The following is a 117,559-nucleotide window of genomic DNA, read 5'->3' on the forward strand; positions in this document are numbered from 1 at the left end:
GGAAGGGCGTCTCTGCCTGCCTGGAGGCTGCGGTGCAGCCCCGGTGTCTGTGACACTCGCAACACCTTCACCCCATCTCCGTGGAGCTGGCACAGCTCTTCAGATGGGCATTACTACTCCTTCCCCATCAATAGGCAGAGCTCAATAAGCTGTCATTAGATCTGTGTGACACCATGGTACGTGTGACTGGACACCTAGAGCATCCTGTTGGGTTTGGGCAAAGGAGAATAAGATCTGGCAGTATAATTTCTGTCACTTGTCTGCTGAAAAAGAATTACAAGCCAGATGGTTTTTAAAGAGTGACTTGGTGAGAACTCAGTAGAAAACAATATAGTTGAAAAGCCCCAGAATGTCCTTTTCCTCCCCTTCCCTCTCTTCCCCTCCCCTCTCCTCCCCTCTTTCCTTTTCTCTTTCCTTTCCCCTTTCCTTTCTTTCCCCTTCCCTCTGAACCCTCAGAGGATTATTCCTCACATTCCCCACAAACATGAGAGCACTGTAGTTGACACTAAGCCAGCTGTGAGCATCTTGTTTTGCAGTGCTGTTGGGCTGCTGGGACTGCAATCAGAGAGCACCTGTTTGTGTTTTCCCTTTTGTTGCTGCTGTGAGTATATTGCCTGATGCAATGTGGTGTAAGGCAACTTTTTACATTACTTTTGTTTGATTAGTAAGTTGTTGCCTGTTTTGCTTTATAGCTCATTTCTAAATAACAGTGCCTTGTCACTGCAAGTTGGATGAGACTGAATGCTTTTTGCACCTGTTTAGTTTGCTTCTCTTTCTCTTGCTTTTCAGCAAGATACATAAAGTGATATTCTGAAACGTTCCACAATGCTCTTTGTGTCTGTCTCAGGTGAGACCCTGCTAGAGACCTTCAAGGCAAAAAGATTTTCTGTTTGGTGTCCCTGTCCTTCCTCCAGAGGCTGAGCATCCCTTGGTGATCCTCCAGAGAGCCTCTCTGTTAAGGTTCAAGGGTGAGGAGGAGAAAAACAATTATCCACAACTAGATAGTGCAGAGCTAACCATCATCTTTTTGCTAATTAGGATTGGTATACCTGTTTACAAGCCCTACAGGTGATGGCTGCTTTCTGTGAGTACCCAGGGAAATCTTTATCTTTGTTTTGTGTGTGTCTTCTGAGACCTCTTCTGGGAACCTTTCAGACACCAGTCACTGGTTTCCATAACATTTTTGCCAGAGAAGGGTTCTTTAGGGACAAGGCATTTCTTGTGGCTGCTCTGATGTGTTCAGTTTTTGCCACTTCTAGCAGCCACTGCAGTGGCTGGAACTTTACAGTTGTCTCCTCCCAGGAAGAAGGGTGAGGATCAGAGACCTATCCGGGTTGGACACAGCCACCAGCAGGGACATTTCCCACCAGAGCAGGTTGCTCCAAGCCTCAGTCAGAATCCCTGCTTCAGGTTGGTCCTCACCTTATGCTTCTATCAGTTAGAGAGCAGAGGCTGAAATTCATCCCATTGATCCCATTGCATTGTAGGTTTCTGTGTCTCAGCTGCTCCCCCAGATTTCTCCTGTAGGCAAGGGAAGGAAATGGGCATCTCCAGGGTGAGATTCCTGTAGCCTGGTTTTACTTCTGTTCCTGTGGATCTCTGCTGTGCTTCCTTCTGTGTGTTATAACATACAGGAGGCTGCAAGATTATTTCAGTCTATGTCCACACAGCATGTGGATCAGCTTATTAGGAAAGAGACAGTTATAAAATACGTATTTCAGAAGTGATGGGACTAAAAATATATTTCAATCTTATTTGGTCTTTTAATTTCATTTTTAAAGTGCCATTAAATTAGGTCAAAGTTTAATATTGTCATAAAGATTTCTTTTCCTGTGTATTGAGACTTGCTTGTTAACTTCACCAACAAAAAGATTTCCTTGGCTTTTTTTCTTTTTTCTTTTTTTTTAATGGAAAGGCAGTAAAATAAAAGTTGCTCACCTGGATCTTTTTCTTCCCACTAGTGTTTGTTAGACTATATATATTTTAATGATTTTTGTACTGTTCACTGTCAATTTTCTGCAAAACCTTTGATAGTAGTTGTAGTATCAAAGAATTGCAGTGAAACTTTATTATTAGAGAATATCCTAATAATGAAAAATCTGTCAAGGTGAAAAATGTTAATTATTGATGCCACTTGAGTCCACAGGTCCAGTCATGCCTTCAAGATACATCTGTGGCTGTAAGGTTCCTTTCCATGTGAACCTTTCTGGTGAGTGGTAGCTTGGGAGTAATCATGTTCTGACTGATACACCCTCAGTCAGGAGAAATCATTTTCTTTGAGCACAAGGCATAAAATTCAGGATTCTTAAAACTAAATAGGCAGCTGGAAACATCTGGCTAAGTGCAGCTTGAATAACACCATATTTTCCCTTGAGAAAAGCAGAGTGGATGTGTTAGCAATGCACTTGTTAAACGAGTTGTAGGATTCATCTTGCCTAAGATTCATCTGAATGTGTAATGGTGAGTCCTATATGCCTGGGCTTGTTGCATTTAGATTACGTGTATAATAATAATCAGAGAGCAACAGGCACCTCCCAGAGTCTAATTCCAACTTTCTTAGCTGTGTGCCTTTGGAAGACAGTTTCTTTCTGATCAGCCTGATAGGTCATTGTGCAGAGTCAGTATCTGCTAAATGTCTGAGTTTGTGTAGCAGGAGGGCAATTAGTGCCACCAAAATGTCTAAGTTCAAACAGCTTTGCCTTTCTCATTTTCCCTTACTGAAGAGACCTTGGGCACCATCTTCATTTTCCTTGCTCTGGCTCTTGGTGAAAGGATTGGAGTGTGCATAGGTTTGGTGTCCCTGTCCTTCCTCCAGAGGCTGAGCATCCCTTGGTGATTCTCCAGAGAGCCTCTCTGTTAAGGTTAAAGGGTGAGGAGGAGAAAAACAATTATCCACAGCTAGATAGTGCTAAGCTAACCATCATCTTTTTGCTAATTAAGATTGGTATCCCTCTTTACAAGTCCATTTACAAGTCCATTACAAGTTTACCCAGGCCCATTTGGATGTGTTCACTGATCTGCCAGGAGCAAGCACACTGCTCACAGCACAATTCCTCACAGCTTTGAGTAGTGTTGACCCAGTTGAGGGACTTAGGAGTTTTTGGCATAAGCTTTTGGACCACACACACTCAGCTCACACTGAAAGGTTGGTCTGAAGGTTCCTCTGTGGTATTTCCCATGCTGTGTGTGCTGGAGTGGAAATGAAGATGCTGAAGATGCTCAGCCCCGGTGAGGACACAGCTTGAGTCCTGTGTCCAGTTCTGGGCCCCTCAGCTCAGGAAGGAGATTGAGGTGCTGGAGCAGGTTCAGAGAAGAGCAAGGAGGCTGTGAAGGGATCCAGCAGAATTCCTGTGAGGAAGGGCTGAGGGAGCTGGGGGTGTTGAGGCTGGAGAAGAGGCGGCTCAGGGGAGACCTCATCGCTCTCTACAACTCCCTGAAAGGAGGTTGGAGCCAGGGGGGGGTTGGGCTCTTTTCCCAGGCAACTCTCAGCAAGACAAGAGGGCAGGGTCTCAAGTTGTGCCAGGGGAGGTTTAGGTTGGAGATGAGAAAGAATTTCTGGAGAGGGTGATCAGGCATTGGAATGGGCTGCCCAGGGAAGTAGTGGATTCTCCGTGTCTGGAGATCTTTCCAAAGAGCCTGGATGTGGCACTGAGTGCCATGGGCTGGGAACCACGGGGGGAGTGGATCAAGGGTTGGACTTGATGATCTCTGAGGTCCCTTCCAACCCAGCCAATTCTGTGATTCTGTGACAGTGTCAGTCTTGTTCCCTTTGAGCCAGCTGAGATTTTTAATGTCTGTTGTTGTCTGGAGTGCACAGAGATGATACACACATTCCAGCAGATTTCCAGCAGATTTTTGGAGAAATTATGGTGGGTGTCCAAGCCTGGAAAAGATCTGCTGCTGGTCATACTGGGTTTGCACTTCATGTTGGGCTTTCAGCTTCTTTGAGCTTGAATTTGACAAGGAAATGCCCGTTCATTGAACAGTAAGCATGGGGCTTTTTTGATGCTCTGAGATTTTATTAGCATTTAGGTTCTAACTTGCTTTTTTTCTAACTTTTTTTCTATCTTCCTAACATGACAAAATGTAACTTCACTGAAACCACAGCTGAGCTCAAGCATTCCTGTTTGTGTCACTGGTCCTGTGTTAAGACTTTGCCAGGAAAAGTGCCTGGGTGTTTTGATCAGTCTACCATTAAATCGCTAGAGTCAATAAATATTAATTTATTGCAAGAGATGCCATTCCTCCCTGTCTTCTTAGTATTCAGATGAGATCTGTGTCCACTGTCAGTTATTTCATAACACTTGATGAAAGAATGTTTAATTTCTTCTGGCTATTACTGGATTAACTAGATCTGAGACAAAAGAACTTGGAAATTTCTTCTCTCCAACTAAAAGGGCAGGACAGAAGTGTGTGAGTGAGGCAGGTGTGCTTGAGGAGTCTTGATTCAAAGTGAACATTTGAAGTATTCTCAGTGAATTGACACTTTCACCTCTGATATTGCTGCCCATCAGTAAATGCTTTCTTCAGTGTTATTTAAAAAACTGTTTGGATCAACAGTGACTCCTTTTGTGACTATGGGTGATGGGTGGTACTTACCTAAAACTACCCTGCATCTTATCATAGAATCATAGAATGGGCTGGGTTGGAAGGGACCTCAGAGCTCATCAAGTCCAACCCTTGATCCACTCCCCCCGTGGTTCCCAGCCCATGGCACTCAGTGCCACATCCAGGCTCTTTGGAAATAGCTCCAGACACGGAGAATCCACTACTTCCCTGGGCAGCCCATTCCAATGCCTGATCACCCTCTCCAGAAAGAAATTCTTTCTCATCTCCAACCTAAACCTCCCCTGGCACAACTTGAGACCCTGCCCTCTTGTCTTGCTGAGAGTTGCCTGGGAAAAGAGCCCAACCCCCCCCCTGGCTCTTATGGTGGATTTGCTTCTTACCTGGCTACTCTTAAGGCTACGTTTGTGTTTCCCATGGGATTTCCACAGATCTTGCTGTCAGAGCCTGTAAACTGGCAAAAATTTAAAAATTCTTAAGAGTGCAAACCAGTTTTTTTGTGGTTCTGCATTTCAGAACCATTAAAAATCAGTCATCAGTCTAATCTTCTGCACAGTTTTTTAGTCCTCTCTTTAATTTACAAGCATGACAATTTTTTTAATTAATTAAGTAATTACTGCTTTTACTATAAAATCTAGCTGTAAAAATATTGTCATTTATATTTTATTTGTAGCTTTTTATAGCATATGCTCTGGGCTTCATGCTTTACACTTACTTACTGTTTCTTAACCACTTTTTCCCTTTGGATTCTTCCTTTTTTTTTTTTCCTTTACTTTAAAAAAAAGCATGTGGATGACACAGGGACAGGAGTTGGACTTGATCCTGATGGGCCCATTCTAACATTAATTAATTAATTAACTCATTCTAACTCTATAATTCTATGATTCTAAGTAATACCTTGTTCTATAGCTTCAGCCACATGATTTGCTGTGGGAGTGGGAGGAGACCAAGTACTACATTTTCCATGTCAACCCTCTGAATTGCTCTGTGCCACACAAACCACTGCAGCTGTACAAGAAGGAGCTGCTGAAGCAGTGCCTGGACCTGTGATCACACAGGAGGCACTTGGAAAACTGAGTGAACACCAGGATCAGTGCCCAGCTTGGACCTTTGTGATGTTTGTTTAGGACCACTGAGTCTAGAGCAGATAAAGGGAGGTAAAACATCTTGTTTGAGGTAAGGATGTTTGACAGCAATGCTAGGGTCTGGGCTGGCAGCTTTTAAATATTCCTGCCTGCTGAAGGCTTCTTGAATTAAGCTTTTAAAGGGCAATGAGGGGTTTGCTTGGTGAAGCAAGGTTTACAAAAAGCAGAGGGAATGGAATAATGAGCATGGGATTTGCTAGCCTGTGTTGGCTAAGGAAGTGTCCTCATTTACATGGGAAAAATAAATAGTGCAGGTATATTCATGGTGGTGAAGTGGAAGCTTTTTAGGCTATAGCATAGCATCTTTAACCTTAGTCTTTTGAGAATTGCCACTGAAGGCAAAAATTTTTGTTTACAGTTTTGAAAAATGGTTAAGGTTGTGTCTGAGAGAGAGTTGTTAGGTGGAAAATAGAATTAATTGTCATTTGAGGGATATAACACATCTTCCTTTGTTTCTGGTTTGTGGTGTGCAACAAGCTGGACTTGTACTTTGGTTTACCTGTGCCTGGTGCTCTCAGTGTGGGGAGCTGTGAGCATGGTGTGCAGGGAGGGGTGTTCCAGGGGTGGCTCTGGAAAGGCAGAAAGGCAGCAGCCTTGATGCTGGGCTGAGGGAAAAGCTTGGGTAAATCCATGGTCAGAAGCATGTTCACTTCAACCAGCAAACAGTGAAAAAGGGGGATAGCTTGGGAAGGAGATGTGTGGAGGCTGGGCTGATGGTGCTGGGTAGGGTGACATCTTATGTGAGGTTTTTATATGAGATTACATAAGATTATATGTGTTTATATGAGATAACTCAGGAGGTGGTGTGTAAGATCCCATGAACACCATGACAAAAAGGAATCTTGTGGTACCATCCCTCTTCAGTTCCCACCCACCCAACTGTAGGGCTAAAACTGGACCTAGCATTGCAAGAACAGCTTCACCTGGCAGAGGGAAATGGAATTCCCTCCCTTTGCTGCCCACACTCACCTCTGGGCAGCCCAAGGTATCTCAGCCTCACTGGGCTCTGCTGCATCCCCAGGCCCTTTGCTGAGGAGCTGCTCATCTGGGGCTGTCCCCTCCTTTCAGCATGTTGGGCAGTAAGAATTCCTTTGTAATGCTCATCCCAACATGCATGTGGTATTTGTTACTCAAACAATGCAGCTTGATTTCTACATCCTAATGCTGCTCTCCAATCTCTTCAATGTGTCCGTTTTTCTCTCTCTCTCTTTTTTTTTTTTTTTTTTTTTTTAAATGATGAAATCTGTAGAATTGTTTCTAGCACAGTTAATGAGGATCTTTCTTGGAGAACTCTGCCCTGCTCTCACTAGTTGGTTACAGCTGCTTCCTCATTTTTCCTAACACTTGTCATTATTAGCTGGCAGGGCTCACTGATAGGGTTTTAAACCAGATTTGAAGGGTAGAGGGGTCAATAATCTCATGCTTGCCTGTAACAAAAAGTGGGGCAGCACACCAGGGGCAGGAGGATGGAGTGCTAGGAAGTGCTAATAAGGGCTCTCAATTTGTTGCCCTGAAGCAATCCAGGGAGGGTGCACCCAGACACCCCAAAAGAATCCAGGGGGATTGAGCAGCATCACCCAATTCCCCCCATCTGTTTCCATCCCTGGGCTAAATATGATCATTCCTGGCACAAAAATAGGAACCACTGGGGATGCTCCCTGTCCCTGAGGGCTGCTGCTGTCCCCAAAGGATGCTGCTGTCCCTGGGGGAGGCTGGAGGGTGACAACTGCACCCAGGCATCTCAGGGTAAGCCCCTCCACCCTGCCCTGAGCATGGCTACCACGTGGACCAGTGGGGAATGGGGTCCCCTCCCTGTACCCCTGGCCTCAGCTATGCTTGGTCCCCAGTGTCCCCTTGAGCCCAGGTGCAGATCTTCAGCCCCACGACCAGAGAGATGCAGGGGACAGAAGCATTGGTGACCAGTGCTAACTGGTGACCACACTAAGAGGGTGACAGAGCCATCCCAGTGCCTCTGTGCCAATGCTTGGGCAACAAACAGGAGGAGTACAGGGCCACGGGGAAGCTGTGGCAGAGTGGCTGCTCCTGAAACCTGGTGGGATGAATCCCAGGATGGAATGTAGGGACAGAGAGGTCTAAGCTCTTTAGGATAGAGGAGGAGGGGAGGAGGTGTTGCCCTCTGCATCAGTGACCAACTGGGGAAGGACAAGGAGCTGACTGGGTGTCTGTGGGTTCAGATTAAAGGGAAGAAGGGAGGAGGTGATGGGGCAGTAAGGGTCTGCTGCAGGCCACCAGAGCAGCAGAGCCCAGCAGATGGGGCACTCCACAGGAAGACAGAAGAGGCTTTGTGTTCACAAGCTCTGGACCTTGTGGGTGATTTCAAGCACCCTGACTTCTGCTGGAAGCAACCCAGGATGTTCCTGGAATGCATAGGTGATAACTTCCTCCTCCAAATGGGAGAGGAACCAACAAGAAGAGGTACTGTGCTGGACCTTGTTCTCACCAACAGGGAAGGGCTGGTGACCACCATGAGGCTCAGGGACAACCTTGGCTGCAGTGTCCATGAAGCACTTGAATTTATTTATTATTTAATTTATTCCAAGCTTGCAACCCTGGACTTGAGGTGTGCAGAGTTTGATCTCTTCAGGGATCTGCTGGCCAAAGTCCTGTGGAACAAGCCTTAGAGGGAAAGGGCCCAGGACAGCTGCTCAGTATCCAAGGATCCCCTTCTCCTGTCCAGGTGTGAGTGAGCGTGGTGACCTGCTGTCTCCAAAGTTATTTTTTCCTGAAGAGAAAACAGCAGTGCAGACTGTGGACAATCCTTCATCTCTAGGATATTGATCACTAGGGTATTGACAAGAGAGATGAATGTTCTAGAAGAGGTGGTAGTGAGAGCATCTTTCTGTCTGCACTCTGTGTGCTTCCTGTTGGGCCTTTACTTCTTCAGTGGAATAGAAACAGAAACAGAACACCGGTGGTTGGTTGGCCTTTTTTTTTTTTTTTTTAACCTACAACTTAGAGATTTTTGGATTTTTGCCAGTAAAATACATATGGGGCAGCAGCAGAGGGCTCCAAAAAGCAAGCAATGCATTATGATTGTCTTAACACTTGAGTGGGGTGGGGTGAGATTTCCAACCAGAACTGTGCTGCTCAGCTCAGCCAAGTTGTTTGAGCCAGATCTGCCATTCCTTGGATCCCTGTTGGGAACAAGGAGTGCACCTGGGTTTCTTCTAGCTTCTTTCTCAGAGCTGGCTTGGTAACTGAGGGCAGAGATCAGTCTGTGAGGACAGGTACCCTTCCTCTGTCTAGACTTCAGTCAGGAGCGAGGCTGGAGTCCTTGCCAGTGAAGACAGGTAAAGAAGTCAGTAAAGTAATCACTGAGAAGCTCAGAATTCTCCATAGACTCTAATAGACTTTGTCTGTTCCAGTTTTCTAATTTAGTGTTTTATTTAACATGACATTTTGTAACAGTTTGGGTTTCAATCCAGCAACTTTAATTCTGAGTTTAAAACACTTGGTATGTAAGCCATCCAGGCAGTGTTCAACACTTGTTAGATGTCCTTTGGGAATGGAAAAGAGGAGTTACTATTTTGTCCCCAAAGTGATTAAGAGATTACAAGAAAGTATTGAAGGGTCTTTAGGTTTATTTATATTTTTTTAATTTGTTTCTTTTTAAGGAGGATGCTAGTATTGTGTGTGAATCCAGGTCATCAGAGAGTGAAGTGAGACTCTTCACATCAGGCAGTGAGCCTGGGAACAGATCTGTAGCAGAGGGAGATTCACCTGTAAAACCCTCATGTAGAAAAAGAAGAGAGAGTTCACATGGTGGCAAATCCCCTGGTAAGAAGAGATTCTACATTTTTGTGGAGATTACTGAGACAGCTCCTTTGAACTAGTGGTTACAGAGAGGGGAGAGCAGAATAGCCCAGTTACTGTCTGTACTGGAAGTACTACACTGTGCCTTCTGTTAAAATACTATACTTGTACAACCTCCTGGTGTACTTACCAACAGGCTCCTATAGATATGTTTATGCTAATGACTCTTCTTTGGAAAAAGGTATAAATTATAGCAGTAAGCAAAACCTGAAGTCCTGAGAGTTGTCTCAGAAACCATCTTGAGACAAAGTCCATAGCAAGGTTTGCTGGAGGGTGACAGCTCAGAAGGAAACACTGAGTAATGAGGTGGTAACTAAATTAACAGGGAAGAAACCCACTGGAGTGATGTAGTGTACAAGTCCAACCCTTTTGTCTCAGATCACTAATTCAGTTTTGTACCAGTCTGCTGATGTGTTTGCTGCGCTACAAGAGGAAAAAAAAACCCAAAAAACAAGCAGCACAACACCTGAGGCCAAACAATCCACAAATTGAGTCACTAAAGGGAAAACTGAAATGTCCCCAGATGAGAGAAACACAAGAGGACACATCAAGTGCACTTTGGAGACATTCTAGAGGAGAAGCTGGTGCAGCCTCCAAGTCTCGCCAGCAGCTATTTCCCTCACAGTTGTTCATCCAAGAGCTGCTTGTAGGGTTTGAAGTGCTGTTGCTTACTTCAAAGGGTAGTTTCTAGGTTCCAGATAATGATGCAGGTTAATAATTCAGCTCATAACACTCATCAGTTTCAAGCATTTAAGGAATGAAATATTCTTGTTGGGAAGCTGAGAGAAAAGGCTGGATGTCATCTTGAAAGAAGACAGGCTTTTGTTTAAAGCACAGGATTGTAACTTCTTGTTTGGTGACTTCTTGGTGTAATGGATAATTAGGAAATATCTCAGCTTTCATATCTAAAGCAAAACATTTGCTTAAATTGCCAGTCATGAATTCATGCACAGGAACATTTTGGAAAGCATTACCATGGGATTGTTGCACAGGGCTGAAGTGCAGTGACACTAATGCTCATGAGCAACACTTAGCATAGAGTCTGCTCTCTGGGAAATGGGGTAGTTGTCCAGCTCTCCATTTTCCACTCTTTTCTCCATTTTCCACTCTTGTCCCTTTTAAGCTTGGTGGACATGTCAAGAGCAGAGACAGGCAGCACACCTGAGCCAAACCTGGTCAGGCTCATGTTGGCACAAATAAATTGAGTACAGCATCCAAGCCCTGAAGCTGGCACAGCAATCTCCTCCCTGTCAGCTGAAGGCTGGAGCAGACAGTGTAAAAGATAAGTTTGCTCCTCTTGGTTTGACTGCACATCTTTCTGTCTGTACCTCTTTTTTTCTGGGAGTCTTTGGATACAGCTTCTTCCTTAATCTTTCTGTGCTAAAATATTGCATCAGGAGAAGTTGTGGGTGTTACTTCACAACTTATCCCCTGAAAGATGAAGTCCTACCTGTCTCCCTCTGTTCCTTTCAGTTTCAGTTTTTCTGCACTGGTACATAGTCTGCTGTGGAGAAGGCTTTTGTTCCATCTGTTTCAAGTGGTTGATGACATAATTTGCTTTTCTTTGCTATGTGGTGACACCAAGTCCTAGAAATCACACAGCAAGAGCCAACATGATGTGGTACCAAATGCCACTGCCATGAAGATGGAAGGAGAAGTCACTTCTGTGAAACTGACTGGGAACAGCTCTGGGCAGGGGACACTGGCAGCAGTAGTGCTGTTGTGACTTTATTAGGGTACTTGTTCCTTTTCTTGACATGAAGGATCTGGCCATGCATTGGAAGGATCTCTGTTTTACTGTGAATCAAGGCAGTTTTCAAAAAAGGAGTCTCTTGTTTGTCCTGACACCATGAGTCTTCTCAAGGATCCTGCCTGTGCCACCACCAGTTTTCTGTATTCTTTGGAAAAGTCTGAACTTGGTGTAAACAGGAAGCCTTATAAACTGTCTCAACATTTTCTCACTGGGAAGCAAATTGGGTTTAGTAATGTATTTAGAATCTTTTCTGTACTGTTGTTGGAAGTTTCAGTGTACTCAGCAGAGATGGTGTTTTGTGCTCTTACTGTCTCTGCTTGAGGTCATCCTGTGGCCCTCAGCTAGGAGCTGTGTATGGAACAAAGGTGTAGGAAAGTCACAAGATTCTAGGTCTGCTGGGGTCAGGGATTTCAGGAGTGTGGCTTTAGGAAAGATGAGCAAATTTACTGAGTGATTAACCAGGAAATGTTCTTCCTTCCTAAACTGATGCTCTGTTCCAGCAGCAAATGTATCCTTTCTTGGGGGCATCCATTACATATGACAGCTGCTGCTTTTCTACATGAATGGGGAATTCTGCTTTAATAATTTTCTAATGGTATCAGTAATGAGGAGTTATTTTTGCTATTGTTTTAAATAGTTCCTGAAAATAAGTTTTAAAAGTTGAAAATATGTTTGTATTTATACTGATAGTGTTAAGTTTTTAATAGCTATGCATTAGTATTTCTGTTACTGTTTATATTTTAGTATACAGAAATATAACAAAACATTATATATACACTTATTAACACACACATTTGTACATGTTTATGTTACTACTTGGATTAGTTCAACCAGTAAATAATAAATAAATCCTGTGACCAGATTTTTAAGCTGTATTTTTGTTAATGAGGACAGAGTGGGATTTACCTCGAAGATATTCTTTTCTGCTCCTGTTTAGGCAGCAATAAATGCAACTTTTAAACTTAAATGAGTGCTGTGTTTGTGTTATCTTAAATGGGCAATAACAGCTGAAAGCAAGCTATGCATTTCAGCAGTTCTTGCTGACACTTCTATCAACAAATAACCATTGCCACAGGCAAAGGTTTAAAAAAAAAAAGCTGACCAATTCTCTGTTTGCCTCATTTTTTAATTTCTGTGGAGTGACTCCAGATTGGTTGGGGTGCCTGTGGAGCAAACCCCTCTCCCTGACAGGCCCTGCCCAGGCCCTGCTGCTCTGAGCCCTCCAGAGGCTCCGCCGCTCCCTGCCCTCTGCTCGCAGCCTTGCTTTGACGTTACGGGTCTCACCTACACCACTCCTCACCCCTCGGTGATGTCAGGGGGAGAAGCGCAGCCAAGTTCCGCAGCTCTGACATCAGCCTCACCTAAAGCAGTTCGCAAACGGCTCCGGCACCTGAGCGAGCGAGAGCCAAGCACAGGCCTGGGCCGCAATGGCCGGGCCGCGGGACGAGGCTGCCGCGCACCGCCCGCCCTTTGCCGCGGCGATCGGGACCGCCCTGCCCCGGCCTCGTCCTCTGCCCCGGCCCCTGCCCTGCCCGGGCTTCAAGAGCCGACCCCAGCCCCTGCCCCTACCCCGGCCCCTGCCTCTGTCCTACCCGGGCCCCGAGCGCCCGCCGGGCCGCGCCTGCAAAGGGGCGGCGGGGCGAGAGGGGGAGCCCGCGGTCCCGGTCCGGCTCGTCCCGGGGGGCGGTGGCTCCGGCTGCTCCACCCTCACTTTGTGTCAGCAGGTAGGAGAGCTCAGGCCGCCCTGGGCAGGACACGGCCCGCCTCAGCCCCGCTCTGGGTCCCGGTGGGCACGGCTGTTCCTGGGAAGGAGGCGTTTGGGCAGGAGCTGCGGGGCTGCAGCCCCCGCGCCGCCCCGGCTGGTTCCCTCCCCGGTAACGCTCAGGCAGCTGTCGGGCTTCGCTTCCCATGTCCCGGGTTTTAGTTTCCTTCGTGCTCCCTGCCTGGAGAGTAGAAAATTGCGTTTGCTGTAGCCAGAGGAGAGACTTTGGTATTTTCAAGGAGTGTTTCCGAAGTGGTTTTGGGTTCTGTCTCAGGTCCGCAGATGACATGCGGACACTTCACTTGCAGCCATGCCTGCCCCGGGAGCTTTCTGTCTGCTCTAATTTTCTCCCTTTGATCTTGCTGGGTTCTCTCTCAGGCTGTGGAGCTCCACTCTCACCTACCTGCCTGCTGCATGCGAGCCTGGGAGATTGCTTTCTCTGTTTTTAATTTTTAATTTTTATTTTTTTTTTTTTAGAAATACCGATTTTTATTTCTATTTTTTTTTTTAATAAAAAGCAAAACCAAACGTCATCAGACCCACACAGTTTTCTTAAGTTACTGGAAGTAGCTTTTTCCTAGGATTTACAGCAACCTTCCCATCCGTCCTGGCCCCTGCGGACTCCAGCAGGCACACTGCCGAACAGGTTTGCAGATCTGCTTTGCTTTTTTTTTTTTCTTTTTTTTTTTTTTTTTAGATCACTTTTTCACTTCGTAGCAGTGTGATCGCTGTAACTATGGTTTTAACTGAAAATATCCTCTGTCTAAATTCGCTCAATTATAGAGAGTCCTTCATGTGTTTCATGTGACCTTTGGGCAGTCCATGGAACTTAATGTTTGATTTTGTGGGGCTTTTAATTCGGGATCTTCTTAATGTGTGCTTGGAAGTGGCCATACCGGAACTCAGGCGAGCACAGAAACAGTGCTAGAGAAACCAGATATGCTGTAACTTTTTGCTTGTTACCTGCTTGGCTTAGTATTGAAACTTTTAAAGTGTTTTGGGGCCTGGTTTTTGTGGGTTTTTTTGTTTTTTCTGCATTTTTTTTTTTTTGGTTGGTTGGTTGGGTTTTTTCCCCTGGGAACATGAAGGGATGAAGAGAAGCTCCGTGCTTTATTAATTATCCTGGAAAACTGCCCCCGGAGTCAGACTCTGAACATGGACAGCTAGAAGAAAAGTAAAGTCGATTTGCAAACTTGAATGAACCACTTCTGGCATGAGAAGGATGGAAAGGATCAACTCGATGTGGAAGAGAGCGGTGCAGAAACAAACTTACTTTTCACTGTAAATTCCAGAAATACTCGCTGCGTAATTTCTGAGAAGGATACCGGTAATTGCAGATAACATTCAGGGCGAAGAGCTTCATCTGATGTTGTGGGAAATGCTGGCGAGAGGGTGAGGTGCTTCTCAAGGCTATTTGAGATGGATGTTTTGAACCTGTGGATATTCCTAAGCCTGGGGTGGGAGACACGAGGACACCACATCCCTGGAAATGCCTCCCCGTGCCTCACCTATGTGGGACTGACGATTCCCTCACGCTTCCTGGTGTTCCTGTAGATCTGAACTGATTTCTTGCTAGCAACCTGTTTTGCTGATCTTTCCGGATTTATCTGCTGGAGGAGGGACTCGTTACCGAGGATATATATATATTTTTTTTTTTTTTTTAAATGTGTTTGTTTAAAATATGCCTTTGAGCTCCCAGCGGCCTTTGAGCACGTGGCACCAAGGCAGGGAAGCAGTGATGGTGAGAAGCAGAGAAGTTTCCCGGTGAGCAGCGCTGCCCGGTGCCCGAGCCCCTCTCTCCCCCGGGCTGGGAAAAACTCCAGGAGCTGTGCCGAGGGCTAGAGGTTGCCGCAGGGTGAGGACTCGTTCCTGAGCGGTATGTGTGGCCCGAGCCTGGTGCTGCAGCTGGTAGCATGAGTGCTGGCCCCCCGCTGCAGCTGGCTGTCCCCTGGCTCTGGCTGCTCATGGCGACCCTGCAGGCAGGGCTTGGCCGGACCGGGCTGGCGCTGGCGGCTGCCGTCGAGTCGGAGAGGGCGGCGGCACAGAAAGCCATCATCAGGGTGATCCCCCTCAAAGTGGAGCCCATCATCCTGGAAGGGGAGTTCGCCAACGTCGCCGAGGTGACTCCAGCCGAAGGAAAACTGCTGCAGGTAAAAGCAGCTTTGTTTCGCTTGGGTCCACCTGCTTTTACCTCTTGTCCTTTCCCGCCTCCCCCCCCCCCCCCCCCCCCCCGTTTCTCTCCTTGCTGCTTCAGCTCCCAGAGTGTTGCCTTTGATTTGGTTTCCTGAGTGCAGATTTATAGCCCAAGCGACGAGGCAGTTTTTCCATGAGCTGTCCACCGGTGGGGTTTTGTCTCTGTGTTCCTGCTTCCCAGCCCTCTGCACTGCCTTGGGGCAGAGGGATCATGCAAATGCTCGATTCTTCTTCATTTGATCACCATCTGTAGCTGGGCCTGTGTTCATGTTGAATTTTGGATGTGGTCAGTTGATCCCTTAAAGAGTATTTTGTGTATCTCAATCAATGTTAGAAAGCAGAAAATGTGATATTTTTGTTTTTGTGAAATCCCAAAGGTTTTCTATACTTGCTGAGAGCTGGGGTTCTGCTACAGCTAAAGCAGACACCCAGACTTGGCCCACCAGAATGACTGACCCCGTTGTCTTGTGTATTGCCTGTACCTGAAAGTTGAGTTTTGCCCACCCAGTGATTCCTGTGGTGTCACCACCATCTCTTTTTATAAGTGAAATGGATGCTGGTTTCTGACCCTTACCAGAGAGAGCATCAGAGTATCTCCTCTTGAGGTGCAGATGCTGCTGCCAGACAGACTGGAGCTCCTGCATCTGCTCAGTTTTGAGCTCAGTTTCTTGAGAGCTGGAGTGTGCTGTCTTGGTTATGTTGAGCAGTAATTTACTCGGCAGTTGTGCATTATTCTTGAAAACAAAAAATAGAATTAGCCTGCATTAATATCATATCAATTTTTGCATGGCTTTTTTCAGTCTTGACTTTCCAGATGTGGTATATTGTTGTCTTAATTACATTTGTACCTTGGAAATTAAAATTAAAGTGACAAAATTTGTATAATCTTATAAGAAATACGGTTGAGCCAGTTTTATAATATGGTCACCTGTCTGAGAATGAAAATAAGCAATATTTGACATTTAGAAAGCTTGCTTTTCCATGCCTTTTTGAACAACTTAGAATGAAAACTATGCTAAGCAACTGTATTACCAGGATAAAAAATATCTTAGACCAGTGTACTCACGGTCCTGTTCTATCATGAGGCAATGTCCAGGAAAGTCAATATTTATTCCTTACTAAGGTGGTGTTGCAACGGAGCACAAAGTATAGAGTGGGATCTGTTTGAAAGGAGAGGATCAGATCCTCTCCTCTGTGGATGTTTTTAGCCAAGTGCTGTCGCACCATGTGGGAGTTCTGTGTCACCTGCCATCACAGTGCCACAAACGGAACGTTTTGAATCCTAAGCCATGAATGGTGCCAGATTTACAAATGGACTTCAGCCTTTGAACATCATCCTCAAAACAGAGAGGGCTGGGGAAACACTAATCTAATCTGCTGGGTTTGTGTACACGGATACTGACCTACACTGTCTATGTTTTGGGGCCTTGATTCCGTCCCTGTGTGCATGCAGGTGATTGTTCCTCTTCCATATCCCGCAGAATGCAGAGTGGAAAATCCTCCAGGTCTGGTTTCAGATGGCAGTGTTGGGATCAGGGGGTCAGGCTGTGCCTCCTGCAGCAGGATGTTTGCCCAGTGCCAGGCACCGTGCTCTGGGGAAGCTCAGTCAGGTGCAGCTGTGGCCTCTCATCTAGTTCCTACAGCCCAGTTCCTAATTCTGCCACTGCATATCAAAACTTGGAGTATAAAATGAAACTTTAAATCGTTTGGGTCCTAATTCTGCAGTGGGTTCCTTCCTCTGAAAGGACAAAGTGGGAAACAGAGCCTTAACTGAGAAGGTACAAAGCGAGTAAGTAATTAATGGAAGGAACTATTTTTAGCTTGCATTTAGATAGTCAGATATTAAATACACCTGAATTAGGCTTTATTGGGACAAATCATTGACCATGTGGTTATAAACATCCCAATACTGCAAAAATGTTGGGTCATGTGCTTAACTTTGATGTCATTGGAACTGTTATTTAAATGAACTTAAGCCTGTTCACACATAGCTGCACAACTGGTTCCTTACATGTAATGGAGGTGCAGACCTTGATTAGGTTTACAATTAATGAAGTTAGGAAATCTAGTTTTTTACACCATTTTTGGATAGGCCTGTTTAGTTATGTCAGGTCCTGTAGGATGCAGTCAGCTCTGGTGCCCATCATATGAGAACCCAGACTGTAGAGCTTAGCTTGGAAAAGCAGAGTGGATGTCCCAGTCCTGTTTCCAAAGCAGTAGTCCCTTAGGTTGGTGCTACAATGGGATTACCTAAGTGGTGCAGAGTTAGCCCTATATTTAAGTAAAGTTCTCTTTAACTTATAATTATCTGCATAGTGTTCTGGCCAATGTATCTTTAGAAATACCTCCTTAATTTAATACAGAAAATCTTGCACATAAGTGGTGGAGCCTCACCAAATGTACTTCTACCAGAACATTTTTTTTGTTTCATTTCTCCCTGCCATATTCTCTATCATGGTCTCCAGAACCCAACTTTGGTCATAGTGTGTTACATTTTTAGAAGCTAACTTTAAAAATATCTTCTTTATCTATAATAAAATAGCCCAATGATGAATACCTCCTCCCACCCCTCGTTCCTGTCATCAGCTTTTCTGGGAAATCTCTGGATTTTCAGTTTTTCAGGTGGCTGAGTGGCAGTGGGTGAGCAGGTGGATGCTGAGCAGCTGCCCAGGACCTGCTGCTCTCTGTCCCTTTTGGTTCAGCCCAGGCAGCCTCACCTCTGGCACTCTGCACTGTGCAGTGATGCAAAGGGAGAGGTATTTTGCAAGAAGGCAGAGCCACTTCAGGCTTTATAGGTCAAAACCCAACACCATAGACTTCTTAGAGGAATAATTTTCCAGCTTGCTTAGAGCTAGCACATGCTCCTAGCATTAAGTGTTGCTTAACACAGGAGAAGCAGCCTCATGAACTGGTTTGCAGTTTCTAGCTGGCTGGAAGTTCAGATCAGGAGCTTGGGCTTCTTCTGCAAACAGGCCCAGGGAAGTCAGGAAATGGTCCTACATTGAAGAGGGAAGAACCAAGCCTTAGACAAGTCTGTTGGAAAGAAGAAATTTGGATGCTAGCTGGAACGGGCAGTCCATGGGGTGCTAAGGATTTGCCATGCACTCTCAACTGCAATTCCCAGAGCTGTTTGCAGATGGATTAATTACCTGTGCCTGTTTTACAGCCTCCACTTTTGGTCTGGCTGATGGGTTGCTGAATTTTGATGAAGAACTCTTACTGGTGTCTTAGTCTGTACCTGATACATGAGGTACTTGACATTATCAGTTTGAAAATAGATTGGAAAATGAGAAAGGTCTTGGAAAGGAGAGAGCTGCTGCAGAGACTTGAGAGAAGGAGACAAGATTTTTCCAAATGGAATTACAATAGTATTCACATGCAAATCTAATTGTGGAAGAAGACAACTACTTATTGAGTAATTATTCAGAACTTAAAGTTGTTTTTTTTTTTTTTTAGTAAGGATTCTATGCAAGAATACATAATAAAAATTGAACACTAGTATCTTTGAGGTTTTGTAACCCCAGTCTTGTATAGAAGTGTAAGGATGATACTGTTAGTATGTGAGGTGTGGCCAGGACCATTACAGCCTCTGGAGCTTGTATTTTGGAAATAATGCTAAAATTGGAAAAAAGTCTCAAATTATATTTAAAAAGATATAAACTCAGACTAATGTATTTATGATAGGGAAGGCAAATCAATCAGCAGTCACTCATCACCTGACATGCCTACCTGTAGAAGAAGTGTGTAGATGTGTAAAAGAGTGGAACAGTCTTCTTATTTAGCAGGAAATAATTAGTTTTCCAAATATGAATTATTTCATGGTAAATCTCACAATACTTTGTCTAATTTCTGTATAATCTGAGCAGTTACATAGTTTGGTGACTGTAGGAAAAAATCAACTTTCCTTTACCCACTGAGCACATTGGTTTAACTTAAAACTGCAGGAAGAAAACCTTGACAACACAGAACAAGCTCCTGGTCCCCAAAAGCAAGGATTATTCTTGTTCCTCTCCCTGCAAAGAAATAAATTCTTTAAGAAACGTAGTTTTTAAAGTCAGTCTTGTGTTTAGGGAGGAATCAGAATTCGAGGAGGATCCTGAAACACCACTTTTTAGGTGGTGTACAATTCAGAAGCTGTAAACACAGATATATTCAGAAGAGGAGCATGGTGTGTGTGCATAACAGCAATGATAATTAACCCTTGTAATTGCTGCAATGAGCCCAACACATCATCCTGGAAACAGAGGCTGCTTTCCCTGTTGTTGCAATGCATAGGACTATTGGAGAATTATAATCACTGACTTAAATAGAGGGTTACACTCCCAACCCATAAGAAAGTAAATATATTAGTAGTCTTCTATACTACTAGCTCCTGGATCAACAAAAGGATGTTGAGTGCAGAATGTTGACAGAGATCAAAGAAGTGGGAAAGTCTAACCAAATGATAATGGGGGCTTAAATTACCTGTGAATAAGCTGGTCAGATAGCACAATAAGAGTAAGTTCAAAGAAACAATTTCTGCCTCTTGGAACAGCTAGTACTAGAGTACACAGAAAGATATTCTTGACTTAACATTAAGTAATGTGCAAGAACTGACTCCAAAGTGAGCAATAATTGAGCCACTTGTATTGGCTGCAGCATAATAAAATTCATTGCTTAAGTACCAAAAAGTGGAACTTTGACACTAAGCTTTAGAACAGGAAATTGCACTAAAGTGAAACAGTGAGATGAATGGCTCTTAGAGCTTAAAAAAAAAAATAAATCTTTAGATATGATATAGAGACTACTCAGGAAAGTAAAAGCCATCTTGGGGAACAAAGCATTGACTCAAAAAGGCAGCAGTAACCCAATGCAAATACATTGGCACTGCTCAAGAAACAATCCAGGCCAAACAGATTTGAAAAAGAGAACAGATAGTGCAGGATTGGCATAGTACATAGCATAACCTGCAGTGCAGATTAGTGTGGCATTAGGATAGGATTTAGGTGTATCTGAAAGTTGAGCCATTAAAATCCAAACGCAGAGCAGGGAGTCTCAGCTGCAGTGAGCTGCTAGAGAAAGCTGAGTTTAGAGCCTGGTTCTGAACTTCCTTCCCTCTCCTGAGCAGCAGAAGCTGAGTGGGAGCTGGGCACTGCATGGCTTCTGTCCTGATCCAGAAAACATCTGGTGGCAAACCTGCTGTTTAAGAAGCCTGAAGGACTTTAAACCCAGATCTTCCAGCTCCGCAGTACACCAGCTGGTCCCAGCAGAAATATTTATGCCTCGTGTAGGTGTAGATCCAACCTGAAGAGAAGATTTTCAGTACTAAAAACGTGACAGATCTAGAGTCCAATAATTACATAAGAGCACAATAATATGCCCTTATTATAGGGGTATTATAGGGATAAATAAGAGCTACAAACCCAACTGCATCAGAGCAAAGATACATGATCAGAAGGCTAAATCACCAGGGGCTGGAATGAGTGACAGGCAACAGAAGACTTGTGGCCACACACATTTGTCCTGGAATATCTCCAAGGAGCAAGTGGACATTTCCCAAAGATAAGCTGGCAGAGGGGTGAGATTACAGATGAAGGGAAACAGGTCTCAGTCATTTCTGTTGGCTGGAGCCAGGCTGGGGTTGTGGATGAAATGGTTCTGAACCATTAGAGAAATAACTTTTTGTTCTGCACCTCCATAAAACTAAAGATTTGGTAGGTATTTTGTACAGATTATGGAAAGCTATTCTAACTTGTGTGTGAATTCATTATTTTTAGATGAAAACTTTTAAAAATTGCCAAAGTAATACAAACATCACAGACTTTGTGTGATCAAGAACTCTGTTGTATTTGACTTTATTTTGGACAAAAAAAATGACATTTATGTGTTATAGATCTGTTGCTTTTCATGCATAGATCTCTCAAACATGCCTAAAACTTTCTGTGGTCTAACTCCCAAAGTCTTACTTAGTCTGCAAACAAGAAAGTTTTAACTTAAAAGGAGAAAAAGTAATAAATAAGTGTCATGGAAAATGTGCAGTGTAGCTTGATCTTCAGATCTGTCTGTCTTCAGTACAACAAAAATTGTGTTGCATGGGTTGCCAGGAGTCAAATATATATGAACTTAGTGTTTATAAAGAAAGCAGAGCTGTAAGGTGACCCTCAGTACAGGGGTATATAGCACACTCAGGCAATAAATATTCATGTTTTATCACCTTTTTGGGCTTTCCTCCACTCTAGGTCTTGAGATTAGATACAGAGAGGAGCACAGGGTGTAAAGCAGGCATAAACGGCATGGATGGTCATAGTGGTCACTTCTGTCTTGAAGTTCTGTGGCTTTATTTTTTTAAATACCTGTTCTTTTTCCCATATTTTACCAGCTGTAAAGAACAGGAAGCATTGGACTGTACCTTTCATGTGCCCATAACTCTTTCAGCCTACATTAAGGAATCATCATCACATCTCATGCTCCAGAGCTTTGGGCTCGCTGTCAGCATGGGTCAGGCAGGAGATGGAGAAGAGTTGTCTTGGGGCCTTTTCACCTTTTCTTTAGCAGCATCAGAGATTTAGTGCCATACCTCAGCATAAGGGGCTAAAACGTGTGTGTCAGTGCTCAATAGTAGGAGAGAAAATACTGTTTCCCAGAAGCTTGGGTTGTGTTCCTTGCCCTGTTACTGGCGGGCACGAGATGAAAGGGATCGTCAGGTTTAAGTGGAAGACTCTTCCCCCTGCAGCCATCCAGTTGAAATGATCAGAAATTTTGGGTGTGTATCCTCTTCCTCTGCAGCTTGAGACATGAATCATCGACCTAGATCAACAGATGTTTTCTCACTTCGTCACTTCCCTCACCTAAAGGGCTGGTTAAGGGCATTTAGTGCCTCTGTGATCTCTCTTTTGTTCTCTGCCTCAGTAATTTGGTTTCCAGTGATCAAATGGGTTAATCTAATGTGTGCTACTGTGCTCAGTACCAGGATGGTGGCAGGAGTGTTGTGGTTTGTCATATACAGAAATTCTTCCTAGGTAGCTGAATTAATTCCTCTGGCCATAAACTCTCTGAAACAAATCACATATTTTACCAAGTTCAGCTATGACATGTTAATTTTTAATGTAGGTGGAGCAGTTGGGGGGTGAAATTTGCTATTCTTTGGAGACAAGAATGTGAATTACATGAAAGAATAGAATTTAAACTTCTGTCTAAAGCACTTCAGCTACTGTTGTTCTATGAGGTCTTTTTCAGCCATGCAAATTTTACTCCAGGTCTGACAAGTGCATTGGTACAGAAAGGACACAGACACTACAGAAACTCAGAGAGAAAGATGTTGGGATTGAACTGGATGCAGATATCAAAAAAATTCATAGCACTCCAGACCTGTTGTAGACCAAAAGGCCCAATAATGGAGCAAAGCAGGTGCAGTGAAGACAGTGAATCCTGAAAAAGGATTTGAGGTAATTGCCACATGGTAGAGACAACCTGAGGAGATCTTGCTGGTGAATGGAGAGTATTGGTTCTTGCATTGGTTGAGTTTTGTGCAGGATGCTGCAGGAAAATGTTGCTTTTGAATATTTTAAAGATGGTGATCATCTTTGAGGTTATTAAAAAGGTCAAAGAACAAAGAGTGCATTGCAGCAGTTCATCTAACTTCTTGGGTGTCAGTTTGAATCGAATGTTAATGCTTAGCTAGTTAGACCACCAGCCAGCATAAACAGAGATACTCTCATTTGACTGCCTTTCAAAGTAGTAAGGGAGCTGACACACGTGTGCCTCTTACTGTTTCAGTCTCGAATCATCTTGCAAAATTGCTTTAATAACTTATATTTACTAAGGCAGTCTTATTCCAAAATATGTGGAACCTCACAAAGATCCTGAAGAGAGAAAAAGAATTTCCCCCTCTCCACTTATGCTGTACCTCAGTTATTTCTTTGTTCTATAAATGTTTTGTTTGAATTGTAGTTGTCATTTCCAGCCATGCTGGTGTACATGTGTCCTTGAATGTCAGCTCTGGAGACTTCTCTCCAAACATTTCCCTGGGGCCTCAAAAATGCCTTCGTCCTCTTCATTACCCTCTATTTCATCTGGTCTCATTCAAATAAGTGTAAGACACCCCCAGGTCATACAGTTCCACTCAGATTTTATTTTTTCTACTCATCTATTCTCTGAAGTTTCTTTCTTTTATCTTTTTTCATTTTGCTTTTTGCTCAGAACATTGTTTATTCTTGTTATTTTTCTTATGTGGTCTTTTTAATCCATACCTGCATACAGAATGGTTTAGGCTGTTGCCTGGCATCATTGCCTCCAACACTTTGGTCTCCTCCTTACTTCTCTATGATCATCCTGTCTTTCCATTACCTTCTTCAGAGCACCTCTGACCTCCACTTCATCTCTCAAGGAGAGGATGGCTGTAGCAAAAGCTGTTTGGAAGATTTTTACAAAGTACCTGGCTCCATGGGAGATGCAGATACCTGAGCTGAGTGATGGGTGAACTCCACACACTTACACACCAGGCAGCTCCTACAAGCCCTATGTTAAAAAGGTCATAAAAGTAATTAAGGCCAGTGACATCCTGGCCTGGATCAGGAAGAGCGTGGTCAGCAGGTCCAGGGAAGGGATTCTGCCCCTGTGCTCAGCCCTGGTGAGGCCACAGCTTGAGTCCTGTGTCCAGTTCTGGGCCCCCCAGCTCAGGAAGGAGATTGAGGTGCTGGAGCAGGTCCAGAGAAGAGCAAGGAGGCTGTGAAGGGATCCAGCACAAGTCCTGTGAGGAAGGGCTGAGGGAGCTGGGGGTGTTGAGGCTGGAGAAGAGGAGGCTCAGGGGAGACCTCATCACTCTCTCCAACTCCCTGAAAGGAGGTTGGAGCCAGGGGGGGGTTGGGCTCTTTTCCCAGGCAACTCTCAGCAAGACAAGAGGGCACAAAGGGTCTCAAGTTGTGCCAGGGGAGGTTTAGGTTGGAGATGAGAAAGAATTTCTTTCTGGAGAGGGTGATCAGGCATTGGAATGGGCTGCCCAGGGAAGTAGTGGATTCTCCGTGTCTGGAGCTATTTCCAAAGAGCCTGGATGTGGCACTGAGTGCCATGGGCTGGGAACCACGGGGGGAGTGGAGCAAGGGTTGGACTTGATGAGCTCTGAGGTGCCTTCCAACCCAGCCCATTCTATGATTCTATGATCTCTGAGAATATAAGTTCTTGGTTGGTAATTCACTGGATGCTGTTTCTGACAGTTGCACCTAGTTATGACCCGTGTCTTCATGCTCCACCACTGCCTCTTTTATGGTTGCTTTCTCTATACAACAAAGACTGGTGGATGCCTGGGGGACAGATGCCTGCTGAACCTTCCCTGAGAAAACCACCTGGAGCTTTATCTTGTGGGACAACTTGGCTCCAGGTGACATCTCAGAGCCAGAAACTTGCCAGAAACTTGTGTGGGTTGAGGGAGATCAAGAGGCAGGAAATGCAGCAATTATGGGGACTTTCAACTCCATCCATTACCCTTCAGTGAGCTGCAAGTCAGGGAAACGACAGAGATTCAAAATCTTGCTTTTGAGAAGCTGTGTGTAAGAATAATATATTTTGTTCGTGCAAAGATGCTGAGAGTGAGGCCAAAAGGCCCACAGTTGTGTTTTAATTCAGAATGGGAGTTACCTGAAATCAAATAAGGTTGTTAAAAAGGAGCTGAGAGGTGACTAAGAGATAAATGCTGCAGCTGGCATGAAGGTATTTATGGACACTACAGGAGGAATTAAGATCAAATGTACCTCTCAAGAATACTTGAAAAATGCTAAGATCATATCAGCATACCTAAAGCATAAGGATAAAAAAGGAAAAATTTTAGTAAGCTAGCAATCTACAAAAATGTGAGAACACAGTGAAAAGAGGAAAAGAGAAATAACTGGAAAGTTATAAAAAATATAATAATAGATTCTCTTCAGTCACATCAGATTGCCTGAAAAGCTGTAGAACCTATAAAAAATAAGTCTAGAAGGTGTGCTGAGGGCAGCTAAATTCATAGCAGAAAAATGAATGCAATTCTTGTGCTTTCATCTATCTCAGGCAGAAATGTCTGTAGGCAAGGTGATGATGTAGATAGTAAAAACTAACATTATCAGCCACTGGGATCAGATAGTGTTCACCCAAGACTTGTGCAGGATGAGATAGTTGAACTATTAACTATATACATGAACTCTTGTTTAACCAAGTCATCCATGAAAGCTGGAAAAACTGCATGGAGTAAGCTGGTAGGAATTCTAATGCCAATTGGAATAAGTGGATTTGGAGTGAGCAGATGTATCAGTTAGGTAGGTCCATTTAAATTCCAGATTTCCCACAGCAAAGGTTTTTAGGGAAACTAAGACCTGGAATAAGAAGGAGGCTCCTGGATAAATAAGCAGATGGTAGGAGTAACTGGGAGATTTTCCTGGAAGAAGCTGATCCCTGTATTTCTGCAGGCAGGTGTGCTGGTAGCCATGCTGTGCCCTGTGTTTAATAAGCACATGGAAACTGAGTGCTTGGAAATGTTTCAGAGCTTTCCAGTACAATTGCTAGTTTGAAGTAATGAAGATGAAAATCAGCCAAGCAGCATTGCAGGAGAATCTTATGCAACTAAATGCTGTAAGGAGATGCACGTGGAAGATCAGTCATTTCTTTAAAGTAAGGTGCTGGGCCCTGTTTTGTCTGCTACCACTTAGAAACTGGATCTTGTGAATATAATAGGTTGTTCCATGGAAATGTCAGATTAGTGCTTGGTGGTCGTCATGAAGAAGACATTAGGTCTGGAAAAAGAAGAGACAATACAAGAGAGACTATCTGTACTTTTAATCTCCTGTAGAAATCCAGGAAACATTCATATGTTAAATTCTCTATGAAGTTCTGCTTCCCACACCTCTAAAAAGAGGTGCAAAGTATGGAAAGAGGATGGGAAAGGAACGTGGGGGTAAGAAAAAGTTAAGATACATGTCATACAAGGAACAACTAACTGGACTAATACTCTTCTGTCTGGAAAAAAAGATGATCAAGGGGTTTTAGGAAATAGTTTCAGAGAGTTATGAGTAGGGATTGTATGTTAGTCCCTTTCAGTATAAACAACAGGAGATTGCATGAAGCAGCTCACAGTAGGACCAAAGAAGTGCTCTTCATACAATGTACAACTAGCTTGTACAGTTCCTTGCTGCAGGAACTGCTGTGGGTGCTAGAAGTTTACAGAGGTCCAAAAAACAATTGGAAATAATGAATGGTGGAAGAGTCCATTGATGGCTATTAAAGAACTAACCCAAGTTTCACCTTAGAAAGTCTGTAAAATACAGTTTGTTGGAGACTTGCAGAGCATCCTAGGGAGAAGCTCTACGTGCTTGTCCTGTTCTTACTTTTTCAGAAATCCATTTCTGTCATCTGTCACAGCAAAGATCACAGGCTAGATGGACCTTTGGTTCAAATCCACCCTGCTGTTCTTGTATTCTCATCTTCTACAAAACACCTTTTCAGCCAGTCCCACCACCTTCAGCACCAGCCCTTCCAGTCCACCTCTGCTCTGTTTGGGCAAATCTCTTTGGAAAAACTACCTGAAGTAGAAAAACTACCTTCACCACTCATTCCTGACTTGGAGCTCAGGTGTTCATTCACTGAGAAGCCAGTTCCATGAGGTCCATTAATGCAAATCTCCTCCAACATCTCTCAGCTTCTTTTGTTAACAAACACTTTGCAGTGCTTGATGCCCTCAGCATCTTCCTGGATGTACCATTTTTATCCCTTTTCACCCTCATCCTGAAATGCAGAAGCCATGGAGGAGAAAACCTGGTATTTCTTGAGAAACAGCTCAGTAACTTCAACCCCAATGGCTACAAACAGTTCCTTCAGTGGTAGGGACAGGCTGGTTGTATCTCATGAACATGTGATGAGATGTGGAAATTGTTGTTCATAAACCTTCACTGCTAATTCTCATTTCTTATAACATCAGAGCTACCTTTGGTCTCTTTATGATGTTCATCTCCCATAAATGTATGGTACCTCTTTGGAATAAAGTCTGTCTTCTGCCCCCTTACAGTGGGCAGGATGGGTACCTGATGGTACCAAAATGACTTCAGAATTTCTCAAGATTTTGTAATAATCCAAATAAATATACAAACAAAAAACTTCTTAATTTTTATGAGTATTTTGCCCTTTTCATTGCAGAATAGGCAACCACTACCTTTCTGAGTTTTGCTACTCTAGCTTAGGTACTCCTGTTCTGGCCAAATTCAGAGTTTGAGCAACTAACTTCTAACAGGGTGAATTAAGTAATATTTACTGAATTATTTTATTTCATTTTATTTGCCTGCTGCATGCTTTTCACCTGTGATTGGATTATGTGCTTAACTGAATGTGTTTCTCCTAAAGTTGGTATGACAGGGTTCCAAGTCTAAATAGCTTTCAGGAATAGCAAGAATGGTCCTGTAGGCACCACTGGATGTGTCTCTTGTGAATCCTCACTTGGTACCTTGAGTGTGCCTGTAGCAGTCTGGTCTTTTAGAGAGATTGATGTCTTTATGGAAGATTTTCTTCAAGGGTGTATGATGCACCATGCCTTTAACTTATGGAAGAACTCACGTGCCTCTTTTATTCCTTAGATTCTTTTCTTTGGCAGAAGAAACCCAATATTTTGCATTCATCCAAAATATTCCTCTCCAACAACATTAGCCAGTGCTCAATCCTAGAAACTGTAACAAACCCATTAGCAGTTCAGTACAACTAAACTTTCGAGTGCACTTTGCAGGATGCTGCTCCTGGACACCAGGTCTCAGGGTATAACCAAGGATATAACTCACTCCTTCCACCTGTTTCTGCCACTGCTTTCTCCTTTCTTTCTCCATTTTGGGCACAGCTCAGGATCCTGGCTCTGGCCAGTGCCACAGCACCCAGGCAGTGCTAGGGAGCAAGAATCAGATGTCTGACATCAGCCATCTGTGATACCTGCCTGAGTGCTTGCTCTACAATACCTGTATCTCAGTAACAGTCAGATATTCCTGTGGTTGAAATAAGAGCCCCTCTATATGTTAGAGAATATACCCTCTATATGGTAGAATATATTTTTTTACAGGTCTGTTGCCATATATACATTTCTCCTGGCCTAGAGAGTGAAGCACAGTAACCTGAGAACATCAGGTTCACCAAAACCTGATAGACTTGACAGTGTTAGGTTTACAGTTGGTATGATGATCTTAAAGACTGATGGTCTCTTTTCCAACTGAAATGATTCTAAGACCAGTTGAGGTATTAAATCAAAAATAGATTCCAACCCTTGCCAACCACACCGTTTGCATCTTAAGGTCTTCATGTTCAGATGATGTCTCCCCTCTGTGAGAAACCATGGAGCCAGGGAATCCAGTGTGCCTGGTGGGAAACCAGCATCTGAAATGCTGAATATATCAGTGGTAGAAAGCTCTTTTAGCTGACAGGCTACTAATGAAAATTGTTGGATAGCATCTGAAGGGATGGTTTGCACAGCCTGGGGAGTTTCCAAAATTAATTCCACCAAGTACTGGCTCTGCTGCCTTCAGGCCAGCCTGTTTCTTGGATTCCTGGCAAACACATTCCTGATTCTGTAGTCTGAAGGATTAATTGATCCCTGCCTAATCCTTCTTCACTTAAAATCCTCCTGCAGGAGAAGGCAGGATGCTTTAGTGGTGATCCTTCAGCCTTCAGTCTGTCTGGGACAGAGTTACCAGAGGAGTTTGCCCATCCTCCTCACCTGACGGGCACAAAAGTCAAAACATTTGCTCCAGTCCCTTCTTTGAACTCCTGCCTCTGAATTTTGATGCTAGATGTTGTTATTAGAAGCCTCTCTCACCTTAAACCTCAAACAGATCTGTATTTCAGTGATTTTGGATTGTTCACTGGGACTAATGAGCAGTAAGGTACAGATGACCTCAGTGCAGATGCCCAAGCAATTATGTCTGTCCATCGAGGAGATTTACAATTTTCTTTGACCCTGTGGTCCTAAACTTGGAGCTTTGCTAGAAGAATGCTGACCTCTGTCCCAACATGGGATCTCAAGCAGGGTCTCCCCATCCAGACAGTGTGATAACGTGAGCCTGTGGCAGCTTGTATATTATTCTAACCATGTTCTTAAATGTGACTTCCCTGGTAGCAAGAAAGACCCACTGCTCAGTGTCTAACATCTAATATCTTTATTCCCTCCTCCCAGATAAGGTTTCTCCTCAGGTTATATTTCAGTTTCACTGGAGCCAGAAAATAGTCCCCCAGCCAACCCCAGACCTTCATGGACAAAGTGGCACCTCAGACATCTGATGGCAAGCAGGCCATCTCCTTCCTGCCTACACAGAGCAAACCCGTCAGGTTCTCTGTTAATTTGTGTCATGAACTAGGAGATAAAGAGGTGCAGAGATACTGATAATTGCATAACAGATTGTGCTGGGAGATGTTATGATACTGCCAAAGTGGTGGGGCCTCTGGCCAACAGTGAATTCCATCAGAGGTCAAGTTGTACAATAGCCTCTTCAGAGGATGTCTCCATTCTTGACTTCTGTGGAGTTGCCATGTGCAGATCTACACCACTGCAGATGCTTCCAGGAATGATGCCAAATGAGGCAGCCTGTGGTTTGCAAGCTACTCCAAGAAGCTTGAAACACTCCTCCCCACTCATGGGGAGAGACAGAGAGGGAATTACTGCTTGGAGTTACCTTCTGAATATGTATGTGGGTCGTCATTTGAAGAAGAAAAGACACTAACATGATAGTAACAGGGCTGGTTTGAGATGTGAGGCACAAATCCCCATTAACTGCCCTCTCACCTTCCCCTGAAGCCCTGTGGTTGGGAGGAGCTGCAGGCTCATGCTGAGGAGTATATCCATGTGCAGGTGTATGTACAATGTGCATGGCAAAAAGTCATGTTAATGATGTTTTTTTCTTCTTCCACGTCAGTAATATGACCCTTGTGCCACGAAGTAAGGGGAAAAAAACATTGAAATGCAAGTGGAGGTATTTATGAGTGGACATAATGCTTCGGGTGAACAAGATGAATGGTGGTATTGAGAAGCCCAGTGTTTCCATGAGGGCAAACTTCCTTATGTTTATTTAATTCTGTTGACCATCTTAAGAACTCTGAGAGATTTTTAATAGGTTCTAAGCTCTGGTTATGCATTCGTATGGATTTAAGTAGGTGGGCTGAAGAACTAGAGATGTTTTGTGAATATTCCTGTGTTTCTGTAAAGTTTATATAGGACTTGAAAAGTGCTGTAGAACCCAGATGGAAGCCACCAGCACTTCAGACCTTTTGGGGCTTTTTTCTATTCTTTTACACAGATTTGAAGGCCAATTAGGAAGATTTTAAGCTGTATTGTACCTTCTCTGTGTCTTGGTGGAGAGATCATGTTACCTGGAGAGTTTAGTGGCAGTCTGGCTGTCTCTTGGCTGTCACACAAGCCAGTCTGTAGTATGGGCATATGAGGATTTACTTTGATCCAGTGTGACAATTCCTGTGCTATTCAGTCTCCTCAGTCTGAAGTGTACCTAGAGGATCACATTTGACCATGATACCACACTGGCAGCATATGTTCATTTGTTATTTCATCATGGTGCTGTCCTTTCATCGACCTTTGGTTGGTTTTAGAGTTGGAGTTTTCAAGGGTACAAGTCCCTTGTCCTTTGAGTATTTTCTGAGCTCTTCATTCTTTATCTTATTGGTGTCTATGACTGTATCTGGATGTACTAAAACATCCATTGTTCCCAACCAGCCAAGGCATCAGAGCTGGTGACAAGCCTTGGTTTTGATGATATTTATGGTGGTGCAGCACTCTTGAGTTCTCTACAGCAAGACTGCCACATATCTAGGTTTCTGCATTTCATTGACTTTTCCAGTTAAATAGGTAGCTCTTTAATGATGTAATTTCAGTTCTATTTAAATTATTACACTTAAGTGATCAGAGCAGGTGAAGAAAACAGGACAATGTATGTCCTGGATGCTGAGTGTGTGAAGTTTTGTCCATGTGTAAGTTTGCTGGCTGGCTGTTAATTGAATTACTCATTAAGAAAGTTCACCTCTGCCTAATTTCCTTTTCTCTTTTCAGCTGAGGAATGAAATGTGCTGGTATGAACAAGCAGCTGAAGTACTGTGCTTATAAAATGTTCTTCTACAAGTTATTCTTTTTGTTATGCTCAGTTGATGCAAGGCCCAGCAGAGTGAAGTGTTCACCCTTCTTTGAAGGAATCTGTGTCATTTGGTTTGTAACTGCTGCAGTGGCAAAGGTTTGCAGTATAGAAATACAGTTTACAGTATAGAAATCATACAGTTCTTTTTAAAGCAAAAATATCATCTGGTAGGAATAAAAATAGCTTGCTTGAACTGGCTGGGTCCAGTGCTGACTTCTGTACAGAAGACATCTATGAGCAGTGGTGGAGGGGAAGAACTTGAGTTTCAAAGTAATTTCTCTGTCATCTTTACATTTTGATACTTGATTGTGTTCTCCCAGAGCTCAGAGTAAATTTGGGAATTCAACTGTCTTTCAGATATATTTACAGGGAAAAAGTATTTGTCATTTCCACTCAGGCTACACCTGTAAGCTGATATCCTGGGGTTTCTCTTAGTTTCACTGTTCTGTTTTGCTTTGTTTTCCACCCTGTTTTAACAAGATAAGCATCTCTCAGTGTATTTCCCATTCTTTTCAATAACTGCCTTCTCTAGTGACCAATTTCCTGTGCCATACAAGAACAGAGGTTCCTGTATCACAAGATCTCAGTGTGCAGCCCCCTGACACCAGTGCCCCTTACACAGAGCCCTCCCTTCACCATGTTATCATCTCAGGTAATTAATTAAAAGCTTCTTGGAGCATCACATGGAAAAAAAGCACTAATTTCTATGAACTCACTTCCTGAAATCACAACCTATGTAAACAGAGATGCTTTCCAAATGCCTGGAAATTTGACATCATCAGACACTGAGGTGCGACCTGGGGTTTTTTTGAGTTTTTCAAAGTTTTTTTCCCGAAAATTTATTTTAGCCCCCTGAAAATTCAATGCAGGAGTTACAGACTCAGTGTTTGCCACTGTTCTGACCTGCTGCAGCACAATATCAAAAATGAAATAGGTTTGAGTATAGATAAGATTCATTTTGTAATTAAAACGCAGTAATTGCAGTTCTAGGTTCAAAAAAACAAAACCAAAACCAAACAAAAACCCCCCAAACAAAAGCAAAACCACAAACAATTTTGTCTCTTGAAGTCAGATGTGGTACAGTTTTCTTAAAATGAGCCAAGCAAGTATTGAGATACATTCTGCATCCTTGGAGCTCACTGCAGTGATCTTGACTGATAAAAAAATACCGAAATAACCACAAAGCAATCTCATCTAGAGGCAAGGAGATGGCTACCTTGTGGTAACATATGAATCACATGAATGCAATGTACTTTTGCCCATTATCGACTGGAAGTTCAGGATCAAATGAGAAACCAAGGTTGTAAATTTGGATAACTGAACAAAAGTCAAATTGATAATGCCTCTTCTCTTTCTTCTTATTGCCTGGGAATATTTTTCAGTCTGACTTGGACAGTGTTTGAGCAGTGTTTATATGGGCATAACACTCAGTGTAGCCAAGCAAACACAGATTATCATCCTGCATCTTCACTCTTCTAGGGTGTCCAGCGACCTCACAAATGTGCTGAAAAAGGGGGGAGGGTAACAAAATGAGCTTGAGCACTCTGAAGAAGGCAAGAGGCTGACTGTGCTGCACCTCTTCTACGTTATCCTGGTGATAACCCCAGCCTTGTGAAGCCTTGTGATTGGTTTCGTTATTTAAAGGCTGATTTAAAGGCAGTATGAAAGCCTGAGTCAAGAGTTTAATTCTGGTAGGTTCTGTGTTGTTTATTAGTGTGTGTGATAGTGTTGAACCTCTTCCATCAGCACACTGAACAGTATGGCTACCTGCACTCATAAACTGCTTGTTTTGGCATAATTTCTGTAGGGGAAGTATTTTGCTTCGCTGCTTTTAAAGGAATAGTTTTCTTACATGTATTGGAGAATATGAAGTCAAAGGTGTCTTTACTTGGAAGTGAAAAATAAGATCTGTGATGATGCTTATTTCTTCAGGGTGTCCAGTCCATACTGTTAGATGTGGTCCCTCCAAAAGACAACCAGAAGGTTGATTCTGTGTAAGTAAGTTTTACCCCTTTTGTAGACTGTCACTGGAAAGGATTGGGACTTCTTAGTACTTCTTAGATCTAGTACAGTGTAGGTGTCCAAAAGAACCATGTCCTACAAGGGTACAGTGTCTTTTTGGGTTGTCTTAAAAGGGAGATGGGGCAACAAGCTCAGCAGTACATAGGCCACATGTGTACTATGTATATGTGGTAGATGCTTGGAGTTATGAGAAAAAGCCCATTAAGAGAAGATCATATAATCATAGAATCGTAGAATATTAGGGGTTGAAAGGGACCTCTAAAGATCATCTAGTCCAACACCCCTCCCAGACCAAGGTAACCTAAGACAGGCCTAGATCAAGGTGGGTACATCCTCCCAAATCCCCAAAGTCACTGGATCTGAGAGCCCCTGGGCTGGAAATGACAGGTAGGGCACTTGGGTTGTTGGCAGGGATGGATCTTGCCCACATGGCTTTCTGGATCTTTTACACATCCACATCATCTTTCACTGGGGAATGTAACACAGGGCCTGTGAAAGAACTGATTTTCTTGACTTTAAACCTTTTGGCCAGGATTTGAGGTGCTCCCTTCATCCTGGCATTATGAAGAATAGTGAATCCTGTATTTTTGTTATTCTTTGAAAAGTCAAGGACAGGGTAAGCAGTGGGGAACACATGGCCAGGATGATGGGTCAAGGTGGGACTTACTGGCATCCTGTAGCTCTTTAAACCATAAGCTGGGTAGCTGGAGATCTTCCACAATTAGCTTGAGATTAAATAATTCTAAAAATTTCTGCTTCACCTGCAAGTTTTGTCACCTATTTAATTTACCTTTTCCCAAGTAATTTATGAGCATGCCGAAATGCTCTGCATGAAAACATCCTGACACCCTCTGTAGCAAACCATGATGCAAACAATTCATTTAGGTTTTTTTGCATTTATTTTCTGAGTGAATCTCTCATTCCTTGTGTTATTTGTCAGCTGCAGAAACTCACTGACAGGCTTCCACCTTTATTGGTTGTACATAAGCTCCTAGCATACTTTCCTCTGTTGGACAGTCCACTCAACTTGCCAGGATTAGAGTCTTTTCTGCTCTCATCGTGTTGATGCAAGTTCTGCCTTCAAAGATTGCCTTTTCCTGCTGCAGTTCTTTCCTTTATTGTTCACTCTTGGGCTGCTGAGGCCCAGCTTGGTTCCTTTGCTTGGTGGTGTAGGTTTGCTCCCTCTACTAGGGGATCTCCAAACCATTTCTGCATCAGCTTGAAACATCTGCACTTCTCATGTGCTTTCTAAAATCTCTGACTTCTTTCCTTGGTTGATTGGGCTTTTTCTGTTTCCTTTTCTGTTTTGAATATATAATGGTCACTAATACAGAAACAATATGTCTTAAACCAGAAACTCTGTATTCTTTAAAGATTGCATCTACTTTGGAGGTTTCTCCAAATGGATAAGGAACTCAATAAAGATACCTAAAGCTCTATTTTGGTCAGACCTGACCCTGACAAGGTGATGATTGAAGTCACCCAGCAATACTCTGCTTTTCCACTTTTCTAACCTTCCTGGCTACAAAAGCCTTCCCTGGTTGCTAATATCACCACAGATAGGTGGTTGGTTGTTTGCTGTAATACATTTTTTTCCCCATATAAGCATGGATTGTAGAACCTATAAAACTTTGGAATTTTTTCAAACACTTGAGTATAGTTCTTGATTGTGGGTTTTTTACTATACAGTGACAGTCATATCAGCACAGTGTATTGCATTAGTCCTGTATCTGGAGTGTTACAGCATCCTCTGCATTAACTGCCTTACCTTGATTTTCCTAAGATGCTTATAAAATGAATATTCTTATTTAAATGTAGGTATTTTGGTTTGCCCACAATAACCTCAGGCTTGGATTCTGTCATTGCAAGATAGATAAATATATATAAATATATATATATACACAGATGTATGTATTTGTATATAGAGAGGGACATATACACACACATATATATACACACACATATAAGATAAGCAGATACTGATACACCTGGGATGCTGACATGAGGGGTGTCAGTGCATTATCCAAGTTTTAGGTGCAGGAATTAAGAGATGAATTTTATATCCAGATCCCAGCTACAAATGCATAAAGCCTGACATACACAATTAGTTTTGGAATCTAAAAGGTGGCATGGGGAGGTGGGTGCTGTTTGGGAGAGGAGAGCTGGGTGCTCTGCCTTGCCTGCTGTGGGTGCAGTGAATTGGGAACTGCTCTGCCCGGAGCCTGGGTCAGGTACAGACAAAGGCACTGATCGAACGTCTGCACTGCAATCTCTGCAAATGTTAATAAAAGTATTAGGCAGGCAACATGTTTCCTCTTGTTTTGTTATGGTTGAATTTCATATGCAGACAGCGTGCCATGAACCTCGTTTTCCCTTGCCAGCCCTTCACACCAGCAGCAGCTTTCCCAAGCCTCGGGCACCGCAAGCTCTGACTCATTTACTTAATATTCCTCTAATGAAACTGCCCAGAGCTCTGGACCTATTCTCCTCCAAAACAATCTTTCTCCTCCCTATTTTTTCCACACCCTACGCTTTCTGCTCAGCTCCTGTCACATTCCTGATCAGACTTTAGCTGAGCTTCCCTGACCAGCCCTTCCTTTCTGCTCTTCCATTTCCTGCCCTGTCCCCTTGTCCCCTGCCCCCCACCCCATGGACCAGCCCCTGAGGCAGGGCTGGTACTGTGGGCTGGCAGTGGAGGTACCAGACAACCTTTATGGTGATGCCAGGGGGTGAGAAAGAAGCAGGAGCATTTCTTCAGCCATTGTGTGATGCAGAGAGGGGGATGGCTGTGGTGGTCTCCTCCCTACCTGGGCTTTCTGGCTTGAAGCTGATTTCCAGGGCATCCTTTGCCAGGTGACACTGGGGCTGTGGCAGGGGAGCTGAATGTTCCTTGCAGAACTGGTGGGGATGGCAGAAAAGACTGTAACCAACCTATGGGACCTATCCCCCCTGTAGCCCCTGGATGTAGTTCCTAGGTGGGCTGGAAGACAAGCAGAACCCCAACCAAGGGGCTGCCACCAGGAATGACCAGGGAGCAGCTGTGGTAACTTTTGCCAGTTTGGGGTGAGGATCACATCACCTCCTGAAACCCAGAAAGGACAAAGAGTAAAGGGAAATCTGACCCTCAGCACACATTCAGTTGCAATGCTGGGGTCCAGAAACAGGAGTGGTGGTTCCTTCCCCCTTTCCCAGGTCCATTTCCTTTGCTTTCTCCTTGATCCAAGGCTGGTGCTGAATGTGAGCAGCAGAGCAGCTGGATGCACTGAGTAGTTTATATATTATGTGCATATGCTACTGTAATAGGAGCACTTGCCTGACAGCAAAGCTGCTTTATGATCCTCAGGTTTTATTTTGTAAGGATTGATTTAGACAGCCACAGATTATTTGGTGGCATCTGCAGAATCACCTCACCCAGTGCCTGCTGCAAGCCACAGGGGGATGTGTTGTGGCATTTGGATTTGATAGGTGTTCCTGACCAGGTTCTGTGGTCAGTGGATGGAGGATTTCTTCCTCCTGAGCAGGTCTGGGAGGATGCACAGGTAGGTTTGGAGCAGCAGGAGAGAATAATTTGTTTTTGGCTGGATGATCCAGCCAGGGAAAGGTGCGTGGGGTCGGGGAGGGGGTGTCTGGGCCAAGAGGTGCTGAGGAAGGAATCGTTCCCCACCGAGGGAGCTAAGTGGGGTGAGGAGGACTCGGTCTGGGCAGGACTGCCCAGGAACGGAGCCATTTTACCTGCAGGCTGCTGGTGAAGCTGGGCTGGCTGGGAGCAGGCTGGTGTGTGTTATTATTGTGGTGTTGCACACATAAAGCTCTCCTGGGCCTGCAGCCTGTACAGACAGGCCTGTGCTCCTCAGAGATGAGGGATCGGATTCTTGCCCTCCGGGGGTTTCCAGCCAGCTCGCAGTTCAGAGGAGTCCTTTCTTTCTTTCTCCTGCTGTTCACGCCCTGCAAAGAATTTCCTATCCACAAAGAAATTGTTTTATAATCAACTTGATGTTCATCCCCAGTCTCTGGGGTATGGAAAGGGTTCTGAAGGACCAAGGAAATAGAGCTTGGAAATTGTGGAAGCAGGAGACATCAGCCATTGGCACAACCCTGACAAGGGGCAGATGAATTTTTGGGGCACTCCAGAGCCAGTGAAGCTCCTGGATGCAGCAATAGGACAGAAAAAATCAGAAAAGGACCAATCCCTAGAAAGAAAGGGTTGGGGGATCCCTGTTCAGTGCTCTGATAAGATGAGAAGACTTTATTCTTCTAGTGAAGGGGTCTGTAGCACAAGACTTATGAGGAATACCTGAAGGGCCTGGGGGTGTTCAGCCTGGAGCAAAGGAGACTGGGGGGAGACCTCACTCACCTCACTCTACAGCTAAAACAAAAGGCATTGGTCCCAAGTTGCTCTAGCAGAGGTTTAGCTTGGATTTTGGGAACAATTTCTGCCTGGAAAGGGTTGTCAGGGCCTGGCCCAGGCTGCCCAGGGCAGGGCTGGAGTCCCCATCATCCCTAGAGGGGTTTCAGAGCCCTGGAGATGTGGGGATGAGGGACATGGGGTGGGGGTGGCCTGAGCAGGGATGAGGGAAGAGTTGGACCTGATGATCTTAGAGGTCTTTTCCAACCAAAATTACTGGTTATATGATGCCTGTAGCTTCCGTGACTAGACTCTAATGTCTCTGGTGGGTGCTCCATCACATGAAGAGCCTTGAAATGTTGATCTTAGCTTGGGATGTGCCACAGAGTCAATATGCAACCATGTCAAATACAGAAGGGTTTTCTTTGAGTGCTGATGGTCATCATTACAGAGAAAAAACAGTCTGGTTGACCTTGATGGCAGTCCTGTCATGAATCTTCTGTGCAGAGGTGCAAAAGTGGGATGTCATGAGATCCTGGGGAGTTCTCATAAACATCAAGTTCAAGAGCTGTGGGACAACCTAGGGGAAGAAGGAAGTTTTCTCCTTGAAATACCGTGGGCTTTGCAGTGAATGATTTTCAGAACTGCAGCACATAGACATGCTGGCCTTGCAGCTGGGAAGGACTGATGTGATTTTGTCCTCAGGTGTGGGAAACACCTGTGGTCAGCATGCAGGCTCTACCAGCTCCAAAACACAACCAGCATCTCCTGAAGTAGTTATCCATCTGTACAAATGTTACAAATGGCTTAGAGTGGGAAAGAGAGGAGATGCCCTGCAGTCACCTTTTAAGTGACTGAAATCATAAATACTTCCAAACCCTGTTCCCACTATTTCTGTGCATATTTACAGCCTCATTGGTAGCCCAGGCCTCAGGGCCCTACAATGAAAGTGGTAACTTTTAATTTCTTTGCCCTTTCAGGCTGTGATAATAATACAAATTTTTGACCTCTTAAAGCAAAAATTTCTCAAAGCTCAGGGAAAGCTGAGGCTCAGACAGCCCAACTGGGGTTTCAGGATGAAGAATGGGCTGGTCACTAAGGGACATCCTCAGAAGGCTGGGCCTCCAGGACCTCTCAGGATACATGGATGAGGGGAGCTGGGCAGAAAAAATGTTCTGAGTTACCTACCCTAGTTCAGACTTTTGTAAAGCAGATGTCCCTTTCTGGGTCTGTGGTGAAGAAGTCAGAATTTTTTAGGTGAAGATGGAGGCATGGGCTCAGGAGCTGGACTCAGTTACCTGACTGGTTTTCTTGGCTTTCATGAATCTGTCCAGAAGTTGGTGAGTTTGGAAAGGAATTTTAGTGTGTGCTTATGAAAGGTGGTTTTTAAATGTCAAAGTTGAAAGTACTTTTTCTTAGCAAAAAATTCACCACCAAACCATTCAGAACTGGCTGGGCACACAACCATCTCCATGGCATTTTGCAGAAGATTTTTAGGGCTTTAAAGGCAGCCCCATTTTGATGTTCTATTTCCTAGCCAGGAGGACACACTGAATATCACCCAGCAGCCTTTGAGCTGTTTGTGTCAGAATTGTTTGCTTACTTAATTTTAAAACAACCACATCCACATAATCGGGGGGATTGCCACATCATGATGCTCTGCAAGTGTCCTTTGGCAACAGCTACACAGCCATGGGGTCAGTGGCCAGCTGGCCACCAAAGCAGGAAACTGAATGACAATGAGAATAAATAGTGTTTCAGGGAGCTGGAGTGTCTGACAGTGCTGGAAACTGTGAAGATGGAGCAGCCTCCAGAATGTTAACCATGGAGAGGGCTCTCTTTTGCTGGGAATGGAAGGAATGATTGATACAGTGGTACCAAAGTGGTGTCTCTGCAGGTTTCTAAAGAATGAGAAATAGCCATCCTTGGGCAGATCTCCAGGAGAAACAGCAGTGTTTGGGAATTCCCCAACCTCTGCTAGCAGAAATGGTTGATGTGAGCAGAGAGATCATGGGACTGGTAAATGAGAAATGCTGTTTGGGCTGCCCATGCTGTGAGGGATGCTGGTGATTAACAGCCTTATCATTTCATGGGAGCCAGAAGAATGGTGGGAGCTTTGCAGGACTAAGGACTTGATCACAGATGCAGGAAGAAAGTTCAGGACAGGAAGAGTGGGAAGGAGGGGCTGTGGCACTCTTCATGTCAATTAGATTCAGCAAGAAAGGTCACTTCTAGACTTTTTTTTATTAGAGGAGGATTTGAATGTTGCTCCAGGAAAACTGCCACCCCCACTACCCCATAGCAGCTTGTCCAAGCTGACCTCAGTGGTTTCCTGCCAAAAATACCTGTGAACAATAATGACTTGTTAATGATTTATCCCTGTGTTCTCAAGTGCTGCACTGATTCCTAATACACCAGAAACCATCCAAGCAGCACTCTGTAGGCTTTCAGGTTTGGGCTACAATGGCTTTTTGTCCTTACTCAGTGACAGTGATGCAGATTGCATGAGAAAACCAAGGGCTTGGTGTGCTGGGCAGTGTAAATAAATGCACATTATTCCATGTAATGTTCAGGAGTATCGGTGGGAAAATCAACTGAATTGTATCGAGGAAGAAATCAACTGAGCTGTAACAGAGGATTGTCCAGCCCAGAGTTTGCAGACCTGAACAGATGCTTCAGCAGCTTCCCTGTATGGAGAGGTTTTTTGTTCAAAGAGAGCTGCAAATTCCCCTTGCATGGACCAGGCATGGCTCTGGTGATGAGACGTGTGGGAAGCAGCTCTGTCCTTCCCTGGGAGAGGGGAACCTGTACCTCAGGCCATTGGGGCAGGAGTGTGTAGTCTTGTGGCATGGAGGTAAGAGATACAGCATTGCTCATAGAATCATAATAGAATGATTTTGGTTGGAAGGGACCTTAAAGCTCATCCAGTCTCAACCCTCTGCCATGCCCAGGGACACTTCCCACCAGCCCAGGGTGCTCCAAGCCCCATCCAACCTTCAACACTGCCAGGGATGGGGCAGCCATAACCTCCCCAGGCAACCAGTCCCAGTGTTGGCTCATGCTGAGGTTCTCATCAACTAGCACCCCCCAAGTCCATCTCAAGGCTGTTCTCAATCCACTCCCTGTCCAACCTGTGTTTTTACTTGAGATTGCCCTGGCCCAGATGAAGGACCTTGCACTTGACCTTGTTGAACTTCCTAAGGTAGGCACCAGCCCACTTCTCCACCTATCAAGGTCCCTGTGGATCTCCTCCCTACCCTCCAACCATACTACACAGCTTGGTGCTGTCAGAAAAGTTGCTGAGTGTGCACTCCATCCCTCTGTCCAGATCTCTGACAATGTTAAACAGCACTGGTCCCAGTATTGATCCTTGAGGAACACCACTCCTCACTGGTCTCTGTTTGCACATCACTGCCCTTTGAGTACAGCTGTCCAGCCAATTCCTAATCTGGAATACATACCCATCCATCAAATCCCTGTCTTTCCAATTGAGAGATCAGGATGTTGTGCAGGACACCATCAAACACTTCACATAGGTCCAGGTAGCTGACATCAGTTGCCCTCCCCTTATCCACAAATGCTGTGACCCACCAGATGTGTCAGGCATGATTTGGTGAAGCCATGTTGGTTGCCACCAAGCACCTCCAGATTTTCCATGTGCCAAAACCTGTTCTCTGTGCTTCCAACATGTCTGCATAATAGAGCCTTGGTCAGACATCCTGCCTGGGTGAGGAGGAGCACAGTGAGACAAAGAACAGCAGATGCAGAGGGAGAATCTGTGATTGCAGCAACCACCTCCACCCTTCAGAACCAAAAGAAAACCCTAGGAACAGGAATCTGCATGAGTCAACTCGAGGTGCAGATGGCTGGTTTTACACAGTGTAGTATCATGTTATTGCTGAGCAGCCACATCAGGCAGTGCTGGACTCTCTTTTTAAGTGGTCATTCTCTGGCTGGGACCCACTGTTAAGAAAAACCAGGAAAAAGTAGAACTGGCAGGTGTTAAGCTGGCAGCTCCACCTGTCGTGTTTCCCAATCTGCAAGAACCAGAGAGGAGAGAGGGAGGCTTCCCTCCTGTGAACAGGCAGGTTGTTCTCCTTTCTGAACTTTCATCCCTCACTACTATGACTTCAGATGTTATCCTGACACTCATCCTCCTTTGAGATCTTTGTCTCCTCCTCAGGAGAGGTGGGTTGATGAGAGGTGGATCCTCCAGTGGAGGTGTTGTTACAACTAACCTGCTGTCACTGCTTCAGGCAAATGGACTCTGCATCTCTCCCTTCCCCATTTGCAGAGTAAAAAGTGCTGTTTAAACTCCATCAGGCTGGAACATTTTAAAGTAATGTTTGGTCACATTATTGGGAGGCCTTAAGTAAAGACAGTGAGTAGGTGATCTACTGGGCCAAATTCCGTTGAGTAGTTATTTCCCTTTCTTTCCCATTTTTCCTTGATCCTGTGTGTTCACAGCTCCATGCTGCTCTGAACACAGCAGAAAAGGTGGCTGAAAACAGAAATTTCTTCACCTTTTTGGACTCAGACTCTGGAGTACTGGGCCAAGAGCTGTGTCATCCTTGTCCCTAGGAGCCTCTATGTGGAGACATGCCCTTTGGTGATGAATGTGGAGTCTTCAGAGGCTCCCAACAGGCTGAAGCTAAGGGGAAGAGTTTGATGCTTGCCTGCTCCAAGCTTCTTTCAGCATGCCAGCCCAGCTCTTTGAACCTCAGTGATGCCTTCAGTGGCTGGGCATCCCAGGACACAGCTTAGTTACACACAGCAAGATTGGTAATAATCAAAGGTGCATCTGAGAGCCAACAGAGATTGCTCTTGGAAGTCTCCTGTGAGAGTATCTCCAGTCAAAAAAGGTTAGTGAGTGACTTAGCTGAAATCCTGGTGGCATTCATTTGCAGAGGATGTTGTGGAAGAAATTACAAATGGACAAAAAGGGAATGAGGTGTCTGTGAAATCCTTTGGGCTATGAACCACTCTGCTCTGGGCACGTCCTGCAGCTCAGTGACTCCAGTGATGCTGGAATGGTATAAAAAGTGGATGACGCTCTTTGAGAGATGAGCCACAGGGTTATGTCAGTTTTGGGTCTGACCCATTTTGCCTGTGCTGAAATTCTCATTTCTGCTGTGCAGCTGGAGACATTACAGATACCAATTTTCAATCGATGCCAACTTTGCTGTTTAAATGGGTGCATCCTGTGTGACCATTTAAGAAGAGCTCATACCTGTGTGCTGGAAGGGGAAGGCTGCAAATGAGCTGGGACTGTGCCCCAGACACCCCATCCTTCATGCCTCTTGGATCAGCTAGTGAGCTCAGCATCCCCAGGAGCCTGGAGCTGCATTCTCAGCATTCCTGCAGCTCCTTAGATGTCAGTGATGTCATTGATAGCAGCCAGGGAATTGCGGATCCTAGAGGGCCTGAACTCATGTCTTAGCAAGTAAGCGTAGGAGGAACCAAGTTTTGTAGTGTACTTCTCTGTATTAGCAAGTTTTATTGAATCAAATCACAGCAAATATATTTGCATCCACATTTCTGTCTCCTGGCAACTCTACAAAATCCCAGAAGAGAGATATTTGTGTACCATCCACTCACTAATCCCTGTTAAGAAAAAACTACATCTGAGCAATCTGACAATGGGAAGCTGGTATGTTGTGTGATTAAAAAGCAAGCAATTTATTCCTTTAGGTATTCAGTCTTTGTTCTTTTGCCTGGGACCTGCTGAAATACATCATATTTCAAGCACATAATTGGCATCATGTGAAGGCATCAGGCCTTCTCCAGAAAGCATCCCTAGGAAACTCCATCTTGTGTCAGCCTGAGAAAGAGACACTTGCATTTTTTGTGCAGGATGAAATGCCTTGTTTTGGGAACACAGGAGAAAAATTCTTGCATAAGTTTTCATGCTGTTATTCTTTGGCCTTTTCTATGAAGAACTTCAGGGTAATGGCATAGCCACAGCCTCCTGGGAGGCACAGGATTCATCTGCACATGGTGTAGCTGGGAGTTTGAATCCCAGGCTAGACTGACACAGAGGTGTTGAACAATGGTCCACAGTTACCTGTAGTACCTTAGCCTGTACATGGTCCAGTGAACAGTATTAAACAGCATTTTATAGCCTATAGTTTGGTGTTAAGGGAGACTGGTGGTAGAGGCATATTTCTATATGAAATGGAAATCTTAATTTCTTCTTTTTTTTTTTTTTTTTTTTTTTGCTAGTTGTATTTAGGAAGTTGCCTCGGATAGAAACTTCCAGAAGCAATGAGTGGTGTAGAGATTAACTTCTGCTCTCACTGAACCTGCCCAGGCCTAGGTGGGTGCAGGACTGAGAGAGCATCCCCCCCAGCCCAGCATTTCCTGCCTCCAAAGCAGTTTGTTCTGCAGCCTCAGTGCTGCTTGAATGTGGCTCTGTGTTCCTCAGCTGTAATTAGCACAGCTTGCCAGGTCTTGATTTCATCCCTTAAGTCTCAATGGGATTTCCAGACCCGGTGCAGTTTGCACCAGAGAGCTGGGGTTTATTTTCTAACCCGAATCTAGCCAGACCTTATGCCTACACCTGCATATTTCCAGCTACAAATAACAATGGAAATGATTTTATCTAATCTGCTAACACCTGGTTTGTTCTTGTCCACACTCTTAGGCATGAGGGTGTTGAAAACACTTTTGGCAGGAGTTGCTATAAGCTGTGTAACCACCAGCATTAACACAAACCACCCAGGCTACAGAGACAGAATGAGGTACGGATGGCAGCAGGGAGGGAAACCTGGAACTCACGGGCTTTGTGGCGTCCTCTAATAAGGTCTGGAAGCCACCACAGGCAAAGTCTTGGGTGACACCTTGAAGGGAACAGTCCAGCATAGGGCACGAGGGGCTTTAGGAACTCTTTGGGTGTTCTTGTGTCTCTGGGTGGGTTGGTGGCCATTCCCCGGGACACCTCAGCAGAGCAGATCCGTGCTTTGTAGCTTGGGTTTCATGATCAGGCCCTGCAGGCCCCTCCTCAGCGCCGGCATTTCAGCCCCGTGCTTTGGAAGGACTCCAGGCCAGCAGTGAAGGGCTCTTTGATAATATCTGACGGGCGGGTAAGAATTTTGGGCAGCAGCCAAGGTACACATTGCCTGTAATCGTTAACTCAGTCTGTAAACAGTTCAAACGGCACTGAAGAGGCTGTCAGTTATTACATTAGAAAAAAATCCTTTCATCTCCCCGCTCAGAAGCCAACCGGGCAGTGCCGGCCCCTGCGGAGCCGAGTGCGGCTGCAGGTCTGCAGGCAGTGCTTGGTCATACAATGAGCACCATGCTGAATGGCTGACCTTCAAACCTTCAGTGCTGAAGCAATAACTAAATCATTACTTTCCTTTTGTTCTGCACCTGGCTGAGGCAGTGCAGCCCAGGTATATTGGAGGGGGAGGGGGCCAGGCAACATTCCCCCCTGGGGCAAGAGGGCCTGGCGAGGTGATTCCTCCACCCTATGCCCATCTCCTGCCTACAGCTTTGTCCCAGGGAGCACAAGTTCATGTGCAGACCTGACAAAGGTCCATGTTTTACTTGTCACCAGGTAAGGCTTCCCTGGACCATTGCTGGTTTCTCTAGAAATGGCCACAGTAGTGGTTCAAGTCAACATCAGGACCCTGTAATCTCTGTGCAACAGTGGAAGCAAAGCTGCTGCTGAGTTTCACCTTCCAAAGAGTCCTAGAGGATTCTCCAGTCCACATCAATCTCAGAAGAACCCTGTGGTCTCCTTCCAGGAGCAGTTCAGCCCCCCTGGAGATGTGTGATGCTTCAGAAGAAATTATGGCATAATCTAACCCAATGGGAATTTCCTTGCCAGTCTTATTTTCTCCTAGATCTCTTATCTCCTTTCTAGAAGAGCAAGAATGCTCTTCTGGCATCCACATTCAAAGCTTTACCTTTGAAATCCACTGTAGAATTATGCTGGTTGAGAAAACAACAGTCCAGTGTCTGCAAGCAAAGTGATCTGGGTTTGGGTGAGTCTTTGTATCTGGCCTATCACTGCACAGGTTTTTTTAGGGTCAGAGCTGTCTCTTATAAAGGTGTTGGACATATCCTTTGTGGAGGACCTCATAGGTCTGTGCCGCTTCTAAGTTGGTACCAAGTGACAATAAGGCTTTGAGTGGTACCAGGCTGCTGGGCTGTCTGCACAGCTTGGAGCTCCCCAGGGCTTTGAGGTGTTCCTGAGGGGCAAGACTTGTGTGAGGTCTGTGGAACAGTTTTAACCTTCAAGTCACTGTCAGAGAGGTGCAGAACATCACTGTGTGAGAGAGCCTTGAAGTATGGAGATGGCCAGTGGCATTGCCCCCCAGAGCAGGGACAAACTGAGCCCTCAAAGGGATCTGAGGTGTGCAAGTCAGCACAGGCTGAATGCTGTTTGCTGTGTATTGAATCCAAACTGCTCCCAATGTGCTTGGAGGAAGCTGCAGCATGAGCTGTTCTCCTGTGACCTGGGCCAGCTTGCCTTTACTTTCATTTAGTGGTCTGAGTCAGGGCTGACCAGAGAACCTCCCTTTGCCTTTGATATTCCAGAATGGATGTGTGGAGCAGACAGAGTGTAACCAGACATCATGATGAGACTTGTCCAAAAAATTTCCTTTTGGCCCATTCTGTTGTCATGGTGGCTGTGCTAGCAGAAGTGACACATTTTTTCCCTTGTGCTGGACCTCTCTGTCCATAGGAGGGCAAACTTCAGCAGAGCTGTCAGGAAGGCAATGAGAGTTTCTCCAGCACCACGGCCATGCTTGTGCAATTAGACAGAAAAGATTTAGACTTAGTGACTCACTTCAACTGTCTAGTCCTCCACAGGTGATAATCAAACAAACATCCATCTTGGGGATCAGCACTTCTCTTTGTTGCTCACCAGCTTTGTAATGAAAAGCAGAAGGAGATGCAGTTATTGATTAGGGACTGGTTTGTTGTATCAAACCCGTGGGCACTGCTGACCCTCAAGACAAGGCAAAGACAGTGAAGCTCATGAGCACGTGTAAGGGAACAAGCACAGGAGGGTAGCACCAGCACCTTGGAGATCCTTTGTCTCCTCTCCCACCTCTTGCCGTTCCTTCAAGGGACTCGGATGGTTGTCTGAGTTTTTCACACGTTGAGGTAGGACCTGAGTCTCTCTAAGAATAATGTGTTTGTTATCAGAGACTCTGTTTGTCTGTGACTCACCTGTGGGTAAGGTGTGTTTGCTGTTATAACAGCTCTTGAAACTTTATGCAGGTAAATTAAAAAACTCCATATCCTGATGGCTGAGCTTCATGCCCAGGAGTCACGGAAGCTGCAATTTTTCCTCGGGCCCCTTGAAACACTCCACCATTCTCTTCCTTTTCAAAGCAGCCATTTCCATCTTCTTCACAGTTATCATTCAGTTCATCTCCCTGCCTCATCCCTTCTCATTCTCCTATCTCCTTCCAGCAGCATTCCACTGCACTTTTTATCTCTGCTGTAGCTCCATGCCAACATCTCCTTTATCTTTGGTCCCCTCATTCCAGATGCTAGCTCTGTAAGTAGAGTGACAAGGACATAGTAGATCAATCTCTGTGTAAGAAGGGCTTCTGTTGAGCTGGTAGAGCTGAGGGGTTAAGATAAACCAGGAAGAGCCTCTCTTATACAGCAATGAAGACTTTCATGCAATGTGAATGCTGGAGAAGACCTGGGAAGGAGAATCTGGGTGTTCCAGCAGGGCAGCATGGCTGGCAGGGGTGTTCCTCAGGCTTGCCCATGCCTCAGAGCACAACACTCCCCAGCAGTGCAGGCTGAGCCTGACAAGGGCTGTCACTGCTTTGGTGACACCACATGAAACTGAGAGGAACAGGGAAGGGCACAGGCCCTGTCAGTTCCACCTCAGCTGTGGAGATGGTCCCTGTAGGGCTCCTTGGTGGCAGCAGTTGTGACAGTGTCTGTGCTCTGACACATGCACCGTGCAGGGGCACATCTGCCTCACAGAGCTGCTCTGCACATGCCTGTGCAATCCTATCACTGGTTCCTCATCTCCATCTTCTGAGAGATCTCAGCAGGGGATATTGCCCAGAATTCTCACAGCAAGGTCAGTGTTAGCAGCAAAGATGAGGAGGAAGGTAGTGGAGCACTTCCACTTGCATTTTTGGAGCCTATGAAGGAATAGAAACCTATGAAAGAATAGAATTTATTTAGCTCAGAGCCTTCCTGACAGACTTCCAGCAGGAAAGAAGTGTAGTGAGCCAGACACTGGTACTCAGCACACACAAAGATAGGCTGACAGAGCTGGGGTTGTTCAGCCTGGGGAAGAGAAGGCTCTGGGGAGACCAAGTATCAGCCTTCCAGTACCTGGAGGGGACCTATAGGAAGGCTGGAGAGGGACTTGAAGGGCTTGAAGTAATAGGACAAGGGGCAATGGTTTTAAATTAGAGAAATTTAGATTTAGATTGGATGCTAGGAAGAAATTCTTTACCATGAGAGCAGTGGAAAAATAGCACAGGTTGCCCAGGGAGGTGACTGAGGCCTCATCCCTGGAGATGTTCAAGGTGAGGTTTGATGTGGCTCTGAGCAACCTGATCCAGGTAAGGGTGTCCCTGCTGACTGCAGGGGCTTCGACTCGATGACCTTTAGAAGTCAAGGTCATATAAATATGACCTTACAAATATGGAACTGCCTGTATTCTGTCCTCAGGAGCTCTGTGACACTGCTGTGGCACAACTGGATGAAGCAGGTCAGTGGGGAGAGGGAGATGTCCAAAATTCTGCAGCCCCTCAACACACTGTCGTTGCTGTGCCTTAGGCTCCCCTCTCACCTCCTCACTGCTCCTTTCTGCTTTGCTGTGTTGCTCACCTGCAAAGGAGATTTTCAAACGTGGCATTTCCACCTGCTGTGGACTGCAGCACCAGTGGTGTGAGCAAACCAGTCCTGTCCTTAAGATGCAGCAGGAAGGGCTGTGTCCTCAACAAAATCCTTGTGTGCTTCTCCTGACCCTGCAGGCTTGAGTATTCCTTCAAAGCTTCCATGGGATCCTCACTGCTGGGATGCCTGTGAGAGGCAGGGCCAGAGGGCTGGCACTGGGGGCTGTACCCATAGGCAAGGCAGGGGCTTCCTCTGCTCACCTCCTGCAGAGCCCGGGGGGGAAGGGGCTCTCCTGGCTCCCTGGCACTGCCCATGAGCCTCAACTTGGTTCCAGCATTGGGCTTTAGCCCAAATATTCGTAGCAAAAGTCTTCCAGCAGGAAGGTGCTGGGGTGCCACTTGGGTGCCCACATGGGTGCACAAACCCCACCTGCTGTGCCCCTGCAGCCCCAAAGCAGAGAGGGAGCAGGCAGGTACCAAGTGATGCTCCTCTGCAACTCCCAACAGGACAAGCTCAGGGCACATCCAGAGCCAGGGCTGGGGGCCACATCTTTGTATTTAGCAGCTCTTTGTGGTCTTTTGTTGCATTAATTCTTCACTATTTTTCATGATTTTGTGTAGCTATAGCATATACCATCTGGACTAAGCTGCAGAATTCTTGTTCAGTTTATCTCTTCTTGTACAGAAATAGTGCCCTCTGTCTAAGATGGAGTGAGCAGGACTTTGAATATTTAAGATGTTGACACACTGCTGCTTTATATAGGAAATACTAGTTTTTAAATTTATTTTTTCCATTAATGTCTAACAGTCTATTTGCCTTTTGGCAGCTCCAGGTGATTCCATAAAAGTCCCCTCAGTGACTCAAGATCTTTCCTGTTTGTTACCAGCTAGCCTGAAGCTCACCCCTGTGTAAAATGGCCAGGTGTATTTTTTTCATGCTTGCATTTTTTTAACATCTTTAATCAGTCTTTCAGTCAATGTCATGAGATCCCTTTGCAGCCAGTTTTAATTTACCAAATAGAATATTTATATATTACTGAAAAACTCAGCCACTTCACCGTTCCTCTCATTTTCCAAGTCCTTTGTGAGTAATTGGACAACCCAGTTGGCTACTGGCACTGTCCTGGTAAGTTCACTCAGTGAAGACTGACCTGATTTCTTCTGAGTTGTGGAGGTGGCTCTGGGTGGTGCTGTGTGATGGTGTCACCTACCAGAGCCTTAACCTTGTAGGAGAACAGAAGAGGAGGTGCCAGGGTTCAGCATTACCTGAACTACCCTTGTCCCACACTTGCTGGCTGCTTCGAGGAACCCCGTGGGTCTGGGAATCATCACTCTCCTTTTCCAAAGTGCTTTTAGTTCTTCCCTTTTCTTCTTTTCTTCTTCCTTTTTTTTTTTTTTTTGGGGGGGTGGGGGAGGTGGCTGGGAAGTCAGGATTATCAATCTGCCATTCCCTGCATTGCTCTCAACTTCTTCAAGTTCAGTTGGTTGCTCCCTGCAATTGCTCCCTGCAATTTTCCAGGTATTGTGTTCTGTTTAGTGAGGAGCTGTATCTTGGTGTTAGCAGCTTACTAATTAAACCATGATTTTTCTAGAACCATTTTGGTGAACACTCTGTTGTTCTGTTCCCTTCCTCACTTTTCCATGCCAACCTTACAAGTTGTTTATAAAATTTTTGCTGCCACTACAAATAAAATAAATCATTTTGACTCACAGTGCATGAAGGAAGGGTGTGAAGTGCTGTGAGTGCCTTGACAGAGAAAACTGAGGTGTCTGGGGACTTGGCTTCTCCAAGTCCTTTTTTAGCCCCTGTCCTTAAAGATTCTTTTCTGAACAGGAAGAGGAACAGAAATGTTTAAATGTCCGTGAGGGGGGGAAAAAAAAAAGTAAATAATACGTTTTCCATGAGCATAGTTGATTGACTGCAAATTAATAGGCTTAAAGTGCATCAAAACTCATTCAGATGAGGTGTTAGAAAGAACTTTCTGGTGTGGAGGAGATGGCAGCCCTGGAGCTGGTGAGGAGGCTCCTTTTGCAGAGGTCTTGAAAACAGGTTGAACCAGTGTCTGTGAGGAATGTTTGAGGTCTGGCTGATCCTGCCTCTGGGCAGCAAAAGGGGGTAGATGACCTCTCGGGGTCATCTTTTTTTGTCTCTACTGTTTTATAAGTGAAGCTCCCAAGTGGGAAGCACCTCTCTATGCCTTCCTTTCCTGGGACATTTCTGCAGGGCAGATCCTGGCTGCTGGGGACAACCTGTGAGTGGTGCTGGCATGGTGGGAGGGACAGGTTGGTGTGAAGACAATGAGTCTACTGGGAATAAAGTGGGAAAGATAGCAAGGCTAGGGTAGAAAAGAGAAATTCAGTAGATTAAGAGAGGTGGTATGAATGGAAAAGGCAGAAAAGTAGGAGATGCCATAGGGTAAAGGAGCAGTGAGGAAAAAAAAAGTGGTAGCAAGCACATAGGGATGTGGAGGAGCTCTGAATGGTGTTGAAGGGGTGACAGAAGGGACAAAGTGATGGAGAGATGGAGTGAACCAGGGGGTTCACAGGTCTGGTTGACAGTGTCTTACAGGCAGAGCTGGCAGGCTTGAATCACCCAGGACCAGATCCAGACACTGTCAGGGATCTAGCTAATCCCAGCCCCACCTCTGGGATCTCTGCAGCACCCATTCTGTCAGGGATTGTCCTGGCAGAAGGGCCTGGCCTGGAGCAGGACCCAGCATCACACCCCCTGTGCTCTCTCTGCTGAGTGGGAGCCCCAGGAGCAGGGGGGCTGCTTCAGGACTGTGGTGAGATTCAGGCAACATGCACAGCACTTCTTTAATTTTGGATAAACCTCCTCTCTCCAGTGACTGAGTTTTGCTTGTCCTTTGCCTGCTGGATCAGAGGGGCTTTCTGTAGGAAGAAATTATCTCTTGCTTGTGGCAGCTGATGGTGCCCAGCCTAGAAGAGTGGGGGATGCTCTTCCTGCAGAAATGCTTCATTCCTGCTGTCAGTGAGCCACTCTGCAGCCTCACTGGTTTCAGAGGGAGTGAAGGATCCTGACTCTGCAACCAGGGCCACCTCTTGGGGCATTTTTTCACATCATCCATAGATTATTTTCTGAGTCTACTCTTGTCCGGTGAGCATGATGTGTAGTGACAAACGGGAGGGTCGGGCAATGAAAGTGCCCAAGAAATGTGGCTGTAGGATGCAGACAGTAAGAAGCAGGTCTTGCTGCTTTGCTCCTTGTGGCTCTCCTTTGGATGCTCTGCAACACCTTGATGTCTTTTTCATACCGGGGTGCACAGAGCAGCAGTTCTTAAAGTGAGGCTGCAGCAGTGCAGAGCAGAGCAGGACAAGTCACCTCTCTTGCTGGGCCAGGAGCACTCTGCTTGGTGTGCACCTCAGGACATGGCTTGGCCTCCTGGCTGCCAGGGCACATTGCTGGCTTATATCAGTCTGCCATCAACCAGGATCCCCAGGTCCCTCTCTGCCACACTTGAGAGCATCTTCCCCTGATTTGCTGGCTGATTTACCCCTCCAGAAATGTTGCCAGCATTTTCTATGTGCTCTCCAATCTCATTTGGAGCTTCACACCCTCAGCTCCTTTCTCTTGTTCACAAGGTTTATCATTAATGCCATCATCAGGCCCAGCAGTCCTCGTCCCAGAGTGGCTGCTCTTCGCTCACATGCAGGGCTGTCCCTTGCAGTCGTGTCACTGCCCAGGAACACAGCACCCCAGCTGCTCCCAGCAGGTTGGACACAGCTCCAGGCAGTGTTGGGAAGTGCCACTGGGCTCCCCTGGGCTCAGGAACAACCCCATGCAAGCTTGATAAGACTGGCAGGAGGGTTATCTTGGAATTATTGGAGATACGAGACGTGCTCTTTGCATTTCCTGTTTTGTGTTTTTCTGTGCTCAGTGATATGATACATTAACCAAAAGCCAGAGAGCTCCCAGTCAAGCAAACAGGGTATCAGTAATGGCATTGCTTGGCAGAGCCAGCAGGATCACAGGCACTTCAGTGCCAGGTTGGTGGTAGTGGGGGCAGTTCCCAAGGTCATTTGGGAGCCTTACCTGAACCCTCCTGGGTCAGAGCAGATTATTGGATTGCTTCCCTGGAAACTGAATTTCCAGTTTATGGTGCTTGGCTTTGTACAATTACACTCTCTCTAATGTCTTTCAGTCTGAAGTCTAAACTATATAGCATTTTGACTGCTTTTCTCCTCATATCACTGTGGATTAGATAGGAGAATCTCAAAGGCAGGTGAGGGACAGGCAGCCAAAGGCACCCAGCAGCTCCTCGGTGCCCAGCTCCCCCGTGCAGTATTTTGAAGTGTAGCAGATGATGCCTTAGCTCATACTCCTGATGCCATCTCTTAGTCCTCCATCTCCAAGCACCTGAAGGTTAGATGGGGGTCAGGGGTTTGATTTCTTTATGTCCTTGTGACTATAGGGGTTACCTACCTCAAAATCTAGGCAAGGGAAATGTCTGTGGTTGTGTTTTGTGTTTTTTGTTTTTTTAATCCTCACCATTTTGACTCACTCATAGCTCTGTAAGAACTGTTCTTGTTCTGTAGCCCAAACTATGATTTTTGCAGATTATCCTGATTTTGCAGTGCTGAGGTTCTTGTTGGTTTGGAACTGGAGCCCAACCTGGAGCTGTGGGAGGCTGGGGCAGGAGCAGGACCCAGCCAAGGCACATCCTGCTGCAGCCCTGAGGGTTCTGCTGGATCTTGGGGGGTGCAGACCAGCATCTCTTGGTCCTGGAGATTGTGGACTCAGAGCTAGGTGGGGGATGCAGGGCAGGATGCTCCAACCTGCTCCAGGACCAGGTCTGAGCCCACAGCCCCAGCTGAATTCTGTGCCACCCACCCCAACCTCTCTGAGTGCAGAGGCTCCAGAAGGCAGAGCTCTCCTCTCCCTGTGCTTGTCTCCTTCAGCTTTTGAAAACTTGTGTGCAGCTGGCTGCAGCTGAGGGAATGGCTCCTTTGTCAGAGCAGTAAATGGGCACAGTGCCTCTGCTCCTGCAGGACCTGACTAAGAGCAGCCTGGGTGAGTCGTGCTCCCTGGAAGGACCTGTTCCTGCAGCCTTCCTTCTTGGACATTAAGAGGTGACATCAGCAAGTCTGAATTTAGGAGAAATGAGCCCATTCTCCTCCTTATTGCTGGATTTCTGCAATAAGTGGCTGGCAGGAAGGAGGAACCACCACCTGGCTGTTCTTCAGCTTACCCCCTTCCCCAGCTCCTGCCAGCCCCATGCCAAGGGCTGAACCCCTGTCTCAGGGTGCCCCAGGAGGATGGGAGCAAGGCTGCCACCCAAGTGTGGGTGGAGAGGAGAGTGAGGGGTATCCCTGGGCTGCTCTGACACTTCCTCCTCCTGTTTTTAAATCTGACCAGACAACAAACAACTGTTTTCCACAGCACTGGGATGCTGCTGCAGGGCAGGCAGGCCTCCTGGGCATGCTTCTGGATGGACACCAGACACAAAGCCTGCCCTAACCTGCCTGGTTTATAGCACTGAGCTATCATGCTTCTTTCCCACACTTCCACAGCCTGATGCAGTAACAAAGGCTGTCCAAGGACCTTCTGTTCCTGGGTGCTTCATGCACCACAATGCAGGCACAGAGGATGGAATTTTTACAGGAAGAGCTCTGGGGGCTCACACAAGATGATGGGACTCCTAAGAGGGAGCCAACATCTGAATTACAGTTTCCTTTAACCTCCTGCCATTGTCCTTCCACCGCTAGACTGAGAGATCAGAGGCCACCATGCTCAGTGCAGTCAGGGAGGAGAGCAGTGCTTAGGGGATGTCACTGTGCTGGTGGCAGCAGAGGAATGAGGTGCAGCCATGGGCAGCTGGCACTGCCTACCCCACCTCTGTCCCAGCAGGAGGCCAGGCTCATCTCCAGGGAACTTGACAAGAAAGCAAACCAAGTGCCAGTGACAGGAGTGAGGCCACATCTTGTGTCCCTATAACATGCTGGGGCAGGCTGCATCCCTTTCTGTAGGATGCTCAGCAGAGGTGTGTACCCAGACCCAGTGCCTCAACCTTGTCCCATGTCATCTCCCCTCTCTCAGTGGTTTGGCTCAACCTTTCTCCAGGACTCAATGGGGATGTGGTTACTGGGAACTTTCCCTCTCCTTTCTCATTTCTGGTACTTCTCTACCTGCCTTAATTTTTTTTTCTCCTTCGTTTGACTTCATTTGACTTCTCATCTGCAAATTTAGAATCATAGAATCATAAAGTTGTTGAGTTTGGTGGCTGAGAAACAAGAAGTGCTGAATCTTGTAGTGCACCAGAAATTTGCTTTTGTAGTGATCCCTTTGCCTCCCCCAGAGCACTGGAAGGCACCAAGATTGCTGCAGGCAGGGTTCTGCTTCCCAAGGATGCTGGCAGACCCTGCAGCACCAGGACTTGTGCTGCTGGGATGCTCTGTCCCAGAAGTCAAGGGCTCTGGTCTCACAGGCTGCTCTCATTTTGCATGTGCCTTTGTGTCTGGGACAAAGTCAGACCTGAGTGCAGCGAGCAGAAAGCCAGAAACTCCCATCTTTCTCTGGGACAGTTTCCTGGTAGACCACAGCTTTAACAGTGATTTGGTTCTCGTGATGTTCAGAGCTTCCCTGACACTCAGACAGGGATGTGGGATGTTGCAGTGGTGGTGACATCCACCACCAGGATTTCCTGCACCCTCTAGGCATGTCCAGTGGGCTTCAGCCACCCTTTGCAGTGTTGAACCTCAAGGTCTGATTTTTCCTTTGCTTTCATCCTCTAGTCCCACCCGCTGTCCCTGTGCAACTCCAGTGAGGATGAACACACGGAGTCAGGATTCATCACCATTGTCAAGCTTGAGCAGCCGGATCGGGATCCCAACCCCTGCCTCTCACTGGCCAACAAGGTAGGTGCAAAAATGCCCCCATGGCACCAACCTGGGAAGTGAAACCCATGGTGCAGAAAAGAGTGTGAGCTGGAGGAGGCAGCAGGATGGGAAAGAGCTGTTGGAAGGTGTAAAAAAGGACAAGGATGGAGGAGGGCCCGAGGCAGAAGGGGTCCTTGGAGGAGATGTCTTCCCAGCCTTTCCCAGTGTCCATCCCTCCTGGTTTTTGGGACTGCCTTTGGGGCTTTGTAAAAGGTTTGGGGTTTTCCCTACCCTGACTGTTCTGGGACAGTTCATCCCTTTTCCCACCACCTCATATGCTTTACTGCCTGGCAGCCTTGTGACCATGTCCTCTGTCCTGTGGGAAAACATGGACACAGAAAACATCTCCCGTGGTCCTCTCTTTAAAAATAATTCTTTAATACTTCACTGGATAAGGCACATGAGGAAGCAGAGCTGAGTGATTCAGACAAATGCAAATTAGGTGAACTAGTGGTGACACTGCATGGGCCACCATCCAGCCTGCAAAGGGATGGGAGATCTCAGAGGTCTTCAGACCAAGTCTCCTGTGATCTTTCTGTAGTGAAACAGCAGTACCCAAGTCAAAAGCTGAGACTGCTGGTATGATCCTCTGGTAATAAGGAAGTCACAGAATCACAGAATCATCTGGGTTGGAAAAGACCTCTGAGACCATCAAGTCCAACCCTTGATCCACTCCCCCCATGGTTCCCAGCCCATGGCACTCAGTGCCACATCCAGGCTCTTTGGAAATATCTCCAGACACGGAGAATCCACTACTTCCCTGGGCAGCCCATTCCAATGCCTGATCACCCTCTCCAGAAAGAATTTTTTCCTAATATCCAACCTAAACCTCCCCTGGCAGAGCTGAAGCCCATGGCCTCTTGTCTGCCTGATGGAGCAGAGCCCGACCCCCCCCTGGCTCCAACCTCCTTTCAGGGAGTTGTAGAGAGTGATGAGGTCTCCCCTGAGCCTCCTCTTCTCCAGCCTCAACACCCCCAGCTCCCTCAGCCCTTCCTCACAGGACTTGTGCTCGAGTCCCTTCACAGCCTCCTTGCTCCTCTGGACCTGCTCCAGCACCTCAATCTCCTTCCTGAGCTGAGGGGCCCAGAACTGGACACAGGACTCAAGCTGTGGCCTCCCCAGAGCTGAGCACAGGGGCAGAATCCCTTCCCTGGACCTGCTGGCCACGCTGTTCCTGAGCCAGCCCAGGATGCCATTGGCCTTCTTGGCCACCTGGGCACACTGCTGGCTCCTGTTCAGCTTCCTGTCAATCCAGACTCCCAGGTCCCTTTCTGCCACTCTGTGCCCAGCCTGGAGCTCCCCATGGGGTTGTTGTGGCCAAAGTGCAGGACCCGGCACTTGGAATGTTGAACCTCATCCCCTTGGGATCATCCCAACTCTCCAGTCTGTCCAGGTCCCTCTGCAGAGCCCTCCTGCTTTCCAGCTGATCCACACTCCCCCCATCTTAGTGTCATCTGTGAATTTACTAATTGTGGACTCAATCTCCTCATCTAAATTATCAATGAAGATATTAAACAGAACTGGGCCCAGGACTGATCCATGGGGGACACCAATTGGATCAGCACCATTCAGCATCACTCTCTGGGACCCTCCAGCAGTTCCTAACCCAGCACAGAGTGCTCCTGTCTGAGCCCTGGGCTGACAGCTTTTCCAGGAGAATGCTGTGGGAGATGGTATCAAAGGCACCTGATCATAAAAGGAGCTCAGGTTGGTCAGACAGGACCTGCCCTTCCTAACCCCGTGCTGGCTGGGTCTGATCCCTTGTCCATCCTGTAGGTGCTGTGTGATTGCCCCCAGGATGAGCTGTTCCATATCCCTGCCAGGCACTGAGGTCAGGCTGACAGCCCCAGAGTTTCCTGGGTCCTCCTTTTGTCCCTTTTTGTGGATTGGTGTGGCACTCCCAATCATCTGGGACCTCCCCAGTGATCCAGGACTGTTGGTAAATGATGGAGAGGGGCTTGGTGAGCTCTTCCCCAGCTCCCTCATCACCCTGGAGTGGATCCCCTCTGGTCCCACAGACTTGTGAGGATCCAAGTGGCTCAGCAGTCACAAACTGTTCCCTCCAGGATTACAGGGGAGCTGCTCAGCTCTTTATAAGCCCCAGAAGCAGCTATCCTCAGGACACCCTGTCTTACTGTTGAAAACTGAGTAAAGAAAGTGTTAAATACCTCAGCCTTTTCCTCATCCTTGGTAACTACATTTCCTCCCATGTCCCACAAGGAATGGAGGTTTTCCCTGCCCCTCCTTTTGCCATTGATGTATCTGTAGAAAGACTTTTTGTTATTCTTAGTGGAAGTGGCAAGATTGAGTTCAAATTGTGCCTTTGTCTCTCTAATTTTCTTTCTACATGACCTAACTATATTCCTAAACTCTTCCTGAGTAGCCAACCCTTTTTTCCATAGTCTTTTTCCCCTTTTTCCCCTTTTTCCACAGGGACAGCTGCTCCTGTGCATTCAGGACTTGCTGCCTGAAGTGCACCCATCCCTCTTGGACCCCTTTGTTTCCAAGGGCTGTTTCCCAGGGTACACTCTGAATCAGTCTTCTGAAAAGGCCAAAATCTGCCCTCTGGATGTCCAGTGTAGAGATTTTATTCTTGGCCCTCCTTGCATCCCTGAGTATTGAAAACTCTATTATTTCATGGTCACTGTGCCCTAGAAGGCCTCCAACCACCACATGTCCCACCAGCCCTTCTCTCTTTGTAAACAGAACATCCAGTGGGGACCCATCCCTGGTGGGCTCATTTACCAGGGGGAGCAGGAAGTTATCCTCTGTATGCTCCAGGAATCTCCTAGACTGCCTCTTCTCTGCTGTGTGGAGTTCACAGCAGATATCCAGCAGGTTAAAGTCACCCACAAGAACAAGGGCTGGTGATTTTTAGACATCTGCCAGCTGCTTGTAGAAGAATTCATCCTTCTCATCATTTTGGTTGGCTGGTCTGTAACAGATTCCCACCAGGATGTCAGCCTTACTGGCCTTCCCTCTGCTTCTGACCCACAGGCACTCATCCTTATTATTCCTGACCTCAAGTTCTACATAGTCAAGAGACTCTCTAACATACAGGACCACCCCTCCACCTCTCCTACCCTGTCTGTCCCTTCTGAGGAGCTTGTAGCCACCCATGGCAGCGCTCCAGTCACGGGAGCCATCCCACCACGTGTCTGTGATGGTGACTCCATCACAGCTTTCCTGCTGCACCATGGCCTCCAGCTCCTCTGGTTTGTTTCCCATCCTGTGTGCATTGGTGTACATGCACTTCAGTTGGGCTGGTGATTTGGCTTTTAACTCAGGCTTTCCCTCCTCGGGCTCACCTTTGGGGAGCCCAGTTTCAGTCCTCTCCCCCTTCAAACCCAGTTTAAAGCCCTCCTGATCAGCCCTGCCAACTTACAGGCTGTAATCCTTTTGCCCCTGCCAGACAGATGCAGCCCATCTGATCTGAGGGCACGAGGTATTTGCCCCATGGTCAAAAAACCCAAACCCCTGCCATTGACACCAGTCCCAAGTCAGGGAGGAATGAGGGTCATTTTAGAGCCTTAAAATCATTGTGTGTTTGTTAAAGTTGTGTGGATAAGGTTAACATTGGCTTTTTCTTCAGTGCTTCACTGTGTCCTTTCATTGTCTCTGTACTAAATCTTGTGTTACTTTCCACAAGTACTGTACAAACATGACAAAACCCCTTGGTTAGCTCTTCCTGGCTTTATCTGGATTGCATTCAGGTGATGCCACCCCTGTTGTCTCCCCTCTGCTGACAGTGAGATGCTGGTGATGGGGACAGGGCTCTTTCCTGTCCTCCCTGCAGCTCAGCTGACAAGACAGGCACAACTTACACCCAGCAGTTGTTCCTGCACTGCATGGGGTGTTTTTTTTCACAGGCTATGGCAATAGAGCAAGGAAAGGGATATGAGGCTGTGATGGATTTGCCCTCTTGGGGCTGCCAGCCCCCATCTGCATAGGCAGCCAGGCAGCAATGCCTCTTCCCTCCTGGACCAGGGTGGAAGCCTAAGGTTGGTTTGCTGCTTCTCTGGAGCTGATGCCAGCTGTTAGCACAAGGTGGTGTGTTGGAGTTATCAACCTCCTATCAGTTACCCCACATCTGGAAAAGTGCCTGGTCCCACCTCTGGGTCTCAATGATGCACAGGGATGGTGGGATGAGGAGGTAATTCAAGGGCTTCCAGTGCAGCTTGTGAGGGACATGAGAGCAATACATCTGCATAATCCAACTCTCCTGTGTCATTCCAGATGTGACCATAGGGTTATAGTGTTCCCAGGCTGTCACATCTCACAGGGAGGATGATGGGGGTGGAGGCAAAAATGGCTGGTTTGGCCAGTGCTGCTACTGTGGAGGATCTTGAACAGCAGGGAAGAGCAACTTCAAAGAGTCATCTTCCACTTAAGAACCTAAAAGATGTAAAAACTGTTTTGCTAGTTTTGTCTTTAATCTGTGAGTCTCTGATCACAGAACAGGAAGTGTGTTACCAAGTCCAGGGGTGGGCTGAGGAAGGTCTGCACAGGGATGATGAGACCTGTTGCTCACTGTGGTCATCCTCACCAGACTTCATCCCTGCTCCAGGACCACTAACTCCCCAAAGCAAATAAACCCCTCAGCTCAGTGCCACATGGTAAAGCAAGACTGGCTGTGTTACTAGAGCTGAATCAAACACTGGATTTTGAGATCCAATGGTATCAGGTTACCTGAAGGTATTCCTGCTCCAGGATCTCACTTAGGAAAGCTCATTCCTTTTCTCCCCTAGACAGGACTGGTGTAGCCATGAAATACAGACAGCACTCCTAAAGCTGCCACATCCCTGGCCTTTGCCTTGTACTTCAGTTCCTCCATCCCCCTGCAGATTGCTGTCTGGCTGTTCCTCCATGCTGCTGGAGCCCCTGCCAAGCTCCTTCCCTGCAACATCATACAGATTCCATCTTCAAAATCCCTTCTCCTCGAGAGCAGGGTTGGAGCTGTGGGATGTGGGCAGTGCTGGCTGGAGCAGGAGCTTTGTTTTCCTGGCATGTGTTTCTTGCAGTAGAGCTTTGCATGCTGAATGGCAGTGCTGTATCAATGATGACAAAAATAGCCATGTGCAAAGTGTTACCATAACCTCTGCTTTAGCTGTCACCCAGCCAAGCAGTGCACACAAGACAACCCTGTCCAGCCCAACATGAGGGTAACTCCATAGCCACCTCATGTGCTTTCTGCTTCTCTCTTAAATTCAAGCACTGCTGCAGCATCCAAAGCCAAAACCAATAGGGAAGACATTTGGTTTGCAAAGGGAAAGAAAAATGGAAAGCACAGAAAATACCTCTGGAATGATTTTTCTTTCTGATACACCACTTGTAAATTTTTGGTTTCTTTTTTTCTTCTTTTCTGAGTGAACCACTGATTGCAAGTCTGCTGCAACCTCCTAAATCATCTTGTAAATACATAATTGTACCAGAAGTGTTTCAGTTCTCAAAGAGGGGCTCAGCTGTGTGCTATGTGGCAGAAGAGATCTGATGCAAAGACAGTAAGCACTCAGAAAATGATTGCACCAAGCAGGTTGTGAATAGCTTGGACAAAAGCTGTGTCCTTTTCCACAGGAGTCTGAAAGATGTTGGAAAGAGTCTCTCATCCAGTCTCAGGTCTTCATTTTCTCATCATCAGTGTCTCAAGCAGGATAAAATCTTTATAGAGCTGTTTATTGTTCATCAAAGCTTGACTGGCTCCCAGGGGTGGAAGTCACTACCTGACAGTCTTGTTTCTTCTTTGGTCCTGAGGCTTTGATCCCCAGCAGGACCCCAGTCTCTGATCCGTGCCTCAGCCTCATTCCACTTTTCCAGCTCCCCAGCTGATAGACTAATCCCGACAGTGTCTAATCCTATCAGCACCTCCAAGCCCTGCCTCCAGGGACTTCCCTACCACCTCCTCCTCCATTTGCATCTTTGTCCTTGTCCCCAGTCCCAGGCACCCACCCCTGGTACTCAGATTCTCCCTGATGCACTGCGGGGGGGTGACCAGCACCTGACAGACAGGGATGGACCTGAACCTGCTTTTCCCTGCCTCTTGCTGTGCCAGGAAGGGCCCTTCCTTCCCGTGGCTTAGCCGGGGCTCTGTGTTTTTTGGGAAGCATCAGGAGTGCCCTATGGCAACCCCGTGGGGTTTGGCCATGCCGTGACATTTGGCTATGCTGTGGGGTTTTGCCACACTGTGGAGTTTGGCCATGCTGTGGGGTTTGGCCATACCGTGGGGTTTGGCCATGTTGTGAGGTTTGGCCACCCTCTGGGGTTTGTCTATTGTGTGGGGTTTGTCCATGTTGTGGGGTTTGGCCATGCTGTGGGGTTTGGCCACACCATGAGATTTGGCCGTGGGTTTTGTCCATGGAGTGGGGTTTGGCCACACTGTGGGGTTTGGCCCTGCTGTGGGGTTTGGCCACACTGTGGGGTTTGGCCATGTTGTGGGGTTTGGCTGTGCTGTGGGGTTTGGCCACGCTGTGGGGTTTGGCTGTGCCATGGAGTTTGGCTGTGCCATGGGGTTTGGCTGTGCCATGGAGTTTGGCTGTGCCATGGGGTTTGGCTGTGCCATGGAGTTTGGCTGTACCATGGGGTTTGGCTGTGCCGTGGGGTTTGGCTGTGCCATGGGGTTTGGCTGTGCTATGGGGTTTGGCTGTGCCATGGGGTTTGGCTGTGCTATGGGGTTTGGCTGTGTCATGGAGTTTGGCTGTGCCATGGAGTTTGGCTGTGCCATGGGGTTTGGCTGTGCCATGGGGTTTGGCTGTGCCATGGGGTTTGGCTGTGCCATGGGGTTTGGCTGTGCCGTGGGGTTTGGCTGTGCCATGGGGTTTGGCTGTGCCGTGCGTGAGCGCTGGAGCAGGTCCCGCAGCGCTGTTTGCAGAGGCGCGGGGACGCGCAGATCAAAGGCCCCGCATGAGGAACCGCGGCCCAGCCCTGCCCTTTGTTCACGTTCCCGTCTCCCTTTCCCAAGAGGTTGCCTCTGCCTGCCTGGAGGGCTTGAAGGGCTTGGTGGAAGAACGTGGGTGACCCCACAAGTCTTCCCAGGAGTGGGATTTGACCTCACCGGAGCGGCACCAAATGTCATTTGGGTGGGGCTCAGAGGGGTCCTCCTCAAACTGCAGCAAACCCCGGGCTGCAAACAGCCATCAGCTCCTAATCCTGGGCCTGCCCTGCAGCCCGGGCACTGCCTGAATTTCTCCCTGATGGAAGTGGGGGCTGGGGTCAGGGAGAGCCATGTGTGGGGGAGCCAGGCCCATGGTGGGTGGTGAGGCCCCGCAGAGGTTTCTGCTCTCCCAGGACAGGAGAGCTGCAGAGCTCAAGGGGCTGCAGGTTCCTCCCCATCAAATCCAGCTCTTAATCCAAGGGGCACATGGACAGCTGGGGAATTTGGTGCATTAATTTGTGGGTGCAAGCCCATCAACTGATTCACCTCCTCAACTAGAGGAAGGAAACATCCATGAACCAAAGAGCATTAGCGAGAGTGAGCACTGCAGCTCAACACAAGTACAGAAACCAGGGTGTGAACTGCTTTCTCAATCTAAGGAGCTGGTGCTTTTTTCTCCTGTGAAGAGCCAGGGAGGCAGATACATGTCCAAACAGAACCATAGAATCTTTCAGGTTGGAAAAGACCCTTGGGATCATCAAGTCCAACCATCTTCCCTCCTCTACAAAGTTCTCCCCTAAACCATATCCCCCAACACCACATCTAAACGTCCCTTAAGCACATCCAGGGATGGTGACCCAGCCAACTCCCTGGGAAGCCTATTCCAGGGTCTGACCACAGGTTCTGTGAAAAGTTTTTTTCCCAATGTCCAATTTAAACCTACCCTGTTACAGCTTGAATCCATTCTCTCTTGTTCTATAGCTAATTGCCTATTAGAAGAGACCAGCACCAGCCCCTCCACAATGCCCTTTCAGGTAGTTATAGAGAAAAATGAAGTCTCTCCTAAGCCTCCTCTTCCTCAGACTAAACAGTCCCAGCTCCTTCAATCGTTCTTCATAAGATTTATCCTCCAGACCCTTCACCAGCTTTGCTGCCCTCCTCTGCACTCGCTCCAGCACCTTGATACCTCTCTTATATTGTGGTGCCCAAAATTGGATATAATACTCAAGGTGTGTTCACCAGTGCTAAGTACAGGGGGGCAATCACCTCCGTTCTTCTTCTGGCCACTCTATTTCTAATACAAGCCAGGATGCCATTGGCTTCCTTAGCCACCCGGGCACACTGCTTGGCTCATGTTCAGCCACTTATCAATTAGAACCCCCAGGTCCTTTTTCAGCCTGTAGTGTTTCCTGGGGTTGTTGTGGCCCAAGTGCAGGACCTGGCACTTGGCCTTGTTGAAGCTCACACTACTGAGGTTGGCCCATCGATCCAGTCTGTCCGAGTGTCTCTGTGGAGCCTCCCTATCCCCATGCAGATCAACTCCTGTTAGACTCCTGTCTAACTTGGTGTCATCTACAAACTTACTGATGCTACACTCTGTGGTCATTATCAAGATCATGAATAAAGTTTAAATAGAAATGGTCCCAACACTGAGCCCTGAGGAACACCACTTGTGAGCTTTTGCCAGCTGGATTTAACTCCACTGATGACCACTCTTTGGGCCCTTCCACCCAGCCAGTGCTTTATCTAACAGACTGTATGCTCATCTAGGCCAGCGAGTTTTTCCACAGGAATTTTACAGAGAACAATGTCAAATGGTAGGCATTATCACAGATATGCAATAGAAAATGTCCACTGAAGCTTCTGTTTTATTGCACAGGCAAAGCTGGCAGGGGAGCGTGGAGCCCGTGCGATCCTTTTTGACATCACCGATGATGAAAGTGCTGCTGATCAGGTACAAACCCCATGGGTACTGTCAGTTAAACTATGGTGCCTCTGTCCCAAAATGTGCCCACGTCAGGACCAACCAACACACACAGGAGGCCCCAGGAGGCTCAGTAAGAGTAGGGTGGTTGGTGGGTCAGATGGGAAGACTTGGAGTCAGCCCATGCCAGGCTGCCAGGACTGTGGTGGAACAGTGTGATCAGAAACAAAGAGAATGCCCTGCAGATCACAAAGGGAGGAGGATGGGGAAGAATAATGGGTCTCAAAGGAAGAGAAGAGGTATCACTTCTGTAGTGAAGGCAGCACTTGGCAGTGTTGTTGGCAGTTACCATGTGCAAGAGGAGAGACCCAAGAACTTTTGCACAGAAGCTTTGAAGAGGAGCACAAGCAGCACTTGAGCAGAGCCCAGTTGTGCAGGACGAGGCACCATGGGAAAAAATGAAGAAAGCCATGGTGAAGAGTTGGTAAAAAAGAAGGAATTTCCATCTGCTCTCATCATAGAGGGATAGTGCAAGTTTGGGGAGCAGTCAGTCTCTAAACTGTGTGCGAGAAGCATTGGGAGGGACCAAACATAGCTGGGGGGCTGGGATAGTCCTTGTTTCAGGCTGTTCTAGACCATCTCTCATTGTGTTTGTTTCTTTACAGCTCAAAAAGCCCAGAGGTCTGAGTCAGCCTGTGGTTTTGATCAGGGGCCATGATGCTGAGCTTCTCATGGGTGTTGTGAACAAGAACAGAGAGGCTCACGTGAAGATAGAGGTCAAGGAGCCACCAGCTTGGGTGAGAGACACCATTCCCACTGCTTTCTGTATCCTCTTCCTTGATTCTGTGCTATGGAACAGGACTTCCCCAGGTCTTGAGCTTCCCTCCCCAGGGGCAGAGATCACAGCTCTTTGCAGGAGCTGCAGGTCTGTATCATTCAGATGATGTGCTGCAAAAAAAAAAAAAAAAAGCTCAAAATTTCTTTCAGCTTCTTTAGTTTCTTAAACATCAGGAATGAGGCAAGGGGATTCCTTTTCTCTTCAGGTAAGACCAAGGCTTAATTTTCTCATCTTGTGCTTAGACCTTAGGCCTCTACAGGGCTGAGATGCTGCAATACAGAGAAATTCTGTTCTGGCTAGGATGTGCAGAAAAGACTTATACTTCTTATACTGCTAAAGAGCAAGGAGGAAGAGTTTGGCCAGGGATCGTGTATTTAAAGGCTGATGGTCAGGAAGAGATCAGGGTTCCCCTGCCTAGCCTCTTAATCCCTCCCTGCCACACAGCAGTAATTACCTTCCTGTTTTATTCCAACAGCCAGACTATGATGTGTGGATTCTTCTCACAGTGGTCAGCACCGTGGTCGTCATAATTTTGATTTTTGTTGTCCGCACAAAGTGCCAGCTGAACAGGACTCAGGTAGGAGTTTCATGGAGCAGATGGATCTGAGCAAACAGAAATGCATGAAGGGTGGCATTGGAGGTGTAATGGGTCACTGTGTGAACTGAAGATGTGGCCTCATGGGGCAGGAGCAGCACAGGGATGAGCAGAGTGATTCTAAGATGGGCTGGCAGCATCCCTCATGCAGTGGCCTCGCTCTTCTCCTCCCACCCCACCAGCACTGCAGCCTGCAGTCCGAGAACTTTGCAGAGCTTGTCTCAGCACCCAGAGGTGCAGAGCTGGCCCACAAGCTCTGGATTTTAGCAGTATTGTTAGAGAGTAGAAGTTTTATTATTTTTAATAGAAACTAACAAATTAAATAGTCATCTTTCCAGATACAGTCAGATGTATTTCTAGATTTGAGAATACTCCATTTATGCTGTAGAAAGACAAGCCTTTGGGGCTCAAGAATTCAACCTTGCTGAGTGATTCTGAATGCCCAGTGCCAGGTGTCTCCTGCTGGTGACAAAGCCCACTCTGGCTAAACCAGGTTAGACAAGAAGCACCTCTGAAAATGAGCATGTCCCCAATAATCCCATTTTGAAAACAGGACAGCAACGAGAAGTGTGGCAATGGAATTGAATGCTGAGCAGCCTTAAAGCCTCCTTTCTCCCTGGCAGGACTCCTTGCAGCAGCAGACCATGCAGGCCATCGGGCAGCTGGCCACACGCAAGTACCAGGGGAGGTGCCGGCAGGCGTCGCGCTGGGACTCAGCCAGCAGCTGCAGCTCAGCCCCGGTCTGTGCCATCTGCCTGGAGGAGTTCAGTGAGGGCCAGGTAGGCTGTGGGCATGGCTGCTGCTCAGCCACAGTGCTGAGCTCCCCAGAAGCAGGCAGGTGGGAGCTGCAGTAGGAGCTGAGTGGTCTGGTAGGGGTAGGAGACCCTTGGGGTGTTTTCTTCAGCAGGTCCTGAGGTCTGGGAAAGGAACAGCATGGATGGAGGTCTGTCTGCCCCTTGGCAATAAAAGCCTTATTTTTAATGAAGTCACTTGCCTGCAGATTCAGGCTCCTGAGATGTCTTCAGCCATTGCTGTAGCATAAAATGTCCATAATACGTCCATGTTGAAACAACAAAATGGGGTTTGCTTGTCTGAAGTACTCAGCCCCAAGCCCCCCTATTTCCCAGAGATACCTCACTCTGGGCATTCACACCCTGGAGCAGGGCACAGTGAGCAGAACCAGAGCTGCCAGGTTGCTGCACAGCCTCTTTCATGCAAAGCTGGTCTGCAGACCACTCACTGCTGGACATCTTTCCATCCTGCAAAGCTCACTTCCATCAGGAAGGACCCATCAGGACATGGTTCCCCCTGCTCACGCTCTTCTCTCCACCTCTCTCTAGGAACTGCGGATCATCTCGTGCTCCCACGAGTTTCACCGGGAGTGTGTTGACCCCTGGCTGCAGCAACACCACACGTGTCCACTTTGCATGTTCAATATTCTTGGTAGGGCTCAAGACACAGCATCTCCTGGGAAGGGATGGTGTTGAGTGCTGGGGTTGTGCACAGGAGGTCCCTGTACCCGTGGGCAATGTACACATGTACAATGAACACAGCATGTGCCCAGAGGGCACATGGGGTACAGGGTAGGACCCCTCGCAGTGGACAGCAAGGTGCTGGACTTGTGCTGGAACCTCCCCCAGAAGGAAGGGTGCCTATTCCTGGGACCTGTGGGAGAAGGTGGTGGGATCTGCAGGCTGGGGCAGCAGGGAAGGTGCAGGACTATTCAGAGGGTTTGGTGGCAACAGTGAGGAGCTGCAGGGCACGGTTGGGCTGTGGGACCATACTGGGAGTGCAGTGGGAGCTCAGTGGTGCTGGGGCTCCTGCAGCTGAGCTGTGGGACATATGCTCCCTTCTCTCCACAGTCAGAGACTCAGTGGACCAGGCCACAGCCGCTGGCTCCAGGCTGGCCCCTCAGGACATGGAGCCTGGAAGGCGACTCCACCTTTTCCGCCAGCACCCGGGACATGCCCTTTACCACCTCCCACACGCGTATCCTCAGAGGAACCTCAGGAGCTTTCCCCCAGAGCCAGCCCATGGAAACCTCTTCTTCCACTCTCCAGAGCTCTCCCAGCTGGATTTTGGCACCATCCACTACATGCCCTACAGGCCAGCCACCTCCCTGTTGACCTGTGGCCACCCATCCCCACTGGCCCCAAGCCTGCTGGGCCAGCAGCACCGCAACTCCTCCTCAGTATGTGGGCAGACTCTGCCACCCCAGACAACTTGTTCTGTCCAACCCCAGCCCCCCTGCCTGGGGCTGAAGGCAGCCCCCGTGCAGAAGCAGCACCGGGCCCCTGTCCTGCGCAGGGGGTTCAGCCACGGGCACCAGCACAACAGCAGTGGCTCTGGGGAGAGCTATCTCACGGAGCACAGCGGGTACCTGGCAGATGGGCCGGGCAGCGACTCCAGCTCGGGGCCCTGCCACGGTTCCTCCAGTGACTCCATGTTGAACTGCACGGACATCAGTCTGCAGGGCATCCATGGCAGCTGCTCCACCTTCCGCAGCTCCCTCAGCAGTGACTATGACCCCTTTGTGTACTGCAGCTCGGAGGGACCCGCCAGGGACAATGGCCAGGAGCAGCTACGGCCGCTGAGGGAGATGCGGCCCAGGTCCTTGGACCTGGTGGTACCTGGGGGTGCTGCTCCAGCCAAGCAACAGGTGCTCAGCCACGTCCATTACCACCACCACCAGCACCACCACTACAGAAAAGATGCAGAGTGTCCTCCTGGGCAGGCTGGGCAGGGGCCCGGGCAGCGCAGATCCCGGTACTCTGGAGCCAAGGTTGGCTTCCACAGCTCTCGGACACACAGAAGGACTGAGAAAGGCCATCATTGTCAGCAGCCTCTGGAAAGCAGTGGTGTGCTAAAGGAGGCAGCTCTGGCTGGACAGCCAACCTGTCCCCAGCAAGGCCAGGAGCCCCCTCATGCCCCCTCCACTTCTCCAAACAGGTTGAACTTCAGTGTAGATGCCAACAGGCAGGCAGGGACAGCCAGCACGTCGCTTGTCCCGTTGCCCCGGAGACACAGCTTACAGAGCCGCCATCACCGAAGGAAAAGAAAGTGTCCCCTGGAGCCTGACCCCGCTCTCCTGCCTGAGGACTCGGCTTTGCCCAAAGCCTGTGGTGCTCACATTCCTCATGGCCACTCAGCTGGCTACCGCTGCTCACCTGAAGTCCAGCCCCTGATCCCAAGTGCTTCCCTCTGTGGCTCGGGCTCTCGGACACTCTGGAAGTGTTTAGCACCGCAGTCCAGCTCTGAGCTGAAAAAGCAGGAGGAGGGGTTGTCAGGACGGGAGGGAAACTACCCAGTTCCTGATGATTTCACAGGGATGGGAAGCCCTAGACACAGCCTGAGTCTTCACCTTCACTGCCCATCTCAGCAAGGTAGGCAGGGTAAGTCTGGTGTTTGCCTCTTCTTACAGCAAACAGGTGAATGAGGGTGGTTTGCTGAAGGTACTCTGGCTGCCAGTGACTTGGTACCTTCATGGTGGGCTTTCCTACAGGACTACTGACAGCAGAAGCATTTCAGGGCTCACCTGCCTGGAGTTGGCAGCCTGAACAATTAGCAAGTCTCTTAATGAGTGTACCAAGCCCTGCGGTCTCATCCTAAAATAATACAATCGAGAAATAAGGTGTCTACTTTCAACTAAACATCTTCAGCAGCTGGAATATCTCCCACATTTGGGAGTAGGTTCTTGACCATCAGTGTCTGGATGTCTTCAGAGTTGTTTTCATTAAGGCTTATTGTGCTCTAGTTGTTTTATCCAACCTCAGCTAACTGGAATCAATAAGGAAGCAAGGGTGCATGGCTGGTGGTAGTAGGAGAACAGACTAAATGAGGTTACAGATTTGTACATCCCTAAATTCTCACCTGCCTCCGTTGTGTGGGAGTTGCTCTTCAGTGCCTTTTGGAAATCAGATGCAATTAAAAGTTTGGCCCTCTGCCTAACTGCTGTACATCTCTTGCTGAGAGAGGGAAAATGTGTTGGAGACAAGGCTGTTTGAAAAGAACCCAGCTGAGTTTTTAGCTCCTGGGTCTTTCTCTCTCAGGGTCCTTGGAGTACTGAGAGTCAGCACGGGCAGGTGCTGGCTGCCAGCAGAGCCTGGCTCCCTTCCTCTCCCACTGACTCATTGCACATCCTCAGGCAAATCGTTTTGATTTAGGTACCAAATACAGATCTAGCTGCCTAATTTCTCTTAAAAAGTTGGCCTTAAAACTCCTGACTCACTGTGCCCATTGTGCCACAGAGATAATGACTTCCTCCCTGTGCTGGTCTATCCAGGCCTCCACCACACCCAGGCAGCAGGGAACAGGATGGAGCATGGGGCTGGCTGCCTCTGGCTCTCTGGGCTCCCACACTCCCAGGAACAATTTTTTTTTTTTTTTTTTCCCAGGCACAGAAGTGCCTAGCACTGCAGATAGGTGATACTGGAGGCTCTTTGAAGGGCCTGGAGGGATGCTGCCATTTCAAGAGATAAGAAGGCAGCAGCATGGAGATGTCTCTCTGGTTTGCAAGTAGCTCTGAGTGCTGGTGTGACCTGAGCTGGAGGCAGCGGGCAGAGAGATACTGCCAGGGGACACCCTCTTAGGAACACAGCAGGGGACTTCCACGTGGGGAGAGCCCTCCTGAGGAGAATACCTTCATGCTGCTTTGAGCTTCAGTTTCAAAATGAAGTTGGGAGGACTCCCCAGGCCACCAGAGCAGGGGTCTGTGCAACTAATGTGGGTAGCTGGGTGCTACAGTGTCCAGAGCATTGCATGGGTCTGTGCTGTGTCCTATGAAAACAGTCTGAGAGAACTGGGGTTATTCAACCTGGAGAAGAGAAGGCTGCAATAGGGAGACCTTAGAGCACCTTTCAGTGCCTGAAGGGGCTCCAGGAAAGCTGGGGAGGGACTTGGGACAAGAACATGGAATAGTGGGGTGAGGGCGAATGGTTTCAAACTAGAAGAGGACAGATGGAGATGAGATGAGATATTGACAAGAAATTTTTTGCTGTGCGGGTGTTGAGCCCCTGTCCCAGGTTTCCCAGAGAAGCTGTGGCTGCCCCATCCCTGGCAGTGTTGAAGGCTGGATGGGGCTTGGAGCACCTTGGGCTGGTGGGAGGTGTCCCTGCCTGTGGCAAGGAGGTTGGGACTGGATGATATTTGAGGTCCTTTCCAACCCAAACCACTCCATGATTCTGATGCCTCTGTCTCTTTGTGGATTGTCCCAGCAGTGCCAGATCTTTGCTCTGAAGAGTGATGGAGGAAAGTTCTCTGACACTTACCCAGAGCCAGTGCCAATGTGCTTCGCCTTCATTCTGTCTTCCCTCTCTTTATCAGGAGCTGGAATCACAGAGGATCAATGTGTTTGAAAGGAACTGAGTCTATTTGACTGCAGTAGCTTCTGTGAATGCTCCCAGGACCAGTCAGAGTCAGCTTATAAGGCTCAGAAAAATACATAGAAATGAAGGATTTAACTTAATTAGGAAGAGAGGACAGTTGAGAAGAGTGGGAGCTTGTGCAGGGCTTGTGCAGAAAGCACCAAGCTGAAAACATGCTGGTTGACATAACACAACCACTGTGTTATAAACACATTGGTTCTTTATCTTAGAAGGAGACTGGATGTCAATCAATAAGCAAGCAAAGAACAAACTTCATAGACAATCCCATATAAGTAGGACACACACACACAAAAAGACAAGAAAACCAAGGAGAAGTGGTGTATGTCTCTAGATAAAAGTTGTAAGGTTGAAAATATAAGTGGATGAATTAGAAAGCCTGGCTTTAAATTAAAGTTTTGACATAAACTTTTCAGAAACCAAATTTAAACAAGCAAACAAACAAACAAAAGCCAACAAATAGTAGGATCCTATAATTCACAGATGAAATTAGAGAAGAGTGTGTCTCTTCTGGTGGCATGGGAGGGACACTACACATTAAGGAGATTGTAAAGTCCAGTGAGAAGTAACACCCAAATCTCCAGTTTTATCTAACGAGGAGTAAGGCATGAGAGTTACAACACAATGCTTTAGCACAGGCTGCAAAAGAGGAGCCTACATAGACAGAAGAGGCTTCTTTAAATAATACTAAAAGAAGCAGCCAAAAGAATGAGATGCCTTTAGGCACAGGGATCATTTAAAGCCCCAGAAATGGGCTGGCCAAGCAGCAGAGCAGAGAGGGCACTTAGAAGCAAGAAGCTGTTCTTCCAAGGTGAAAATGTACCTAGAGAAAGAAATCAAAAAGGAGCTGGATGCAAAGCCAGGTGCAGATCCATAGTGGTGCAGGCCAGGAGAGATTTCTGTGAACACCTTGTAAAAAAGAGAGAGACTATTAGTGCAAATGTTTTCAGGTCCATCAGAGGGCAGAAGGCTGCCAGAGTTTCTGCAGCCCCAGGTGGTAACACAGGGCTGGAAGGGATGTTCAGGGGCTGTGACTGCATCTCCAAAGAGCTAAGTGAACTGATGACATTGGTGATCAGAGTGGAAGTGCTCGAGGAGGTTCTCACCCAGGCAGGGCTGGGAGGAGAGGATCCCTCCTAAATCAAATCATCACTTTGAGCATCAGTAATAAAGTGGACAGTCCTAAAATGGCAGGACTAGAGATCACTCATCCAGGCACAGAAAGCTAAATCATGAATGTGGAGTGTGGTCTGTTACCATGCCAAGGAAGAGCTGAGGACAATATTAGCTTGAAATAGCTGGAGCCACAGAGTGATGAGCCTGACTTTCCTGCCAAGAAAATTGTTAAAAATTCAAATACAGGGTCTGACTTGTAAGCACAAAGCTAAATGTGAAAACCAGGGGAGGTGGTGTATCTCTTGTAGAGAGATACAACACCTCACAGGTCTTTTAGTCTTCAGGAATATTAGATAAAATGTTCTCATAGGTAATAAACTTGCTAAAGACAAAAGATACCAAGTGCACGTCAGCCTTAATGGAGGAAAGTTACTCAGAGAAGGATTCTGCACCTTTCAGCAAGCTAATATTTATTTTGGACAAGGAGAGGAGATAAGAAAGTTTATAAAAGACAAAATCCTTCAGGATTATCAGCTTTAAAACTGGTTACAAAAAGTTACAGAAGGATCTCCTGTTCCTGACTTATCAGGCTGGATGAAATCCCACATAAAAGCAGAACTCCTTTGGAGTGAAAATGAAATCATTATTAGGAGCTACGTGGGAACAAATGTGGGACAATTAGAAAGTGCCATTATGCAGCTGCACAAGTCTGGTGTTTTCACAGCTGGAACCCATCACTGATCACCACTTCTCCAAAAAAGATACAGCAGGCTTGGAAGAAGTGCAGATAGGTATCAAGCACAATCACAGTAGTGAGTTTTTTTCTGAGAAAACAGAAAGATATAGAGACTTTTGCGTGGAAAAAAATGATTAGCAGAGGATATGAAAGAGAGGATATGAAATCAGGAGTGCAGGGAAGTCAAGTGAGAGGCATAATGAAACAAGTGGTGACATCAGATGGGAACCAGGAACTTTAAAAGATCCATTAAGGTAACACACAGTGTGTAGTGAAACTGGTGCTCATTGCCCAGAGGATGGAAGTGCCAGAAGTAAAATGGGTTTGAGAGCCTAGATCAAGAGTTATCAAATGCAGAGATGCAAATGGACTCTCTGGCTCAGGAAGTCCCTAAACCAGGGCTTCCAGAAGCTGAGGGAGCTCCTGGGGGGTGTTGCACCCTCCAGGTGTGTGCTTGCCTCACCCACTGCACAGTGAAGCTGAATCCTACAGAATCACAGGATCACAGGATGGTTTGGGTTGGAAGGGGTCTTCAAAGGCCATCTAGTCCAACCCACCCCTGCAGTCAGCAGGAACATCTTCAACTAGTCCAGGTTACTTACAGCATGACCAACCTGACCTTGAATGTTTCCAGGGATGAGACACCCACAACCTCTCTGGGCAACCTGGGCCAGTGTCTCACCACTCTCATTGTAAGCAGTTTCTTCCTAATATCTGCTCTGAACCTCCCCTTTTTCACATCAGTACCATTACTCCTTGTCCTGTCAAGGCCCTGCTGAAAAGGCTGTTCTGTCTTTCTTATAGGTCTCTTTTGAAAGGTCACAATAAGGTCTCCCTGCAGGCTGAACAACTCCAACTCTCTCAGCCTGTCCTCACAGGAGAGATGTTCCAGTGCTGTGATCATTTTTGTTGCCTTCTTTGGTCCACAGCCCCTGGAGAAACTCCACTGATGGAGGCAGTGCCATGCACTGGAATCACAGGGAATAATGCTGCCTGCACCATGGCCAGGGTGCCCTACATGATCCCAGAGGTGCTTGTGTGGTCTTGGAGTTTATGACACTTCCTTGAACACCTCTGCCACCTTTTCTTGGTGGAGTTTGCACAAAGATAACATCCCTGCCTCTCTTCCTGGAAGATGTTTCACTGCAGCATTAATCCTCAATGCTGAATGGGTCCTTCTAAGAGAAGTCAGGAGAATAGCAGGGAATTCCAGCTAGCTGGCTTCCTAAACCACCTCAGCATTCATGACTCACCCCAGCACAGCCAGATTACACCGAGCACAGGCTGATGAAATCTCTTGATTTCTCTGGGTAATCTCTTGATTTCTCACCTCCTGCAGCACACTCTCAGCATCCTCTCCTTCTCCTCCATCTCCTCTCTAGCTGTTCTCTTCCATGTTCTGTGCTTGATCGTTACTTGAGAGAGGGAGAGGGATTAGAGGGCAGAAAAAGACCACCATTAGAACCTAATCCCCAAACACCAAGGTTTATTTTGTATCATTAAAACGTGCTCCTTCAGGACATAGCCCTCTGTGGGTCTCAGTGAACAGCCCTGCAGCTGAGACTACCACATCTCCCAATTAAAGACCTTTTCTTAACCTTCCTTTCCATTTTTATAACAGGGAACACTCACACAGCCATGGTTTTCAGAAAATACTTAAGTAACAGTATTTGAGGCTCAGGGCATCTGACTGTTCACAGAGCCTCTTTTTCATAACACACAAGCTGATGTGTTGGCAGTGGCTTAGGAAATGTTGCAGTGACACAGATAACAAACACCAGATACACTCAGGCTCTGTCTTCTGCTCCTGGGGCCATCCCTCTACACATAAATGTGTAACACTGTGGGTATTAGTTTTCCCACATCAATTATCTACATTTTCAAAGCAGAATCTCATTTGTTTTCCACCCATACATTGATTATTGAGAGGTCCTGTTCCTACAATTGGATCTTTTTAACAAATGAGAATTTTCTGTGATTGGGTGGAAAAGTTGTTTTGAATTGCTGTGTGTATCTGTATGGGCACCTGTTTCCTTTTGACCTCAGGAACATTCAGGAAAAGGGAACTGTGAAAACTGATGCATGGATGCTGTTACTGGGCTACACTGACCTTTGTGAAAGCTCTGGGCAGACTTGAGAGACACCTGGGAAAGGGCCCATGGTGTGTGTGTCCCTCCCAGTGACTGGGAGGGGAAAGCTCTGTCTGAAGCACTAACTCAGGGTGCACCATTTCCAGGCAACCCTTCTGTGTGATGGGTCAAAGAAAACTCCTCATCACTTGCCTGTCAGTGATTCACCAGGCAGAAAGTGCTGGTGAAAAGCATGAGCTACAGTCCTGGCTGGGCATGAGGGATTGGGATTTGTGGCCAATCACCCCTCATTTGGTTTGTCTTCTTTGGGACTCTGTTGCAATTTGTGCAGCCTCTTGAACATCAGGACACACGTGTGCCCTCCCTTTCCTGCACACACATCACTTCACTTGTGTTTTCTGGAGTTTCTGCTGTCCTTGTCCCTGGAAGAAGCTGTGGTGGCACTGTGTGATACGAATTGGTGTCATTTGCTGTTGCTAGGAGGTATTTAAATGCCTGTGCAGATTTTCCTCAGAGAACAAACATCAAAAAGCCTCCAAAGCAAACATCTACTAGCAATGGGAATCCTCAGGTAAACCATGCCCTTAGCCTGTGTCTCCTGAAATATTTCAAAAAAAGTTTGATGTCATAACCTTTATGTTTTATTGTGCTTTAACTCTGAGGAATAATGTGACTGGGGAGGTGGTCAGAAATGTCCCTTTAAAATACCAGGAGAAACTTAGTGGCTTTCACTTTTTTTTTATTTATTATTTTTAAATTGGTTGGAAACAGAAGTGCTAAGGCACTAACAGGCTGACTCCTGTTCTTACCTCTGCTGTCAGAGTGGTTCCAAAGAATGTTTATCACTATGGTGATAGGTGCTTTATATATATATAAATATAAATATATTTATATTAAAAAATGCAGCAGCATCTGTTCTCTGCACTGCATGCTCAAGGCACCAGCAGCTGCAGAGCCCAGGAATGTTCAGCTACTTATAGCTAACACTTTTCTTTTTCCTTTTTTTTTTTAATGTAGGTTCTGAAGAGGAGGTCCAGGATGTCCATGAACACTCAGTTTAATAAAACACTGGCCCATTTGCTCACTGGAGAGCTGGAGTGGACTAAGATGTTCAGTGTGCTACTTGCAGGGAGCTCACATCTTGCTCTCTGCACCATCCCTGACCTGCATGGCCCACACCAAGCTGCAGACTGCAGATCAGCAATGTGACACTTGTGGTCTCCTCACATGTGATGATCACACAAACACAGAGCTGTGTTCTCCAGGTCCCTTTCTCCTCTGAAGGCACGGGCAGTCCATCTTCATCCTGGGGCATCTGTCTGCTGGCTCACTCAGGGATCAGTCTTGGTGAGCAGCTGGAGAGCTCGTGGAGTGAGTGCAAGCTGCTATTTTGGCATCTTCATGCCACAGAAGGTTTTGCTAAACACTTCAAAAATAAACAAGCCTTCAAGTCCAAAAGCTGCAGAAATTACTTTCTGTGGCCTAGTAGCTACTGACTTCATTTCCTCACTTAGGTCAAAAGCCAGAATTCATTTAACTTTTCCATTCTTACGTGGGAACAAGCTGTTCTTCATCTCACCACTCACAGGTATGCCTTGCAAGGTGATTCTTCTGACTTCATTAGAAACCAGCAGCTGTCACCACTTTTGATCACTTCACTGTCCCTCAACTGATGCCATTTCAGTCCTTTGCTGTGTTTTGCCATCAGGAGAGGTGAAGACATGGGGACAATGTCAGCACATTTGGGAAGGAGCTAGGTCAGACTCTTTCCATTGCAAAGAATCCATCCTCTCATCTGCCAATGTGAACAAGTCTCTTACTCATCCTCTAACTCCCCCACCTACCCTCAAAATAGGTGTGATGGCCAGCCCTGTAGGGAACAACTCATTTGTTGAGCATATTTCAAACCTGAAATGCCCCTTCACAGTAGTCACAGAAAATCCTTGAGTTCTCTTGGCTCCTGTTTCTCTTTCCTCCCTCCCTCCCTGGACCTCCCAGCCAAAGTATCCAAAATATATGCAGAGCAGAGCCTCATTCATCAGCCAGCCTTATCTTCATATTTCTGAGACACCTGAAATGATCCTGGAAAGGATTTTTTTCAAAATACCCTTCTGCCTTTTCTAAAATTTTGTTGATGGAGAGAGAGAACTTGAGAAACTGCCAGATTCTCATTTTACTACATTTTTTCCCCTCCCATTTGTAGGTTTGGGGGTTTTATGAATGTCATTAGTTCTTATTTCCCACGTCTCATAACTTGGGGACATTCAAGTAAAATAAAATATGCCAAATTCAAAACACAGCATGGTTTGGGTTGGAGGAACCTTAACGATCATCTAGTTTTGATCCCAAAATATATAGAACCCAAACAGTATTCATACATCAGGGAATTAGACTGTTGAGTTAATGCCCTAAATGATTATTCAGGCCAAAGAATTTCCAGATTCCTACATGAGGTGCACATTTATGTGGCACCAAGAGGTTCCAGAGAAGAATTGGTGAGGATAGAACACTGAAACTGAAGGTACCTTCTGACACTGTATGAACAGCCTTCCCCTGTCTGCTCAGTGCTCAGGAAGCTTTCTATCTTTGAAGCAGCAGCTTCTTCTCCAGTTGAAGAGAGCATCCTGGTTGTGTAGTCTGAGTTCAGGATAACCATGCCTCTGTCTTCCTTCATTGGTGAGGAAAGCTTTTTAATGGGGTTTGCTGCCTTTAGTCTTTGAAAAAGGCATCTTTGTCCCAGCTCCTGTCACTGACATTCAAAGGTTGGTATTAAAAGTCAGCCAATAGCACTGGTTTAAACAAAATATTATTCCCTTGCTAGTGTTTATTTGTTGTCTCCCATGATCAAGCCACTGCAGGACCTTCCAGGCTAGAGAACAGATGAATCTCTTTCATCCAGCAGATTTATATTTTAACCTTTCCAGGATCTTCTTGCTTGTCCTACAGTGCAAGCAGAAGACACAAGCCCAAATGTTTTCTTGCCTTGCAGGGAAGCCAGTGTTCAAGGAAAAAAAAATCAGGAGTGTGTTTAGATTCCCATATTAAACTTCTTGTGCATATGGTGCATGGCTTATCTCAACCAGCTCCCTGCATCCTTGCCCATCCTAGAGGGCTCAGATGACTTGACAGAGCGCATGAGGTCTGGGTGCTCCTATTTGTTTCCTCAGGAGTCAAGAAGGCTGAGAGCCTCCAGGGATGCATTTCACTCCCTCAAGGGAATGAGCATCTGGTTTGCAGTATAAAAGTCATCCTCTCTTTCCCTCCTTACCTTTAAAAAAAAAAGGAGGGCTCTGAATCTGCAGCAAGCCCAAAGCTTCTTGGAGAGAGTGGTCAGCACTAACACAACCATTCCACTCCCCACTGCAGTATTACCAGGCTGTGCAGGGCAATATCTTCTTCAAAGTATTTTCCTTTCCTGATGTTATGCTGCTTCTTCTTTTCATCTAGAAAATGGCCATCCTAGATACTGGACCCTCCTCCCCTGGGCTTGCTGAGCTGAATGAGTGTGCATGTCTGCCTTGGTGGGCTCTCAGGTGAGAGGAGAGGGAGGAACTCTCAGAGAAGGTGGTTTTTAAGATTGTCTTCAGTAGATGGACTCCCATCCTTGGCTGCCTGGAGGGGAAGAAGCAATGTCTGAGAAAATGGGGAATAGCTCCTCTTAGTTCTGTACCTCTGACTTCAGAGTGATGCTTTTGAGTGCTCAGTACCCTTGGGCTCTGTCACTGAATTCTTTCAGCATCGTTGCAATGAAGCAGTGCTCGTTTTCCTTCGTTGCGTCCAAGGCCCCAGCAGAAAGCTGATGAAAGCCATAACATCCCCGGGTCCTTCCCTCCGAAACGGGAGCCCCAGCTCTTCCGCCGGGACCGAGGCTTCCCAGGACCTCCTGCCCCACCGAGGTGGACCCTGTGCTGGGCTGCCGGACCTCCTCCTTCCTGCACAGAGCCTCTGCTCTTTTTATAATGTTCAGATCCTTTTCAAATGTGAATATGAGTTTTGTTGATGCTGGTTTTTCTGTTTGTTTTTTTGTTGTTTTTTTGTTTTGTTTTTGTTTTTTCACCTGAGTCAGTCCTGGCTCTCGGGGCTTGAGAATAAATTATGACCCCCCTAAAAAGGAAAAAAATACGTTTTATATATATGCAAAACCGTGTATTTATGTCTGATAGAAACAAAGATGTGTGAATATGGTGATGTGCTCAGAAATATATTTATTTACTAATATATTTATCCACGTATCCGGTCTGCTCGCCTGGTTTTGTTCATTGCACCGAGACACGGGGGCTGAGTTGATGAACCTCCCCGAGCGGGGAGCCCCAGGCCCGGTACCACCCCCGGCACTGTCCGGTACCACCCCCGGCCCGGCCCGGTCCCCTCTGTCCCCAGCGGCCTCAGCCGCCGGCACCGCCCCGGCTCCGCTCTGCGGCTGCGCGGCTGCGGGGCGGGTGCGGAGGCGATGGCGCTGGAGACTGTTCCGAAGGACCTGCGGCACCTCCGGGCCTGCCTGCTCTGCTCTCTCGTCAAGGTGCGACCGGGACCGAGCACGGGACCGCTCTGCGACCGAGCCCAGGCCTTCCCCGCCCGGGCTGGTCTTTCTCCGACATTCCGGCCCCTTCTTCCCCGCCTGCCGCCCGGCTCCGGCCTCCCTCGGCCTCTGGGCGCTTCCCCGGCTGGACGGCCCTTGCTCCCCTTCGCAGGGCTCTCTCCCTTCCCCGGCTCTTCCCTTCCTCTCTCCGGCCCTGCCCCACCTCTCCCTTCCCTCCCCCAGCCCCCGCGGCCTCCCCGGGTTCGGCCGCTCTCTCCCGGCCCCGCGCTGATGGCTCTGTCCCCCCGCAGACCATCGACCAGTTTGAGTACGATGGCTGCGACAACTGCGATGCCTACCTGCAGATGAAGGGCAACCGAGAGATGGTCTACGACTGCACCAGCTCCTCCTTTGACGGGTGAGTGAGGCCCTGGCCAGGCCACTTCCCCGGGGTACCTGGGAACACCGTGGTGGCTCTGCTGTTGTCACCTGGCAGGGACACGACCCCTCACTCCCATCCCTCTTGCAGGATCATCGCCATGATGAGCCCTGAGGACAGCTGGGTCTCCAAGTGGCAGCGGATCAGTGAGTGGGTTTTTTGGGAACCGGAGATCCTTTTTCTGCAGCTGACTCTTCCCGGGGGCAGTGGGAGTTGCTGTGCAGGCTGGGCAGGGGGTTTCTGTTCCCAATGAGGGGGCATCTGCACAGGCAGAGGCTGGCGGGGACTGCTGCCTGGCTGCTCCTGACTCCATCTTCTCTTTCCACCAGGTAACTTCAAGCCGGGTGTGTACGCAGTGTCTGTCACCGGCCGCCTGCCCCAAGGTAAAGCTGACAGCTTGTGAGGAGGGTGGCAGCTCGGGGGTTGTCCTGCACATTGGTGTAGGGGCTGTCACGTTGCTGGAGGTGACAGAGTGAGCAGTGCATTGTGCTGTGACTCTGTGATGAAACCAGGATTTGGGGGCTCAGCAAGCACCGTGTCTTGTGAACAGAGCACACACCGTGTGGGTAGAGGAGTCTGTGAGGTGGGTGCTGCCCGGGAGGGTGCTGTCAGGGTTCTGCTGAGAAGTTTTCTCTCTGCAGTCACACAGCAGTATGCCTGCCAGAGGCTGGTATTGAAGATGCTGCTGACTGAAACCTGTAGTACCAGGCAGGCTGATTAAAAGGTGACTCCAGAAAGGGAACGTGTTTCAAACCATTCAGCACAGTGAAACACAAAGGTTTGTCCATAGAGGAGAGTTCTGCAGGACAGGGTGCTGGTAAATCTGCCTCGGTGAGCAGATCCATCATCACGTAAGGCCATCATCACTGAAGGCTGAGGTGGGGTTTGTGTGTTTATAAGTAGAGTGGAGGGTTGGCCTCACCTCTGTAATGCAGAAACTGTCATCCATCCAGCTGAGAGCCCTGCCCTCTACATATCCCTGGAGCAGACTCCTGACCTGTGCCCTGTCCCCAGTGCCAACCCCTGTCCCCAGGGTGAAAGGTGTGCTTGTGTCTGCACTCCCAGGCTCCTTGTTTCTGACCTGCACCTCTGGACCTTGCATGCTCTCATCTGGCTGTTCCTTGGTGCTGCTGAGCACTCAGCTGCTCTTCTGCTGCCCGTGTTCTTAAGGGGTTGCTGAGAAGATGGGACATACAGACTGGTGATGAAAGTGACTGAAAGATATTCAAAAAGCACCAGTAAGAGCTAGACCTGACCAGTACAGTCATAATATACAAACATTTTGCAGATAGGAAATAATGTAAATTAAATCTCCATGTGTTTTTTTTCCCAAAGCAAAATGAGAGATGATGTTTGGGAACTCTACCTGGGCATTTAGACGAGGAGGAAACACTCTCAAAAGTTCTGTGAGAAGAAATTAAGATAATTGTCCATTTCTTACTCTCTGCAGTGAAGGTTTATGACAGGGCAGCCAGGTTTTTTCATGCCTAAAGAATACTGAAATGTGTTTTGTCTCCTTGCTGCAGGGATCGTCCGAGAGCTGAAGAGCCGTGGTGTGGCTTACAAGTCCCGAGACACAGCTATAAAAACCTAAGGGGCTGCATTCAGAGGGGCAGTGGACACCTGGGGCACTGCTCCAAAACCTTGTAGCTTTAACAGGTGGGCAGGTGAGCCTGGACACAGAGGGAGCTTGGTGGCTCAGCTCCTCCTTCAGTAGCTCTGAACTCTGCCAGACTCCTTTGCCCACACAGACATTTTTTGGAGCCATTAGAAGGGGGAGGGGTGTGAGTAGGTCTGGGAAAGCAGTGTTCAGTGGTGATGCATGAGCTTTTTTTACAGTTGGTGTGGAAAAGAGGGGTGTTGGGATATAGCTGTGTAAGTACTCCAATAAAACTTGCTGCCTGCACAGAGCTGAGTCTGTGTGCTCAGTCACTAGTTCCATGGGCTGCAGGGAGAGGATGGGGTGGTGAGGGGTTTCACACTCAGCCCCTTACATGTCAGACTGTTTGGAGCCTGGGATTGCCATCACTTCTGATGTTATGGACCACGTTGAGATCCTTCCTTGGCTGAATTGAATGTCCTAGACTGTAGGAACAAGCAGGCTAGAGATTTGTGCCTTACAGCTCATGGCTGGATGGGATAGGTGATGATTTTGAGTATTTCATGCAGAAGTAGTTCTCAGGGGTCACAGTTCAGCGATGTGGAAGCAAGCTTGAAGGACTTTCTACTGGCCATTGCTGTCCTCCAGGGCAGGCAGAGCAATATGAGCCTGTTGCTGGTGGCTGGGAGGCAGCCTTACAGACAGATGGGGTGGACAAGCAGGGTTGGAAAAGCCCACCCAGCCTTGTGTTTGTAGAGGTGTGGCTGTCACTGTGCACATATCAGTCAGGTTGGGCAGTGTCTCACTGCATAGGCTCCTGAGAGGTCTGGTCTCCTTACCTAATGGCTCTTGCTTCATTTGTTGTGTTCCAGTTGAATGGCAGTCACCCATCAGGAAGGTTTGTCCAAGGGCAGAGTCCTAGATCAGTAGATCTGTGAAGTAAGCATTTTCTATTTATTTTTTTCTGAGATAATCCTGTTGATGGAAAGAAAGTTCAGGGTTTCTCTTGTGTAGACAAATCATGTAAAACCAATACAGCCTGAAAACTGCCTTTGTTCTGCCATGGAAGCAGCTGCAGCAGAAGGTGTGTGGTGCTGTCAGGAGTGCAGAGGCAATGTGCTCTCTGTCCTGTTCTGGTTTGTCGAGTTGGCCCCAAAAAAGAGTGCCAAGTGCTACAGATCAGCCAGAGCTTGGCTTTCTGTGGGGTTTTGGAGCAGACATACAGCTGGAGCAGGCTGCCACGAGTGTGGGGTGGCTGTGTGGGGGCCACAGCATTGGCTGAGAGAAAGACATCCTAAGCTATGGTTCTCTTGGGGACTTTCAGATGTGATGCTGAACTCAGAGAGTTCAGTGCAGACCAGGACAGACTCAAGTTGGTGGTGAGCTCTGGGCTGCAGATGCCTCCTGGTGCAGATGGCCTTTTGTGGGAAGGGCTGAGAGTGCTTTAGCCCCTGGCCTGGGGTCAGGTTGAGCAGCAGGCTCATGTCCTCTGGCTGAGGAGGGAGTTCACTGTTAAATTCACACATCCCTGGGCAATGACCAAAGCACTTGAGTTACCTGGTAAATATCCTCCAGACTGGTTTGGTTGCAAGGACTGGGCAGGAGCTGTACCCTGGAAATGCCCACTAGGTCAGGTCTGTGGCAGCCCAGGGCATGACTACAGGATGTTTAGACATTTTGTGTGTGGATCTCTGGGCCCTGGAGGGAAGTTTTGGACCAGCTGTGAGCTGGGATTCCCACAGGGTGAAGAATGGTCCAAGAAAGCTGCAGCTGGCACTGTCTGGGCAGCCATGGGAGAGCTGACAGGTTCAGAATGAAAGAGGTCAAGGAGGATGAGTTGGGTGGCTCTTTCTTCAGCTGGAGGGAGATGGGTCTGGGAAGTGAGGTTTTGAGACCAGCCAGGTTGGAAGGATGTTGGGATTAAGGGAGATGGATCAGAAGCAGGGGCCATGCCCAGCCTTCCCCTGCCAGTGCCACGGGGTGGCAGCACGGCTTTGTGGAACAACGTGGGACCATGGCCACGGCCCGGGATGAAGGTGCTGCAGCTGGGCTGGCACAAAAGACCTGAGGTACATCTCCATTTTCTGCTGTATCTCAGCACCATCTGCTCCGTACCAGCTTCCTGGGTTGTGTTCCCCTCCCTGGAGCCGGGGATGGCCCTGCTGGAGCTGCTCCAATGCTGCAGACACATCAGGATCTCTTCCCCAGCCCCAAGTGACCTTGTCCCCTGGCCCCATGGTTAGGATTGAGACACGGGTAGGTGATGGGACAGCTCTGCACAGGACCCCGGGCAGGGTGGACCTGTTTGGCTGGGCCCGGGGTTGGGTCTGCAGGTCGGGAAGTTCACCTCTCCCTTCCCAGGAAGCTGCAGTCACTGGCTGGGTCTGGGAACTTAGCTTAGGAAGAAGTCACCAGGGAGTAATGTGGGTTGTCACTGTACCCCTCTGGGAAGTGAGGGAGCTTGTAAACCTCAGCCCTTGCTGGGAAGCAGCTGCTCCAGGCTATTGGGTAGTTAAGGCAGGAGCTGAAGCACAAGTGTGATAAAGCCGGAGCAGCAAGGCAAAAGGGATGAATGCCCCTGGTACCCCAGAGAGAGCTGCACCTCCTCTGCCTGTGGCAGCTTGTGGTGTTTCCAAGAAGTTGGGGCCTCTCATGGGGCTGACTGGGTGAGCCTCTTCCCTGGGAGCTTGCTGGCTTGCCCACATGCTGCTGCTCCCAGCCCACACTGCCCCAAGTGACTCACTGCTCCCAGGCTGCCTGAGTGTTGGACCTCTGCAAAGCACCTGAAATGAGCATTTCAGTCACACACCAGCCCTGGAGCTGCCAGGGTTCTGTAGCAGCAAAAAGCAAATGGATGCAGAGCTTTATTTACTGAGAAAAGTAGGGCAGGGAGCTCTCACAGTGAAGAAATTGGAAGGAAAATGTGCAGTGGCAGCCCAGGCTGTCAGGAGAGAAAGCTTCAGCCAGGCAGGGAGCTGTAGATCTGAGTCAGTTCAAGGCAGCTCCTCCCCCTGCACCAAATGACGCTAAAATATTTTAGCCTGGCTTCAAAATTCTGCAGGTTTGGCATCCGGAGCAGTCTGGGTGCTCTTGAGCAGGGGGGCACAGGGGCAGCCCTGGCAGCACAGGAGGAAGCACGAGCCAGTGGATTTCTTTGTGGGGGTTTTGAGAACTGATACCCCGGTGAGAAAAGTGACTTTCCAAAACCGCAGAGCACCCGGTGATTCCAGGTGGAACAGTTCCTGGTGGTGCTGGGAAATGCCAGCCCAGCAATCCCCACGTGTGTGGGGGCCCCTCTGAGAGATGGGACTGGGATCTGCCCACACCAGCTGCTCTCCACCACCCATGTTGGCCTTCTTTTTGCACCTTGGGCAAGCTGGGCTTTGGATGGAGGGGAATGTGTGTTAGAGCAAGCTGGGCTCTGGTCAGGGTGGACTGTGGGGTCCCATGTGGGGTGACCCTCCTCCAGTTTTGTTCCAGTGGGTGCTCTGCACTCACCGTGGCTTCCTTCCTCTTTGTCACCTCTGTGCTGGTGCCAAAGCTACAAGACAGAGGTGCTGCCCAGGGCCTGCTTCACCCGGAATCCACTTTCACTTGCTGCCTTCCAGCCCCTGGACTTGGCCTTCCCCAGGTGCCTCCCAGCCATCCCAGGGTGGCTGGTTACCACAGGGGTGCAGAAACCCTTTGGGGAAGGTGCTGGGAAGGGGGAAAATCCCAAACCAAACCCCATCTTAAAGCTTTTCTTCCTTGGAAACTGCCTGAGATGTTAGCAGGGTACAGGTGTGACAGAGGATGACCTGGGTTGTCCTCCTGGTTCCTGTCCTGCCTGGCCAGGCTGAAACATGAGTGGAGCAAGGATGGCAAAGCTGGGAACATGCTGCTAATGAAGTCACAGCCTGTGGCCACCAAGGCACCTGAGTGTGTCTGATGTGGTGGGGAGAGGCAGGAGCACGTCCAGCTTCTGGCAGACACCATTTGGATGAGCTGCAGAGGGATGGCTGCAGGTTTCAGAGGTGCAAGCAGCAGTGCCAGCTTTCAAAATGAGGCAGAAATGGAGTCCTGCTGACACGTGTGCTGTCCCAAGGTGTTCCTGATGGAGGCGGGCAGGTAAGGAACTGTGTTCCCTGTGTGGGGACTCTGCAGGAAAAATGAGGAGCTCTGATGGGTCTTCTGGGCGTTTGCTGCAGTGGAAAGAGGCTCTCTGAAGGAGGGACAGGCTGGTGGGCCTGCCAAGGGCATGTGAGGATGGGACTCCTGCCCCTTGCAACGCCAGTGCTGTCTGGAAAGACGGCCCCAAGGTGCATCATGATGGGTACCTCTGACCCATTGGTTGGCCAACACAGTTGGGGCTTTGGTGGCAGGGGTCACAAGTTCTTGGCTGAGACCTCTTACCTCCCTGGTCTGCTCCTGCAGTTCTGCATCATGGTGAGGCCAAGATGGTGGGGCAGGGGGCAGAGTGGGGGCTCACCCTGATGGTGGAGGTCACTGAGGGCACATTTCCTTAGGACAAATGGCAAAGTGAGACCACAGCTAAAGCCATAGGAGGGACTGAAGAACCTGATGCTATCTATCCCATCCCCAGCTCTCCATGACCTTCTGCTCCATCCCAAGTGGCATTTGTCCTTCCTCCTCCTGGCCAGCTTTTCATCACCCTGGCTCTGCCCAAAGCAGGGAATCATCCCAAGGAAATCCTCTTCCTGTGTGGGCAGCTGCAGAAGAGCTGCTGAGTGCCTGAGCAGAGCTCTGGGGCACATGCTGAACAAGGATGGTATCCCTCTTCTGGTGGGTCCCCAGACACCCCAGGTATGTGGTACAGGGCAGGGCGTCAGCACACCCTGGTAGCTGCAGGATCTGTCCCTTGGCCAGGCTGGGGCTTTGGTACAAATCTCCCAGCACTTCATGGCCTGGTTGGTCTGGGAAGATTCCATCAATGCCAGGTTTGGGCAGCCTGGGTGTCTGTGCCCCCTCCTTGGGGGTCTCTTGACCTTGAAGATGCTCAGATCTTCCCTCACCTTCTCCTGAGGGGGATGGGGACCACTGGGAAAGGAGGGACTGTGTATTTCCTGAGCCTGTCCTGCCTCAGGAGGTCCATGACCCGATGGGGCTGCAGGCTGCTCTCACCCCTCCTTCCCTGTATCCCTGTCCCAGAGCATCTTCCATCTCAAACAGCTCCACCCTGGCGCAGGGCGTTGCACAACCCTCAGATTAAGGCAGGAAAGGGGAAAACAGGAGTCGCCCATCTGTGCTGCCAGAGTGCAGCACTGGGTGCCATGAGGGGCCTCTCTGGGGACTCTGTGGCTCCCCAACCCGTGGCCTGCCCTTCCCCCACCCGTGAAGCCGGTTGTGGCAGCAGGTGACACGGAAAATGACGGGGTGCTTTGTGCCCCGACAGCACCGGCGCAACGGTCCCGCTCCCCTCATTGGCGCAGATGGGACACGATTTGTCTATATAAGGGCAAAACGAGGCACCCGCGGCACCCGCGTGTCCCCCGGCGCCTGCCCCCACCACGTCACTTGGGCTTTTTGAGGTTTCCCTTCGCGCTCTCATTTGCCTCTCGCTCGCCGCCTCTTTCACCCGGCAGTTTCTGGTTGACTCACTTCTAACGGCCTCGCTCCAACCCCAGCCCCCAGGGTGCAGGCAGTGGGGTCAGGATGGCAGAATTTGGGGAGCACACCCCTCATCCTACCCCTCGCCAGCATCCTGCTGCCTGGTGCTGAAACGTGGCTCATCCCAAGGGACCTGATCCCGAGGGACCTCATCCCCAGCCCAGCCACTTTCTGTTGGGTGCAGAAGTGGACACTTGGGTGTGCCACAGCGTGCTGCAGTTCCTTCTTGGACCTTGTTGTTCCTTCTTGGACCTTGCTGTGCCTTACAGGACAGTGGCAAGCAAGCTCTGCTCACCCAAAAGTGGTGGGCAAAAAAAAAAAAAAAAAGATCCTCCTGTGATAGGAGTGTGGCCAGGTCAGAGCTCCCTGTCCTGGGGGCCTTTTTTGAGGCCACCCCTTGTACTGTAAAGCAGAGTGAGCTGTCCCCGTTCTTGCACCTCTGTCCCCTGTGCTCGCAGGAGGGAACACGGCCATTAGGTTCAGTGTTAGCAGTGACTCCACTGAAGCACCGTGGCTGTCCTGGGGTCTGCAGAATGATGTCAGGGAGACAGAACCGTCAGTCAGTGCCTCTGGGGCTGTGGACCCACTGCCTAACAGACTACAGACTACCAGCCCCAAGGCAGGAGAGACTTCGGATGAAACCCATCTCCTTCCTCCTCTTCCTCCAGCACAGCTCTGAGGCGCAGAGGTGCCGGATGGCTGGGATGCATCTGGGGATGGCCCCCGCCACAGGGCTGGGCCCCCGGGCTGGCAGGAGTTCGTCTCCTTTAAGCTCAGCGCAGGCTGAAGGCCGCGGCCCCGTCCCGGTCGCCACTTCCCCTCCGTGCAGCGAGCGCGGTGACCGCAGGCGAGGAGGGGAAGTGGCTGCAGGGCCCGATAAGAAATATCAGCGGTGTGACAGCGAGGGGACTGTGCGGGCTGACAAGGGCCCTTCCCCCCTGCCCGTGGGCCAGGGCTGGCGGCACCGAGCCCCCGGCTCCCGCTCCCCTGCGCTCGCTGATATTGGGAAAGTTACCGGAAAAGCAACAGCCCCGGTCCCGTGGGGGGCTCGGGCTCTGGGGGGCGGCAGCCATGCCCCCGCAGTGCTCAGCATGGAACAAGAACTGGGTGGCACCCCCGGGGTGCTGCTGTGTCCCAGTCACATCAGGGTGCGCTGAGGCAGAGCTGGAGAGGGTTTGGTACCAGGGAGGGTGCAGAGAGAGCCCTTGGGAGCACTGGGACAGCCTCAGGAGGTCCACAGGAGGAGAGCTTTTAAGCCTCCTCCAAGCCCAGGGGCCTCTGTGCTCTCAGCCCTGTGGCATCCCGAGTGGAGCATCCCAAGTGCTGGGATAGAAATTCCTGCAGCCTTGCTTGCCAGTGGGTAAACTTAACCGATGACTGAGGGATGTGGTAAGTTCATCATCGGTTGGAGACTTTCAAACCTCCTCATCTGAGCCTGAGGAACCAGATCTGCTGATTTCCTCCGTTTTGAGAGGCAGCACAGGCAGCGGGTGGCTGCTGCCGGGAGAAGGAAGCCAACTTGGGACACCCAAAACGTCATGCCCCCCCCATCCGTGCTTGGCTGGGGAAAGAGGAAGCATCACCTCCCTCTACTTCCCTGCCGGGAAGGTGCCTGTGGCCCTTTGGCACAACCCCTCAGCACACTGGCACCCCAGCACCCAGCTGGGCCCTGTTTTGGGAGGGTTCAGCTCCTTCCCCTCAGCGTTCCCTGGCACCAGCCACGTGCTTTGCCCTCCCCCTGACATCTTGCCCCCTGGCACTGTCTCTCCCAGCTGCCTTCTCTGGGAAACACATCTTCATCTTGCTTTGCAATGTGGTTACCCATAAACAGCCCTTTCCTGGTGAGGCCCTGGCTCCCTGCCTTCCCCCCTCTGCATTTTGGAGGGGCCGGCTTCTTGTCAGAGCAAGGCATGCTGCAAGAAACGTGGCCTCCCCCATGGTTCATGAGGACGAGTCCCTCAGCAGCACCTTGGGAGCCAAAGCTCCCTCTGGCTGCCCCAAAAAAGGCTCCTTGGCTCTGCTTTCAGAGCATGGGTACCTGTACCCTGTGCAACCCTGTTACAGCAACCAACACCACTGGGGAGGGTCCCGTGGCACCAAGGTGGCTGACAGCAGCTTGGGTACTCTCTTCAGTGGGGTCTGACAGGATAGCCCTCTGGGATGAGGCTGTACCTGGGCAGGTGGATGGGCTCCATTCAGCTATTTCTGGGTTTGGCTTTTGGTTTTTTTTTTTCCAATTGAAACTTTTTGAGCACCTCAAACTCTGTTTGTAGTTTCCCCACCAGTTCCCTCTCTGCCAAAGCCCCTTCTACCTGCTGCTGTCATCACACATGCTGCTCAAGGCAAATCACTTTTGGTTGTGCTGCTGCTTGCTTATTTTAGACTTCACTTTTCCCTTGCCTTCTGCAACCTCACTATTAGTGGGTTTTTTTTGTTTGTTTGTTTGTTTGTTTGTTTTTAACATTTCCATCCATTTTATTGATGTAGAGAGTGAATCACATTGGCCTAAAAAGGAGCCTTTTGCAGAGCCACGTGAAAACCATTGCCCAGACCTATGTAATCCCATTTCCAGTAATTCTGGGGGATTTAGCTGGCAGGTTTCACTCTAGGTTACTGAGCACCTAGGCCTGGGCCTGGGGCAGGTTGTGCTTGTGGCACAGAGCACAGCGCTGTCCCTGTGTCCCATGCTGTCAGGCAGTGACAGACACTGTCACACAAACCATGGGAACCCTGATTTGGGTTTCTTCCTGGGGGCCCTTACAGCTGCCAAGGGCTGGAGGAAGTCTGGGGTTGAAGAGCACCAAGTGGATGAGAGGCTCCAGAAGGTCTCATGGGCAGTGTTCCCTCCATCTGCTGGCACCTGCATCCCTGCCTGCCTCACCACCATGCAGCACCCTGGATCCTGCAGACCCTCACCGTGGGCTGCCAGCCCTTCCACAAGCTCTCTCTGGGCTTAGGAACATCCCTCCCCTGCACAGGTCCCACCTCCAGGATGGGGTGAGGGGACAGGGTGGATCCATGTGGCCATCATGGCCCCTACATAGCCATAAGAGGTAGGGGGATGTGGATTCAGTCACTGTCACCCTGTGCAAACAGCCTTTTAAAATTCAATTCTCTCTTTTTCTTTTTCTTTTTCTTTTTCTTTTTCTTTTTCTTTTTCTTTTTCTTTTTCTTTTTCTTTTCTTTTTCTTTTTCTTTTTCTTTTTCTTTTTCTTTTTCTTTTTCTTTTTTCTTTTTCTTTCCTTTTTTCTTCTTTTTTATTTTTCTTCTTCTTTTTTTCTTTTTCTTCTTCTTTTTCTTTTTTCTTTCTCTTCCTTCTTCTTTTTCTTCTTTTTCTTTCCTCTTTTTTTTTTCTTCTTCTTTTTTTTTTCTTTCTTCTTTCTTATTTTTCTTTTTTCATTTTTTTTTAAACACAAACCTGTTTGTCACTCTCAGCAGCAAAGCCCAGGAGAGGGTCCCCAGCTGCTGTGCACCCCCAGTGCTTCCGGCTGTGCTGTAGCCACGGGTGCCTGCAGCTGGCCCAGCTGTGGTGGGGCTGTGGGTGCTGCTGGGTGGGACCCAGCACCGTTATCTGCTCAGCAGCTACGGCTCTTCCTGTGGTTGGGGCCACGTGGGCAGGATGGGGTTAAAAGCAGCCCCGCTCCCTGTAAGGGGCCCATTGCACCCCCGCCACCACCAGCACCCCATGCAGCACCCCACCGACCAGCACCACCCAGCCTGGGCCACCAGCACCCAGCCTGGGCAATCGGCACCCAGCATGGGCTACCAGCACACAGCCTGGGCCACCACCACCCAGCATGGGCCACCAGCACCCAGTGTGGGCTACCAGCACCCAGCCTGGGCCACCAGCAGCTGGCACGGGCCACCAGCACCCAGCCTGGGCCACCGGCACCCAGCATGGACCACCCGGACCTGGTAATGGGGGAACTCACCCGAGGTGCCCATGTGGCAGTGGGGGAGCAGTGCTGGGCTCTCCTGGGGTGCTGACAGCCCCCGGCCCCACCAGGAGGGGGGCAGTGGGTGCGGGGCCAGTGTCAGGTAAGGGGGTGTCCCCCATGGCGTGTGGGGGGGAGGGGACAGGCAGGGGGGGAGGAGGGAAGTGCCCAAAGCAGAAGTGCCACCCAAAGGGGTTTCAGTGGCAGCAGACGGGACTGGGAGGACGGGAAGGCTGTCAGGGCAGGTGAGGTGGGGCTGGGGGGCTGGGGTCTGTGTGGCTTTGGGTGCCAGGAGCTCTGGGTGACCCCTACCACACAGGTCCAACGGGTAATGGGGTCATCAAAAGGGTCTCCCTGTGACTGCAAAATGGGGCAAGGGAACCCGAGGGCCGTGGAGCTTCTGTGGCCTCAGGGGGATGGGGCAGGGACATCTTCAGTAAAGAATAGGGGGGTGAGGGGGGGTCCCCCATAGGGACATTTCAAGGGTGTTAGGAATGGGGTTTGTCACAGTATTCTGACCACAAAAGAGTCCTCTGTGACCGGAGTGGCATTTAAGTGAGGTTTCCACCCCGGGGACAAGGCATTGGGGGGGTTCCCTTCACATGGATGGAGTTTGCCACAGGCTCCCCACCATGGGAACAAGGCAGAGGATTCCTCTGTGACCACGGGGCTGTTTAGGTGGGGTCCCCTCATGGGGACATGGCAAGGGGGGTGTCTGTGATGCAGATGGGATTTGAGGGACAATGATGGAGTTTGAGATGGAATTTGACCCTTGGGATCCGGGCATAGGGATCCTCTGAGAGCAGGATTTGGTTTAAAGTGCAACAGTGGAGTTCAGGGTGGTATCTCCTGGGGGGTCCCCTGTGAGTGGGATGGTTTGTGAGGTGCAAGTGTCCCCATGGGGGCAAAGCCAACACACCCTCTGTGCCCAGCGTGGTGTCCAAGAGGGGTCCTCACAAGCAGGGACAAGGTAATTGTGTTCCCTATGACCAGGATGGGGGCTGAGATAGGGTTCCTCACACTGGGGACAAATTGAAGTGGTATCCTATGACCAGGATGGACTATTAGGTGGAGTCCACCTTTAGGGGAAAGTTAAAGCTGTCCCCTGTCACCAGTATGAGGTATTAGGTGGCTTCCCTGCTTTGGGGGCATGGTGAGGATGTCACTTGTGCCCAGCACGACGCTTGAGGTGGGACAATGGGGTATGAGGGTGGGTGTCACCCGTGGGGACAAGGTGAAGATGTCTCCTGTGCCCAGGATGGGGGTTTAAGGGAGAGGAGGGAGCACAAGGCAGGATCCTCTGTGTGGGCATGGATGTGCCCCATGCTCAGCACAGCTCCCAGGGTGGGAGCTGATGGTGGCAGAGGTGCCCTGTCCCCGGGGCAAGATCAGCACTACAAATCTGCATCCTTGGCCATGCTGGTACCGAAGGTGGCATGGGGTGCAGGAGGTGGCCCCACCGTGGAAGCAAGAACTTCACCGGAGGAGAAGCAACCGCTGGACACCGACTGAGACAGTGCAGTCACCCATAAAGTAGAAAGCACTACTAAACAGCACTGCAGGGTGTAGTGTTTCCTACTTTATGGATGAGTGTACTGTGGGCTACGGAGAAGAGAGCAGAGCAGCACCGCACCCCACTGCCCGGATCAGGAGCAGAGGACAGGCTGGGCCAGACCTGGGTGCCTGCACCCACCCCATGGGCATCCCCACCCTCCCCACCTTGCAGATGTTCTGCTGGTCCCCACTGTGCCCCTGGGGACCAGCAACGTGGGGAAGGGGAGCTGTGTGTCCACGTGTGTCCTGGTGCCCACATGTGTGTTGGAGGGGCCTGTGGGGTGAGAGGCAGCACCATGCTGGGAGGCCAGGTAGGTAGCAAAGCCCCCAGGTTCTGTTTTTCTTTTTGTCCCCTGATCTGTGTTCTCCACGTGGTGAAGCCCTGGGAAGAGCTGGGTGGGGGTGGCCACGTGTCATGGGGTTCCTGTGTGGTTTTGTACTGCTGAATGCTTGCTGGGCAAAATGGGGCGAGGGGCTAAATAAAACTCTTGGCATTGATTTGTGGGCTTTTTGTTCTCTTCCTGGGATATGCAAAACCTGGGAAGAGCCACTGGCAGTGTCCAGGGCTGGGGGGCAGCAGGGTTATCCTGCAGCAGGAGCACCAAGGGCATTCACACTGCTGGAGACCAACTCAGAGCTCCAGGGGAGCCTTGGTGGGACCATGAAGGGTGAGAGTGGATCAGGGATGGTGGAAATATCTCCAGAGGAGCTGGCAGATCTCAGCCCTTTGTCATGGGGCTCTCACCTTCAGCTCCCCCAAGACTCCTTAGCAAGTCTGTCCTGTCCTGCAGCAGCCCTGCCCATGGTTGCAAGGCCATAAAAAGTGAAGGGACACTCCTCTGGTCCCTGTTCCCTCTGGCCATAACCCCCGAAGAGGGCAAAAACCAACGACGCCTGCACCTCCAGGGTTGCAAGAGGAGAGTCCCTGCTCCCCAGACATCAGCTGCCAAATCCCCCCAGGCATCACCCCCCTTGGCTTTGACTCCCCATGTCCTGCCCGTGGAGAAGGCATCTAAAAATAGTAGGGAAAAAACAAACACTAAAAGGAATTTTTTCTTTTTCTTTTTTCTTTTTTTTTGATCTGAAATGTTAAGGGAAAGTTTCCACATTTTGTAAAACTCCTTGTGCTGATTTTGAGAGTGTTTGTGGGTGGTTTTATTGAGTTTGGGTATTTTTTCTTTCACTTTGACTCTTCCCTAGGCTGGCCAGAAAGGACCGGGGTATTTTGCTTCTCTTTGCTGTCCACGCTTTCCCACGTTCGTTGGCTTTGTGACTGTTCAAAGGGGATGTGGAAGGAAAAAACTAAAATCAAAACCATCGTCATAGTCACAAGGAAGCAAGTTTTTAAACGAAAAAGGGCTAAAAAAAAACCCAGGCAGCCAGTGCAGACTGCCCTAAGAAGCTTTCGTTTCACTGAGGTCTGGAAAGGAAAAGCAAGTCCAGGTTTTTAACATGCAAAAGTGTGGAAAGTTCACCTCCTGAAAATGAATATTGAAGTGTTAGGAAGGGTAAATACCAAATGTTTCTGATCAGGGACTACTGTGGTTATGAATATTTCAGCCTGTCAGTGTTCACTGCCAGAGAGACGTTTGGAAATACAGTTTTTTGCTGAGAATGGCAAAACAGAAACTGCCACTTTTTTATTTTAAAAAAAAGCCTCCCAAATCAAAACAAACAACCCAACCCATTCTAAGTGTCTTCTCTCTGTACTGACTGCATTTTGGCAGGAAGCATGTCCTCCCCCTGTTGGGGTCAGGTCCTGCTCCCAAAGGATCTGGGCTGGTTTGTCCTTGCCTGGTGACCCCATGGGTTGGGGTACACTGCACACCCCCAGTCCCTGCAGCTTCCCAGACCCCAAAATGTTCTGAACAGGGCAGGGCTGGGGCTGAGACCCCTCTGGGTGCCTGTGTGACCCAGGGCTGTGTGGGTGACTCTGGGGAGGGCAATCTGTACCAGCAGCCACCCCGCCAGGTCCTGCTGGGGGCTGAACTCAGAGCCAGGAATGGTGTTCTCACACCACCTCTGGGGCTGCACCCTGACCCCTGCAGGGCCAGAGTCTCACATCCCCTTTTTTTGTTAGGTTATTTTTAACCTGAGTTCAGTCCCCATGCTGCTCCACAGCACCCGTGCTGCTGGAGTTGGCAGGATCAGGAGGAAGAGGCCACTCTGGATGCACCAGGACATGTTGGAGCAAGTCCCTGGCCGCAGAGTGGGTGCAGAGGAAGATGTGGGAGCTGAAGGACCTCAGTCACCTCCTGATGTCACTGCAGAGTCCTGCAGGCACCAGGGTGAGCTCATGCACTGAGGCTGCCGTCCCCAGGGACCTGCCACAAAGCAGGTGGGAATGGGTTGGCAGCCACGAGACCTCAGTCAGGAGATGCCTGTGAGTGCTGGTACATGTCCCCACCCCACACCTCTGTGAAGGTCCTCCAGGGCTGGCATGGCCCCAACTTCTCATCCTCATGATTCCTTCCCCAGCTGAGACCAGAGTGGAGCTTCCAAGAACACCTCCAGATGCCTGCCAAATGCCATCCCCAGAGCCAGGGAAGCTCAACAGGACCCAGAAGGCACTAATAATTGTCCCTGATTACCCTGAGCAGCCTCTCTTGGGGTCCTACCCCAGGGACTTCCTATGCATGGGCCAGGAACATTATTTAAGCTCAGCCCTGGTTCTGCAGTCCTTGCTTGAGCCTCTGCCTGGTCTTGTCTCCTAGATGGCTCCTGATCTGTGGTGTAAGCAGCTTGTCTTCAAGCACATCTTTTGGATGGCCCTAGAGCAGAGGGCCTGACCCCACACCCCTGCTGCAGCCTTGTCTGCAGTCCTGGCTCTGTCTCCTCTTCCTCCTGGCTGGGGTTCCTGTTCCTGGTTCATCTTATCTTGTCTGGGGCTGCCAAGGGGACCCTCTTATCAATGTCCTGTTTAAAAACTGTGAGATGGGTCCTAGGTTTTTGAAGACCATTTGTGTGCTAGGGTCACACTCTCTTGTTTGTTGCCCCTGTGAAACAACCCAATCCCTGCTCCTTGACAGAAGAGAACAGGAGGCCCTGGGTGACAATGGGTGTCCCTGTCCCTGCCCCATCAGCCTGGCTCCTCGGACACTTCACGCAGCAGTGGGTGCTGCTGGGGGGGCTCTGCTGGGATCCACTTCATCTTCCCAGACTTGATCTGTTGATCTTCAACTCTCCAAGATCAGCCTCTTTTCTTTGGTTGTTGTATCTCACCACCTCTGTTCCCTGAGCCTGTGGTTTCTTCTGTCCTGGAAGAGCTTCAAGGATCTTTCCATCAAGTGCTTTGGCTCATCTCCTCTATGGGTAACACAGCCTCACTGCAGATCCCAGAGTGACTTGGAGTACCAGGGTGCCTGCAGTAGAGACCTGGAGCAGCACAGGGCAGTGGAAGTGAAAAATGAGCCGTGTGGGAATCAGGGTTTCCAAGGAGGCTGCACCGAGTGGTGTGTGTGCTGCTTGCAACCACACGATCTTATCAGCTCTGTACTTCCCTTCCCACTGCTGGCTCTCACCTCCTGCTAATTAAATCTGCTTGTTCTGTCTTGTTAGTGAGCTGTGCAACACCTGGGCTTTGTGCCATGCTTGTGCAGCATCTGGAGATCCTGCCTGGTGTCTCTCCAGGGAGGAGACACAGTCTTGGGCATGGACTGGGGGTGATCCCAGCAGCAGGAGGTGGTGGGACTCATCCTGAGCTACTACTGGAGGGGAAGGGGTCACCTAAGCAGGTACACAAGTACCAGAAAGCACAGGGGGAGGGGGAGCAGCTGTATGGAATCTTCCCTCTGGTCTACTGGCTGTGCTCTCTGTCATCACTCCCTACAACTCCCTGAAAGGAGGTTGGAGCCAGGGGGGGTCGGACTCTGCTCCCAGGCAGCTACCAGTAAGACAAGAGTGCACGGGCTTAAGATCTGCCAGGGGAGGTTTAGGTTGGATATTAGGAAGAAATTCTTCCAGGAAGAGGGTAATCGAGCATTGGAATGGACTACCCATGGAGGGGGTGGATTCTCCATCCCTGGAGATATTTAAAAAGAGCCTGGATGTGGCACTGAGTGCCATGGGCTGGGAACCACAGGGGGAGTGGATCAAGGGTTGGACTTGATGATCTCTGAGGTCCTTTCCAACCCAGATGATTCAATGATTCAATGCTCCTCATTAGCTTGGTGTTTCTCCACACCACATGCACTCCTTAAAAACAAACAGCTTGAAGATGGGTGATTCAGGTGGGATCACATGTGAGCTGTCAGACTGTTAAAGCTGGTGGGAACTCCCCACAGCACAGGACTCCATCTAAGTGGGTCACCTACAGCCTTTGCAGTCAGCAGTGAAGAAAATCCATCTCAGTGGCAGCTGCCTGTGCTGCCTCGGCTCAGACAGAGCTGACTTACAGACAACTGCATCCACTTCAGGAGAGGACACATCTGCACGGTGCACATCTGGATGTGCTGAGGAAACTCTCCAAAGGAGGTGGTCACAAAGTGGTATCTAAAAGAGGCACTAAGGACCCCCTGTGCAGCACCTCCCCAGACCACAAAGGCAGCAACACTCTGGGAAGTGCCAAACACTGTCCCCACTGTCCCTTCGTGGGGTGGGGAAGCACTGGGAGTGGGACTGGTGCCATTCACAAGGCCGTGGGGAGGCAAGGACCTGTGGTGTGAGGTCTGCTCTACCCTTTTTGGGCTTGGGATCACCAAACCTCGCTCTGCAATGGATGAAGCTTTGAACAGGGCTAGGAAGTGAGGACAGACAGATGTCCCCCGAGGGTGGCCCGGTGGCTTTCCCCTGAGCACGGCTGCCATTGTGCACCCTGATGGGTGAGGTGATGATCTTCACCGAAGCTGCAGCAAGGCCGGGAGCAGGCAGAACCGGAGATCACAGCCAGGTGTGCTCAGGGCTGGCAGAGCCCCTCTTCTGCTCCGGCATCGTGCTGTGAACTCCTGTCTCCCTGGATCATGTCACCTTCCTCCCGTGCGGGTGGGGGTGAGGGAAGGTGGGACAGCACCCCCGGGCCCTGCCAGCAGGAGGGAGGGGGCAGCCCCGCTGAGGTTCCCAGGAGATGGCCCTGCGCGGGGGTCCCGGGCCTCGGCTGCCCCCAGATCCCCTGTGCCGGGAGGAACCGGGGGGAGCCGGGGGTGCTGACAGGCGGGGGTTGGGGGACCCAGCCCAGCAACCCCACCCCCACGCCCCGCTGCCTCATCAATAACCAACAACCCCCATTCCCGCACCGTTGCCATAGAAACCGGCGGAGCCGCCGCTATTGGCGGCCCGGGGCGCGGCTCGGCCCCCCCGGGGTGCCCGGCCCGGCCTCATATTGATGAGTCGGCGGCGGCTGCGGCGGGGGCTGCCCGGAGCCACGGTGAGGGGCGGGCAGCTCCCCGGGCCTGGCGGGGATGGTGCCGGGGGCGGCGGGGGGCTGAGAGCAGAGGGCAGCAGCCTTTCTACGGTGTGTGCGGGGGCAGCCCCCACCGAGGCGGAGGATCCAGGCGGGGATGGAGCCTCCCCCATCGCGAAGATGCTGCTGCCGCCGCCTCCGTCCCCGCCGGGAGCCAGCGCGGCCCGGGCTGCTCCCGCCGCCGCCGCTCTGATGCCTGCGGGCTTTCCGTGCCGGCTCCCGCAGCCCCGGGAAGTCCTCACCGGCAGCGGGTGAGCCCAGCACCCTGCCCCAGGCATGCAGGAGCCGGAGCTGGAGCGGGGGATGCCCAGCTCCGGGAAGAGAACTGCCCCGGCCCCGGGCCCTGCTCCCCCCGCAGCCTTCGCCTGCCCAGACCTGGGCGAGCCTCCAGGCGGGGGGGGTGAGGGTGACAGGGCGAGCTGCCAGCCGTCCCCGGGGCCGGAGAGGACCGGGGCTCCCCAGCCCCAGGAACAGCCCCCGGGGACCTTCTGCGGGCCCCCTCCGGACCCCCAGCGCGTTCGCTCCGCACCGGAGCTCGTTAGGCCGCTGCGAGCGATGGACGGGCTGGGATGCAGCCGGACAGACGGAGCCCCCCAGGTAAGCGGGGCCTTGGCTGGCAGGCGGGGGGCAGCGGGACGCGTTTTGGGGGAAGAAGCGTCTGGGGGATGTCACCTTGGTACGAGACCGGCATGGGAAATAGCTGCGCTCGGCTGTGGCTCAGCCACCCACATCCCTCCCCGTGGGGCTGGGAGCTGCTGAGCTGCTGCCTCCGCTGCCCTCCCACAGGGATTCCCAGCTGCCTCTCCTCTGCCTGGGGCTGGAGCCGGTGCGGAGTTTCTGGGGGCAGAGCCCACCTGGAGCAGAAACAGCCTCTGCACCAGCAAAAGCTGAGGCGTCCCTGAGAAGTCTCCTGGCTCCGGCAGCATTAATGACTCTGCAGGTAGTGGCAGGGACGTGATTCACTGTCACCCCCTTCCAGAGCATCCCCTCCCTCTCTGCTCAGAGCAGCGCAGGAGGTCCTGGGAACTTGCACTGCAGGGGGAACCTGTCCCTGCTTCCAGCACCGGCTCTCCTCGAGGCAGTGCAATTGCCTAGTCCCTTGCAGTATTTCTCTAACAGACCAAAAGGTTCTCTCAGTCTTACCACCTCGATCCAGGCCACAGAAGTTCCTCAGCTCATCTTGCTTAGGACAGACAGCACGGCCTCCTTCCCCATGGGTAAAATCAGCCACATTCCTGCCTTCCCCCCCCCCCCCCAGGCCTGGGGTAGCTCAGTGCTGCTTCTAAAATAGGGGAGGAATCGGCTCTCGGTCTGTTCTTGAACATAGGGGAGAAAACCTGAGCAGAGCTTGCCAGGGTTCATCAGGAGGCTTTTGATCCAAACACAACTGGACCGGCCTGCAGGGGAAACCCACCAAGAGAGAAGATGGTTTCACTCAAGCACAGCTTCTTATGAGTCTTTTTTTGAAGGGCTTTTTATCGTGATGCTTAGGGAAAGGCCACACTGAACTCTGTAGTCCTTGGCCTGCCTCTCACCACAGCCCCCAGCCATTCCACAAGCACCCCAGCCAAAAAATGGGGCAGCAGAATGAGAAGGATTTTTGCTCTGACCCCTCCTTTCTGCCCATCCCCAGAGTCAAATCAGTTGTGTCAGGCTTGGTGTCTTCCCTCCCTTCAGGAGAGCTGGCTGGCAAGGAAGGGCACAGGCACGGGGGCTTGGTGGGGGAGCCTGGGGGGGGAAGGCTGGGAGTGGCAGGGGGCAGGTGGCTGATTCCTATGGGATGCTCTAGCAGTGGAACAGCATCCTGAGGGGTCATGCACCCAGCCCTGGCTGATCCCTGATGTGGTCCCTCATGCACCAGCTGTGCCCGTGGGTGGTGGAGGGGTCTGGACCTCTTTGTTTCTATGGTGGTGACTACTAAGCACCTGCCATCCCCCTTCCCTTGGGTGACTTTGAATGTTTCCCTGTGATCTGGAAGGCTCCTGGCTTGGTGAGGGACTGATGTTTCCTTTCCCACTCTCCTGTGGTTCTGTCAGCACCACGGTACCATCACTGTGGTACTGGTGTACTGGGGCAGTACTGCAGTGGTACTTGATGGTGCAGTGGTACCTGGTGGTGGTCTGCTGTACTGTGGTAGTGCCATAGTTGTACCATGATGTTACTGTGGTGGTGCTATGGTTGTCCTTAACATTGATAGCAAGCTCCTGAAAGGTTAACTTGTCTTTTCCTGGAAAAAAACCCCAACCAAACATTCCAGCATTTCCTCCTGAACACAAGTGGCCTCAGTGATGTCAGAGGTTTACCAGTTCTGACCCAGGAGGGATCTCAGGGCTGCTGTCCCCAGCATAGCAGGCAGTGGTGCTGCTGGACTGTGGACTCAGGTGGGGATGAAGGGATGCTGACCCAGATCCCTTCCAAAAGGGGCTCATCCTGGCCAGGCTGGGACAAGCTCTATGCAACTGGTGTCCTGCTGCCAGAGCTGGGCTTCCTGTAGGACATTGTCCTTGGGATGTCAGACCTGCATTATGCAAACAGGACAGCTGCCTCCAGGGACTAATCTAATACAGGGAAGAGCATCCTGAGGGATCATCACTGACAGCCAGATGTTGATTTTATGATGAAGATCTTGCTGTGTGCCCCAGCATCCACCACCATTGCTGTGCCATTCCCTCAGACACAGGCTATGGCAGATATTGAGATTATCCACAGGTCAGGTTAATCTCTTCTTTCTTGCCCAAGTCCCTCCTGGTGGGCTGTTGTCCTTCTCCCATTTGAGAACTGGCAAGGTTTCTCTGGAGTTAGGGAGGTGGGGGGACACACCTTGTGCCTCCTGGCCAGCCCCTCCTCTGAGCAGGGCTGGCTCCAGAGCTCAGCACCTCTCCAGACTGGTGTTGAATATCTCCATCATACCACCTCTAACCCTGTCCAAAGCTGGAGCACTCTTGTGGAGAAGAAAGTTCTCCATAAGTCTGGTGGGAATTTCCCTTGCTGTGACTCATGCCCCTGTTTTCCCACCCATTCCCTGTGTCTTTTAATCCTGCAATGCACTGCAGAGCATCCCAGCTCCTCCCAGGGCAATGCCACAGCCCTGTGTCCCACCTCCTCACTGCTGCTGCCTGGGGACTTGCTCCCATGAATGCATTCTTGGTCCTGGGCCTTTGAAATCACTCTGGTTTTACTTTCCCAAACTTTTGTGTGGATGCAGGAGGTAAGAAATAACTTTCCTGCTGGGAATTCTAGGCACGGCAGGTGCAGGATCCGAATCAGAATAATGAATACCAGAGGAGCAGAAACACAGGGGCTTTGGAGGAAGAATGGGGTTAAGGTGGCACAGATACAGCCTGGCTGGAAACTGGAAAGTTCCTGTAATGCTGTCAGATGGATTTTAGAGCACTTCCCACAAGAGCACAGTTGTCTGCATCTCTTATGGAATGTTGCTCCAGTGGGATCTGCATTAGCCCTGGGAGCTCAGGATGATTTGTGAGGGGGTTGCAGATGTGAAGGCTCTCTTCTGGTGCCCTAAATTGGCTGAGGGGAGAGGAACAAGGTCATTCAATGTCTGCATATTCCCTGCATCCTTCCCTTATAGGGTTACTTGTCCCCTCTGGCCTCCCCAGCAGCACTTAGAGAAGGGATGAGCTGGCTGACCACATCCCTGTTCTGGCATCCCAAGGATCCTGCAAACAAGAAGCTAGGGTGCTCAGAGCTGGCTGCCCTTCCTACTTCTCCATCTCTAGAGGCTGCTTAGGATCTGAGTTTCCTGAAAGCCGAGCCTCAGCTTCCCTTGAGGTCATATTGAGCTGGAAGTATTCAATAAATACATGAAACCCAACTGAAGAAGCTTAAACCAAGGAGCCCCTCAGTTAGTAGGAATTTAAATATCCAGAAGAGAACCTGTTGCTCCCAGTGGGGATTAACAATGCAACGTACAGCTACAGTAGGAATTATAAAATGCCAGTACAGATCCTCTATGTCAAGTGCATTTAACACTGAGTAAGCTCAGTGCCTTTTGCAGGAATTTCAGCAAGAGATTAAATTTTTCCACTGGAAAAAATGGAAAACCATTGAATGTCTGTGGGAGCACAGAGCTGTACCCTTGACAAGGAAGGGTAGGGCAGCAGAATAAAAGATGGCAGATGGGTGACATGATCTTCCCTGGCAATGAAGCCAGTTCTTGATGTTACAGACAGTATTTATTGCAATTCCAATTAGAGAAAGATCCTACTTGATCTTGCTCAAAATCTTATTAAATTAATTCTTCTTGTCTTGGCAAGGCTCAGCCTCATGGAAATGCCTTAGTGCTGTTTTCTGGAAGCACTCTGGAAGTAGGGCCAGGCTCAGGGAGGTGCCTGCCATGCAGAGCCAGGGTGACCTTATCTGTGGGAATAGATGGAGGGAAAGGCAGAGCCAGGCTCTGGGAAGGTCAGTTTTAGTTTGATTATCTCTCTAAATAAGTTTGTACCTTCTGTACACGTCCAGATGACTTGGCCAGGTCACTGTGTGGGTTGTGGAGGATGAGGGACACCATCCCTTGCCTCAGCGACCTGGTTTTGGGACAGGGCTGTCACACCATGTAATGTTGGTCGTTACTGCACCATGACCTTTGCCTCATCATTCTCATTTCTCCCTCTGTAATTTTTTGGGGAGGGGACTCACCAATGCCTTTGCTTCCTTGTGTTGGGTGCCCTATGGCTGCCATCTTCCTTCCTTCTGGAATAACAGGAAAAGAACATGGGATGTGCAGCACTGGCAGCTGGGTTGTACTCCTCCTGCTGAGAGTGCAGGTGCTCTGCATCCCAACCATCTGCTTGGATTTCTGGGAAGTTCCCTCTTGGCCATAGGTCTGGCAGCCTGCTCCTTGCCATTCCCACTTCCCTACCAACCACTGACCAGCACCTCTGGCTCTTGGGATTGGTACAAGAAGGTTTTTTTCCCTTCCATCTTTTAGCTACTTAAGTTACTGTTAACTTAAAGTTACTGGCAAGTTAAAGTCATTGGAGATCTGGGACTTCTCAGTCTGGAACAAAATCCTGTAATTGCCACAGATGACTTTTTTTTACATAAAAAGGGGCAAGGAATGCCTTTTCCAACATGCCAGAGCCTGGGCAACCAGAACAGGTTTTAACCCCAAATGACCCAAGCAGAGAAGATGCTCTTGCAACTAATTTGGAGAACAGGAACAGGTTGGGGACACCTGTGGGGCTGCTGTCTGAGCAAAATCCAAGCTGTGAAGACAAAATGTGACATAGTAGCTCCCTGGTGTATCTCCAGAGGTGGAAAAGCACATTTTGCCTCTTCAGAGTTGAACTTGTTAGGTAATCTACTCTCTCCACTCAATAAAAGCAAAAGTGTGGGACTGGGAATGCTGCTGCAGAGGTTCTGAGGTGGGAAAGAGACCTGGGATTAACTTTTCAAGCTATGCTCATGTTAGAGGGCAGGGGCACTTCTGTAGGGGATTTTCTGAAGTGCAACTCTGGCTTTCCTGGGTGAACCCTGACACAGCCCAGGACCATGTGCTGAGGATGGGCACTTTGTCCCCAAGTTCATTCATCAGTACTAAAGTCTCATCCCTTTCTAAGGAGAGGTTCTTTGCATTAGAGTTTCTGTCACAAGATGATATATCAATCATCTACACTCAAGCCACCACAACACCAAGCCTGGAAAGAGCTAAATTTTATCCTTCTACCCCAGTGCTTTTTCTTTGTTTGCTTTGGGGTTTTTTTCTTTGGTTGGTTGGTTTTGGTTGGGGTTTTTTCATGCTCACAAAATAGAATTATCTGACACATGGCATCTGAAAAGAGTCCAGATGCTCCACAAAGACTTTGGGGTAGTCGGGGCCCAAGTCTGCAGTACTGAGAGCTGCAGTCTGACCTTTGCTCAGAGCTAAAAAACCAAAAAGCCCCCAAAATTGCCATAGCAAGCAAATAACTGTTTTTTTCCTCAAGTGATTGGCAAAACACATTAGTACATGACAAGCAGAGGCTGTGAAGGCTTTCTGTGTTTTGCATTGAGTATGTTAATGCAATTACTTCCTACTTCTTCTATGTTTTGCTTTTTTCTAGTGGAAATGCTGTGGCTTGAGCCCACTTCTCTGCAGATTCAATGACTTGCTCAGCAGTACCCAGAAAAATCTGCCATGGAGGAAAAAAAAGTCTTGGAGCCTGCTTGGCTCCTGAATTTTACCACCAGACCAGGTTTTATGGAGTATATCCTGGCCTTCATACCTTGCCAATGAAACAGGGATGCCATGAGGATTCCCTGCTTGTGGTGGGGATGAAGCACAGTCCTCCTTTACCAGAGCAGGGATAGACCAAAGCTTTCTGATAGCTGATAAAAGATAAGGGAGAAGCTTGCACACTGGTGTTTAGATGGGGGTTGGTAGAACAGACTTTATATGTGTTTCTCACCTTATAAAATGCAGGCATCTTTCTCACAAGCTTTGTAGGAGGGAAAAGACCCTACAGGGGCCACACTGACCCAAGGGCAGGGAGGTGATGTTGTGGCACTTGAGGAGTTTGCTTTGCACAATCCTGTGCTGCAGGTTATCTGGTAATCCAGCTGGATCATATCCCTGCAACCCCCAGCTGCACTTTCTGGCTACATCCATCCTATGTTTGCAAAATGATTTGGATTTAACTTGGAGAGAGGTTGGGTCACATCTGGGAAAAGCCTGTTCAGGGCCACACACACCTGGTCATGCTTCTGTTTTAGGCAGGTGATGGTCAGCTGGAAGGATTTACAGGTTACAGGTCACTCTACCACACTGAAGAGCAGTCTGAAGGGCAAATCCAGGACTGGTGACACCAGCAACTGTTCAGCCAGCTGAGCATCTGCACCCTGAGCAGGTCCTTTCACCTGGGATGGTCTCCACCAGCCCCATCCCCAGGAGGACTTGCTTCTGGGGATGCTTTGCTGGGCTCTGTGGTGCAGGGACAGGCTGGCCTTGGGGGAAGGGAAAGGGTCTCTCCTAGTCCTCCTTCCCTCTCAGCTGACTGCCCTGTTTTGTGTCTGATTGTGCAAGATGAAGGAACATCTGCACCAGGAGCAGTTCAGAGCTGTCTTTCCAGCAGCTGGGTGGTGTTTCAGTGTCATTTTCTTTCATCTGCTTTGCAAAACCTCTTCTATTTTGGATTTGCTGTTAAAGGTGAGAACTGGTTGCAGCCTTGGGCTTGGGAGCACTGATGTTCTGACTCTGCCCCGAGTTTATTTTCCACTCCCATTCCTCCTTGTCTCAGTTTTGCAGGAACATTAATTTCTTGCTGGTTGGAAAGAGTGGAGAAGCTGAGCTCATCACAGGGCAGCCACGTCAGAGCCATCAGGGCAAATGAGCTGATTTTTCTCCTCCTGAAGGAGCTAGCTGGGTTTGTTATCCTGGGACCAATGAGGGTGCTTTCATAAGAGGCTTTAAAAATAGAAAGGACCCAAATTTGTGAGACTCCAGTTTTAGCCACGTACCTCATTTTAAACACACTGTGAGCAGCACAGGAAAAGCTGGCAGTGGTCAGAGGGTGTGCAGGAGAGGATGCCTGGGGTTGTGTAAGAAAGAGCAAACCCACAGTGTGTGTTCCCTTCAATGTTCTCTTCATATCTTGCAATTTGTGGCTCCCATGCTGCAGGATGTATCTTTGAAGCTAATAGCCTTGGATGGGTTTTTTCTTCCGTGAATTTGTTGCAGGGGGTGATAACAATCAGAGAGATGAGGAAATCACATAAATGAGGGCGAGTAGTATGCTGGAAGAGGGACAGGCAGCAGGAGAAAATGCTGACTCATGGAAAAGGGAGTTGGTGATGTGCAGGGCAAGGAGCTGGTGGGGAAGTGCTGTGGAGCCACCAGAAGAGCAGAGATGTTTGTGTCTGAAAGCAGGAACCTGGTGCAAAATGAAGGAAGCAGTGATGTGGAACACTGACAGCCTGGCAGAAGGGCTGCAGAACAACCACGGCTGCATCCCAGACGTGTCCCTTACTCCTGCCATACCTTTAACAGGAATATCCCCTTTGGCTCTGCTGGGATGCTGTGGGCTTCGTGCTCACTCAGCTGGCAGTGCCCACCCCTGGGTTTTTGCTCTTGCTCATTGCTATTTTGGTCTTGCTTTTGACATGCAGCGAGGGCACTGCAGAGGAGCAGCCTGTGGAAAAGAACTTTGTTCTGTGAGGGAGCCAATTCCCTTGAAACTGTCTGGAAGAGGAGAAAATGGATGGGCAGTGACAGGTCTCATTTCCAAGGGGCAGGGACTGAGAAGTTAAAGAAACAAATTATCAAAGTCAGCTGGAATGAACAGCTCAAGGGCTTTGACGTGGTAAGGGCTTGGTGACAATGATTTCAAACGAAGGAGAAGTGGGGGGTTTAATATATCCCGAGCAAGCAGGAGAGCTGGTAAAGTTTTTTCTAGGAAATGGGTCTTCAAAAGAGGTGTTGGCTTCCAGGGGTGGCTTTTGAGAAGCAAAACTGGACCCCTGTCTGCTGGAGATGGGGAAGTGACTGCAGGGACATCCTGAAACTGTGTATGTTTTCTATAACTTGAAATAATCTACGTTCTGAATTCAGCTGTGAGACTGCCTCTTTCCCAAAACCACCACTCCTGGGCTACCTGGTAAAGTCTTCTTCCCCAGCTGGGTGTCTGCAGGGGTTGTGCTCAGGCTTTGGCAGGTTCCCTGGGGCTGGGGAAGCCCTCCCAGCAGCTCGGTGCCGGCAGCCCCAGCCGCATTGCAGAGCAGCCACTGCTGGCAGCTTCTGCTCTCCTCATCATGCTTTGATTTACTGGCCCCCCAAATGGCTCCCTCCAAGTCTTCCGTGGGACCTTAAAGACTGCACTGAATGCTGGGTGCTCCAGGAGGATTTTGACTGCCTGACCCATTTAGCAGCCTGGCTGGGCACCTCTCCCAGCAAAGCTGCTGCAGCTCTCTGATGCTTTTTGTAGTTTCCAGGTGAAAAAGCATCAGCTCTGCTGCCATGCTGAGGCCTTTCTTTTTTTGCTTCTTCTCTGTGTGTCCTGAAGAAACAGTATTTTGGGCTCTACCTGTCAAAACAGGAGACGTTTTCCCTGTAACAAGAGACTTCAAAGCTGTGTGCCTGCTGTACCAGAGAGCTGCCGTCTGCTCTCATCCCTCAGCATCCCTGCTGCTCCTCTCCTGCCTTCTTCTGCTTTTAGAAAATTTCCCCCAGGGACAAAGAACACGTCACTTCAGTTAATTTTTTAATGGACGAGGATACTCCTGACCCAGGGGAAGTGGCTGACCAGAGCCCCTCCCTGCTACCCCGGTGTCAGCTCTGCTGCAGCTCCTGCCCCTGGCTAAGGGATACTGCTGGATTTTGGCTCCTGCCAGGACTTCTGTGTGTCTTAATCAAGGGGAGTTGCTTTGAGGGCAGCCTTTGTGCCTAACAATTTCCTCCAGCTTCCTTTGCAAATCATTGTCCATGGGGTCTTGAGCACAGCCAGCACCACGCAGCCCGGGGACCTTGAGGAGCAGCCCAGTGGTTAATAAATTAAAAGCTATTTCATTATAGGCAATGAATGTTTAATGAGCATGGGATGATATCTAGACAGGACTTCAGTTCCAGGCTCCACGTGCTCTTGGAGGAAAGCTCAGCTGCTGCAGCCAGTGTCTGCTCAGCACCAGGGGGAAGGTTGAGCAAAGCTTTCCTGGGCAAGGGACAGACATCCTGGCATGGCAAGGATCTCCTGCCTCCACACCTTTTTTCCTGCAGATGCCCCATGTGCTTCTCTGGGCAAAGCCCCAAGGAGCTGTGGCTGCAGTGGGAATGCTCTCACAGCCATGCTCTCCCACTCCATGGCACCTTGCTCTGGGGTCCTGCAGCACCCAGGGAGCAGGAAAGGTCTCTGGATTCTGGGACATCCCAGTCTGCATCATGTAATAGGCTCTGGAGTCATGGGAAGAAACCTGGGCTGAATTGGGGACAGCCAGGAGGATGAGGGTGAGTAGTTGTGAGGCTTTTCATCCTGCACCAAGGAAGATGATCATTGTCTAGCCCAGGGAAGGGCTTTCTTGGAGCTGGCAGTAGGAAAATATCCTCAGTAGCACCTTGCTGTCCATGTAAAACATCAGGGATGGGACTGATGCCATTGGATCTGGTACTGGGTCTCTGGGACCAAAACACTGCACTGGGCAAGGTGCTTGGCTCCCAGGGGACCTCCTTGGTTCATGCCCTGACCACCCTTGGGAGCAGCCTACAGTCAATGGAGAGAGGGATGGGGCACCCAAATCAGTACCTGGGGACTGTTGTGATGCTGCAGTCCCTCTGGGGACTGCAGTAGTAACTGCACCTTTGTGCCTAGGGGAGGAAAAATGAATAGAAGAAAATGAATGCATTTTTGCTTTCCCACAAGTGGAAAAAAGTACAATCTCTTCCCATGGGACATTTCACCTCAGCTTTCTCAAACTCTGGGATTTTTTCAGGGTGGCAACCTGCAAACTGCTCTGCCCAAGGCCTGTCAGCTCATGGTACCTACAATCCCCTGGTGAGACCTGGGGACATTGCATGAGGCCAGTAGAGAGTGCTGATGGTCTCTTTTGGGAGTCTTAATTTGGCTGTCTGCCTCTTTCAGTCGTGTTTTCCCCCCTTGTGCTGCCGTGGTGTTTCCATGAGAGGTTGGGAGAGCTGTGGTAGGGGCATGGCAGCCACACCATGAGATTCAGTGGGGTGGACTTCATGGTACTGGTCTCCTGCCCTTTTCCTGCAGTGGCTGGGACTGAGAAGCCAAAATGTAATATTGATCAAAAGTGTGGTGAGTTTCAACCAGTCTCAAACCTCCTGGAGCTCAGTGGCACCTGAGTGCTACCAAAACCCACGGGCAGCATTTCTTTGGTAGCCCAGGGATGTTTCACTCATAGGTTTGCAAACTGCAGAAGCTGAGCTGTGCATGGGGAAGGTTCTGGATGTTCAGCAGCACCAGTAAAGACTGGCTGAGCACTGGGAGTGAGTCCTGCAAGACTTTTCTGTCTGCTGGGAAAACATCAGGCCAGGTTTGAGGTGTGTGGATGGCAGCTGGGAGGCAGGAGCTTGGCCCCAAACACAGAAAAACTAAAAACTTTCTGGGAGCCTTCCTGCAGTGAGCTGCTCAGAGCAGGAAGCAGTAACCACAAGGCTATATATACAGCTCTGGGTAGAGCTGCTGCTGCTGCTCTTGATGTGAGAAAAGTACGGTGGTGTTTTGCAAAAAAAAAAAAAAAAAATCCAGCATGTCACCTTCTTCTAGAGCTGAGGCTGACACAGAGAGGGCAGAGCCTGGGTCCTGGGTGGGCTTCTGGGCCAAACCAGGGAGGTGGCACCAGGAAGCAGGTGAGAAGCTCACATCACCTCTGAAATCAGGGGTGCTGGAGGGATGTTACTGGGTCCCTGAGCCATGGGGAGCAGTGGCAGTGTCTGGGGTGTCAGGGCTTGTGTTCTGCCCACCTGGCTCTTGAGCTGGCTCAGGTGGTACTGTGGCAAAATGCGAGTGGCTGGGGATCAGATGAGGGTCTGTGCAAGTGTAAAGTATCCTTAAAGCTATGGAGGAGAGCCACAAAACTTATCAGAGAGCTGGAACACCTTTCCTATGAGGAAAGGCTGAGAGAGCTCAGGCTTGTCCAGCCTGCAGAAGAGAATTCTCTGGGGAGAACTTATTGATGCCTTTCAATACTTAAAGCCTGTAAGAGAGATGGGGACAAACTTTTTGCAGGGCCCGTAGTGATGGGATGAAGGGTGATGGTTTTAAACTGAGAAAGGGGAGATTTGGACTAGATATTAGGAAGAATTATTTTAGAGTGAAAGTGGTGAGACCCTGTCCCAGGTTGCCCAGAAGGGCAGTGGGTGCTCCATCCCTGGAAACATCTCAGGTCAGGAAACATCCCTGAACCAGGCTGTGAGCAACCTGATGTGGCTGAAGATGTCCCTGCTCACTGCATGGGGTAGGACTGGATGGGCCTTAAAGGTCCTTCCAACCCAAACCATCATATGAGATGGTAGCTGTCACCCATGGTGATGTGTCCTGGCCCCAAAGGCTACTTGTCCCCCAAAGGACATGCAGCCCCTTGCCTAAACCTGAAACCACCCTCCTGAAACCATCCTGAAATCATCTTCCTGAAACCATCCTCCTGAAACCATCCTCCTGAAATCATCTTCCTGAAACCACCCTCCTGAAACCATTCTCCTGAAACCATCCTTCTGAAACCACCTTCCTGAACCCATCCTCCTGAAATCATCCTCCTGAAATCATCCTCCTGAAATCATCCTCCTGGAACCATCCTCCTGAAATCATCCTCCTGAAATCATCCTCCTGGAACCATACTCCTTGAAACCACCCTCCTGAAATCATCCTCCTGAAATCATTCTCCTGAAACCACCTTCCTGAACCCATCCTTCTGAAACCACCCTCCACAATCCACTCAGCCCCTTTGCTGCTGGAACCCTGACCCAATGTCCTCCTCCTGCACGGTCCTGCTGGGCTGGGGGTGGGTGGGTGGGCAGCTGCAGACCTTGTCCCTGGACGGGGTAAGCCCTGCCTTGCCTCTCCCATGCTGTTTTGCAGAGCCAGGCTGACTACAGCTTCCTTGTGAGCCAGAACATGAAGCTCCTGAGTGCTCTGGAGGACCTGCGGCAGCGCTGCTCCAGCCTGGCTGAGGAGAACAGCGTGTTGGTGAGCAGAGGGACTGGGACCATCCTGCCCCAGGGATGGTGCTGAGCCAGCTGGGGATGCTCCATGGGGAGGGAATCCCAGCCAGGACCAGCTGGCAGCTCCATGAGATGCTGGCACAGAGGATTGGATGGGGAGGACTGGGGGGGTTAGTGTAGGTCTGGTCCCCAGGGTGAGAACCCTCACGCTGCACCCACGGGTGGCTCAAGCAGGACCCTGTCCTCACAATGCAGAGTGGAGTCAAGGACTCTGCTGCCCTCCCTGCCATCCTCATCTGGTGCTGCTTACCTGCTGGAAACAGCCCCAGCTTGGTCAGAGCTGAGCAAGGCAGCGAGAGCTGGTGCATTGAGGAGAAAGTTGCTTTTGTTTCCTCTTTAACTGGAAAAGCAGAAACCCTGATTCCCTTGGCTTTGGGGGACAGGGCAGCACTGGCTATGTTCCCACAGGAGACTGGCATCCAGCTCCTCCCCAGCTGCATCCCAGCACCGCCAGCCCGGCCAGGGCTGCCCCTTCTGCCCCTGCTCCATGGTGTGCAGCCAGGACCCTCAGAGAACACCAGGAGGGGTTGTTCCCCTCCTGTATCCACCCTCCAGAGCACCAGCACACTGTGCAGCCTCATGGTGTGGGAATGTGGCCACCCCAGGCCCTGAAAATTTGGTTGCTCAGCACTTCAGGTTTGAACTAGATTATCTGTAAGGTCCCATCCAACCTAAACCATTCTATGACTCTGTGATTCTATGATTTCAGATTTTTATCACTACATTTGGAACACATATTTTTGATAACTTTCTTACACTAAAAGCACAAATGCAGTATGATCTGCACACTGGGGGTTACCCCTTATCAGCCATCTAGATTTTAACAACACAATATTGTGTAAGCTCACATCAAACCCTACTTGCAAAAATCAGCCTCAGTCTTCCAGCTGAAGAAAAGCAGTGATAGCAGCAAGTGTCCATGGTGGGATCTCACAGGGGAAAGGAAGAAAATAATTGGAAGGATCAACTGATCTGACACTTCTGCTGATGTGAAAAGACAGCGGAACACATCTGAGTACGACCTTGAGAGAGCAAGCCATTGGCAAGCAGCAGCTTATCAAAACAGACAGATAACAAATAAAAGGGGATTAAGAGCGAATATAATTGTAAGGAAAAAGAAATTTGCTTTGCAAAAATCATGATGTCCTTTGATGCCTTCTCCCTGTTCCTCCCAACTCATGCTTCAGTGTCATGACAGAAAGGACAATGGTGAAGCTTGCAGTGGCTGTGCAGCACAAAGCCACAGGGATGTGTTGAGTCCTGTAACCCCAGGGAAAAAAAACTGGGAAGGCTTTGGGAGATAAAGCCCAAAGGGTGTGTGGCCAGGCCAGATTGATGCAAGCAAAGGCAGAGCCTGCAATGAGTGAGTGGTTGGAGAGGAACCCCTTGGGGTGGCCTGGGGTGGACAAGGAGGATCTCATGGGGACCAAGAGGTGAGGTGAACAAAAGCACTGGGGAAACCAAGTTTTAGTGAATGGAGAGGCAGTGAGAGCAGAGGTTGGGGTTTAATGCTCTGGGACAGTTGTGCTGAGCCCTGTGGCCCCTGTGGCAGGGCTGGGGACCTCAGGTCCCCTGAAGCTCCCAGTGCCCAGCCTCTAGCTGAGTGGAGGCTTCACCTCTTCACTCTCCCTCTCTCATCCAGCGCAGGAGCTGCTTCCCTCAGGCCCAGGAGAAGGTGAAGCACTTGAAGAGGAAGAATGCAGAGCTGGCAGTGATCGCCAAACGCCTGGAGGAGAGAGCCCGGAAACTGCAGGAGGCAAACCTCAAAGTGGTGAGCATGGGGCTGCAGCACCCTGACCTCAGCTAGGGGAGCCCCTTATCCCATTTGTTACTTCTGTCGAGCCAGAAAGGCCTTTTCTTTCTCTCTCTCTTAAACCTGCAGCAGACACGCGTTGCACAGCAGCAGTAGGGCAAGAATCTCAGAGCTCAGGAGGTGCCAGGTTCTGCTTTGAGCAATTTCCTCCTGGTTGGTTTCCTGCTGTTAATGTGCTGACCTACCTTAAGGTGTTAGTTTAAGGGATCTAGCTCAGCTTTCCCTTGGCAAGTTGTGAAAATAATTCACCTGACTTCACTGAAAAGAAACAGGAAGTATTTAAATAAGAAAAGGAGTGTGGTAAAGCAAAACAGGAAGGGGTGAGAGACTCTGCCCTGCCCCATCCTCACCTCGCTTGCCTTGCTCTGCAAGCCCCGTGGTTTTTGCTTTCTCCAACCCAAGAGCAGCTTCCTGCAAGGCCAGTGGGGTCTGACCTGGTGCAGGAGTGATGGGACAGGACTGGGGATGATGGTGGGGATCGTGGGTACAAGCTCTTGTGTAAGCTTCCTGAGTGCAGTGGAGTAAGGGAAAAATCTTTGTTCTGTTAGAAGGAAACCAGGGATTGTGATGGGGAATTCAGGCCCTTTAGGACTGAAAGGAGGAAGTGAAAGATTCACTGAAGAGAAGGTGGGGGTTTTCCTGGCACCTCCTGCCCTCTCTGTCCCCAGGCACCGTGCTGCCGTCTGTCACAGCATTTTGAGACCTGTGGGCCAACAGTTGCTGCCAGATGGACTTGCTAGGTACTGTGTTTAGAGAAATCATTTGGTATACACCCAACAGCAGTGCAGACCCTTCAGCAACTGTACAAATACTGTTTTATTCTTTTTCCTGAGTGAAACTTTGGGTTGGTGACCTATGTGTAAGACCTGTACAGTCCCTGGGAGAAGTGGCTGGCTGGGCTCCTGGGCTGACCCAGGACTCCAAAGAGCAGAAAGTGCCTGGACAGCTGAGTCTTGTGGAGGGTGGGGTGGAGGCAGGACCAAGCAGCTCTGAGGAGCTAGTGTTGATCTGGCAGTGGCTGCCAGGTATGTAGGTCCCATGAAGCCAGGAGCTGACATGCAGCTTCTGCATGTGGGCAAGATGCTTGGTGACCCTGCCTTGGCAGGGGGGTTGGACTCAATGATCTTTCGAGGTCCCTTCCAATCCCTAACTGTGTGTGATGCTGTGATTGTGTGACCTGGGGAGGAAACATTTGCACAGATGCTGCCATGTTCCCCATCAGGCAGTCCCCCCCTTGCCAAACTTTCAGGTTTTGTGTCAGCCAAAATAGCTGGACAGGGAGAGGCAAGGTTTCATAAACCCAGGGTCTGGAGGTGGCTGACCTGTCCAGAGGGTTGATGAGCAGTCCCTTCATCCATGGTGCTGACACCCAGTGGATGAGAGAGAGGTGGATCCAGGGATGAGCATCCCAGGGAACCTCATCTATGCAGCCTCAGCTCCTGCCTGAGGCCTCTAGCCAGAGCTGCTGCCAGTCCCTGTGCCCTGCTCCTCCTGTAGCACACTGCTGAACCCACTGTACTCTTCCCTCCCTCACAGGGAGCAGGTGAAGCTGAACACCTCCCAGTGCTGGCCTGTGCTGAGCCCTCTCTTGCCTCCCCCTTTGCTTGCATTTTCCACCCATCTATGCTGAAGCCCTCTTTTCATGGTCTAGAAATGGAAGGTCCATTTCTCTTCCTGCTTTTGTCATCTCCATCCTTGCTCCCATGCTCATCTTTCTTGCCATCTTCCTCTCTGCCTCTCTGCTGCCTCCTCTTTCTGCCTTTGTTGTGTATTTCTCTGTCTCTCCTCTCTCCCCACCTACCTGCAGCCCCCCCATGCTGACAATACCCATTGGCTTCATCTGCTGAGCACTTTCTCTTTCCCACCCATTTGAGCCACATCTCCATCCTCTTTCCTTCCTCTTTTGCACACCTCTATCATGCTCCTTTGTCTTCTGGGCTGTCTTTTGGGGCTTGGCTGCATCTCTTGGCAGTGCCCCCTGCCCAGTGCCTGGTGGGGGGATGATCAATGAACCCCAACACACGTGGCTGTCACCTTTGCTGCTCTCTCTGGTGTAGGTAACTGCTCCAGTGTCCCTGAAGGGCTCCAGCCTGGAGTTGTGTAAAAAAGCATTTGCCCGCCAGCGTGCCAAGGACCTGACAGAGCAAGCCAGTGCTCTCCTGGAGAAGGACAAACAGATTGAAGCTCTGCAGCAGGAGTGCCGGGAGCTGCAGGCTCAGCTCACTGCAAGAAAGGTGAGAGACATGCAACAGAGACGGGAACCAGGCTCCAGGAAGCTGTGTGAAGGCAATTAGTGCCAAGTGTAGACTGAAAACAGAGGGCAACTGATGTGTAATTTGGGTGGGGGGCATGAGGTGAGTGTCCAGACCTCTCCAGAACAGTGTGCTGGGGGACATCCCAGTTGTCCCTCTGTGAGGTCTGGCTGCCACTTTCAGCAGCAACTCAAACTCTCCCCTTGGAAAACCCCGAGAGGCCACAAACACAAAATGACTTTCAACAGTGCTGAGCTTCAAGCAGGATGTAGAAACAGGACCTGCTGTTAAAGGTTTCTTTAAAAAGGAAACCATCTAAGCATGTTCCCAAGAACCAGTCTAAATCCCCTGGCCTGAGCTGCAGCTGAGTGCTCACAGCCCCCACAAGACTGGAGATAACTGGGTGGATGTTGATGAAACCATCTCCAGTACTGGTGCCTGTGGCTGGGCTGGTGACCAGCACAGAACTTGCTAATATAAATAGTGGGATAAAAGGGATAATTCAGCTCATCCCAAGACAGATGTCTAAAAGTGGTTGGATGCACTGCTCCCTCAAAGCACTGCTTCTCTGTGATGACTCTGAAACTGAAACATCTGAAACTTGGGGAAATAATCCCCACTCAGGGTAACTAAAGCATCCTGTTCCAGGCATATCAGACACACCTTTTGTTCACGAGCTGGACATTTTCAGTTTAGGTCAGTGAACAAACTCTCAGAAGCAGCTCAGCAACACTGGGGCTCACACTGGATTCCCCTTGTTTCACTAACACAGATGTGGTCAAGGACAACCCCGTGTTCCTGTGCTCAGCTGGGCTCAATGAATGCTTACATTTCCACCCACCCCACTTAGATCCCAAATACTTTCCTGCTGAAAGCAGCTTTATTTCTGTCCCTGGCTTCCCAGTGTTCATTTTAACTATGGGTTTGAAGAGAGATGCTCAATCTTTTCTCATGTAGATCTCACCAGCACAAGAATGATGGGGTGGTTGCTGTTTGTTCAGGCTGCCCCACTGATCCCTCCTAGCTTGAAACTACAGGATAAAGTTATCCAGGTACCACTGTGCTCCACAGTGTCATCAAGAAGGAAGTCCCTTCCTGTCTCTTTGATTTCTCATCCCTGACCCCAACAGAAGAGGAAAGAGACCCTTACAGAGCAGCCTGAGTTACCCAGCAGAGCAGGCAACCTGAATCTGCCAGAGACAGGGGAGTGATAAATTGTAGAAGAATGTGACAAAGAAGGGTGAGCCAGATTCATTACTGGCCAAGGAAATACACAGGGGTGCAGGGCTGGGGGTTGATGGATTTGGCTGTTGCCTTGCCAAGGGGGGTCACCAGGAGAGACCATCTGTGTGTGTAACTACCAAGGCACCAGAAATGGGGGGTATTGACACATGAGTAGGGAATCTGCAGAGAACAGAGCAAGAGAGATCATTCCATCTGATCTTGTCTTTCTCATTCCTCTTCCAAGAAAGCAGTTCATTAAATTTTAATTTTCAGCTAGTTAAAATTCAAAATTCACATAATCTGTCTGCAGCATGCAAAATGCATTATGCCAATGAAGGGGTTTATATGCAGAGATATTATGTGCACACTCAGAGTTTGTAACCAAATCAGTTTTAATCCAGGGTATTTAAATCAGCAAAAATTTTTCAGTAGCTATGAAATGGATCTACTCAGAGACTCCAGGACTGACATCCTGCATGCTGGGCTGCAAAAGCATTGGCCTTGTTTTGCAAAGTCAGGGCTCTTAGGATAGGATAAAATTATTTCCTGATATTATTCTCTGGTGATGGGCTGTCAACCAAACCCCAACGCCAGCGAAAACCAGGCTGCAGTTTCTTGCAGCATGGATTCTTGGAAGCTGGGGATTTTGGGAAAGAGCAAGACAGCTGCAGGGGACATGTATAATAACAACTGCGTGGAGGACTGAGCTTCTTTTCTACTCCCTTGTTCCCCCAGGCTTCAGAGGCTGTCTTTTTGGTGGGGGAAGGGAGATTTACACAGCCAATTTTGTTTAAAGAACCACTACCCTGATAGTCTGAATGTGGGTCTGGGAGGCCCAGCTGCTCACTTCTTGAATCTGTAATCAGTTCCCATTAATGCTGCCTCAGTTTCCCTCCTTGTAGCATGAGAGTAACCATGGTTTTCTGCACAAATAGGATTTATAAAGCACACTCTATTTTTAGCCTGAATAAGAAGTGAACAAGGGAGCAGATAAATTTTTTCCTGGATACCAATTATGCACTGAATTCACCGGCTTAGGAGCTTTCCAGGGGAATGAGCAATGTCTCCTCCAGCAGCATATTTGTAAAGACAGGTTTTCATAACCAGCTTTTGTAGGTCTGTATGGACATGCAGGTACATGTTTCTGTGAAAATCTTTGAAGAATTAAACAAGCTGGTGACATATTCTCACCATTTCTGTGAGAGTAAGATCACACTGGTTTCCATCAAAAGGTACTGGTTTCGAGTCCAGAGTGGGTGAGGAGTGACCTCTTTAAGGGCTTACCCACACACAGGGGCCCAGAAGAAGTTAGAAATCAAGAATGCTTGAAAACCAAACATTATCCTGGGCGAAAACGAAACAAATCCCAGATGTTCTTAATTTCTTGCCAGCATTTGAAGCTCCAACCACCGTTAGGGCTGCAGGGAGTGCCAGCACCTACACCTAGGAGGTGAAGCAGCTCTGGTTCGGCTGGGAGCTGGGATGGTGTTATCCTGACACGCTCTCTGCTGGCAGGCAATGACAAAGCTCACACTTAGAAAAACC

The 117,559-nt window shown here is 49.0% G+C and overlaps 2 protein-coding genes across 4 annotated transcripts; both read left to right on the forward strand.

Moving 5' to 3' along the window:
- Nucleotides 1-14,103: 14,103 nt before the first annotated feature.
- RNF43 (ring finger protein 43) lies at nt 14,104-79,230 on the forward strand. 3 transcript variants are annotated; one of them, XM_030462728.1, is made up of 9 exons: nt 14,104-15,210; nt 55,312-55,434; nt 64,203-64,277; nt 64,913-65,044; nt 65,561-65,662; nt 66,304-66,459; nt 67,021-67,123; nt 67,543-68,826; nt 76,356-79,230. In XM_030462728.1, the coding sequence occupies exons 1-9, from the start codon at nt 14,974-14,976 to the stop codon at nt 76,376-76,378; spliced, it is 2,235 nt and encodes a 744-aa protein (XP_030318588.1). In that variant the 5' UTR covers nt 14,104-14,973; the 3' UTR covers nt 76,379-79,230. The 3 variants fall into 3 exon arrangements, with proteins under 3 accessions (XP_030318588.1, XP_030318586.1, XP_030318587.1); XM_030462726.1 differs by lacking the exon at nt 76,356-79,230 and adding an exon at nt 76,021-76,348 and having other exon boundaries at nt 67,543-69,072; XM_030462727.1 differs by lacking the exon at nt 76,356-79,230 and adding an exon at nt 76,021-76,348 and having other exon boundaries at nt 67,543-69,063.
- Nucleotides 79,231-79,373: 143 nt separating this feature from the next.
- SUPT4H1 (SPT4 homolog, DSIF elongation factor subunit) lies at nt 79,374-81,670 on the forward strand. The gene is made up of 5 exons (XM_030462759.1): nt 79,374-79,522; nt 79,834-79,940; nt 80,052-80,107; nt 80,291-80,344; nt 81,488-81,670. Exons 1-5 carry the CDS (start codon nt 79,454-79,456, stop codon nt 81,553-81,555), a joined length of 354 nt encoding a protein of 117 aa, XP_030318619.1. The 5' UTR covers nt 79,374-79,453; the 3' UTR covers nt 81,556-81,670.
- Nucleotides 81,671-117,559: the final 35,889 nt, after the last annotated feature.

The sequence above is a fragment of the Calypte anna genome, chromosome 19, assembly GCF_003957555.1.
Source record: "Calypte anna isolate BGI_N300 chromosome 19, bCalAnn1_v1.p, whole genome shotgun sequence".
NCBI lineage: Eukaryota > Metazoa > Chordata > Aves > Apodiformes > Trochilidae > Calypte > Calypte anna.

Coding starts and splice junctions, on each gene's coding strand:
- SUPT4H1 (XM_030462759.1), top strand. CDS start 79,454: ATGGCGCTGGAGACTGTTCCGAAGGACCTGCGGCACCTCCGGGCCTGC. Junction 80,108..80,290: donor CTCCAAGTGGCAGCGGATCA/GTGAGTGGGTTT, acceptor TCTTTCCACCAG/GTAACTTCAAGCCGGGTGTG. Junction 80,345..81,487: donor CACCGGCCGCCTGCCCCAAG/GTAAAGCTGACA, acceptor TCCTTGCTGCAG/GGATCGTCCGAGAGCTGAAG.
- RNF43 (XM_030462726.1), top strand. CDS start 14,974: ATGAGTGCTGGCCCCCCGCTGCAGCTGGCTGTCCCCTGGCTCTGGCTG. Junction 64,278..64,912: donor ATGAAAGTGCTGCTGATCAG/GTACAAACCCCA, acceptor GTTTCTTTACAG/CTCAAAAAGCCCAGAGGTCT. Junction 65,045..65,560: donor TCAAGGAGCCACCAGCTTGG/GTGAGAGACACC, acceptor TTATTCCAACAG/CCAGACTATGATGTGTGGAT.